Here is a 139,077-nt window from a genome sequence, read left to right as displayed (position 1 = left end):
ACCATACTCTCGCCGCGTCTAAAAGGGAAAAGTAGACGTTCTTCAACTTACGGCGATCGTCCCAGTCGTTAAAGGCGGCGACCCGGTTGAAATGGTCCAACCACTCTTCAACGTCCTCAAAGGCGTCGCCATGGAACGGGTTAGGCGTGCGAGGCGCGTTGAGAATGCATGGTACGGGAGCATTTGGGATCCCCTCGGTTTGGCTTGCGGTAGTTGTTGACATCTTCCTCACGGAGCTTGCCAGGGGGCTGTACTGCGGTGGAAGACCTTGGAGGCGACGGCTGCTTCGATAGATTTCTGCCGTCCCCGAGGTACTGGCGTCGGTAGCTTCTGGTTGAGGACCCGTAGGCATACGATGGATGCGTACCCAGCACGTCCACCAGTTTGTCACGAGAGGAAAAGCCAGTCAGTCAGTTCTAAGCGAACGTTCACAGTTCGTTTTTGCAGCAGCTACCACGCACACCTCTTCTTCCTCGACTTCTAGCGTAACTAGCGCGTGCCAATATATATATATATATATATATATATATATATATATATATATATATATATATATATATATATATATATATATATATATATATATATATATATATATATATATAGATTTATAGAGGCGTAAATTTTGTCTGCTCTTTATTAAAATTTTGCAATCTTTTGTAATGTATTTTAAAAAACTGTAAACTCAAATGATATATCTGCTCCTGCTATATTTACTATAGTTTGACTATATATATATATATATATATATATATATATATATATATATATATATATATATATATATATATGTGTGTGTGTGTGTGTGTGTGTGTATATATATACACATATATATTACATATATACACATATATATTACATATATATATATATATATGTGTGTGTGTGTGTGTGTGTGTGTGTGTGTGTGTGTGTGTGTGTGCACGCAAAGAATTGTCCAATATCATCGCGAGCTAGCTCCTAACAGTATCGATATCTCCGTGAAAAAAAAAAAAACTGATAGCAAAATGTAACTGATCACGTAGCTGTAGGAGCCTTATAAGTACACAAAAAATGAGGCGTCCTACGTGATTCTGCATTACCCGGTATATTTTAGAAATAGTAAATTTATTGTAGTTACATATACCTGCATTAAAGCTTTCTAGTTAACTGAGAATTGACAGGTTGTATTTGTTTGCTTTAAATGTTTTGTCATGTGCACGTTAAAGAATTATTATGTACGTTTTTTATGTGGATTTATAGAGGCGTAAATTTTGTCTGCTCTTTATTAAAATTTTGCAATCTTTTGTAATGTATTTTAAAAAACTGTAAACTCAAATGATATATCTGCTCCTGCTATATTTACTATAGTTTGACTATTTTCTTTTAAGTTCCATAAATTCTATTGGCATAGTAGGTTCTGCGGATGCCTAAACATATCATTTCTGTATTCTGCATGCATATAAACAGAAGGCTCGATCTAACGTTTTTAATTATGTAATTGCTTGCAAGATTGCTTCACGAGACAGAGTATAGCTGATAAACGCTACAGCTACTTATGGTTATCTCTTGCATTAAATGGCAATCACTCTTGGGGCATCTGACTGAGCAGTGCAGCATAGTTTGCAATCCGTAGCATTTCTTGCACGACGAGTACGAGACGATAAACATGAGCGCTGAGTGGACGGCAGAGACAAGGGCGTGGTGCGTTGTGTTTCTGTTCCGCGTCTGCGCGTCGTCTCGGACGCCTGTCGATGACGCAGCAGGCAGGTTGACGGTACGCTTTGCTACCCTGCACGAGAGGAAGGCGAAAAGATATTTGAAGGAAAATGAAAGCGGAGAAATATGAGCAAGTAAAGAGAAATCGGCGCGCCAAATTCTTGGTCGGCACGCGTCACCATATCCCGTGGACAGCAGGAAGCGAACTACAGTAAAACCTCGATCCAACGAAGTTAAACGGGCAGCCAGAATTAATTGGTTATATCCTATATTGCATACGCTGCGCTATGAATCTCTTGTGGGGATTTCAAAAGAAATTTCGTTTGCTTCGTTATAATTTCGTCTCGTTATAACACGATTTACTGTACGTAGCGCTCCGGTTGCCGTTAGCGCACACGATTCTTGCATATTTTGTTGTTGCACTTGTCGGCCGTCCAGCGTCACGGCGAGAACGACGCAACGCGTAGGGAAAGACCCTCGTGTAAACAGCCTCGCGCACGAAAAGTGTGCACGAGCAAAAAAGTCGAGCACTCCGCCGGAGGAACCGAGCGGCAATGGACTTTCGTTTTCGCGTTCTCGTCGCGTATGCGAGCGAAAAAAAATTCAAAGCCGCGCAGCGCTCGCCCCTCGGCGGCGGTCGTCGTCACGCGCGTGACGCGACCGGGTGGCGGCCATTTTTGTTCCTCCTGCCGCTTGCCCTCGCGCCTCTCGTTGGCCCTGCAGCGGTGGGCGTTAAAACACTCGCTTTTGAGATGCGAATATCTCGAAAGCCGAAGTACGAGCTTCGAAAGGTTTAGTGCCTCTGGCAATGTCCAGTCACATTCAACATTTCTTGGGCCGTTGAGCGTCTGAACCAAATCGATATCTTGTGAGGCAACCTCTTTGAGACAGCGTAGTGGCTGGTGTCACTGAGCATTGGTCTCTCTACATTTGCGCTGCGTGTTTTCTCTAACCTTACGATCTGTAGATTCGTACGACTAACCATTGAATATTGGATACGTTTATACACTGAGTTAAGCGTAAAAAGCTGCGGTTTCTCAATTGTGTGCGGCCCCTCCCTTTGTGTCACCGGCGTTCGGGCCACTTCTTTTCCACCGCAGAAACACTCAGTCACTCCAGCCACGTGCGTGCCTGCCTCTGTGTGCCCGCTGTAACATTCCAGCAAAAGATGCTCGGAGACTTTTTCCCATTTTTCACGCGATATGCACGAATGACTCTCGCTGGCAAATTTTCTTAAGTTCGCGTGCACGGACATCAACAACGACAACATCAACAAAAGGAGAGGCGACTGTTTAGTGAGCTCGAAACTGTTGTTGAATATGACGTTTTCGAATAATAATAGTGAAAATATTAATAGTAATAATAATCATTACATCCATTCGCTTCACGGGGACATATCCAGCACGCATAAGCTACGTTGCTTGTGTGCGAGGCAGGGCTGCAGTGTACGGCAGGTGGTACCAAAACATGTACACAATGGATTAAAAAAAAAACCATAAAAAGATGGGTACTGTAACATCGAAAAGGCGTGCACACACTGTGTCTCTAAGGTAGATTAAAACGGAAAGACACTGACATCAAAGACAACTACAGAATCAGGTTCGCACAAACAGAAATCCGAGAGTAACAAATGCAAAAAAAGTGGTTGCATATATTATAAAGCAGTCTCTCGGATGCGCTCCGTCATTGCATACATGCTTACAAACAATCTGAGGGAAGAAAGTGTTAACAAATAAGAGCATTATGTACGTATTACCCACGACCACAGAAATGATTTTATTTGTTTAAGTGATCCTGTGATATCTCGTTACCGTTCACATTAATGAAATTAGCCGGCACGTAGAAAGCACGAGTCTTCTTGCCGTAGTTGGTGCACACGACGTAGGCAGTGGGATTTCACGTCGGGGTTTTTGAAATTAGTAGAAAAACAATTCTTACACATGGCATCAAACAGAACTTGCTGCTCGACAAGCAACGTGTCCGGCTGGTACAGGCTTAACAAGACACCCTACCCATGACGAAGTGTGCCGTAAGAGAGGCTATAGGCTGTTTTTTTCTTCTTTAGGATGCGGTCAATTACCCTCAATCTGCTAGAAGAGACAAAAGCGTAGATTGTTATTCCGTACTTTATGATGGATTCACCAAGTGATTTGTAGACCATTTTACGAACACATGCCTCGCGCAAGGATCTCAGAGCATACAAATGGGCGCACAAAGCACCGTAAACCTCTTGCGAGCTCTTCAATGTGAACATTCCATGACAGCGTGTCGTCCAAGCGTAAACCCGGGTATTTGATATTTGTTACCAGCGTTATCGGAGGACAAGAGCATGCAACGCAGCCATTGGTTTGTAGATAAATAGGGGAAGTATCCGCAACTGCTTTATATGGACTTTGAAAGCATGTTAGTCTTCGATTTATTAATAAAAATTTTGTTGTCAACAAACCAACCAAGTCGTTTAGACACATCATAATGTAGTAGTCTAGCGGCTTCGTCCAAAAATTTGTTCGATATAAACAAAACCGTCTCATCAGCGTATAAATAAATTTTTGATTTTGGTGGTAAGCAAGCAAGATCGTTCACTTAAATATTAAACAAGAGCAGTCACAAAGCGGACCGTCGTGGCACGCCTGATTTAACGCACAACAAAGAACTATGTGACTCCGCCACACGGACACATTGCTGTCTGCCTGCTAAATAATTAAAAAAAAAATTGTAATACGGGCCTCTGAAACCATAAGAGTAACCGTTCATGATCTACTATGTCAAATGCTCTTTGTAAGTAAACGAAGAGAGTCAATACAACATTGCTTTTATCGATTTAGTAACAGATATGGTGATTAAAATCTTCTAGCAAGCCTATGGTACTCTGTCCTTAGCGAAATCCAAGAATAAGGCTAAACTTTTCACAAAAAGAAGCCATATTAACATGGACTATTTTTTCTAATATGCCTGCCAACAACGAAATAATTGAAATTGGTCGGTAATTGTCGTAAACCTTTCGAGATCCTTTCTTATAGAGAGGTCTGACAATGCTAACTTCCATGTTTTCTTGGTCGGTTCTTAATGTTTCATTGAAAATGTATAGCGGAGTTGATTTTAGCACATCGAAATTCGCAGCTATATCTCTCATCTTAATTTTATCAAAACCTGGAGATTTCGTTACGAGGATGCTTTAGCTCGAGTGCTCCTATCTAAATACATGTAAAAGGACAATTCGTTTTTCTCGGCAACTACTGCACCAAACTTGACAAGGTTTGTTGCATTTAAAAGAAAAGCTTAAAATCGAGTGACTGTTCATTTCAAATTTTTGATTTAGGTCTTCAATTTTTTTTACTAAAAATTGCCTAAAATCGCAAATGTTTAGAAAACGAAGCTATCAAGTTTAGAGCTCTGTAACTCAGCAATAAAAAATTATATCAGAGTTCTGTGAATTGCATCCAACAGTACATATAACGCGGACACAACTGATATGTTACACACGAATCCCAGAAAATTTATTAATATGGAAATGCAAGTTTTGCAGAATCCTTGAACACAACGTAAAAAAATTCATGTAATATATAAATTGACATATTAAATTTGTCCGCTTTGAATGATTTAATGGACGCCGTTTACAGAATCGCGATATCTGAGCTATTAATTTGTAAACTTCGTGCATCTATTTCTTTCGAACTTTCGAATTATTCAAAATTCTTTCCAAAATCAAAAATACGCTTCCAGCAGTCACTAGAATTTAGCTTTATCTCTAAAATGCAACAAATATAATTAAAATCGGTTCAGGGGTTACCTCAGAAAAGCGTTTTATTTTTTGCGTTTTACATGTAGTTGGGCCCGAGCCCACAATTCGGCTCCGTCAACTGTAGGCAGAAATACAGAATGACTGCTAGCGAATGCAGTGTTTGGGAGATTACTGGTGTGCCCACATTTGTGATTTTATTTACCGACTCTATAAAGTGGTTGTTAAAATCATTCGCTATCTGGGCAGTGGGTGACTGGGGAAAGGCGTTCGTAAAGCATAACATCTATACTCCTCTTTGTAGGTCTCCCTATTATAGAGTTAACCAAATTCCATGTTTTACTGGCATTACTACTACAAGCTGTAAACTTACTCGTGTGGTAGCGCTTCCTAGCTAGTCGTATTTTGGTGTTCACTTTGTTTCTCATTTGCCTAAATTCTTATGTTGCAAGAGTTTCCCCGAGTTTGCTTTGACATTTTCTAAGAAGTTTATTTTAACACAGCAGAGCTCCATTATTTCATTATCGATCCACGGGCTCTTTCTATTTCTTCTTTTAAGCTTTCTTTTCTTTTGGGAGTAATGGTAGATCTCTTTAAATGCCTCTGCGAACAGTTCGCAAGCCTTTAGGTGGCTGTGTCATGATTGATTATCCCAGTTAAAAGCTTTCACACGTTTATCTACTTCATGCGATGCACAATTTGACATTCGAGATCACGTAATTATGCAACTAATTTTAAATTCAGGCAGTTTATTTTTACTAAGTAACTAATCAACGATAATCGAAAAATTCGCCACTATGCGCAAGGTGATATTGCTAAGACATCGTTCTTCACATCGTCGTATCCCGTGGCTTTTTTCTTTTTTTAGCTGGAACACACGATGTGATTTATAGCGCTCTACGAACACGACTTGCGAGGCAAACGGACGTTCGTGTCGAGGCTCCCCAGTCGGCTTAGCTTTCGCAGCGCCGCGATGGCAGCAACCGGAATTAAGCCGGAACGAGCTGTCTGGAAGCGACCTACTCCTCGAGCGAGGGGGGGGGGGGGGAGGCACCCTTTCAGGCCCGGCTCAGCGACGCCGCGCCGCGCCGTCCCCCCCACCGTGCAACGGTACCCCACCCACCGCATCCGGTCCTGCGGGTGCGTCGGATGCCTCGCTTCTGCCGCGGCCTGATTGGAGGGCGGCGAGGGGACGACGACTAGGGCTCGCTCGTCCAACGACGCAGCGACGAAAGAGGAGATTCCGGACAGCGTCCGTCCAAAACAAAAGGAGCGAAAGACGAGCCCCGTCACCGCAGCGTCAATTGTGGACGCACTGACTGCTCCGCTGTAAGACATCCGGTACTTGGGCGCATTACCTCCTCCAGGGCTGACACTCGAGCGAACGGAAATTCCTTGACATTGTTTAAACGAGAGAAGACCGAGGGGCTCGATTTTGTTAATTGTGACCGTGTATCGCCAACAGCCAAAAGCATCGGGAAAACTAACTGCGGTCGAAATTGAAATGTAGAAAACACCAAAGGGGGAGGAAAATGAAAGGGGGAGGGAGGGAAATGAAAGTGAATGAAAACATGACGCCTCACCGGTGGGAGCCGAACCCACAACCTCCGCATTACCCGTGCGCTGCACTACAAATCGTGCTTGCAATTTGAGGCACTATACGGCATACGTTTGGGGTATCGGAGGGTATGGGTTCTCGCCTGCCTGCATGTGCGCGCGTGCGTGTTTGCGCGTAAGTCCTCCCTATAGCTTTTAATAGAAACATTTTTTTTTCAATTATTAAAAACGGTATGGATTCCGTATAAGTTCCTTAGCATTCTTATGCGAACAAAACTGAAACACGAAGTTATTCATATTGATACTTGTTGTGCGCAAACAAACAGGGACGAAGAAAAGGGGCAACACAAGGACGAGCGCTTTCTAACAACTGGTTTATTTTTCAAGAACTACTTACTTAAATACCCACAGAACCGATCAGAGATCAGAGAGCCGGAGACAGGTGAGACATTTCAAAGAATGTCTAAAGGTGGCCTGTTCGTCTGCTTCCGGTGGCCTTTTTAACGTGAAGGCTTTTCGGGACTGGTGCAGACAGGCAAATATTGTGACTGAGGCTATATGGAACGATGTTCGTCGAAAATTGCCAAAGAAGAAGAAAAGGGAAGTGCCAGAGGGACGCCTTCTAATACTAGGTTGTGCAACGGTGGAAGAACGGCATCAACAGGTTCTCAAGTTGGGACCAAAGTTCTGCGTGGAGCCAAGGATCGACATCGTCGACAGGTTGGCACTTACAAGGGACATTGCCAGGAGTGTACCGGAGAAAGAAAAAGATCGATGTGTGGTGGAATGTGTGGACGTGGTGGCTAAAGCTTCGGTAAGCGATAGATCCAGGACCAATGTTGATAGGACTGCTAAGTATTTGGTTGAGAATAATCTGCGTGTTATTCAAGCAGACAAGGAAGGCTTCCTGGTTGTTATACCAAATGATTGTTACTTAGAAAAAGCTTTCCTAGCGGTGAACAAGTGCTTTAAGAAATGTGATGTGAATGTAGAAAACGTTAAAAAGAAAGCGGTGGAGCTATTGAAAAAATGTGACCAAGATAAGCTTGCGTCACGTGTAAAGAACTCAAAAGGAATGAAATTGGAGATATTTTTTACGGCAAAAACCCACAAGCAAGCAATTCCGTTTAGGCCAATTGTGTCCGAGAGAGGGTGTTGGCAATTTCTGGTAGCGGATTTCTTGCAAAATATGTTGAATTCCCTAGAAGTGCAGGATCCGTACTTATTGAAAAACTCTGAAGGCCTTGTGAATTGTTTGGCACTAGATTGTACAAGCTGCAGCTGGGGATTCAGCATAGATGTTCAAGATCTTTACTATTCCTTACCGCAAGGGCCCCTAATGTGCAGTGTTAAAGATTGCATAACAAATGGAAATGACGAGGTGTCATTCCGCAATACGTGCGGCATGGCCGTTGAATCCTTTCTTGAACTTCTGCATTTTTATTTAGCGAATACACATGTAGGGTTCTGTGGTGAAACTTATATACAGGCAAGGGGTGTGTGCATCGGGTCAAAGGTAGCTCCCATCCTAAGTAGCATTTTTTTGGGAAGCATAGACAGAGAGCTGGCAAAAGATTTAGAAGGTGTAGTAAGTAAGATATACACGTATGTCGATGACTACTTGATTTTAGGTTGTCCTGTAGACAAAGGTGCTTTCAGAAATAGGGTTGTAGAAGCCTTCAATTCTCTGGGAAAGGGCTTAACATTTACTTCGGAAGTACCGGTAGATAAGAGGCTACAGTTTCTTGATGTCAAGTTAACATTCCTACCGGAACATGTGTGTTGGTCTTTCTCACCCCGAGCTGGAAAACCGCTAATGAACTATGCCTCAAACCATTCCAGGCTTGTGAAGAATGGAATAGTCATCTCGTGTTTCCGGTCAGCGTTGTTGAAGTCATACCACCACACTGTAAGGATTGCATTCTTTGAGCAAGTTGACAGGTTGAGAAAGGCTGGGTACCCGCTCGCTGTTATGCTGGCGACGTGTGCTAGACTAATGAAAGAACTTAACAAGGATAAAGGACAATGCACAAAGAATCAAAGGCAGAAGGATGGAGGTTCCAATGTTTCAGTGATTCCGTATGTGCATGGCCTTTCACACAGACTTAAAAAAGTGGCTGGTAGTTATGAAGTAAAAGTAGTATTTTCGGCAAGAAACAAAATAGGTAGTGTGTGTTCCAAGGTTAAAAAGAAGTTTGAAAGTAAGGGTGATGTACAGAAAGAATGCACTGTTAAACATCCGCGCAAGACCCAATTTGTCGCTTGCGCGAAGAACGTTGTTTACCAGATTCCTATGACGTGTGGTCATGCGTACGTAGGGCAGACTGGGAGATGCATTAACACTAGGTTAAGGGAGCACTTGTCTAGCCTTAAAGGTCGCCCTAGTACGCATTTGGCAATGCATTGCCAAGAACATGGTTGCTCCCCTTGTCTTACTAGCACAGACATTTTATACAGGCATAGGAATCAAACCGCTAGGGAAATCGTGGAAGCGTACTGGATTGAAAAACAAAAAGAAAAATGCATCAGCCATCCTTCTGTTTCATTGTTAGATAAAGAAAATTCGCTTCTATCATCACATCTTTAACGCCTTTTATTGTAAGTGGTTGTTTTTATGCACTTTGCTGTTTTTAGTATGACCGGGTGGCTTTTGTCCACGTCTTTTTTTTTTTTTAATCACAAGTGTTATATGTAATATTGACGTTGCTCTTTTGACTTGATGGCGCAGATCAGCGGGTATCATATGCGCTGTAGGGTGCTCTGTTAACTAGATCGCGCAGTTCTGTGGGTATTTAAGTAAGTAGTTCTTCAAAAATAAACCAGTTGTTAGAAAGCGCTCGTCCTTGTGTTGCCCCTTTTCTTCGTCCCTGTTTGTTTGCGCACAAGTATCAATATGAATATGTTCCAACTAGGCCGACTCGCAGTTATGCGAAGTTATTCGATAGTATACAGAATGTTTCAAAAGACAATCAAGGTAAGTATACTTACTTTTCTCTTTCGTGCAATCTACGTTTCAGTCGTCAAGCGGCAGTGACACGCAGATATATCAGGTGCGGATCCAGCGTCCTCTCGGAACATGTTGGCGAGCTCGAATAGGAAGGCTGTAACGTTTCTAACTCGTTTTGTACCTTGAGACGACTTCGGCTCCTTTTTATTTTTTCCCCCAAGTTTGTTGACAGACCAGTAATGCTTCCACAGCTTAGATCTGGGAAATCAAAATGAGAAGAAAAAATGATGTTGATATGATCTGAGTGCTCCAAACAGAATTCTGACATACAACCTCGTCCATTTCCGAAAAAAAGGAAAAGAAATAGAAAACTGTTTAAGATTGCCAAATTTGAATACCTCGAGAAGGCGAGCTCAAGAAGGCTCAAAGTAAACGTGATAATTGCGTATTTATTTATTTATTTATTTATTTATTTATTTGTTTATTTATTTATTTTTACACATACATCACAGGCTGTAACTGGAGTATTGCGTGAAGGGGGTAAGAAAAACAACATTCCAGGTTATTAATTTCAAGAATGTGGCTTGGAAGTTCGTTTCAAGCTGCTATTGCCCAAGGTAATGCAGATTTGTTAAATGCGTTTATGCGGCCGAACACACCTGCGAAGCTGCGTGTGTTGTATAAGCGGCGCGATGTACGAAATGGTCGGGAAAGTGGTAATGCAGTTGCGTGTTGACTGTGAGTGATTTTATGCGGTAAGCAGGGCAGAGCTACCGTTCTTCGTGATTCGAGAGATGGGAATTATAGTGATTTCTTTACAGCAGTAACACTAGAATGCCTGCTGCAATGTTTGGCGATGGAACGTGCAGCACGGTTTTGAACAGATTCGAGCGAATATATTAAACATTCCTGATGTGGTAACCAGATTGCGCATGCGAATTCGATCTGTGGACGAACTGTACGCTCTTTCACGAGTGTTTGAAAGGGTTTCACGTAGGTTTCGTTTTAGGTGATCAAGTGTGCTAGATGCTTTCGCTGTAACATGTTTTATATGCGCCTTCCACGATAAGTTTGTTGTAATATGGATACCGAGATATTTGTACAAGGGGGTGACAGTGAGAGCACTGTTATTGAGCGAGTAAGTGTAAAAAAGAGTCTGCTTGCTTTCGCCTGATGGTCATTAATTTGCATTTTTCTGTATTTAGTGAGTTTTGCCATAGCGTGCACCAGTTTATAATTTCATTTATATCGTTTTGAAGACCGAAGTAATTGTCGGGTGTTATAATTTTGTAATAAATTGTGCAATCGTCGGCAAATATTTTGATTGTGGATGCAATATTGGTCGGAAAATTATTGATGTAGACGAGAAACAATAGCGGACCCAGCATGCTACCTCGAGGTACACCAGATGTCACCTCGGCCAAGGAAGATGAATTATTTTCAGCAAACGTAAACTGTTTTCGGGATGTGAGAAAGTTCCTTATCCAGGTTTTGCAAGGCTGTATAAATGTAATGATGATAGTTTGCTATCAATGTAAAGTGGGGAACGCGATCAAAGGCTTAGGCAAACTCAATAAAGGTGCTATCAGTTTGGAATCCATAGTCTATATATGTCACCTAACATAAATATACAATGCCGCCTACATAACATACATAGACAATGCCACATAGGCAATGCCAATGCCACCTAACAGTCACTTTAATGGGCAACAAATCCACAAATAACGTTACATTTCACCTGAAATCGTAAACGGTATTTGCAGGGGTATTAATAATGGTACATTGTCCAGCCAAACTTGACACGTAGTTGTTATTTGCCTTCTTGAATGCCGTGACTCGTGCCCAATTCCAATATGTGTTTTTGTTATAAACGTATCGCAATGTTTGACAATTATGACCGCTGAAAACTTAGGACCACAGTCATGGCTCTTATTCTTTCTATTCCTTCACCTTTTTTTTCTATTTATAAATTCACTCAGTGGTAGCTGATGCGGGGAATAAGCGAAAAAAAAATGGTAGAAGACTCCAATTTATAATAATAACTTCTTTATTTCCATCAGTGATGGAGGAGACTGCGGGTAAAAGTCGCTTTGGGCAAGCGACTTGACTAGAGCCCGCAGCCTCCTTTACAAGGCAAACAGCGATTGCACAGGAGGCATATATATACATAACAATTGACTATATGTGAAATATGCACAAATATAAACGCAAAAAACACAACTTATCTGGAAAACGCTCTTCAATTATTTAAGAAAGATTGAGTGACAAAATGTTCACGTAAAGCTCGTACACCAGTTATATAAATGTCAAGACCTGATTTCAGAAACAAATTTAAAAGTGTTGGTAGTGTGTATGATATCTTTTGTGTAGAATAATTGGCACGCGGAGTGACCACCTTCCACTGTTCCGTACACCTTATGGTATCTCTTAGTGGCACTCGCACCGCGGCCTTAGTGTTCTTTCGATTAAGCGAGCGAACGTCTTTCCCCTGGCACTATATGCGGGCGAGGAGGAAGCGCAGCGTGCGCCACCTGGTGGGGCGTAGCCCCCTAGCGAGCGGCGCACGAATCGCAACTATACGCGGAGCAGGGGCGCGATCGGAGATCTTTGTTCGATACGTGCTCTGTTCGGTTGCTGCAACGTCACACAGTGGCAGTATGCAAAATTTCTGCGAACGGGGCGGAGAGAGCAGCCAATCAGCAAGCAGTGAACTCCCCGGAAGTTTACTTCCCGCCTTTGTCGTCTACTTGCAGACAGTATATTACAAAACGAAATGTTTCTCGTCTCCCAATGAAAGAAATCTTTATCTAAAAAATGTATTTTTTTCTTCTCAAGCTTAAACACGTTTTCAAATAATAATACGTGTGACTACTACAATTTATAAGTATTAGTCTTTCCGCATCGTCCCTAGGTGGTGTCGCGCATTGCGAGAAAAAAAAGGAAGAAGAAACGATGGAAGATTGGCACAATTTTCAAGAGGCAGCAGCAACATTCCAGCGGCTCGCTGGCACCTGATTATGGGCTCGATTTCTCTGTACAACCAACACACTATTTGTTTCGAGAAACGAAAGCGACGCCGTAATACGCGCTCTGCCATTTTTTCAAACGCGTTTCGAAGCTTCACTCGCTCTCCTTCCTCCTGAAGCAACCCCAGCGCAATCAACCGAAGTTCCTAACCCCAGCGCCATTTTTGTCGAATTAAACTACGGATAGGATCCGAACGTGTTAATCAGCTGCCGAAGCCGCCGTTTGGATCTAATCCAATTCACCAGACGCCCCATGAGAAGCCGGTTTCGTAACGAGCGATGATCGCTCCAAACTTCTCAACTCCCGTCGCGTTCGGCGCCTAGCAGACGATATGCTCGGTGGGAGAATGATTGACAGGAGCGTGTCGTCATTTTGACTCACCAAAAACGTGGCCGCGCCCCGCGGCTGGCGACGTCGGCGCGGAGTAGGCCAATCGCGCGCGCCGGTAACCGAACGAACGCGCCGAACAACCATATCCGATCGCGCCCCAGTTGAGCGCCGGGAGAGGAGAAGCGAGAGAGGAAGGAGTGACGTCGCATCCGCTCTGCTAGGCAGATGTGCAGCCTATGCCAGGCAACTGTTTTCCATTAATTAGTCGGTTAAATATCATGCGACCTTCTTGTGTGCGACGCCATTAGTGAAATAATTACTTCTCCTTTCTACTTCCCGATTTCCAAGAATTTCGCCAAAGTCTTGCTCACGGGGCGGGTCCCTAAAATCTACGATTCTGTGCTTTGGTGTGGGGTAATCAGTGATTTCTAATTAATTCTTATCACTCGATCGAGACACTTCAGCAACTGAACTTGTAACTAAACTTACGCTCTGATATCGTATCTATAATGAAACCCATGAACTTTGTACTGTACTATACTTTCGATTTTTTTTCTCATTTATTTTGAATTTCGTCCCTGGTAGTCTCAGGAGGTGAACCGGAAGTGCTGTGCAAGAAACAAGCGTGTCACTCGACGCTCGTGCCACTAAAAAGACGCACACAAAGGAAGAGGAGACGTGTACAATTAAGAGCCCAGCGGCAGCCTTATAAGAGCCTTTCTGTTTTATCCACGTGTATGATTAGAAAAGTAGGAGGCCAGGTCCGCCTCAAAACTGTAAAACGGAAATGGCAACTTTAATCGCCAGATTTTCATCAAAATTTGATTATGAAAAGCTTCCCCCGACGTGTGTGCTTGTTAAGTGGCAGAACGCGCGTAACTACCTTGTTGGCGCATGTGCACGTGCTTTTGTAAATGCTGCGAGTGAAAACGACGCGTGTCGCCTCTTTATTCTTTCGTCGTCCATGTGCTTCTGCGGTACTGCGTAAATATTGTCATGCCAACTAGCCCAACAGTCCGTCCGTCTGAAAGAAAAAAAAATCACCGCCACTTCAAGTCCGTGAAGCTGGTCGAGCTGTGTTAGTTACACCGAGTGTTACAACATGCAAATCAACCTTCGCAGGCAGACTATATGGTAAATCTTTTGTTGCACCATTCTTTCCCCTCAGTTGGGATGGAATGTGCGGAACCACTAATACAAAGCTCCGTCTATTGGGCGCAGGGCGCACCACTGGAGATGAGGGCGCTGCAATCGTTTTGACGATTGCTTGGATTGGTTTGACGGTTGACGTCAAGCAACACCCAGGATTTTTTTCGGGGGCGGGAGGTCAACCCAAGGTAACTTTTCAATGTAAATGAGGGGGGGGGGTACCTTTACTAGTACAAATATGAATCACGCCCGCCACTCGCCATAAAGACGCGTAAACCCGCAAAAAAGAAATGAAAAGAACAGTAAAAAGAGTAAACAGCGAAAAAAAAGTAAACAGTAAAAACAGAAAAGAACAAGTAAACAAGCGAAAGTGTAAAATTAAGATTTCCATAATAGCATACAACTGAAAAAAAAAAGCAGTTCACAACCAAGGCAAACAGACCGCACGGAGTTGTGTTACTCCTCCAGCCAATCACAGAAGCAAACAAAACCGTCGTCTTGTGGCCTTTTCAAAATGGCGTCGTAATTGATACCCCCGGAGCACCTGCTGTTCTTGAAGAGTGTTTTCATCGACGGAAGCAATGAGTAGTGCAACAGAGTGTATACAAAGTGTATGGAGTCTGAGCATTTCACTCCCCGAAAGTCTACCTGCCGTGTTGCTTAGTGGATATGGTGTTGGGCTGCTTAGCACGAGGTAGCAGGATCAAATCCCGGCCACGACAGCCGCATTTTCGATGGGGGCGAAATGCGAAAACAGCCATGTACTTAGATTTAGGCGCACGTTAAAGAACCCCAGTTGGTCCAAATTTTCGGAGTCCCCCACCCTGGCGTACCTCATAATCTGATCGTGGTTTTGGCATGTAAAACTCCATAATTAATTAATTGAATCTTCAAAAGTCTGCGGTACAGTTCATTTCACTGCTGAACCCGTTTTACTCATAAATTTAACTGCCAACTCAAGTGAAACTTGCCAATAAGTAGTTGCAGCGATACAAGCATTATATTTCAGTTCAATAAAGAATTAGGCTTTCGCCATTCCGCTATAATAGGCGAGGGAAAACGTATAAAATTAAGCGCTAATAATTTTATTTTTATGGTTACCACCTTATTGGAGTAACGGGAAAAGTTTGAAGTACGAATTATTTGCAGCCTCGCTAAGGAACAGCGGCTAGTGGTTATGAGGGCGAGGGCGTGGCTTCACTACAGGCTTAAGTTGTATCCGACTATAGTAGCGTTTTTTGAATATTAGCTCTGGAAGAATTATAGAGAACTATATATTTGCGGAACAATCACAGTTGCTTTGGATCCCTCGTTTACTGCTCTATCAAGTGCCAAAACCGAATCGTATCGTTATTTGGGAAATTGCGTAACGATGCGTGGCCGCCAGTCCGGTACAGCCTCGTAGAGCACAGTACGCTGCGGTTCTAGACGTACTGCGCCCGTCGCGGAAGGTTAGGAAAACACCTATACATATGCACAGCAGAGAAGTGGCTACATGGCTAAGTCGCACCGAGTCGATGAGAAAACGGGCCTTTACATCCCAGGACATCCCGGTAACTACCGCCATCCAAAAGAAGTGAAAAGGGCAGCATAATGTTCACCGGCGAATAGCTGTCACGTCTGAACATTGATTTGACGGCGCTTTAAGAATGTGTGTGAGGAGTAGTAGCGTGGACAGAAAGGGGGGGGACGCCCCCCCTCCCCGTGGTTACGTGCGTGGTTGACGTATTTATGTTTCTCAATAAGGTGACACACACGCTTGGCTGCGACGGAGAGAACGACGTCAGTGACGGTATGCCCGCAGTCCGCAGTTGTCGATTGCGTTCGATGTGTCGAGTTTGATCGGTGGCGTGGTTAGCAGCATCCGCTGGTATTGTCGCTTGCGATTCCTCAAAATTAAATTGCTTCAAAATTAAGTATGTCCGTTACGTGAGACAATTACCTCCTTAGGCACTGGCTCATCATACCCCCGTAAACGCGGCCTCCCATTACAATGGCAAAAGCGGAATGCTACGCTGCCGCCGAGAGGCACCTACTAGCCAGCTGTGGAAGAAGACGGCGATGCCCTAGCCATTGCTGATGATGATACTTTTAGCGGACTCCGACAACGACGGCAGACGGTCCGCGTAAACAGCTTCCCTGCAAAAGGCTCTTCTGATGGCTCAAGCGTGACCAAGACCGAAAGTGCCTTACAGCAGGAAAGAGAACTGAGAACCAGACCGCACGTGCGTCCGTGTTGTCATCCAAGCGTGGCTTAGTGCTTGTTCTTCTTTCCCAATTGCTTGCATGGGCTTTATGCGATAAGGAGAGCGAGCGATGAGCGTATGTTCAAGGGATATGATAGAGCAAAGAATGAAAACAGAGTACTCGTTCACACTCGTGTTTCTCTGAGGAAGGGGGGGATTGGGGGTTAGTCTCCCGATCCCCGCCACCCCTGAACCCCATCAAGGACACAATAAAGTTTTATCTCTCTCTCTCCTGTGACGACGTATACTGATGGCTATCGGACAATACGCAGAAATGCAGAGAAATAAAATCGATGCCTTGTTTATCTGATGTTGGCGCAGATAGAGAGAAAGAAAACATACTTATTGAGCAGTTCAGTGGATTTTTATTCCCGGTAGCCCTGGGCTCTCTTGGCTTGACCGGCCCTCTCGACCAGCAGGAGTTGATCTTGAGTTATGGAGCTGCACAGCAGTATCTCCCAACGCTGAGGGTGGTAAGCCTAGGTTGTTCGCACACTCCCATGTGTTGTATCTGAGTGTACCTGGGTAATTGCACCATATACATTTGGCGTTGAATTGCGTGCGAAGTAGCAGGTGCATCCTGATTGAATAGGGAAATGTGTTAGACTGTAATAATCTGAGTGCGGTTTCCTGGGTCTTTGTGAGGTTTGGGTGAGTTGCTGGGAATGTATTCCTACTGAGCCTGTAGAGTTGTGTAATTTCTTGGTAGATCGTGTAGGGTGTGGGTTCCGCTATCCCCTGCTTCCAGGAAACGAACCAATCGATTAATCTGATCAAACATAAAATTGGAAATGTAGTCGACCGGAAGAAAATTTACAACAGAAGCTTCCTTGGATTTCGTCGTGCAAAACACGTTACTAATTCAGCCTACAACAATAAATTGCTGCCTGGTAATTTCAGTGAAAGTGCAAACGAGTGCGCTAATGCAGAGAAGTGTATCTCGCGCAGAGTTCTTTTCATTCCCCGTTGGTGTTATGACTTACAAAGCAGGGACTCCATCAAACGGGCAGTAATTACTTGGTGCCTGTAGACTGGAACAGGACACGTGATGAGTGAGTGAGTGAGTGAGTGAGTGAGTGAGTGAGTGAGTGAGTGAGTGAGTGAGTGAGTGAGTGAGTGAGTGAGTGAGTGAGTGAGTGAGTGAGTGAGTGAGTGAGTGAGTGAGTGAGTGAGTGAGTGAGTGAGTGAGTGAGTGAGTGAGTGAATAAACCTTTGTTAGGTCCAGCAAAACGCGATGAAAAGCGCACCCGGCTAATCCCAAGACGGGCTGACAGGTCTAGCCTGCCGGCCCGATCGCGGGTGCGCTGGACGGCTAGGATTCGGTCTTCAAAGACGGGACTTCGCAGGACCGCGTCCCACTCTTCCTTGGTGAACTCGGAGCCCAACGACCGGCACTCGCAGAGCATGTGAGACAAAGTAGCAGCCTCACCACAGGTCACACAAGAAAAAGTCGGGTAAATCCCAGCATTTATGCTGTTAAGGGAAGCCGGATTTGGGTAGGAGTTAGTTTGCAAGAGTCTGAGCGTGACCGCCTGCGGCCTGCTTAGCTTGGAGTGAGGGAGCGAGAAAACCCTTCTCTCTAGGTAAAAGAATTTAGTAAGTTCATTGTGCGTGATAGAGGCGTCTCTGTGTCTGGGGAGAGAGTCACCCAATCCGAGGGCAGCGCGGTCGGTAAAGCCACGCGCAGCCTCGTGGGCAGACTCGTGGAGGTTCAGAGGACACCCCCCCCCCCCCCCCCCCCCCAATCGCCCAGACGTGGGCAGGGAACCAAAGGATGGAGTGTATGGAGCTGTCGCCAAGTTTGGCGCCTGTGCCGAATAGCTTGTATTCGTTCGGCAGAAATGTCGAGCTCTTTTTTTCTGGTGTTTCCTGTGATGCCGCGACTCGCTCACGGAGGCGTATGCATCCATTCATCAAATTAGTTGCAGCCTTGATTTCGAGTTATCGCCGGTGCGGATGACATAAAGATATTCAAATAAATTCGCAGCCTTCGACACTGCAATCTGCTTCGACAGAACATATCCACTTTTGCCAACTGGCGGGTGCAGAAAAAAGAAAGAAAAAAGAAAAAAAACGGGTGTTAAACGGCCGAAAGACGAAAGTGGCATCATGTACACGCAAGACAGATATCTGAGTTCCGTTTCGCTTACCACCTGGGCTAAGCCACTTTCTCTCGCGAGTGCAAAGTTACTGACCTTCGAATCATCTTTGATTCCAAGCTCACCTTCTCGGCCCATCTTAGAATGCGTCAGTAAACGCGGCCTGCGCACCCCGGGCACAGCAAGTCGAATCTCGAGGAGGTTCAGAAACACAGGTGTATTTCTTAAGCTGCACAAAGCCATCTGCGTATATCTCTGCTGGAATATGCTGCTATCGTTTGGAACAGCACCTGCCGTTCTAACAAAGATCGAGTAGACAGGTATCGGAAGAAATTTGTCTTTATGCCCTTACAAAAATGACTTTAGACTATATATAGAAAGTCTATAGACTTCTTATAGACGACCTTTCCTTTCTATAGATTTGGCCTTTTGTTGATACAAAGTCTGTAGACTGTCTATAGACGAAAGTCGATAAAGTTTCTATTTCTTTTTGTCTATACGCAGTCTATAGACGGTCTATAGAAAAAAGTCGATAAGGTGTTTGCTCTTTTTTGCCTACTTCCCCTCTATGAACTACCTATAGACGAAAGTCGATACAGCTTCTATCTATTTTTCTCCATACTTTGTCTATAGACTTTCTATAGACGAAAGTCAATAAGGTTTCTATTTCTTTTGTCTACTCGCAGTCTATAGACAGTTTATAGAAAAAAGTCGATAAGGAGTATGTTTCTTTATTGTATCCTTCCCCTCTATGGACTACCTATAGACAAAAGTGGATTACGGTCTCTATCTATTTTTGTCCATACTCTGTCTATAGACTCTCTATATTAGACATTTAATAATAATAGTCGGCTAAGGTTTCTATTTCTTTTTCTCTCCTGGTGTATTGAATGTCTATATAAGAAAGTCGATAATATGTAATGCCGAGTTCCCGTACTCCCCGCCCTCTGCGAAGGCGATGATATGGCACTGGTTCATGCGCGACCGGCACCGCGTGCAACCCCGGCGCGGCGGGCAAACCGTGCAGACTGCTAGTCGTCATTCGGTGCAGCTGCACCGAACGAGGATCGCGGCGGAACAGGCAACGTCCGAGTCACAAAGGTCTTCCAGGCACCCGAAGGCCCTAATCCTGGCTGCTTCCCGGACGTACACTTCGCGAGACCAGCTGGTGAAGGTCAGATGGTGATGATGTGGCAAAGGTGGTGAATAAGTCGCGAAAGCCGGCAGACCAGGTGGTGAATTCACCACCTGGTCTGCCTCTGAGTTGTCGTGGTATTGCATGTCTATAGATTAACAATAGACAAACATCGTTAATCTGGGCCCAACCCGTGTACGCTGTAACCAAGCGCAGGTACCGGTGGATAATACGTAGCTGCGTTTGATATAAGCCACTGAAGTTGTATACTGCTGAGATTGCTGTAGAGCCTATTTGTAGACATTAGTATACACATAGTGTATACCTCCGCATTTGTTGACCACATGATATGATCTACGTAGTCGGTCTCGGCAATCCCAAGACAGTCTTCACAGTTGTCGCATCACTTTTGCGGCAGTAGAATAAAGAAAGCAAAACGCCGATCCAATTGTTATAATAGTAGTTATGAACGCCAGCTTCAGCTACAAGTGGATTCCAAACAGGCATCGAGCTAACAGCAAGGACACTCGTAATGTTTGTAGCTGACAACGCGGACTTTGTGAATGTGCGATGAACCGATGTCGCGCATGTGGTGTTCGCGTTGTGTGTCGTCCGATTCTCGGATACTTTTCACATTTTCTTCATACCTCGGCTGCGTCACTAACATAGGGCGGTTTTTTGTTGACTGATATCCTGCACTATAAACCCATCAAAGTTTCTCATTTACTTAAAATAGGTGCCAAATTATCAGAGCCCACCCAGTATTTCGCCGGCGGTATGCCTGGGCAGCCACGCATATGAGTACCTCAATGCTGTACTGATTGCTTTGACCTATCACCAGAACAGAAAATTAGCACTAACATACGTGTGGGCATCACATTTGGTGGTACGCTGGAAGATATGCTACAAGTACGCTGTATTACTAATCGACGCTGGCAATAATGCGTCTGAAACGTTTGAAGGGCCCTGTAATGGCTTTTACAAACAGCGCATTCAAGTTAGCGTTCCAGTCTCATACGATAGCCCACAGCGTTTGTCATACAACCTGCCAGCGCATTTCCTTCGTCCACGAAAAAAGATGAATAATGGTGATAAAGATGAAAAAGCCACCCGTTCCGGCGCGCATGGCGCGCCGAGAGAGAGCGAAAAAAAAAAAAATGAAGGAGGAAAAGGCGCTCACACTCCTCCGAGCGCGCGCGCTCGCGCGCGCGGAGCTCCTGCGCATGCGCGGAGATTTTGCGCATGCGCGGCGGTGCGCCATCTCAACGAGTGCGCCAGGCACGTATACGGTTGTACCGGTGTGCGGTGTCCGCCTGAGCGTTGGTGTCTGTGTATGCGTGTCATCTTTGTGGCATCACACGTCAACTACACTAAACGGTAAGCTTTAGCAAAGATGTTTTGCGTCAATAGCTCATGATTATGTGAGCGCATTTCGTAGCGCGAAGCGGCTGCATGTAGCGCAGGCGACTCGGGTATAGTGTCGGTTTGTCGTTGACATAGTTTCATAACGCGCTCTTGTTCTCGCTTCTACTATACGGAATGTTTTACGGCGAGCGATCGCTCGGGCTTGTTGATTTTCGCATAATAGTTTAGGTGCGTAAAGAAGGAAGCTACACCATGTATTAACTTGATATTGAGCTACCACTAAGCGGATTGTGTATGTTGGGCAGCCAGTGTGGCAGATCTCATTTCGTGGCGCTTGATCCGGCCGCGATGAATGCTGCGCCGCATGTGTAGTGAAATTCTCGTGACACGCTTTAAGTATATATCTCGAAATTGTGTTAGCATCAAGAATGTTCTGACAGACATGTATAGTTAAATAACTGCTAACGTACTCGGATGAAAGGCCGTGTTTGCGGGGCATGCATCAGCAGTGTGTGCACTGCCGTTTTCGCATTGTTTTTAAGGTAGCAGTATTTTTAAGGTTTCTGGCAACCAATCTAAATAATTTTGGGAAGTTACAGCAAGCAAAACACGAGACTTGAAGAAATGTCAAGCGAAAATCTCTAGATTCACCCAATCTATTTATATGCAACCACAAACGCTTTTCGAGCATGAAACCTGCGATAAGCTCAGTCACTCGCAGCTTCGCAACTTAGCCGAAAAAATTGGAGCACAATAAATTAGTCGCTCCGGGAAGCACCTTTACACGTTTCAGACTGAAGGCATTGTGTTTGACGGTAGTTGGAAGATTTGTTTTTTGTCTCTTTTTTAAACAGTTTAGCAGCAGAAGTTATCTTTCGAGCTATATGAAAAGCGTTAAGCGCCTTTCGATGCTTCGGGGTTATGCAGTTTAGGTGCTCTTAATCTATAGGCAGCTGCTGGCGCAGATTCGCATTGTGCCAGTCGTTCACGCTATGAAGCCCTTGTCGTGCGCAATAAGTGTTCCGGTTTTCATTACTGTTGCATGTAGTGCCGTCATCTTGGACAGACTGCATACTATATGCGCTGTACAAAAGAATAAAGAGCCAGATTATCAATTTGGTGGTCTTTTCTTAGTAGATAACGCACAGATTATTCAAATAATTCAGTGGACATTGCATTTGTTCCACCCTTATTAACACACCTAAGAGATCGTAACATGTTTTAGTTGATAAGTGACCTGATCAGTACGCCCCCATTCATGCGCATTCTACTGAAAGTGTGGCAAATGTATTCATCTCGAAGTATGAGAAAAGAGACAATGCAGACTGTTCTAAGCGGAAATAAATTGCAAATGTTAACGTGATTGTTCAAAACTGTAGTCAGTATGCTGAGCATGTTCGATCGGCACGGGCACATTGCTTTAACACCTGAAAAATGTGCACAGTCCAGCAGGGTATCTTTGTTTCAACAATTATTATTATAGGAATCGTTTGGGATTCTCACATTTCTTTCGTTTTTATGAGTACACTGTGTGTCACATGAACCTGTCTTGAAACGAAGCGTACCGTTGCTAACACCGGCTACCATTATGGTTGTCTAACTGCTTATCATACTATAATATAACGAAACATCATAATGGTACTGATTAATATTGCCATGTAGTCTTTAGTCATAGGTAAACAAAGTTAACTAGAGGCATAAGTGGTGAGAGCAAATTATATAGAAAACTACTATTGAACCGTAAAAATAACTCATTGTATGAGTTTTCCCTCAAATTGTTGCATTTGTTTTACGCGTGTCTCTGTCTTCCGTGCTGTACTCGTGTGGCCATCAATTACGAACTTGCCGAAGCCCTTGTCAGCTTTATTAAACAAGGGATTCAAGTCGGTTGTATCTAATACTACATGTTAAGTGACTGACGTGTTATTCGTTTTATCTAAATATTATGGACTGGCACTACTTGGCAAGCATTAAACCATAGTATTTTTTATTGCACTTAAGCTGCAGGCGCAATAGATTGCCAGAAAATTTTCATGAAAACAGCCAGGAAAGGCTTGGAAAAAGATCGGGAAACTTTAAATTGGCCACATAGGTATGCTGTCTTGTTACATGTCAAAGTTTCCAGAAAGTCTCTGTGTTAAATATATTTTTAAAACGTTTCACTTCATAAAAATTGAAGGAAATTGGTTCTATTTATTGAAAAAAAAAGAAAGTTAAGCAGACTGACAAGGCATTTCTTACTCAATACGTTTTTTTTTGCGTTAACTAAACGTCCTGAACCTCGATAGCCTAGAAAAAATTTTCATCTTTCAAAGCACCTTAAATAATTTACTGTGATAGAATTCATTCGAACTATACTATCAGTTCTGTTTCCTAGGAGGTGCATATCTGTCGTGCCATGACACAAATGCTCGTGTGGTATTTCGGGTGCTCATGTGGTATACCTAACTTGGAAACCTGTTAGCATGCCCAGGAGGCCTCATTACCTGCAAGAAATTAAGGTACCATATCAATACAATCAACCCATCCGCCATCTGTTGAAGTTATGGCCAATTACCCATTCATTTAAAAGTATGAGAAATACATTTCAATGTGTACTAAGCAAAATAAATTACAATCTTAGGCATGACACTGGGAATATTCCAGTCACGTCTCCTGAAAACATCCCTCTGCACGGGCATACTTAACTACCAGCCAAAAGAACTGCACAGACAGCCCAACTGGGTAACGTTTCCGCAATAAATATAGGGACCATTTGGGATAAGTACATTAATGCATCATATATGAACTTGTCATAAAAGGGAACATACTGTTGCTGACACGAGCAGCAGTTGTGACTGTTTAATTGTTCCCCATACCATGCAATAGAACATTGCATAAAGGTACTGATTTGTATTGACAAGCAGCCATTAGTCATAGTTAAACCGCATTAAGTATTGACTTGGATGGTTTGAGTAAATATATTCAGCTGCTTAATGAACACACAAAGAATACACATCTGTTATTTTTGCCTCATATTGCTGCATGTACTTATTTGCAGCATACACCTGCAGCACCTTTGGGACTAATGACACAAAGGTCAAGGCCAGCCTGGCGACCATGCTTGCCAAGGAGTAGTGTAAATATTTAATCTGTTTCCATAATAGCATAAAACAAGAATTTAAGGAATTCATGTATTATATCGAGCAATAAAAACGGTTAATGTATTGCCGGTGCATTTGTTTTATTTTTTGCACTGCATGATTCAGCACCATATAAATTATTTCTGTTTATGCAACATATATGAAAGTACAGCTGGTTCAGGAGCTTTATTAATCTACTAACGGTAATGCATAAGTGCAGATGAAAAGGAACAGGTGCACATGCATAATATCTGCATTCCATGCATTTCATATCTATAAAATGAAATGAAATACATTCAAAACGTTTTGCTACCGCATGTAATGAAAAATGTGAACTAACTTGTAGATAGCCGCTATGGAGTTATGGCCTTATACACTCTTTGTAGACTTGTCTATAAAATGTCTGTGTCTAGAGTGTCTATAAATTAATGAAAATGCATGTTTGTTGGCAAGTGTATGCAGAATGTCATAGAAAAAAGTGTATTGGATTATAAAGTTCTGTTTTTGTAGACTGAAGTCTATAGAATGTCTATAGTATATATACATTTGTCTGTAGACATTCCATAGACTTCAGTCTACAAAAGTAGAACTGTAAGCCTATACACTTGCCCATAGACATTATGCAGACAACTGTCTACAAACATGAATTTTAATTAATCCATTGCTTAAATGATATTGCGCGACATAAAAAACGACACGGACGTGAAAGAAGACGACACACCAAGCGCAAACTTTCAACTAAGTTTATTGTGCCACTGCGTCATTTTATACATGGCATGCACGTAAGTCGCGCATGCGCTTACACGGAAATGAAGTGCGAAATCATGTAACATGGTTACGTGTCGTGTGATGCCGCGTCCAAGTAACGTAATTCTTTTTCTGTGAGAGCTAGAGACGGGAAGCTGACACACGCATCACCCAATTTCGCGATCATCTGTGCTTCAGATATCTCACGGATGAGCTGCGTGCTGCCACGGGAAACAATCGTACATTGATCCTCAAGAGGTTTGCACCCATGATCGCGACAGTGGATCGCAAAGAACTCAGAATCTGTGATTGAATTCTTGAAGTCACATTCTGACCGTGGTCTTCAGGCGTTTTCCATTGATGTAAAGGATCTTTATTATTCCTTGCCGCATAGAAGCGTACTGTCCTGTGTTGAGCAATGTATAGATAAGTATGGTGCTGTTTCCTTCCAGAATGAGGCCGGCATGTCTTGCAGTCAATTTTTAGAACTTTTACAGATTTATCTTAATTCCACCTTTATCACTTGGGATAACCAATGTTTTTTGCAGAAGAGCGGAGTTTGTATTGGCTCTTGCATTGCTCCCATTCTTAGTGACTTGTTTTTATCTTGTTTAGACCATGACATTTCTTTACAAGTGCAAGGCACTGCAGTTTTTAAAACATTTAGATACGTTGATGACTTTTTAATTTTCATTGACTGCTCTTCTGATGCCTTCATTCTGGAAGCTAAGAAAGCGTTAGAAACGTTTCAGAAGTGCTTAGCCCCCTTCAAACTACTCATGAGATGCCGCCAGATAGGTCTCTTCGTTTTCTTGATCTTCGCCTGAATTTTCAGGACTGCCACACGTGTTGGTCGTACGAGCCGCGAGCCAACAAACAACTTCTGCCGTATACGTCCGCACATTCTAAGCTTGTTAAGCGGGCCATTGTCAGTTTGTGCTTCAAGAATGCCCTTAGCAAGTCTTGCTGCCATGTTGTGGACGTAAGCTTAGAAGCGCAAACTTTACGGTTGTCCTTGGCTGGATATCCCAGGGTGGTGCTAGTGTCTGTCGCGGAACGCATCTTAAGAGAAGCGCGATCCAGTACGCAAAAGTCAGTTGCCGATGCCCCTCCTGGCACACGCCCTAAAGTTAGTGTCATACCTTACATGCACGGGATTTCCCACAACTTGAAAAAGATTGCCCAAAGAGCGAATGTAAGAGTTGTTTTTTCTGCTCCCGACAAGCTCGGCAGGCTTTGCAGGCTGACGGATCCAAATGCCGTCCCTTCCGATAAATGCAGAAAGCATCACCGAAAAAAGTTTGTCGAGTGTGTACACCGGGTGGTGTACAGCCTTCCGCTTTCTTGTGGCAAGAAATACATAGGACAAACTGGGCGTTGCCTCAATGATCGGCTCCGTGAGCACAGCAACAATGTTAAAAACGGCTCTGGCGGTTTCTTGGCGATCCACTGTCGCGATCATGGGTGCAAACCTCTTGAGGATCAATGTACGATTGTTTCCCGTGGCAGCACGCAGCTCATCCGTGAGATATCTGAAGCACAGATGATCGCGAAATTGGGTGATGCGTGTGTCAGCTTCCTGTCTCTAGCTCTCACAGAAAAAGAATTACGTTACTTGGACGCGGCATCACACGACACGTAACCATGTTACATGATTTCGCACTTCATTTCCGTGTAAGCGCATGCGCGATTTACGTGCGTGCCATGTATAAAATGACGCAGTGGCACAATAAACTTAGTTGAAAGTTTGCGCTTGGTGTGTCGTCTTCTTTCACGTCCGTGTCCTTTTTTATGTCGCGCAATATCATTTAAGCAATGGATTACCAACTTGCCCGGAATGCTGCTCTCATTAATTAATCCATAGACACTCTAGACTCAGACTTTTTATAGACTAGTCCATAAAAAGTGTATGGCCATAAGTCTATAGGCAATCTATAAACAGTCTATAGACTTAGACTTTTTATAGACTAGTCTATAAAAAGTGTATGGCCATAAATCTACATACAGTCTATAGACTGTGTATAGACAGTCTATAGACTCAGACTTTTTATAGACTAGTCTATAAAAAGTGTGCGGCCATAAGTCTATAGACTGTCTATAGACTAGTCTAAAGAAATGTCTATAGACAGTCTATAAACTTAGACTTTTTATAGACCAGTCTATAAAAAGTGTGCGGCCATAAATCTATAGACTGTCTATAGACCAGTCTAAAGAAATGACCATAGACAGTCTATAGATTTCTTAGACAAATGTCTATGGACTGTCTATGGACTTTGTATAAAAATTTTTGTAAGGGTGCACATCGGAGCTACAGGCAGGTCGGCCACGAACAGCATCCTCGCTTTCACCCTTTGCTTGGTCTAGAAGACTTGGACTGCATACTCGTCAAAGCTGACTTAACCTATTTATTCAGACTTGTAAATTGGATAACGTAAATATGACAAGTTCAAAAAAGAAAAGACATAACTACGGTGTCAAAACCTTTTCATTTATCTCCTTCCGGCGTCTCAAAGAATCCTTTGGTCACGATGTTGCAGGCCTGCAACGAGCACTCGCACGAAATTGAGATATTTCACAAACATTTGCCCACTTTACAAGCAGCACTCAAGTCCATTTCACAACCTATTCCTAGAAATTTCGATATTCTTTTTGGATGTTATATGGTAAACTGTTATCGTATAACACGAGTATTCTTTCTCCCTGCTTGTTGGTGTATACACTGGGTATCCCACGTAACTTGAAACAATAATATGCAAGTGCCGTTTAGCTGGACAGAACAAAGGTAATGTAACCAATGTAACCAGGGTAACCAATGTTGTTTGTCGTCGTTTAGAGGAAGTCAGACTATTTTCTTTGTATTTCGCCTCATTATACGTGACTAGTTATTATTAATTCATCAATTGCTCAAATGTTATATTGAGAGCAAGTGTTAATTATAAAATTGTCGACATGCCTGAAAAATTCCCGATCCAGCTTTTTGTTGCTTAGTACGTGCTACATAAATGTTTTTTCCAAGCCTGAAAGAAAGTGCGCAAAAATACGAAAAAAAGTACCTAAAAATGAAGGGGAAGCGGAATGCATTCCATTATTTAAATATAGATCACTTTGGGGCTATAATATGTGCGAGGTAGTCCGAGGAATGCGAAGAGGGAGTAATGGTGCCGGCGCGAACGTTCGCAGATTCAATTCAGTGCTTAAGACAGTTTATCATGTCAGTTTCATCTCCGGGCCAGGGGGATACCTTCTTGTCTGCTTCCAGTTTCCCGCAGGACCTACCAATGGACTCGTTCCTTCGCAGTGGAACCAGTAGCGTCCCCGTGGCTTTGGTACCTACAAATAGAGGAGCTATTCGTATGAAGAACCCCAAGGCCATTCAAACAGAGCTTCGCGCGATCTCGTCGCACTTCCAGCACATAACCGTGGTCCGACAGTTTCGACGTGGGGGGATCCTCTGTCGTTCACCAGACCAAGCCTGTGTTCAGGATCTGCGGAAATGCCCTAACTCTGCCTCGCAGCCGGTGAGCTCCTTCATCCCTCCTCGCCTAGCTTGCTGCGAGGGCCGAGTACGCGGGTGTAGGCATAAGCTTAAGTCCGTCAGAAATATTAGAGATATTTTCTGCAGCAGGTGTAGTTTTCGTGTATCGCTGTGCCAGGCTTGTATATAATAAACGGGTCTCTAAGCAACAATCATAGCAACATTTGCAGGGACGGTTCACCCATCAGAGATAAAGGCGTTTTTATTATTCTACAGAGTGGAACCCTTAGCTCCACGACCACTACAATACCTCAAGTGCTTTTGGTACAGACACAGCGCTAATGGCTGTCGATCAAGTACTCATTTCCGTTTATGCGGGAAAGGCCATCTTGCCAACGACTGCAAGTCTCAGGCTCAGTCATGCTGTTTGTGCAATTCAAGGCATGCTGCTGACTACTCAACTGCCCTGCAAGGTTGAAAGAGATCCAAGTAATCGAAATCATTGAGAGGAGGCAGTGTTCTCGTCGAGAAGCCCTTGCAGAAGTTCAGAGCAGGACCCAGGGTTATGCTGGTGTAGCAGGCCGTCAATCACTTGGCATGGACTCGTCAATTTCTCAGACAATTACAACAGTGATAAAAAAAGATGGAAAAAGCATTAGAAATGATTCTACTAAAGCTATCTTGACTGTTTGGCTACAGTAATATCCACGCAATTGTCTGGTATGTCTCAGACAATAACAATCCATGCAATTGTCTGGTATGTCTCAGACAATAACAAACAGCGTGCAAAATTCGACCGCCTTACTTACAAAGTCCCCTGGGTGTCAGACTGATCTTCCCTCTGCAGTGGAAGTTTATCAAGACCTTCGACTTCAAAACATGTTGATCAGGAATGCCATTCTGATTAAGTCTCCCTAGGTAATCGAGATGTGGATATGGACACTCGAATTCTTACACGCACAAGATCGCCTAACAACAAACTGCCAAATTCTCCTAACTCTAAATCAAAAAAGTGTCCGAAAGAATCACTTACGAGGACTGACTTTCTAAAAGGCAGTATTCTGTACCAAGCAGTTGCGGCTGCTTGTCTACCGTCAACATTGGGTGCGTAAGAATACTGCAGTGGAACTGCCGATCAATACTTCCTGCAGCTACATATGTTTTATATTTAATCTCCCAACAATCTCCAGACGTTATAATATATGGGAACACCGGCCGCATGGCGGCACAGCGGTGCCGCCATCATCATCATCGGAGCGGGGCTCGTGCGCCCGGGCCACGCGCAGGGAGGCTGGCTCGGCGACTGCAGGAAGCTGGGGCTCGGCTGGCCTGCGCTCCGGACAGCAGAGGTTGTCCTTTGCCCTGTCAGAGAGGCTCTCAGAGAGTGTCCTCTCTGAGAGCCTCGGCTGGCCACTGGCTCTGTAAGCCACGGCCCTGAGCCCACATTGCACAAATTTGGCGCCCAACGTGAGGCGCCAATGTGGGAACGGCGCGGTCCCTCAGACCACGCCGTGTCATTGTCAAAGCCGGCCCCAGTCCTGGCCGGCCGCGCCCAAGAGCGCCCAGCCGAGCCTCGAACCACCGCTCGCGTTCACGAGTCACTTTGTCCTCCACACCGACTGCTGGCTCCCATGCCCGGGTTCCCATAACTATTACACGAAACTCGTTTGTCCACTGACCAAGACTTTCATTCAAACGATAAGTGTTTTCGATTGGATGGACCTTCCCGAGGTGGTGGATTAGCTTTTTCAATTTCGTCAAAATTCTATCATAAAGCAAAAATTTTATATCTTACTCTATCACCTTATTGTGAAATCTTAATATTAGAAATTACTATTCCGGGTTGCACCCCGCTCTCTATAATTAACTCCTACTTTCCCGCTGGGGTGCAAGGCGTACGCTCGATCGCTTGACGGGCAGTGGCCTATTGCAGAAAGAACATATTTTTTTTGCGGGAGACTTTAGGTCCCATCACGTGTCATGGAGATTTCGCACTGACACGTCTGGAAAACCTTTATACGATTTGACTAATATTACCAATTCGACGTGTTTAAATGCAAAGTTGGCACTTTCGTGCGTTCGCAGTCGTGATCTGGCCTAGATTTGACATTTGCTACCTCAGGCGTCTCCATCTCTTCTTGGGCTGTGGTCGATGCCACCACAAGTGGTGACCACCGCCCGATTGTCATTGATATTGACAACCCTCTGATTTCTTTAAATGAACATGCGCAGACTCTTGAGGACTATCCAAATTTAAACATAATTTACTGCCAACTGCGTCTTCTTTGACAAGTATAGAAATAGATATTAAAGAGACGAGCCTTTGTGCAATATTCAAAGGTACCATTAAAAATCTGAGTTGGTAGTCACATCAACAAAAGGGAGCACTGATTGTCCATGGTGGAATAGTGATTGCGCACGAGATTATAGACGCCTAAAAGCTACATGGAAGAAACTTATTTTCAATCGGTGCCCTACTCATTGGAGTTACTATACGTATGCTACTGCTATGTTTAAAATAATAATTTTATTAGCGAAGGATAAATATGATGAAAAACGGCATAATTCTTTATAGAAAAGCGGTGACAAAAAAGCACTGCCTAGGTTTCTCCACTCTCGCAAGGCCGTTCCAGTACCCATAAATATTGATTCAGTTGTTCTGTCACCAAAAGAATTGTTAGAATCATTAGATAAAATTGCTAAAGATTTATAACAGCGCTTTACAACTAAGCTGCAGGTAAACTTCGTAGGGACTCTGCCAGGGGATGATTTCGTAGAGGAAACAATGGAAGAGTTTCAGCACGTTGTTCGGCTGCTCCCTGGCACAGCTCCGGGTTCAGATGGCGTTACATCAGGCATGTTGAAAACATTGCTGGACCTCTCCCCGCAAGACCTCTCTAATATAATTAATTATCCCCTCACGAACGCATGAATACCTCCTGACTGGAAACTCGCAAAAATAATCCACCTGCTTAAAAATCAAGGAGCGGGAGTGCCTATATATAATATAAAGCCAATCGCACTAACTTCGAATGTTATATAATTAATAGAAAGGGTATTGCACATTCGTATCATGAAATTTTTATGTGATAACACACTATTGAGCACATGTCAGATTGGGTTTAGACCTGGATGCTCGATATGGTGCGGACATGTCGATATAGAGGAATGCATTAAGCTTGCTCGATACAGGCGGCAATATATGCAGCTTTAGTGGCCCTTGATTTAGCTAAAGCATACGACAGCGTAGAGCATGTCATACTCCTTAATGCTTTAAATAGTGTGGGTTTTCCTCGATATATTATGAATTGGATGTATGAATTTTTAAAGAATATAATATTTTATTGTTCCCAACGTGGCTTGCGGAAGAAAAAAAAATATGATCAGCCAGGAGTAGTTCCCCAGGGATCCGTCCTATCTCCTTTCTTTAAAACATTTTATTAAGCTCAATACCATTGTACGATACCGTACAAGTATATGTCTATGCAGAAAACGTATCATTCTTTGAATCTGCGAGTGATATTCACTCATTACAAAGAACACTGCAATCATACTTAGGAACGCTTGAACCTTGGTTTGCGGATATTCGAATGTTGCTTAATGTCAACGAAAATTCCTTGATTGTGTTTCCATTTAATGTACCGGTTAATATCTCCCTCCAGTACCATCAGGCAATAATTCCGCAAGTTGACTTTATCAAATATCTAGGTGTAATATGCGACGAAATACTGAGCTGGCGAAATCACATTGATTACGTTAAATCTAGGGCAGCAGGGGCTGTTGGCATGATAGCAAACTTGGCCGACATCACACTGGTCTACGCATGGATACTCTAATAATGATTTATCGCCTCTACGTTCGACCGATACTGGAATTTGGGTGCTTGCTATTATCTGGTGGGCCAGCATACAAAATTAACCCCCTGGTTCTTCTAGAGCGGGAGGCTCTCCAGAATTTTCTCGATTTACCAAAATTTGCAGCTAACAATGTTTTATATCAAGAAGCACGAATGCCTACTCTTCCCTGTCAATTTCGCATTATAACAGTAAAGATGTCTTTAAACATTTAATATTCTTCTTTGAGACGGTCACAATTTGTATTTATTAGGGAAATGAGGGCATTTTTCGATGAGCATTGGTCTCGCTTATATAGACCTCAGGTTATGTTTGCACAAGCTGAGCTAGATCCACTAAACGTTAATATACGCGAAATCATTTGCCCAAACAAGGGCATGCCTAATATAAAGATTGAATTTGATGATATATTTCAATCGAATGCCAAACTCCTGCTCACTACATATTGAAATGGCATGCTACAAGATCATTTAACGCAATTGGGAATAGATCATGTGATCGCGACTGATGCGTCAATGAGTTAGGTGAAAACGGGTGTGGCTATTTTCTACGAGTCACTGTCCTGGTCGTATGCATTACGCCTTCCCAATTTCACAGCCATATTCCTGGCTCGACTATCAGTTGTTATCTTAGTTCTTCGAAAACTTCCTTCAAATTATTCAACAGCGGTTATAGTGACTGATTCACTGTCAGTACACATCACTCACTTCATCTTCAGACACTACTGTCGCCAATACATTTAAATCATTAATCCCTTCAAACTTAAGCCTGGTGCGGTTGTTAAAGGTTCCAGGCCATCGTGGTATATTCTTAAATGAAGTGGCAGACACACTTGCGCGGCAGACACACTTGCGCGGTAGACACACTTGCGCGGCAGACACACTAGCGCGGCAGACACACTTGCGCGGCAGACACACTTGCGCGGATGTCTCTTGATGGACCAGCTATGTCCGTTACGCCTATTTCGGCTTATGTCACTGCTGCTAGGTTTAGAAAACTTTCTCTTTTCCAACATTCTACACAATTGAAAATCCAAATGTCAGAATTTAACCATTTGTCCTTTTCATGGGACAATAAATGGTGTCCCACACGTAAATTAGTATCTCCATAACAAAATTACGATGCTGCATTTCACCATAAAATATTTACCTGTACAGGTCTGGTATGGCACCGTCCCCTCTGTGTTCAACCTGCCAGGAACCCGAAAACCGATCACTTTTTAGTAGCATGCCGTCGATTTAGAAATCAGAGGAAGAAATTAGAATTTTCATTCAGAATACTGGGTATTTCTTTAAATACTCATAATATATCCTCTCCTTCAGGGCTTCTTCATCGGGCTTTAGCCGCAGGAACATCTGCGTGGCCATTTGCGACTATATCTATGACACAAAAAGGCTACCATCTTAATTCTCGCAATCAGTAATTGGTTAGATAATTAAATCCCTAATTGTGTCTTCGAAATTATTCTAATACCAGCCGACAAAGAATACAGGATTTGTTGTTTATATATAATTTTAAAATATTTATATATCTGCTATGTAAATCTATTTTTAATTAACATGAACGGTATACTTCACCCCTATTCAATTTTACGTTTAATTTTTTTTTCTCTCCCCTTCCCTGCTGGGTCGCCCAGAGTTGGTCGTCAAGGTTGGGGCTACGCAGGGCAGCGTGCCATCTCGACGAGAGGGTCGTGGGGTTAGTGTCGGGGTATTGGTGTGTACAGTCCCAAAGCATGTGTGGAAGTGTGGCTGGCTGTGTCTTGCAGATATGGCACGTGGGATTGGGCGGCGAAGAGGCAACACCTCGACGTCCCCACGTGGGAGGCCTAGGCCCAGCCACCATCTCTTGCTGGTTTCAATAAAGTTTATTCAGTCAGTCTCCCCTTCCCTATAACTTTTAACCTTTAACCACGGGCTTCTTGGCCAATCCCCAGTAGTGGGTAAGTGCCACAATTGAGGAGCGAGCGAGCCAGTGAGCAAGCGAGCAAGCAAGCAAGCAAGCAAAAGCAAGCAAGCAAGCAAGCTAGCTAGCTTTGTTAGAATGTGAAGATATTTGCCCAGCGGTCGATTTAAGCACCTCTGGCCTCCTTGAAGCCTTTGGGTTCAGCGAGTGCTGGGGTAAGGTAAACATGTCCGCAATAGAGATGTCCGCAATAGAGTAAGAGGTGATTGGAAGATTGGTGGTAGAAAAGTAGGCAAACGACAAACAGCGGAGGCGTACAAAAACAAAGTTCCCAATAGGGGTTCAGAAAGTTTGGTGATGGGAATTCTGCGCAGTTTTTTTTTTCGTTTTCTTTTTTCTCTTTTTTTAACATAGTTAGGACATGAGGCAATATAATGAGAAGAAGTTGGTGACGCCACCCACCGCCCCTTTCCAAAGGGGGCGCTCATAGCATACATCAGTCAGTCAGTCCGTCCGTCCGTCCGTCCGTCCATCCATCCATCGCGAAAGCGGCCTCTGTCAACGATTAGAGGAGTGTACTTAGATTTAGGTGCAAGTTAAAGAACCCCAGGTGGTCGAAATTTCCGGAGTTCTCCACTACGGCGTGCCTCATAATCAGAAAGTCGTTTTGGCACGTAAAACCCCATAATTTATTTATAACGATTAGAGGCATGTGAATGAAAGCGTGCGTAGAAAAAAGAAATATAGCAGAAAGACGGAAAGAAAGAGTGAGAGACAGACTAAAACAAATTCTGCTATGAACACAAAGCTGCAATTTAGGCCAGTTGCGTATACATTGTTTTTGATAAACGCGCTGTTTTGCGCCAAACTAAGAACGACTTAAAAAATAAACAGGACACACACATGCTAGCTGTGCGCGCGCAACGTTTTCTGCAAAACGGAGCGTTTTCCCGACACAAAAGGTCGTGAAGGTTTTCCGTGTGTCGAAGGAAGGCGAGCGTATAACCTCACACTGCTAGCGGTTCCGTTAGGGTGAAGGTTTGTTCAAACGTGAACACTTTTTATAACCTCTCGCAGAGTGACAGGAAAACGTTCCTTGCATGCTTCGGCGCACATTAAGAAACTGTAGCTGGTCAAGGGTGATTCACTCTGATTCACAGTGCGAATCTGTGATACACGGATTCACACACTGTGTATCACACCCCTGGTGAAACTTTAGCCCTTCTAACATCATCAAAAACATTATTTTCGAATATTTATACAAAAGTCTTCGAGGCTTGTAAAGTTGATATTCTGCGAACCGATGACTGCGAAATTGGGAGGGGGGTAACCAGAGTGGTAATCAAACAGATCAACGAGCAGTTGATCTGCGGCTTGGACATCGGTGACCATTATTGCACTCCTTGTAGCAGATTGTTGTGTAGTTTTGGCTCCACCTATAACTTCAGACAGAGCTTAAGACTTGCCAATGCCACTTGACTCATAAGTTACAGTTTGCGTGACTTGACTGCATTGTTTGTTCCATGCAGCACGGTGTTTATCGTCTTCTGTGAGGGAGAACAGTGTTTGACGCGTTTTCTGTGTAGGAACATTCTACACAGTGGTCTAAACTGTTGTTCTGAAGGCGTTTGGTAACAACATCGTGTATTGGGGTGCGACAGGGTATAAGCTTGTAACTATACGTTTCTTTTCCGTATACGCCCATGCAGTGTGGTGAGGCATTACGAGACAAGCATTTGGGCCAGGCACGTACCCAGGGGGGGGGGGGCCCGGGGGGGCCCGGGCCCCCCCCCCCCCGAAATCAGGTGGCATACGCCCCCCCCCCCCCCCCGTCCCCACCCACGCCACCACTCCTCACACATTCCTAAAGCGCCGCCAGATCAATGTTGAGACTTGGCAGCTGTTCATCGGTCAGCATTGTGCTGCCTTTTTCACTCCTTTTAGATGGCGGTAGTTATCGGCATCTCTTGTAATGTGAAGGACAGTTTTCCCATAGATTCCGCACCCGCGCGATTAACTCGAGATGCGTTCAGTTGTCACCATCTATTCAACCGTCACGCGCATAGCTGTTGCTTTTGTTAGTTCAACCTTCTTTGTTTAGGCTGGTCCTGGGACCAGGAGAGGGATGCGGCTGTTACTCAGCTGGTCTGTGCTCTCATAGAACGAGTTGCGGCCGGAGCAAACGCCAATTGCCTTTAACTTATCCCTTTGCTTAATTATTTCGTTGAGTTACGGCTCACCGCGACGCTGGCAGATGCCCGGAACCATTTACACGTGATATGGGTGAGATAAGGTGGGAAATAAAATAATGTGAAAGAGCGTCCATCATGAAACCCTGCAATAACCCTTAAACCCATAAGCAAGATGACTGTCGCCCGTTACGTCGTCTGTTTTTCCCTAATTGTATAGCTTTTTTCGTGCAAAATTGGCAACTGGAAACAAAAATCGCAAGGAGTTGAGAAATTAAGCGATCTACTAATGAGAGAGCCAAGGCAACAACCAAACTGCAAGCAAAAGCGAATAATAAAAAAAGTTAACCGTTGTTTATGAGAATATTTATAGATCAACATATTTTTATTTAAAAAGGAAGTAGAGAAAACGCCGCCGAAAGTGGAGAACAATTACTTGTTTTGAATGACGCTTCCACAGTTATCGGTCGAACTGCCGCACGTAGCCACTTCTCTGCTGTGCTTATGTGGGTGTTTTTCTAACCTTTCGCGGTGAGCGCAGTACGTCTAGAATCGCAGAGTCCTGCGCTCTACGCGGTTGTATGGGACTGGCGGCCGCACAGCGTTACGCAATTCGCGGAATTGTCAAAACTGATCAACAAGGCGAATATAACTGATATTCGAAACTATAACATGAGAAAGACTGAAGAAGCCGTAAGAAATGAACGCAGCCTGAAATCAGGAAAAAGAAACCTGGCATAGGACAAACCATGATGTATGCACTAAGAGATAAGAAGGATAATATCATCAGCAATCTCGAAGATATAGTAAACGCAGCGGAAAAATTCTAAGCTGAACTGTATACAGTACCCAGAGGAGTCACGATACCTCACTTAGAAACAGTAGTGAACAGGATACAGAAACTCTCCTATAACTAGCGATGAGGTCAGAAGGGCCCTGCAAGACATGAAACGATGAAGAGCGGGAGGAGAAGGTGGAATAACAATTGATTTAATCAAAGATGAAGAAGACATAATGCTTGGAAAACTGGCGGATCTTTATACGAAGTGTCTATCAACTGCAAGGGTCCCCGAAAACTGGAAGAATGCAGACATTATACTAATCCACAAAAGAGGAGACGTTAAAGAATTGAAAAATTATGGGACCATTAGCTTGCTCCCAGTATTATATAAAATATTTACCAAAATAATCTCTAATAGAATAAGGGCAACACTGGAATTTCTCAAGCAAGGGAACAGGCTGGCTTCAGGAAGAGATACTTTACAATGGATCACATCCATGTCATCAATCAGGTTATCGCGAAATCTGCAGAGTACAATAAGCCTCTCTATGTGACTTATATAGATTACGAAAAGGCATTTGATTCAGTAGAGATACCAGCAATCATAGAGGCACTACGTAATCAAGGAGTAAACTACGTAATCAAGGAGTAAAAAGCTTGGAAAATATGGCTACATGCGTGTGGTATTTGTCTGTTTGAACGAGGCGCGTAGGAGCCGTCACTTCAAAAAAGAGGAGGGAGAACGAACTGGGCTCGCGCTGTGAATCTAACCGGTCAGCGCTGCAACCGTTGTAAATATAATCTGTAAATAGTTTCTCGTCTTACTGACTCGTTCTTCGCGTAAGAATATCTACAGAGGTTCTACAGCTACCTTAATTCTACAGAAGAAAAGTAGGGAGATACCTACAGAGAAAGGGGTCAGACAGGGAGACAATTTCTCCAAAGCTATTCACTGCGTGCTTAGAAGAATTCAAGCTATTAAACTGGAAAGGCTTAGGAGTAAAGATCGATGGCAGATATCTCAGCAACCTTCGGTTTGCCGATGACATTGTTCTATTCAACAACAATGCAGACGAGTTACAACAAATGATTGGAGACCTTAACAGAGAGAGTGTAAGAGTGGGGTTGAATATTATTATGCAGAAGATGAAGATGATAAATAGCCGGGCAAAGGAACAAGAGATCAGGATCGCCAGTCGGCCACTAGAGACTGTGAAGGAGTACGTTTACCTAGGTCAATTAATCACAGGGAACGATGATCATGAGAAGGAAATTCACAGAAGAATAAAAATAGGTTGGATCGCATACGGCAGACATTGCCAGCTCCTGACTAGAAGCTTACGATTATTATTGAAAAGTAAGGTGTGCAATCAGTGCATTTTGCCAGTGCTGACATATGGGGCAGAGACTTGAGAGCAAGTTAAGGTCCGCGCAAAGAGCGATCGAACGAAGATTCCTGGGCATAACGTTAAGAGAGAGAAAGAGAGCGGTTTGGATCAGAGAGCGAACCAGTATAGACGATATTCTAATTGACATCAAGAGGAAAAAATGTAGCTAGGCAGGTCATGTAATGCGCTGGTTAGATAACTGTGGGACCATTAGGGCTACAGAATGGGTACCAAGAGAAGGGAAACGCAATCGAGGACAAGACACTAGGTGGAGCGATGAAATTAGGAAATTCGTGGGCGCTGGTTGGAATCGGTTGGCGCAGGACAGGCGTAATTGGAGATCGCAGGGAGAAGCCTTCGTCCTGCAGTGGACATAAAACAGGCTCATGATGATGATGATGATTGACGACGATGACGACGATGATGATGATGATGATGGTAGAGGTGGTGGTGGGCCCCCTCCGAAAAAAAATCCTGGGTACGTGCCTGATTTGGGCATTGGTCTCTTTTTTTTTGTCTCATCTTCCCTCGACGTTATCATTCTAGAATGCAGGGTCAACTAACTTGACCACCTGCATTTGCTCAATTCCATCACCCTCTCCCGAACGGTCAAAGTGAGAAAGGTGAGGGACACACGATTTTGTACAGCGAGTGCTAGACGGCGGTTCTCGTCCACTGCTCTCGTTCGACGAGCAGCGCGATGGAACCGGCGCCGCTTGTGCAGTGCAGCCAATTGTCGGGCGCTGGCCGCACTGCGGCGGCGCTTTGCGGCGGGCGTAGCGCAGCGCGTGGTCGAATGCGAGGCAAACACGATGCTCGGCACGCGACTCCAGTCCCACACCTGGTGCGCAATCTCCGTGATGTGCTGCGGCTATGCGACGTGGCCTGCGTGTTGTCCGATCTGCATGCGTCACGCGAAATCACCAGCGGACGGTGTGCGTAACCCCGCAGCGTCTGCGTGCCGTAACCAGTTTAAATACGCGCCCCTCGAGCGGCCCGTTCGAGCTCCTTTCCGTGTGTACGTAAAACACAAACCGAGCCAAGTGTAATAATGTCTCGCGCTGTGCGGGCATGTCCACGTTATAATCCCATCGCTGAGAACGAAGTGCTGCGCCACTCTTTAGTCGCGTGCATTTGAGGCGTGGCTGCTGTTACCGACGTCGCGAAATATTGTCGCGTTCAAACGCTGCTTACCTTCCCGCGATTCGTGTAAGAGAAACCGAGAGCAAGCGAAACACTATGCTCCCACGTGGCCTGGCGAATTAGAGTGGAAGAGACATAAGCGGCATGCAGGTTACGATGCTGTAGTGTTATATATGAGGCTATATATAGTGTTTGTCTATTGTCCTTTAATATAGCATATCTTAAGAACGAGCGATAACGTTGGGCTCTAGGTGTCGATAACTGACCAAGTCCCTTGTTTCGAAGAGCAGCACGGGATGTTTCATTTTGCCTTCAAGAAAACTTATCCTGTTCATCAATGGCGTCGACCAAACACGGCATGGTGTAGTGGTGCTTTTAATTCGCGGTAAAGAAGGAGAAGCATTGTCATTGAGCCGACAGTAGTGCGAAAACGCAAAGGTAACCCATTGAGGTTCTACTGTACATTCAGTTTTTCATCAGAACGACGGCTTTTTTTTTTCCTTACTTGGATTTTTTTCTACCTTGCGGATTTCTGAAGACCGCCCCCTCCCTGTGGTTTGCAGCCCCGTGTCTTACGCATATTTCTTCTTTCTTTACGAATGGTCGTGCACAGCGTTGTCCCATATCATATGTTTTACGCTCAGCGTTCTTTATATCTTGTCGATAATTCCATCTCGATCATCAGAATTCTAGAGATGTATATATGAAGACTGAATGCACTGTCTAAATTTCATAGAGACCGCCTACAAACATTCTACAGATTTCGTCTATGTAGGGCCATTAGTTATAGACCATCGAGAAATGATTTATGGTTTTACGATCTTTCACTTTCCCTAAGCCATTGGTTATAAGGTGTTTACAGGATATGCGCCGGTAAAAAGTCCGCAGAGAGCACGATAACTTATATGCAGAAAGAATGTAGGCAGTCCAAATTTAATTTTAAGGGCACAGTCATAGGTATAGTTCCGAAGTGTGCTAAATTATACATTGGCGTTTCATCTAATTTTTGTCCCTTAAGTGCGCAGGGAAAGCTTTTGAGGAAATCATAACTGAAACGCCAATTTCCGAAAGCCGGTTGGTCTGTTGTCTAATGAGGACGTATACCTGCGTTTCTCGCGTATCTCGGAACAAGGGGCCTGCAGCAGAAGTCGCATCTAGATCCCACGAGTATCGCTTAAAGCGAATCCCATCGTACCGGTAACGTAAGCTCTTTCCGCCGACACCAAGTTATAGCTGGACATCGGATTCGCCTGCTGGTTGGCTTATTTCTTTTTTTCTCCAGCTGCCCGCTGGTGAGCTACACTGAGTTGAACTGTAGCTCTGTGTGCACGTGCCTTTATGCGATGTGTGTCATCGGAGTGGCGTGTTAGGCATAAGGATGCGGCGCTCAAAAATGGCAAAGCGCGCGATGGCAACAGCCGCTCTCTGAGATGTATACTGGTCAGCCCTCGCGTGCGAGCTGGGCTTATTTCTCGCAACAACTAGGCGGGAAGGCTGACCGCCGCCGACTTTCTCAGCGCAATCCCATAAGCAACATTGCCGAGGAGCTTAAAAGTGCCACCTGCTAAAATGAAGGCAAGGAGCGTCGTTTCTTACGTTAACAATTCATCCCAAAAGGTCAAGAAAATGGCACAAAATGTAGACTTTAATCTGTTTTTCAGCCTTTCGCAGGCGCATAGAAACTAGGAAAATCCCAGCACTGGAGAAATGTGAAGGTCACACCAGACCAGACAGCTTGACAAGTATCACAACTTGTTGCTGCGCTTGTTGGTTCATGCTTTTGTCGACGTTGAGAACGTGAACTATAAAGGAAACTGTATTTATTTTTGTAACACCCGTGTACTTAGATTTAGGTGCACGTTAAAGAACCCCAGGTGGTCCGCATGTCAGGAGGTTCCCACTACGGCGTGCCTCACAGTCAGAAAGTGGTTTTGGCGCTTAAAACCCCATAATTAATTATATGCCCCATTATGCGAAAATCCAGTTTTGTACTCGGCGGTGTGACCGAAGGATGGTAGCAAAAATGTCCGACGGCGCAAGGAGTAAAAATGCGTCAAAAAATGCTCGGATTGACATCAAATTTCTAGGGGAGGTTCCTGTAAATAAATGCCTTTGAAAACAATGTTAGGTATAATTCGGTCTGGGTAGGAATCGAACCCGGGCTTCCGGGGCGGGAGACGCACGCTTGGCCGACGCCACGGCGGCTCCACGGTTCTGCGCTCACTATAAAGGTGCGCCTGCGTGCGTCATTGCACACGTCACGTCGACGCTATCTGGCTGACCGAAGGTGTGGCTATTGTGCGTGCGTCATTGGGAACAAGACGGCTCAGCCAGTGTGGAGGAGGTGTCGCCACGTCATGAGTGTGTAAAATGAGCGCGTTCATGACGTTCCGAGGTCTAAAAACGGCATAATGCTTTGGCATTCCCACGCGTAAAAAGTCTTAAATGTATCTGCCAAATTTATTTGTGTGTGTACGTGTCCGTAAAATTCCGTCTGTTTGTGCGCGTGAGAGGTTGTCTCGAAGCTTGACCCGGCGTTACTCTTGGGAATAGCCTGGCATTGTCGGCGAGGCTGCAGGCGTCACTGCCTGGTCGCCATGGTCTACCGGACGCCTGCAGCCCGCCGACAACGCCACGCTATACCCAAGAGTAACGCCGGTCGAAGTTAGAAAAACAGGCGTCGTAACAACTGCTGGCAGCGGTGGGATCTTTTTCCTGTTCGGCAATCAATGTGGCAGGGCTTACATTCAACAACTTTCTTCTGCATTCTGCCTCTCGAGGTGCAATTTGAGTTAGTTGCCGGCCGGCCGTTGCTAATGCCTCATTTGGTGCACCTGATAAACACGCCGCCTCATTTGGTTTTTGTGACACTGGCTATCTCGTCCTTGGTTCCAGCCTTTATGCATAGATCCGTTCTTCCAATGAATCACCAGTCGACAGTCAGCGCTCGTGTCTCGCGAGGTTTCCACTATTTACAAGTTGTCGGGCCCTCGGCGAGGCAAGCGTCTTCCGAGGCCGTTACGAGATGAAGAGTTTGACGGAAACCCGTCTGGTCTGGAGGAGACATTGTAACTAGTTGAAATAAAGATGTCAAACGCACTGGCTGAACACTCAGAAACGACCAATCATGGAATCGATTGGGACAATGTAAGAATCATTGACAAAGAAAAGAATTTCTCTTCGCGACTTGATCTTGCAAATCTTTGATCATCTAGACAACTGAGCGCACACTCAGTCGCAACGACGCCAACTTTCCACGCGTCTTGAACGTACGTAACCAGATTTTCGTCTCGATCATCCTCTCATAAACAAGGCTCCCGTGTGGGCGCCGAAACGTCTTCTTTATTTCGAAGTCTTATGGTCGGCGTCCAAATTCCGACTGTACTTCCAAAGACCATCGTAAAGAACGTGTCGCGCTGGTAAGGTCCGCGTGGCTTCCGACGTTCGCGGGGCAGGCGGCCACTTGTCGGCGGCGCGAATCAGTGTACAACTGGACCAAACAAGCGCGGTTTCGCCGGGGCCCGCGACCGGAAATTGGCAACGCCGTAGATTGAATCCGCCGCCGCCGCCACGGCGCCTAGATTAGGCTGAGCCGGAAAGGCCCGGCTGAGCAGCGACCGTGGCACAGCGGATGCAGCTATGGATCTCGATGAGCGTCAAGGCAAATCACATCACGGACTGCCGAGAGCTGCCTGGAGTGGGACCGCGAACGACGCCGCGGGGGCGGCACGCCGCTCGCGACGCTCGGCCCGAAGCGCGGCGTTCGGCGGCGCGTGACACGCTGTCGTCGCCGGAACGATTCAGTCGGTTGTGGCGCGTGTCGGATGAAACGTTAAATTCTGCCAGCACTCGGGAGCCGAGCTTCTGTAGAGAACCTCGATTATTTTAGCAAAGATCGCCTGAAATTTGTAATCTATTAAGCGTTTGAAGTGTACCAGTTTACGGCTTCAGCGAAGCTAACTCCCGCTAGTCTTTCAAATGTTGTATTCATGGTATATATGATTATGGCATGTGTAAATTTCTTCCAGTTTGAATAACTTACCCAGCTCACATTGCATGTTGTGACATCTTTTTCATTGCGATGTTTTCGTGGTTTTCTTTTTTCACTCTGATGTTCGGCTATGTTTTTTTTTTGAAAGATTAATGGAGATTTAATAAGTTATCGTAAGTTCCTTTTCATTTCATCAAACCGCATAAAAGACGGTTCACTGATACTGACCCAAAATATTTTTTTTTCTGTTTTCTTGTGCATTCCAGCTAGTATACGCCAGAGCAGCTCTTTCACAGCCACGGGTGCTCCATGCGGCGGGCACAAAAGCAGCGCTAGGTCATCGAAGCGAGCGCGACGCCACTAATTCGGCACCTTCGAACGCGTCTTATCCATAGCACGGCCCCACTTAAATTTCGTTCAATTGTTATGGATTCCAGGGAACTGAGAAATTCATCTTAATGAAACAGCTGAATCGCTTGTGCGCGCCTCCTTAATTAAATGGTGCGGTGGTCTCTGTGCGGCCGGCTACTGCTCGTATCACTGCTGCCAGGCTTGATCGGATGCAGAAAAAGCATCTCATCCATGGAGAACTTTGCATCTAAATTACTCTTGAAACCGGCAATGGTGTCCTGTACCTGACAATTCCAAGTTCTATTTACAAGTCTGCGTGACCGTGTTACAGCGCTTAAAGTTTACTTGCACAGATCTGGTCTGGCGGTATCCCCTTTATGCTGTCTCTGCAATGAGGCGGAATCAATCGATCGCTTTCAATCTATAGAAGCCAACGACAACGATAGTTGGAAGTTCCGCTTGCTAGTCTTGGACTAACGTTATGCGCTACTCTTCTACTCTCACTTGAAGCATAAGTATACAGCCACAGAAACGCTTGCCGAGTCATTTATATACAGGATGTTTCCACGAAGACTAAGCAATATTTAAAAATAGCTGTTTTGAAATAAAACGATGGTTCCTTCGGAGACAGGCTGTCAGTGTGGCGGGTGATACGCTACCACTGATACGCCACCACAGGGTGACGGGTAATACGGGGTAATTATTCATTAATCAATAAAAATATAATAATTAACTTCTATACATTTAGTTTCAGAGTGCTCATCATAATTCCGAAATTGGGGCGAGCTCTCCGTACGCGCCTTATGAACTTTTGTATTTGGAAAAGTACAATTACCCGCGTAACTGTGGCACGACGAATTTCGGCTGTCAGAGCGCTCGAAACCGAAACTGGGAGGGTGTACAGCGAGCGCAGAGCCGCCTCACCCCCCCCCCCCCCCCCCACCTCGAGGTGACGTTCTGCTTACGTCACCCGGAAGCGGGTGTAGACACACACACACACTACAGTGCAGTCAGCAGAAATTTATTTCGTTCCATTTTTATTCAATAATAACAGGCACTTACCACTACTACAGTTTTTTGTGTTCATTCCAATCGGTTCAGCGGTTGCCGTCTCTTCATTTATTGTGCGTTGAAGTAAGGCATCGGAGTTTTTTTCCGAGATGAAACTTCACTTAACTCCCACCGTGCGTATAAATCGTAGGGCGTTACAGAGTTGGGCAGGGAGCAAATGTGTACGAGTTGGTTTTTATGCGTTGCATATTGCAATCACTCAGTTCAGCCAATTGGGCGCGGCCGGGCAGCCACCATTGACCTTGAGCGCAACCACGTGACGTGACGTCACGACAGCCGGTGGAAAAGCTGGGCCCCAACTCGCGCAATATGCAACGCATTCTTGGCTTAACCAAGCTAAGCCTGGCCATTTTTTGTTGAGACATGAAAGAGCAACACCGAATTAGTTCATTCCGATGTAGGGTTTTTCATAGTTATTATTATTATTATGTTTAGTTAGATTTATTTTACGGAAAAGAGGACTAGAATAGAAATTTCGGTGGGGCAACGTGCCCAGTGTGGCGTAGCCCCTTGGCTACGCCACTGGGAACTCTAACGGGGGGGGGGGGGGGGGGCAGCACTTGTTCTCGTGCCTTGTCTGGCTTACCAAAGCTCCGCTTGCAGCAACAACACGTACAACCAAAAAGTGTAGTTTGCCGAATCGGCCTAATTTGCTATTCCGACGTATTGTCATTTTCACACAGGGCGCAGAATAAAAACGGAGGAGAGCTGTGTTCCAAGCAGCTGGGAGGGAGAGCCTCTTTCGCTTCGGAACTCTATGCGCTTGGTGACACAACGTGTGGCGAGCTCGCACGCTTCCGGCGCGGGCGATCCGTGCGCGTGCGATCCACCACCGGAAGGCGCTGCTGCGATTACACACGGCGTGGTGTCGCCGCTCACACGAGCCGCTACAAGTTGTCCGCGAGCGAGGACAAAGGACGCCGCCCCGCTGCGCAAGACGACGCGCGTCCGATGGCGTCTCGCAGGCCTTCCTTTCACTGAACGCACAAGAAGTGGAACGGCGGGGCACGCATTCCACGACAAGTGCCCCGAATTCTTCGGGAAGCTTTCCCTCTCGTATAGAGCAGCGAGCCAGATTTATCATTTCAATTCACCAGCGCTCCAGTTTGTGGGATGTATAGTGTTAGTCTTGAAAAAGAAAATTATAATCCACTCGAACGTAGCACAAAGCTACGAAAGAAACCCATAAATGCTCACGCACTATATAGGCCCACCCGACACCGATTTCGGATTGCCGACTGTCGGTGACAGCGTTTTTTGCCTTCGTGTCGGCGCCTCTGTCACACTGCACCGGCGCCGACAATCTGCCGACGGTCGGCGGAAAGCTTGGCGTCGGTACAAAGTGACGGAGGCGCCGACACGAAGGCAAAAGACGCTGTCACCGACAGTCGGCAATCCGAAATCGGTGTCGGGCCGGCCTATAGTGTGAGTGAGCCTTAAGGACTTCTCTGAAAGTGCCATTCAGAGAAACCCGTTTATATAGATGCGTGCTACGTTGGGCTAGAAGTCGCGAACCTTCCTTCAACTTGCGGGATTCCGCAGAACTGATTTTCCAGTAGTCTGCCTTCTAAGCAAGTGCGCTGTTGTTGAAATGACCAACCAACTAATCCACCAATACGTACTGAGCAGTTTCTTTTTGTTTTGTTTTTGTTAACCTCGCTGCTTTTCTTTCTTCGTGTGTTAAAGATTAGGACTGCCAGACTTTAGAGAGAGCACGTAATTGATCTTTGCCGTCAGAACCAGAAGCAGCTGCGAAAAGGGATAATACTGCTCGATGCTGTTACGCCGCTTAGAATGAAGGTAACACCCTTGTTATGTACAAGTTGTGCACGCTACGTACGTGCACCGAGGTGCCAAACGACACCTTGCGAGCCCCAAAGGAACGTAGTCAAGCAAGCAAAAGAAAGAAAGAAAGAGAGAGAACACAAGGCAAGTAGCACACATGCCGCTGCGGGGAGCAAGAAAAAAAAGGTGGCTCTCATTCTTCTTTATATTTATAGGCTGTCACATAACTCGAAAAAATTCCCGCAAAGATCGAATGACATTCAGGGTAGTGTTTTCTGCACCTATAAAACTGAGCTGTATTTACCGTTTGACTAGCCCATCTAATGCAATGCTTCCGGAAATAGAATGCGAAAAGACACATTGACTGCATTAGAAATGTAGTGTATCGAATTTCCTTGACGTTTGGAAAGCTTTATATTGGACAAACGGCCCCGCTGCGCCAGCGCGATAGATTGAGGGACCATGACTACTACAGTGTAAGACGCGCACCGGAAGGATCGCTGGCTGTCCACTCCAGGTCGCGCAATTGCTCGACCGTGGTTAATAAACGCACTGTTGTGAGCAAGGGATCGCCTTACAAGTGGAATAATTGAGGCGGGGAAAGAAATTATCGGCCGACATGCCATGTCATGGGTAACCTTGGTGGTGTCCTTTTAACGGCAGGCTTGAGAGTCACTTCCTGCTGATGCATCCTTGCGTGGTGTAACGCCGAGATTGTGCTAATCTGATGTCATTAAGTGTAAATATATTTGCTGCGCGTCATTTTTTGAATGAGATATGTTGAGAGTCAGCGCTGTGTGTCTTTTTCTGTCCTTCCTGTCCATTTCGTGCTGTACGTATACAGAGTATAGAGTATGTTGCTGGCCGACTCCGAAGCTAACGCATGTGTGCCCCCCAGACAAAGTAAAGAGTTTCGACTGGGTTCACTATAGCCTCGTAGTTTGATTATTCCTTTCTGTTTCTTATAGTCTGCCATTTTACGCTTTGCAAGATGTCCATTGAAAGAACAAGCTCCACCATCTGGAAGTGTCTCGAGACGCCATTTTCGCGTATGAATCGGAATACACAGGGCCTCCATATCAGTAATGCGCGCTCATCCGGCCCTGTCAGCATCCGACTTAACTCGCAGCGAAGCATGCAAGCGCTGTTCCCGCCGATAATTTTGCGCTGTCATCAGATGATCGCAAACCGATTGCGTCAGATTATTGCTATATGTTGCGCCAAGGCATGTCTGAGACGCAGTCGTGTTCGTTTCGGTCGCCGTGGGAGCCCGATGGATGTACGACTTTGCGCTGCTGAGCTCGAGGGTTGAATCTTTGTACGCTCGTCTACGCTTGGATTCAGGCGCACTCCAGGAGGTCGGAATTAATCCGGGGAGCACCACCCACTCGTTTGCAGCGTACCTCATAATGAGATCAAGGTTCTGGCACGTAAAACCCATGAATATCCCCCCCCCCCCCTTTTTTTTAAGCAACTCACTGTCCGGCCGCGCAATTATATTTTCTTCTATAGTTTCCATTGCGTGGCGAGGTCCCTCGATAACTTTGCTGCTCGCTCGGTAAGTTGGTTCGTATTCATTGAACGCAATTGATGAGCGTGAACTAAAGACGAATACTTTGTTAGAAACAGGTAGGCAAGACAAACGATGTGTTACGGCATAGGAAGTGTTCACATTTCTGTGTGTTTGTCTGTGTTTGTGTTACTCTCGGTGGAATATTTAAATACCAGAGGAGCCACTGCGATAAGCGTATAGCTTACAGACACCGAATTCTTTCTCGTCTCTGCGCAACGGCCAGATAATTGTGCCGAACAAGGATCAGTCGACGCACGCGGAACACTGCTCGCGGTTCTTGGGAATCGCAGATGCGCACAGCGTTCAGAGGACGGGAGCGCGCCGTTTACTTGGACGTCAAGAATTTACTCGACACCCGAAACAACGGGTCCACGTCACGGACCGTCAAGCGATTACTTAAAAGCTGTCGCCGCGCGTGTGCCGGCCAGGTGTGTGCCTTATCGTCGATTGGGGCCCGATAGAGCGGCCTTGAAACCCGAGATAGGCAGCCCTGCTCGGCGGCGTCCACCACCACCAGCGGCGGCACCAGCGAAGCCGGTCAACGTCCGGCCTTCCTTCCCGGCGGCCGTTGCACTCGTTTTCAATGCCAGGTGAACGTCCTCGGCGGCGGCAAACACAAGGAGCCGTTCCGGATTTCTGGGCAATGGGGTCAGCCGCGTTTCTCCGGTGCCAGTGACCCAGTGCGCATCCTGCGCGGTCATCGCTCTCGCGCTGCGACGCCGCCGGACGGGACCCGGGCCCGGGAGTTGGTCTCTCCCCCTCTCTCATCGCGAGACGGGGGAGAGAGAAGGGGGTAGCCCCGGTCTAAACTTGAAAGTTTCGGGAGTGGAGAGGGCCTTCTTTGGGGCAGTGGGAAAGCCGGGCGGCCCGGATGGAGCGGGTCAAGTCGCGGGAAGGAAAGCGCAGCAGCGCCCTTTCTCCGCCCGGCGGCCCGTTGGCCCCGATGTACCGTTAGTCGCGCTCAGTCCGTCGAACGGGACGACCGCGCGCCAGGACTGCTCCTGCTCCTCACGGCGCAGCACTGGCAAGGTTCAGGCACCTGCTGCAGCGCTCCATGGCGGCGGCGGCCGGGCCCGAAGCCCAGACGCCGGAGCCGCCCTCGGAGTCGCCGCCCAACAACGACCACGAGTCGACTGCCACGGTGACGCCGCCGACGGACGAAGAGGACGAGGGCCCGGCGGCGGTGCCCGAGCCCCCTCCGCAGCCCCAGCAGCAGCAGGCGCACCATCGCGCAGGTGAGCCCCGGCCTCCGGCGCCGGGCGCTGGCAATTGGCCGCTTCCCGAGCTGGGCCGTTTCCTGCTTGCGGGGCCGCCCAGCAGCAACGAGCAGCTTCCTGCCGGCCGCGGCTCCTCTTGTCGCGCAGCAGCCGCAGCCATGGAGAGCAACATCACGCTGTGGCAGTTCCTGCTCGAGCTGCTGCTGAGCCAGCGCTACAGCCACATGATCACCTGGACCAACGAGGACGGCGAGTTCAAGCTGGTCAACGCCGAAGAGGTGGCGCGCCTGTGGGGGCTCCGCAAGAACAAGCACAACATGAACTACGACAAGCTGAGCCGGGCGCTCCGCTACTACTACGACAAGAACATCATCAAGAAAGTACTGGGACAGAAGTTCGTCTACCGCTTCGTCTCGTTCCCGGAGATCGTCAAGACGGAGAACAAGATCCCGTTCCACGTCAAGATGGAGAGCATGGCGCAGGCGCCGCAAGACCTCAGCGTCAAGGGTCGTGAGCGCAAGCGCTCGCTCTCCGACGAGGACGAGCCGGCGGCCGACGACGTCTCGTCCACGAGCAGCGGAGGGGGCAAGCGGGCGAGGCCCGAGTCCGACACCGACTCGTGCCCGTCGCCCGGCAGCGGAGCTGGTGCCCCGTGCCTTTCCCCGTTCCTGGCGGCGGCCGCCGCTCACCATCGCGGCAAGTTGACGCTGCCCTTGTACCCTCCGTTCACGGCGACGCGTCCCTTCACCCTGCCGCCGTTCCCGCCGCTGGGGCCGTTCGTCCCATACTCGCCGTTCGAGCCGCAGCTCGTCTTCTCGCCCGCCGCAAAGTCCATCTCAGTGCTGCAGTGACACCCAAACCCGAGCGCTGGACGCCGGGCAGTGCTGCCGCCGAACTATCATCCCCGTTTATTTTATTATTTTTTTTCTTGCCGTGTACAGTTTATTCATGTGTGTGGCTTCCGCTCTGTAGTGCAGACGCCGCGGAAAATAAAAGCTATAAAGGGGCGCGCCCCCTGCCGGAGCTCATGTCCAGCTCATCTACCGCGCCTCCTGAGCATTTGCCCAATTTGCCCGCCGCGGCAGGCCAAGTGCAACGGCAGTGATGGCGAACAGGGCCAGTGGATCAAGGTCCGCGACGGCGGGCGCTCTCGCAACGACGCTGCTCTTCTCCGTTCTCGTTCTGTACGCTGTGAAGCCGGACACCTGGCGTGAGTACGTGTGTGTGCCTTGCTTCCTCGGCTCCGTCGCTGCTGCCCCGCGGCAACCGATCGGCGCTCAGTTCGCTGTCACTGTTTTCGCTCGCCACACGTAGATGGCGCCGGCGGTACATGGAGTTTAAAAAAAGGTAAAAAGGCGGTCGCTCGACTGCTGTGCGCGATGCTTCAGCTTTCGTTGTCGAACGGCTGTGCTTTCTTTGCGGCGACTATTTATGCCCACAAAGACAGGTCAAGAGGCCTCGAATGCTACGAGCAATGTCGCTAGAGCAGCTGCACATCAGAGAACCGTGCCGCGTGTGAGAATACGAATGTGAGAACGTTCCTATGAATGTCGGACACTTCCCTGTTTTGAAGTGAGCACCATTAACACGAAGTAGTATTCGAAAAATAAATGAGCCGCTAATGCTGCTTTTGTCGTTGCTGCAAAAAAAAAAAAGCGGAATATTGTACCGCGAACGAATAGGCAGGTGCCACGGGTGCCACATCACCATGCACAACAGCCATATGCATTCAAATATTGTAGGCCGCTCTTTCGTACGAGGCTTTCCTGACTTGGCGGGAGAGGGCGCATGTCTCCTAAGCAGTCAGAACCTCTTTTAACTGGAACCATAGCACACATTATTTGAATGCAGTCTCCTTGAGCCTCTTAATTCACATTGAGCCACGCGTGTTCGTTATGTTCCTGGCCTTTTGGTTTGCCATTAACGTTATTAGCGTAACTTGACATGCCAGAATTATTGACCTGCGTGCTTCGATAGGAGATTGGTGCTTGACTGTAAGCGTGTAGGAAAAAAAGAAAAGCCTTGTTCTAATTTAAATAGTCACTGATGGTACTGATACGAGCTGGCGCCCTCTCGTATTAGTCGCGATGCGTCACGAGCAAATGCGGAATCGCGTGGCGACGCCTGCGCCGTGTCAACGCCCTTCTCGCCACACTGGCCACGATCTGGAAGGTTCCTCGCCTGTACGCGGGCGCGCGCGTGCACACACACACACACACACGCACGAACACACACACCATAACAAGAAGGAAACGTTACACTGCGGCGTCTACAGGGGCGAACTTACGGTACCGCATTTGATGCAGTTTCGGTAAGTGCAGTTCGTTGCAAGTCCACCCCCTTTGGCTCCCCGAAATGGGGAAACTCTTCGACTGTGGTCTGCACATGTGCTAGCCACCATCCACCGAAGAAGCATTTGCGACGCCTCGCGGGTCAACTGTCATGATGGATTTGTGGAGTCCTTCAGATCGATGCTCACCAAATAAAAGAAATTGGAAACAGGGAAACAGGGTTGACTTTCAACCGGACTTGGTGCTTCGGCTTTCTATATAAAAGAATCTGATGTCATCATCATTGCTTCCTGTCAGCTGTATCTTCCTCAACTTCTTCATTGACAGTATACCTGTAATGTTATGTAAGTATAACCCGAGAGCCTACTGCTTTTAGATTGAAATTGTGAAAGCCCTATTGGAATCGTACAAAAATGGTGCTCAGCTTGCGGGGCGCGCATCATTTACATGCAAATAACAACCAAACATACGCAGTTATGAGAATTCATGCGAAAAGGTTTCACCAGAGACCGCTTTAGTTATGGCAACAGCTTAATGTAACGTCAAGGATTATAGCATGCAAATAAATCTTCAAGGTGCTCATGCAGGATTTCTGTGAGAAGTGAGGGGGGGAGACGTGTTGGATAAATGTATTGAAGGTTGCAAACCGCTGCCTTTGCCCATCTGCACTTTCGCATTGGCTGATACATTTCATTCTGTTTATTCAACTGTAGCATACGTATGTGCAAGACTGTGGCTTGTTTTCTGCACTGTGTGCAAGAAACGAACGAACTAATATGTGAAAACCAGCCGCTCCAATAGCGGAGCGGGCCAAGCCCGGAGCATTCTTCAAGTGATCGGGTTGGAGCCGCTTCCCCTCCTCCTCTTTTGCTGCTTGAGTAGTGTGAATGTAGTAGTGAGTCAGGCGAAGTTTAGCCTTTTGTTCATTTTGGGCAACATTTTATTTGCGACCTCGCGGGCCTCTATGCTTGACTAAAAATTGGGCTCTCACCGACAACGCATACGCAACGCTTCTTCGCTATTAGAAAAATAAAAAAGAGCGAGGGGGGTGGCAGAAGCGAGACTTCAATGATTTCTTCCTTGAGGTAGGAGGGGAGGGTGTTCGAAATTGTTTGTTCCGACAGAAATAAGTCACCACTTTGCCTTTGCGATTTTGTGCAAATCTTGCACTATGTCCGCAATATTTTGCGAATCTTGTTCCAAGATACACCTTCTCTAGCACTGTCGTGTTGCACGCTATCCTGCAGAACCTCTGCGCACAATTCAGCCATCCAGCTACTTTATGTCGATCTTGTTCCTGCAACATTTATTACAACTATATACGCTGTTTTCAGTCCGAGCCAAATAATAACGAATTAAGTTACTCCCTGCTCATGCTTTCTAACCTCACTTTGGATTTCGGAGAACCGAAATGCATGAGTTGCCGCGCTTCCGTTGTCGCGTGTCAAGAATGCTAGCGTTATAAGCACAAAAAAAAGGCTGTGTGCGACTGTTTCAGGTGGGAGCTAAAACCTGAATCTGCGCTAATCTATCCGTACGTTAGCATCAATTGTGCCATTGCAGCAAATCCACGCGGCTTTGTTGCGATAACACGATCGATGTATCTTTGCTGCGATGGCATGCTAAAATACGGATGGATTAGCGCAGACTCAGGTTTTAGCTCCCACCTGAAACAGACACACGTAGCACTTTTTGTGCTTATAACGCTAGCATTCCTGATATTCCCGGCTCCATCCGGGTGGGAGGGAGGTTAGGTAGGTGCCGCTTTAGCGGCCACAGACCAATAAAAGATGACACGTTCTTTTATTTAATGTGTTAATGACATGTTGATTTGTTGGAAAATATTCATTCGAGGTTATACGGAAGTTCACGTTCACGACTGGGCGGATAATGCATACTCAGAGCGGGCCCAGGTGGCACGAAAAGTTCGCCTCCCTTGCGGATTACCCGACTGCAATTGCGATAAAAAAAGGCTGACAAAATGCGTCAGTGAAATTTATCTTTCTCATCGACAGATCTAGTTTTCAATCGTACATTATGAACCATTACAGAAGCTTAACTATGCAGTGGAACACTTGAGAGGCAAGCATCACTTGTCTATAAGCTGTTCGTGACGTCCGCGTGACGTCAGGAATACAGGGACCCGGTGCATTGACTCGGTGCGCCGATGCTGTTTTTGGGGCGGGAGTGAGAACGAGTGAAAATGAGAGAGGGAACCCCCTCTCCCTCTCTCTCCCCGAATCTGGAAGCATCCAGTAGGAGAAGAAGTGGAACTCGATGACGTCAACCTCCTCCGCTCGCGACCTCTCGTTTCGACGGCCTTATTTTCTGAGGTAACCGTTGCCTTCGTATTCATATACCGTGAAACGCAATATTTCTCTCACTTTCTCACCAATAAATCAATATGAATGAAATGTGCTGTATATGAAAAAGACGTGCAAACTTATAGGGGCTGTCAGGAGGTCCGAAAACTTTAAAAGAATTGAAGCATCAGTATTACAAATCTAACTCCGCACTAAATACAGATGTCGCGCTTGTGTAAACTGCATCATTTAGGACGCAGCGGCAAAACTGTGACTTGTCAGTTTTCTGCATGGTTTCGTGTGCATAACTTGGAGCATAAGGACTTCTGCTTAACTTCTTACAAACGTGCTGAGTGGGTTCGCAGCGCAATTGGAGCACTTATCGTTAACTTTCAGTCGGTGCATTTATGTGCATTATCGTGGTACATTCCGTGTACTTCACTTGGAGATGTCGAGTAGCTGCACGAAACGTACCACTTTGTGCACTTCTGGCGGACGTTCGGGCACTGCTCTTCGCGTACTCCTCGGGCACTTCTCGGGCACTTTTCGTGTAAACTTTCGGCACGCCACGAGCACTTCTCTCCCTCTCAGTGAATCAGCGAAAGTTGTCGAGTGGTCCGAGCACGTGGCCCGACGGCAGGATTCTGTAACGCGCTCAATGGCTTGGAAACATTTGACAAGGATCGCAACACGCAAGAAAGTAAGGGCCTGCAGACCGGCGACAATTATAGCAACGCTGCAACAAAAATAGATATCGCATGTCCGTATCAGCAGTATTTCAAAAGCGGTGCAATGTTGCTTGATACTATGCTGAGCGTCGAAATTCAAGAGAAGGATTCCACAATGAGGGCGGCGGATCTTGTCTCTCGCGGAGTGGCTTTCCACACAGACTCTGCATTGACGACGAATAACGGATGATTTTATGCGAAATGTCTGTTGAAGCATGATTTATACCAACGCATCATCATCATCATCATCATTATTATTATTATTATTATTATTATTATTATTATTATTATTATTATTATTATTATTATTATTATTATTATTATTATTCCAAGCTTGATAAGCTTATCGTTTTGTTTGACTGGACGTACATACTTAACCAAAGAAGATTCGTCGGGCAAAGTGTATGAAACGCTCTTTACGCAACTGAAAAAAGTTGAGTTACATTGCATACGGCTGATAGCTAAGCCGATAAGAAAGGGTCACTGCTGGATGAACACAGAAATTCTTGCTTCTATTTCGTATCGAGACACCTTGTGGACACGCTGCAAAAGAAATCTGAGAAACCAAGCACTGCCATATATTGTATACAAGTCGGCAAGAAATAGAGTTCTCGCTCTTCTGCGTGGCGCCAAACGCCGTTACCTTTATTTATAAGTTCCAACAATCTTCAAATATTGTAAGAAAAACTTGGTCTTTGGTAAATCATGCCAGAGGAGTGAGTTCCAGTAAACAGTCTATTTTCGGTGCTTTTCAGCAACCTACCACAGCAGTGGCTGGTGCTTTCGACAGGCAAATGTAAGAGTGCCCCAAAGAGCTGTCTCAGAAACACGTGGTCGTTAGGGCAATCCGTATCTGCGTCAGCTTTTCTTCCGAGAATTTCGAGGGCTGATCTGGAAGAAATTTTCAGGTTCCGTCCTAACAAACCCACTCGATATGGTGGAATATCCTTACACACCATCAGAAGGAATGTCAATGCGCTGTTAGATATTATCGTGCATATACTGCATGGTTTTTCCGAAGGTGACGAAATTCTGGAACGCCTAAACACTGCAGTTGCTTTGTCACTGCACAAGTCAGGGAAGAAAGATAACATTGAAAACTATCGGCCAATTTCTATATTGCCGATGATTGCTCAGGTCATAGAAAAATTTCTTTTCCACGCTATGTCTTTCTTTCTTAACAAATTTTCTATCCTGACTGATCGGCAGTTTGGTTTCGTTCCAGGGCGTAGTACTCTGACACTGCTTGAGGAATATTTAGATTAACTGTTCTCGGCATTCGATCAGCATTTTTTCACGTGTGCCCTGTCCTTAGATGTAGCGAAAGCGTTTGACACCCGGAATCAACAAATCGTGTTAAGTAAACTGTATTTTTGGAGATTTCGTGGGCCTTTTTACAACATTTTTCAAAAATTGGTTTAGCAACAGATTTCAAGTAGTCGATACCGATGATGAGGGCGTTTTTAGTTGTAAGCTGTCGCTGAAAGCTGGAGTTCCTCAGGGGCCCATTTTATCGCCATTGTTGTTTAACATCTTCGTTAATGACTTTCCTTCGGTAATTTCCAAATGTTTCGTGTTCCAGTATGCTGGCGACCCTGTGTTACTGGCAAAACATCTTTCTTACGAAATGTCCTCTGAAATGTTGCAAAATGACGTGTTCATGGCAATGCTTTGGTTCACTAATAATGGAATTGTTGTTAATGCCCAAAAAACACAACTTGCTTGTTTTCCCTCTCCACTCAAGGCTACTGTAGTTAACATGCCTCTCTACTTACATGAGTCGAACTGTATTTCTTGCAAATTTGCGCCTATTTCATACATGGATTGTGTTAAATATCTCGGAATATCTTTCTATATCAACTTATCGTGGCAACATCACTTATCACTTATTTGTTCTAAACTGAGGTCAGTCGCTTGGCTGTTGTTCAATATCAAAAGTATTGCATGCTTGTCTGTAAAAAAAGATTATTGTACGTGCACTCGGTTACAGCCTGTTGAGATACGGCATTACAGTCTTCGGCCTCTATTTGGATCGTTAGAGATGCAGGGTAGACAGGATTATAAAAAAATATTCTTTAAAATGAGCCCCGATGCCGTGGCGCAACTATGGGCTGTCCAGAGGGCCCACGATGCGGCGGTCAAGCATGGCCCAACTGTCCCAACGTGGGAGCGGCCCGCAGCGCGCTGAGTCGCGTACCTCAGGGCCTTGATTAAAGTTTTGCATCCATCCATCCATTGAAAATGTTGTCTAAAGTTTCCCAATAGTAGCAGCTGCAAATATCTTCCGTGAACTTGGTCTACTGAATTTTTAATCATTGCTTATAGAAACAGTTGTCGAACAGTTTTGGAATTCCGCATTCAAACAAAAAAGTGCCGTCACAATGAGAGACTTTAGAGGAAACGTCCGTTATGTAGTTCCTCGTTCAGCCACAAGGTTTGGTGTTGCCAGACGCTGTGCAATATATGCCGGACATCTTTAAGTTACCAGATGAAATCTTTAACGCGACATCGAAAAGCGCGCTGAAAGATTTATTAAAGGAGCTATGCTGCAATTACCCTCGAGAACATTTTTCCATCATAATATTTACTTCATCAGTTTCCTTTGTTTTAAGTAGAATAAGCAAATGTTATCTTGTTCTTTTCCATTTTTTTTGGAATTCATTTTATCTTTATTCTGCATGTCTCATCAATTTACGTATTTTTTTTTCGCCATGTGTATCATATTCATAGCACGGTCTTACAAGTCAACTGAGGCTTAGATCGGCCTGTTTGTGTTCTTTTGCATTTTTGGTGGCAATAAACATTATTATTATTATTATTATTATTATTATTATTATTATTATTATTATTATTATTATTATTATTAAAATTGTGATGTCTTGGGCACTACCTCTGATGGTATCTCTGCCGCACTGCTTAAGACGTGTACGGCAGCATGCCATGCAGTCTACTACGCTTCCTAGGACTTGGAAGGTAGCGCGAGTAGTGCCCGTACACAAACTGGGTGCTAGGAGTGCTGTTACTAAATATCGACCTATATCTATCCTCTGCGCTGCATCAAAAGTGTTTGAATCTGTATAGCATTCCCTGCTTTCTGTTATTACTAAGAACATTTTAATAGATGAACAGCGTGGCTTTATATCATGGCGCTCCATAACAACAAACTTGGTAACATTTATGACCCATGCTTCCAGTGTGGTACATATTAAGGGCCAATTAGACACTATTTACTTTGGCGTAAAAAAGCACTTGATGTAGTTTGTCATATAAGCTCATTACAAAGCTCACGCAAATGCACATACCTTCTTCCATCACTGCCCTGATGTCACGTTACCTGAGCAATAGATCGTGCTTTTGTTGGCATTAATGGACAGAGCTCTGTTAGCGATGAAGTCACTAGCGGAGGAGTTCCTCATGGGATCTGTTCCTGGCTCTCTTCTCTTCCTGTTGTTCATAAATGACATTCCGTTAGCAATTCAAGACTCTTCATTCCTTCTGTGTGCTCGTCACACTTAAAACTATTCAAGTTTGTCAACGGTGTTGACGACTGCATTGTATAACCTCCAAAAAGACGTTTTTTTTTCGCTTTCAATCGGTTGCAGAGACAATGAGCTACTCTTAAAACTGTGGCATTAAGTTATGCACGGGAAATACAGTTGCAATTGGATGCGCAATTGGATGTTCCACTGCCTAGGGTTGATGAAGTGAAATTTGCTGGTGTGTACTTCGACAAGACGCTAAGCTTCTCTTCACACGCTAAATATGCGAAACAACGTGCCCTTCGCGCTCTTGGTATTGTTTGTCGCGTATATTGCATGACTCCCGCTCCCCTGCGTGTTTTTTTTTTTTGAAGTTGTGTTCTACCATGTGCTTTCCACTACTAGAGTATGCCTTTGTATGCCTAGCTTGGGGCGGAAACTGCAAATCTAGTTATTACCTAATTGAACGCGTCCAGAGTGAAATGATAGCTATTTTCAAGCACCGCCTTTGCCGTTCAGGCGACCGTAGTTCAAACCTCTCGAATATGCGCCAACTCAGACCTCTAAAATGAAGACGTACTAAGTCAGACCTATTCCACCATAAGGTGGTCCATAGCACTGCACATTGCTCAGAACTTCTTGATCACGTGCAATTTTCCGTGCCGCAATAATATACAAGACAGCAATCCGCGTTTTCTGTGCGGCCTGTTGCATTAGATATTGTGCTATGGCTCGACTCGAAATAACATGCAGTAAGTATTCTGATTGTATTGATATATTTCAGAGTTCATTTCCCGTGTTTTTCATATATGTTGACAGTCTTATTGTATGATTAACTAACTTTTACGCCCCCCTCCTCGTTTTGTGATTCGCAATTTGTTTCTCTATCTCACATTGTTTTGTCAACCACATTTGTCTTCTGTGTACATTTTGTCTCCCTTGTTGTTTTATAAATGCACCAGTAAGAACACTTCGTAGCTGTTCCCGATCACTATAATGAACATTTGATTAATTGACTGGTTATAATTTCCAATAGAGTACGTTAAATAATATATGGACTGTGACAGATTCAGCGCAATTTCATTCCTTCGAATGAAAAGCTGGTGATTCGAACATTACTTACATGACAACTATCAGTGTTCAGTTAAGTAATTAAGAATATCACTTTTTAACGTGCCAATAAATAACATTAGGCCACTTATTACAATTGCAAAAAAATGTGCCAAATAATAACGGATTCGCTCAGCAGCAATTCGAAGCTGGAGCCAGCCTCGCCGTGTGCGTCCCCAAATCTTGCTGAATTATTGCACTGGTGTGGCTCATAGGTTTGTCTCGTAAAGCACGAATGATTTTATGCCTAGTTGTCGCCTGGAACGCCTGTACTATGCAGGAAACTTGGGGGAACTTGCTTTTCGATCGAAGCAGGTTTTGTGAAAGGGCTTATGCTAAGATATGGCTTCGCTGCATATAAATTTAGTGATTCGCTATAGTTAAGTTTTCATGAATTAGTTCAAAGTAGCATACAGTCATTAAACACGTGCGCAGGAAATGAGGACACAAGTGTTTGTGCTCATTTCTTGTGTCCGTCTTTTTGGCGAGGCTTCATTAATAACTCCGGCCCCCAATTCCACAAGTTCACCATCTATCAGTCAGTTAATCGCCCATCTGATTATCTCTCGTACGTGCTGGTGTGCGCCTCTTCAAGTCAATCCGATCTCAAGAGGTCGCATTGCGCTACATGCAACAGGTGATCTTTCAAAAATCAGTTTGAAGTAAAAAGACGCGTGGAAGAAAATAACCGCAGTCGCATGTTGTTTCCAAATGGCGCTCTCGTTACGACATCGCATCCCGGCACAAAATACCAGCAGAGAGAAAACGAAACAGAGTGGTTCGAGCGACTGTTCGCCACATCCGATTTAACAAGCAGCCGAACTTTAGTTGCCGATTGTGAGTCGATTTCGGATATTTGCAGGCTTCTTGTTCCCATGGCACCCGACGCTCGCGGTGTTGGCGGTAAGTGTCTTTCTGCACAGCCTGCATGAATCATTCCTTTGTAGACGTGTTTTATGTTTGTGAGCGGTGCGGGTGCATGCTACCACGCTTGGTGTTAAAGAAAGGAAATTTAAATAGTCGCAGTATCGCCGGAAAGGAGAAGTACCAATTGCGATAGGAAATTAGTGAATATCTGTGCGAAGTAAGGATAGTAGTTTTAGCCGCTTTATAAACTTTCAAACATTCGCTTACTAACTAAATTAACAATAGAATGGGTAAGCGTCCCGGAACGAGGACGCATAGGAAGAAGCGGACACACAGAGACAGCGTTTTTGTATGTCTGCTTCTTTCTACGTCCTTGTTCAGTCGCGCTTACACATTCTATCATAAATTCAAACCAGCCCGCCAACGTGTTTTAACTAAATTGACAAGCACGGTGCAGAGCACATGAACGCATCTCCCTCGATGAGCGCGGGAACTCGCTGTCAAAATGCTGGAGTTAGGAATGGCGGCAGCAGCAGGCGAACTGACCTGCGCGCATCTCTCGCTTAACGCGAACGAGACGCCGAAAGCACATCGCATTCGAAGCTGCCGTCACTACGAGATGGGGCCCGCGCGGACGCGCGCTTTGGCCACGTCGCAGATCGCGTTCAAGACACAGGAGCGCCGCCAACGCGTCCCTCTACGGCGTCCGCCGAAGGCGTCTACACTACGGCGTTGGCCACGCGAATCGCGGACGCCGGCGCTGGGTTGTACCACCAAGCTCTTGTCACTATATTTCTTAATGTCCCAACTATGTTAAAAAAAGAAAGAAAGAAAAAAGAAACGAGGAAAAAGGAAACGGAGAATTCCCATGACCAAACTTTCTGAACCCCTGTATACTGGAAACTTTTGTTTTTGTACTCCTCCTTTGGATGGATGGATGGATGGATGGATGTTACGAGCGTCCCCTTTGGAACGGGGCAGTGAGTTGCGCCACCAAGCTCTTGCTACTATGCTGCCTAATGTCGTACCTAGTTTAAAAAAGAAAAAAAAGAAAAGGAAAAACACGATGAATTCCCATAACCAAATTTACTGACCCCCTATTGGGAGCTTTGTTTTTTTACATCTCCGTTTTTGTTATTTCCCTACTTCCACCTCTCTTTCAACCGCCCCTTACTAATCTCTATTGTGGACATGTTTACTTTATTAAGTTTCATGTTGTTCGTGGAGGCGAGCGCCATCAGGAGGTTTTACAAGGAACCGGGCGCGTCGCTCGATCAATGGTAGAAACGCTAGAAAATCGGTTTGTGTTTGAGTTAGCGCGTAAACTAATTATGTATTCTGGTGTATTCAAATTACAATACGACGTTATCGTCTCTGTAGGTTGTTTGTAAGTCGTACTATACGATTTTTCTCACGCAGTTTACTTTTCGAAATTCAATTAGTTCAGTAACTTCTCTGCGCTATACGGAGGGCCTGCGCGGTTGGGTATTGGCGGCGAGGAGTTACGGAGTCGCCATCTATCGGAAGCGCCTCGCTGGCGTAGTATGAGGGATCACGTGGCGCGCTCCTCATAGGTTTTGCTGTCAGCGCTCACTGAAAACACCACGCGCGAACTCTCCCGGACATTTCTGTAAGTACTTTCGAAACGAGAGAAGTTTCTTACTGTCTAAATAATAATCTTGGGCAAACTGAGAGCACACAATCGTTTACAGACGCTATCTCTTTACCGAATACGTACAGTGAACGCCACTGCGCGCGGTCGCCGCGATGGAGTCTCCCGAACCGGCTTCTTGCGTGAAAGGTAGGTAAACGCTGAGAGCAAACTATGTGAAAAATGTTCTGATAGCGTTTGTATAACTAAATGGAGCGTAATAGAACGAAGCCTCAATGCAGTGATCGCGCAGATTCGCAGCGACCGACTGTGCGTCTACATGCTTGTCCGCGCACTGTTTCGCTTTCCCCGCGCGCGCGTTTTCGCACCGTGCCATGAGCTTTAGGCCGCAGAATATGAGCATTTGACAGTATACAAGCAACCATTGTTGCGTAGGCGCTATCAGAGCTGTTTAAAAATAATTTCATTGTAGAGACTTCGACGCCTACGGGGACTGTGATGTGCAGTCGCGACGATTCAATCTTTTTTTTTTCTTCTAAATTCTCTGACCTTTCAATACTATTTCTCGAGTTGCGTCGCACTGTATGTTTATCGGTGTTCTCATCGTGCAATTTCCCGCTGCTCCTTTTATGCGAAGCATATTACGAGAGCTCAACCCAGCTCCTCAGGCGCGGCGGTGTCGCCTTGAATACCACGTGACACCATGACGTCACGACAGAGAAGTGGCTTTGGCTCAACTCTTGCAAGATGGGCTGGGTGGGAATCGAACCAGGGTCTCCGGAGTGTGAGACGGAGACGCTGCCACTGAGCCACGAGTACGATGCTTCAAAGCGGTACAAAAGCGCCTCTAGTGAATGCGGTGTTGCCTTAGAAACGAGCTGTTTCTAAGGCTCAGGCGTGCGTCGCTTGCTCAGGCACACATTTCGTTGCCGCGCCGAACGCTGCGTTGCTCGACGCTCACCGCGTCCAATGCGGGGCGTCCAAGGCGAAGCAGAGTAACGCATGAGTTGTTTCTTCGTCTAGCCGAACCAAATATAGCCAAGCAACAGCAGTTCACCAAGCTAAACAGTGGTTCAACAACTAAAATAAAGGCTAGTATGCTTCGCATCCTGGGCTTAACCTTACCTAAGCCACAGCCATTTTTTTTGTAATCCAGTGCATTAATTCATAACACGAACATGACCATATGCCATGCTTTTTTTAAATGTGCTTCTTACCGCTGCCTTTCCACTCCACTGAACTTGCCAGTATCTATAGCATCGACAAGTTCATAGACCAAACCGTCATGACATTAGTCGGGCAGCGCATTCGGGCGAGCGTCTCAGTGCGCGTTTTCAGAACATCGCAGACCGGGCGCCGTAGCAGAAATCTTCCTCGCGGCTGTGCTTGCTGCATACCCGAGTTGTAGCCGATGACTGCTTGCCGGTTTTATGTTTCGCGAGCCAAGTTTTACGCAGCTTCTTGTCCTGCGGCTACGTGTGAATAAGGCTGACACCGGCCTCCGTTACGTGCGTCCGGCACTGCCGCACCGAGCAGTAGCCTACCATGTTGCGCGCCTTTAAAGGCAGCCACTGCCTATTGTAGTGCTTTCAAGCGTTGTAAAGGAGACACTCGAAGCGGGAAAATTTCGCCACTAAATGAGGAGCGCAGCGTACGAGAGAATTTAAACTCGTTTTCAGCTCGCTTCGGCGCGCCCGAAGCAGCCGACGCGGCCGCTATGTCCACGTGATCCCTCCTAGCACGTCACGCCGATGGTGGCGCCAGCTTTTCCAGTGGTGGAGCTCGAGGCCAATATGCGATGTTCGAAAGGATCTTTCGCGTGAGGATGGTCGACGTTGGACGCGGGAAGCTGGTCGCCGACGCGGAATTTTCTGCGATACGGGACACTTAACGCTTTCGTGTTAAAAACTTCCTTTTAATTGCTTGACTAGATAAAGCCGATGAGGGGCTTCAGTGCGCTCAAACGCATTAGCCATCGAATATATATAATAGGAAAAAAATTCTTAACGCTATTCTAATAATTGCTATCCGAATAACTGCGTAAATTACTATTTACCTAGAGAGCCACCACTCTGGATACTCGAATAGCAACCATAACGCCACCGTTAGTTATTCTGGCCTAACTTTAAAATTATTGTGCAATTATTAGTATAATAATTAGTCATTTGTTTGCCGCACTGTTCACAACTGTATGAATGAATGAATGAACTTTATTCCCCTTTAAAGAAAGGGGAGGAGCCGGGGGGGAGAGAGGGAGAACTCGCTCCAGCCTATCACGAACGCTAGTATATACGACATGCGCTACAAATGAGGATTTTGAGACACCGGACTCGGCGTGGTGTAGCACAAGCGATCGGCCGGGCGCTCGCCTCCACGCTTGCCCCGCCTCCGCGCAGTACGGCCTGATCACCCAGCCGGCCGTGCTGCTGGTGCGCCTCGGCCGCACCCGGCTCCACTGGGCGCTGCAGGCGGCGTCCACGGCGTGCGCCGCGCTCGGCTGCTGGGCCGCGTTCGTCCACAAGGCGGCGCTGGGCAAGCCGCACTTCGCCACGTGGCACTCGTGGGCGGGACTCGGCGCCCTGCTGCTCACCCTGCTCGAGGCGGCCGTCGGAGTGGGCGCCATGACGCTCCGCACTTCCATGGTAACAGCTCCGTTCTTGCCAATTGAGCGCTGTTCGCCCTCTAGGGCGTAGAGGAAAATTAACGGGACACTGTTCGACAAGCGCTCGAGACTTGTTAACGGCTGTCGTTGTGACTCAAAGCGTTTAGCGCTTTAAGAGGAAGTTTTAGCTCGGATGATCCTATCTAAACACATGCAAGAGGAGTATTCGTTTTTCTCGGCAACCACTGCACCAAACCTGACCAGGTTTGTTGCAGTTAAAAGAAAAGCCTAAAATATAGTGACTGTTGGTTTCGAATTTTTGATTCAGGTCGTTAATTTTTAGTAAAACATTAATGAAAAACGCAAATTTTAGAAAACGAAACTATCAAGTTTACAACTCCGTATCTCAGCAATAAAAAATGATATCACAATTCTGCGAGTTGCATTTCATATTATATCTAAAGCGGACAAAATTTATATGTTACAGATGGACCTAAAAAAATTTGTAATGTGTAAATACAGGTTTTGCGAAACCCTTGTACACAACGTAACAAATTCATGTAATATATAAATTGACATACAGAATTCGTCCGCTTTCAGTGATCTAATGGATGCCGTTTACGGAACCGCGATATCTGTTCTTGACGGAGAGCTAGTAATGAGTAAACTTCGTGCTTCTTTATTTCCGGACTTTCAAATTTGCGAATATTTTTACGATAACATGAAGGCCCTATATCGAAATTCCGCTTTCAACAGTCGCTAGAATTTAACTTTCTCCTTCAAATGCAGCACATTTCAATAAAATCGGTCGAGGGGTCATCTCAGGAAAACGTTTTTGCGTTTTACATGTATCTGAATAGGCCGCGTCGGGCCCGAGCTGAAGCTTCCTCTTCAGGGTAGCTTGCTGAGGACTTACGGCGGAGGCCTTGTTCTGATGGTGGCGAAAAAAGAAACTCTCTTCGCATCTGCTGTAACCTTTAGCAAACCACAAACACTTTACCGATTGATACGGTGTAAAACTGGGCGAGAGTGAATTGATGCGTTCTCTGCATCAGCGCGAGCGCTGTCGAACTCTTCCTTATGTCTAACACGTTAGACAGCGCTCGTCCTGTGTCCTTCTTTCTTTTGTTGATCGCGCTGATCGAATTCATTCAATTTACCGATTGCACTGTAAACCGATTTGCACGGTTCAGGGTATATGATTCGCACCGTTGCACACTTTAAGGGTGTGGGGCTGTCAGTTAAAGATCCTTTTCACAGCGATTCCGCGGTCGCCGCCATGCTTGATTACTTGGCGAAGCGTCCATTGCATGCCTCAGCTGTCTCGAACACGTTTTCAATGGATGGGAATGGCGCCCCAGCGCGTCTCAGTGAACCTCTGTTTCAGCGTATATCGTAGACGGTGACTGGGTTGACCATAAGAGTTTCATACAATAATTGCTAGAGGGAACTCTGGCGCTATTGTCTACGGGAGCTGCAATGAGAGCGGTTGTACCAGCATGGAAATTGTGGGAAGTGCATGGATTTGCCTAAGCTTTGTCTGTTTGGCTTCAAACGGCTTTGTGACTTTGTAAACTCGTCATTTTAAACAATGTACTGCGTAATAAATAAACATAATTAAAATTGCCCGACGGCAAGATTCGAACGCAGGAACTCTAGCACAGAAGCCTGATATTGAAACCATTAAGCCACAGCCGCATGTATCGACAAGTGAATAAAACACCCTTATGAATTTACCGCGGGCATGCCAGTGCCTTGAGACGCTTGGCGCGTTTCGATTTGGCCTCCTGAACAAGCTCAATCGTTGCAATTAATAGCAATCGTGCGTGTTCGCGGCGTCTTCTGCACTTCGAAGAGCATAGATGGCGCTGAAATTTGCGACATTAATATTTATATGGCGTAATATGCACAGCCACAAGAACGCCTGAATCCATAAGCACGAAGATCAAACAAATCCATGTACTTCCCATCATTCCCATGGTGGTACAACGACTGCAGCGCCAGTGTTCCCTCTAGTAATTATTGTAAGAAACTCTATGGATTAGACGACACGAAGCTTTGGCCACAGCTTCAGAGGGCATGTAGGCGCTTTCAGAGCCCATTAAGCCGAGACCACACGTACGCCATGCGCAAGCTCGCGTCCGCGGGCCCAGCGCTTGCCGCGAGGAATGGCGGTTTTCATCCACAAAGACGCGCGACAGCGCTTGCTTGCTGGCCTAGAGTTTCCTGCAATATTGTATGAAACTCTACGCTCACTAGGCTCACTCACAGACGCCTTGGCAGACGCCGCTTCGTACTTTGTTATTGACATTGTTTCAGTGTGCTTCGATATCCATAAACGTAATTGTTATATCTTTATAGCTGTTAGATCAGCACAAAAAGGAAGGAAGAAGCACTTTATTGCATGATATAAATCTGCTTCACCGAGAGTTGATTGCACCGCGCCGTAGCTGCGCAGCCAGGCGCGCCCACGCGAGGCAGCCCAAGCCAACGTTACTAGACTAGCCTAGTAACGTTGGCCCAAGCGCGCGATAAGAGAGGAGCATGGAGGAGCTGTTCGCCGAGATCAAGCCGCGTTTCGACGCGTACGAGCCATGCCGCATCGTCTGCGCATGCGTGGGCGCGCGGGCGCACGAGCTTGCGCGCGTCCGCAAGCGTACGTGTGGTCTGGGCTTTACGCCTCGTCCAAACGGCGCGAGCAGTGTTTACGGTCTTTCACTAGAAGCGGAGCTAAAAATGTATTGCGAGCTGTCCGAGCTTTCCGCTTGTATATTAAATCAAAATCAGTGCAATTTGCTCATCGTTCTTTATTTGGCTAACACTTTGAAGCAGCAGCTTGCCATGTTTCTGACTGAGTCAAGTCCATCGGTGCTATCACTAGCTGGTCGTTTATTTTCTGCCTAATATATCGCGGGTGTTCTCAGTTCTGATAGATTTGTTATTGATTCGCACGAGACTTGGAAAGTAGATGTCCTGTATTTCGTAATAGCTTGTAGCAATGATGTCTTATCGCCATTCACTCGCTTACTGTCTGGACCGTTACGAAACGTTCAGCATTGAACATTACTGTGATGTCAGCGTAGTCGCCGTCACCGATGCTTCAGCGCGTTATATCAAGTGTGCGCCCATTCACTTATTCCTTATACGTTTGCGATAGAGTGGGCGTAAGTTCGAGTGCGAGTTCGGGTAGATGCGTGTGGATAATATGAGACAAATTTACTATTCCAGGAAGCGGTGCTACTCCCCTTGTCACTGTAACGAGCGGTACTCATTCGATCTTGGCGACGTTCCTGGGTTGAAGTTACTTCTTTGGAAGTTAGCGAAACAGCACTAACGGATGAATGAATTGTTTTGTCCTCGAGGCAAGCCATGCATCGCGGAAGGCCGGACACACAGTCAGTCCTTACGTACAGCAGCGGTCCGGGAACTTGTTCATACAGGTGCATTCAATTTCTTAATGTGCCAGTCACTATTATTGCAGCCAACTACTGCGCACGCTTTCCCTCTACCATTCCGCATTCTGCAGCATGCATGGATAGCAGTGCTTCAGCGAACACTCAGCTGCATTTACGGCAGCTGACCGCAAAAGGCAGAGGCGGTAATTTTTTCGTACGTATTCCTGCGGCTTTCTCTCAGGCAACGTGGGCGTCGCGCCTCCGAAAGCGCCATCTTGTTCCTTTTCGCGGAGCAGTGGGCTCCGCGAGAAGGGCCTGTATGGACCGATTTGCACCCTCAAAGACCCTAATGCCCCGTTCACACTGAGAAATGTTTGGTCGGCGACAACATAGGCGACCTCGTCGCGCCGATGTGTTCGAGACCGATTTTCGTCGCTGGAAAAAAAAAAGAAAAAAAGAGAGAGAGAGCATCGCTTGTCGCAAGCCAATCAGAGCGCGGGATTGCGAGAGAACGGAGGGTATAGATGCGCAAGCTGCCCTCGGTTGTTATTATCGGTTGTTATCCGGTCAGCTATTTTGCAAATTGTGCATGCATGGCCGGTTACGTCGTTGTTGGCAAATATATTTGAGTGTTTCGTGCATTTGTTGTCGCGCTTCGTGTGAAGTCTCCAGGACGAGTGCACCCTGTAGTAGATGGACGTTATGTGCATTAGGATATCTACAGCTGTGGATTAACCGTGCGTGTGTGATTCCCACGTTGGCACGAACCGAATCCGGCTTTCACCGTGAACATCGATTGGCATCTGGAAGCGCAGCAAAGCACGGACGCAAGAAGAGACGAAGACAAGCGCTCACTATCAACAACGAAATTTATTTCCGGGATTGGTCGTACTTATACTACCCCCCCCCCCCAAAAAAAAAAAAGAAGAAAGGAAAGAAAAGAAACCACGTGCATGGCAATATCAACCTTAAATATGCGTGCATGACGGCTTGAAAACAATATAAAACCGGTACATCAAGAAAGCAGAAAGAAAACCAAAGTGATGCGTTGCAAATGCAGTCGGCTTTCATGACATGCGCAAATAATCCAACTCACTCGCGGACAATGACAGTAGCAGCTTGCTGATGCATTGTTCAGCGGCCGAGAGGATTTGCTCAGTCGCTATTATTAATCTCGCACGTACACTCGCGCTTATAACCCTGGCTATAACAGCAGTGTATTTTACAAGAAGGCGACATGTACACATTTTGCAATGAAGAGCAAGAAAACCGTCACCTGAGGCACTGTGATACCTATTTCTGTGCTCTCTTAAACGCTCATTGATGCATCATCCGGTTTGACCTATGTAACACCGCATGGAAGCGGAATACGATAGACCACCCACGGCACATTCCACGGACTGATCTATGATTCTTATCACACACCGGCTTTTTAGTTCTCATTGGGTTGGTGGTTTCACACAAGGTACTTAGTTTATTGGGAGCTGAAAAAGCAACCCGCACGTTACCTCGACTTCCTATCTTTTTCAGACTATGCGATACCTGGCGTGCGTACGGAATCACGACGGTTTTCGCCCGGTCACGCCGGTAGCTCTCGCATTCTCACGGGGGAATTTTGTCGCACGTTCGTGTTTGAGCAGCCTTTCCGCCACCGACACCAAAACATGGTTGGGTTAACCAGCCTCCTTAAGACGCGCAGACTGTCGCTGGGTAATAACGTTCGTTAGGTGTGGGCATTATTTGTTAAGGACGTTTTTGAAACACATGTTAGTTGTGCCCTTCTTCACCAACTACCCGCCGTGGTTGCTCAGTGGCTATGGTGTTGGGCTGCTGAGCACGAGGTCGCGGGATCGAATCCCGGCCACGGCGGCCGCATTTCGATGGGGGCGAAATGCGAAAACACCCGTGTGCTTAGATTTAGGTGCACGTTAAAGAACCCCAGGTGGTCAAAATTTCCGGAGTCCTCCACTACGGCGTGCCTCATAATCAGAAAGTGGTTTTGGCACGTAAAACCCCAAATATTATTATTATTATTATTCTTCACCAACTTCGAATGGGATGAATGAAATCGGAAAAGCTCGAGGTCTGTAAGCACAGCAAGTGAAGTTGAGTTCTTGACGTTCAGTTCAACTCCACTGATAGTAGGATTTCCTGGGCTTACAACTCGCGAGCTAACAAACGTCTGTAATTTCAGCCGGCGTGTGATAAGAATCATAAATCAGTCCGTCGGATATCTCGTAGGGGTGGTCTATCGTATTCCGCTTTCATGCGGTAAATGTTACATAAGTCAAACAGGAAGATACATCAATGAACGCTAAAGAGAGCACAGAAATTAGTATCAATGTGCATGAGGTGACGGTTTTCTTGCTTTTTTGTTGCAAAACGTGTACATATCGCCTTCTTGTAGAAGACACTGCTGTTATAGCAAGGGATGTGTGAGATTAATAATAGCGACCGAGCAAATTCTTTTGGCCGCTGACCAATGCATCAGCGAACCGCCACTGTCCTCGAGTGAGTTTCATTATTTGCGCATGTCACGAAAGCTGACTGCATTTGCAATGTACCATTTGGGTTTTCTTTCTGCTTTCTTGATTTGACCGGTTTTATATTGTTTTCAAGCCGTCATGTATACCCGTGAGCAAAAGTATACGGACCAGGGATTGTGCGATAAAATTCAATTTCTCCTCTGTCAGCGAAGGCAACTTGAAATTAGAGACTGCAGTCAAAACTTGGCGTTACGAATTGTCTGGTGCACTTGTCAGTTTCCGTTTATGCATGTTAATTACGATAAAAATCAGTTTTTTTCGGCGGCCTCGTGGTCCCTATACTTTTGCTCACGGGTGTACGTATGTCTAAGGTTGATATCGACTTGCACGTGTTTTCTTTTTTCTTTTTTCGGGGGGGGGGGGAGTATAAGTTCGACCGATCCCGGAAATAAATTTCGTTGTTGACAGCGCTCGTCTTGGTCTCCGTTTCTTCTTGCGTCCGTGTTTTGCCGCGCTATCCAGATGTCATTCCCTGATGACCGACCAACCAGCCCATATCACCACCCTCGTCGATTTCACCGTGAGTACGTAGCATACTTTCTTTTTTTCACGGCACTGTTGCGTTGGAGAAAATTAACGTGATCGTTCCAGCCCGTTGCAAAATTCGTTGCTCCGCGAAGTAAGAGCGTGGCTTATCCTGCGCTGTGCATACGTGAGTATCGTGCGATGCAACTGGTGAGCGCTAACGACGTTTTTCCCTGCGTGGCGGCTAGTCGAGGCCGATGCAGCATGCACCCGCCTGAGCACTGTCGACACGAAGTTGTTCGATATAGCGTGCCATCGCTGCATAGCTACACTGCGAGTGTTCGCGATGCTGAAGCGACGCGGAGCCAAAGGCGACGTGAGTGCCATTCGCGATTTGCCTGCGAGCTCGTTGCGGTGTTAGCCCGCGTTGCGGTATTAGCCCGCGTTGTGTGCTCAGTGGGTGTCGTTTCTATAGATACACAGGAAAAGCCCTTGCACTAGCCGCGAATTCGGAACAAACCTGCGAGAAGTGTTCTGGCGTCTCGCGAGAGCTGGCGGGCGGCAACGAGCGTTCCGTCGCGCTTGACGAGGGACCCGCTCTGAACGCGGCCATCTTGTCGCCCGCTTTCGCGCGGCGGCGGCGCCTCGTGCGATATAAAGCTTCTGGGTGGGAACGCGCCGTTAAGCCTTTCGTTCTCGCATTTCCTTCCGCTCCCTTGTTTTCTAAATGCCGACACTAAAAATTGACGGCGAGCTGCAGATTGTTCGAGGCGGTGCGTGATCGTCTGTACAATCACGTCCAGAAGATGTTTGTTCTATCGAAAACATCACCGAGTCACGTAGTCAACGTGCCATACGAGGCTCATACAAAGGACCCGTCTTTAAAATAGAACATACTTTTTTACGACTGTTGTACGACTTCGAGCAACTAATAAAACATAAGGAGCCTGAAGCAGAACGAGGCAACATTTGTTAGATTATGTAATTTAACAGAACCGTCCTAACACTCAGAAATAGAAGCACGCGGCTGATTGAGTTCTCGAGAACATGTCATGGAAGCGACGGGTTAAAATCTCGCATGGCTACTCCATTAAATAACCTAGTAAATCTTAACCAGACGTGACTAACTTACCGTGCGAGAAATGGAAGACTCATTTATACTGTATAGCACCGGTGCCCTTCGACGCGCATTTGGCGGCGGCAACGCGAATGCCGCTCTACACAGCGCTGCATCACGCTCGTGTTGCGCTGTGAAATGCAGCGACCAGACGCCGTGGCGTGTGCAGACGCGAGCGCTGCTCCTCGACGCGCCAACCTCCTCGCGGTCGATCAACGCCGCGGTCACCCGAAGTGTTGAAAAGAAAGACGCCTTTGGCGGTGACCACAGCTGTTCCGCATTTGTCGGAAAGCCAACTTTTGTATATAACTTGCGCAGAATCACAGGAGAATAATATCCTGACAAGCCGAGATCCGGAAAAGGAGAAGCGTCGCAAAAGCAGTTGAACGTACTTCGCAGGGTGACAAAACGTCCGTCATGCTGAGTGAAACATTGCAGCGGTACCGTTTCCGCCTCCCACGAGAGAACTGTGGCTTCGATTCCCGTTGTCGATGCTCTCCTTTTCTTTTCGCGTGATCCTTAAGATCCTAGACAGAGGACGCGTTATAGATAGCCAGTTTCACCACATTCACACGTTAGCGGCAGCGCTTTATTTTTTCCGCTGACTTCTACAATGAAGTCTTACGTGCGTAGCATAGAAATAATCGTAATCCTACGTATATGAGATATTTACACGTTATCAGGTAATTACCAAACCGAAATAATACCGGGAACAGCTACTTTGTGCTTCATGCGGCGGCATTCGATCGTCTCTTTTCGCTTCGTGCATATAGAGCAAAGCAGCAAACTTTTAGTGCCGCCGCGTCTCCATCCGCTGGGCTCAGTTCTTCAAATTTCGCTCCGTGTTGCCCAAGTTTCACAAGCAAAACTGCGTACTCGGAAGCGCACTCGGTTCAAATCGACCGGAGGTACACGACACTTGTGTCAATTCGCTTTAGGGATCGCGGCGGGACCACGGGTGCGGGACCTGGCGATATGGCCGCACGGGGGGAACGTCGCCGCTGGAGGGGGCAGGGTAACCACTCGTGCCGGCGTAGTGCGCTGACACGAAATTCCCGCGGAATGGCGCTTTCCTCGAGAGACACCCTCCGGTCAAGCGTTACGACAAAAACCGTTTCAAGGGCGGTATAAGTATTGTTGTGCTGTTCTCGCCCTACGCGCAATCCGCATGTTGCGTAAATTTTGGTTCACGCGTTGCTCGCGCGCACACAGTACGAACAGAAATGTGTGCACTTGTGTGCGACAGGTGCAGTTTTCTGCACTTCCGCACGCGTGCGGAATGCCATGCAGATTGAGCGTATCGGCCCTTGTTTTTGCTTCCGTAAACGTCGTTTCCGACCGTTTCATTTGATGTGCTTTGCTTTCTTCTTGCGTGTCCGTTTGATATGTGAAATAATTGTTTTTTGTCGCTCAAATATATTTTTACGTGTCTCCTGTCCCTGTTGAATATCTTGTCTGTTAAGCTCCCTTAAAGGGACCCTGAAACGCTTTTGACGATTTTCTACAAACGTACTGAGTCGTTAGAGTAGGTCCTTCTGATCATTAATTGACACATCGAAGTGCTCTGCGTAAAGCGTGTAATTTATTATAAGGTTTTAAAAATGCACATCGCTGCCGATCGCAGCGCACAACTCGGCGGAATTTTAAGCCGCCCCTACCCATATGACCGAAATCACCCATATGACGTCAGTGGGGCGAGCTATCCGATTGGCGATTGGATATTAACAGCTCTGTTTGCTTTGCAGATGAGTAAACAATGTGGCTATATACACAGATATTGCACCGTGATTTATTGCTTGATTACGAAGAACAGGCACGCGCTCGCTTACATTGCTTTATGGGTAAAAATGCCGCGTTATATATATATATATATATATATATATATATATATATATATATATATATATATATATATTTGTCCCGAACAGTGGCGACGACAAAGACGTTGTAGTGAGGCTGGGTCAGAGTCTCTCCTGTCTGGAATACCTGCTAAAACCTGCGTGCCATGTGCAGTGTTGACTAGCCAAGTGCTTGCGGTTTGCTGCCGAGCAAATACTCCCCGTAACCATACGAACAAGGCCGGTTTGCTCGAGCTGGCATCGCAGCGTGAGCGATGTTTCAACGCAGATGTTTTGCGATTCTCTGTGGCCATCTATGCTGTGGCGCTATGTCGAAACTGGCCTCGCACGAAGAAAGTAGCCGGCAGAAGGTTGCGAATTCTCGAACTGATGGGTATAGTAAAAACAAAAGCAAATAAATAAACGTACGCAGACTTGATCATCCCATTGTTTTCCGTTACCCGCTTGCAATGTCCGCTATACATGTCAGGTAAGAAAAAATGACCGCACCTCACTGGAGGCCGTGAGAGCGGCAGAAATACCCGGACTCTGTGACACCGTCCAGACGAGATCGCGTGAGTGCAGCTTGCAGACGCTTGTCGTCTGCTGTGTGCAGTCTGTGCGATCACTTCGAGAAATTCTAGCGGCAGAACGCTCCCTACAGCTTGAGGGCGATCTTCCGAAGGGGCCTAAAAACCTGAGTAGTTTTTTTTTTTTAAGAGCCTCATCAGGCTCCTTAAAAATTAGTAGGAAGAAAGCAAACAAACCAGAGCTCAGGTTTTTTATTATACTGTCTTGCGGACTAGTTTGTGCATACTTGAATTATTAACGTGCTGTACAAAGTCCACAAGAAAATAAAAGACAGGACAGAGCGCAGACTCCCAACATTATTTCATGAAACGCCAGAAAGCCTTGATATATACGCAGCCTAATCACATGCGCCACCCGGATGCGCAAAAACTAGATGATCGTATTCTTCCCACTAACAAGAAGGGCGCACGCTGTCTTTCACTGGCGAAAAAAATTATGCGACATGAAAGAGCTCATCGTTAAGAGCAAGGTTTTGCTCGGGTGCTCCTACCTAAATACATGTAAAAGAAGAATTCTTTTTTCTCGGCGACTACTGCACCATACTTGACGAGGTTTGTTACATTTCAAAGAAACTTAAAATATAGTGACTGTTGGTGTCGAATTTTTTATTTAGGTCGTGAATGTTTTGCTAAAAAGTGGTAAAAATCGCAAATTTTCAGGAAACGAAACTATGAAGTTTACAACTCCGTAACTCAGCATCGAAAGACGATATCACAATTCTGTGAATTGCATCTCATAGCACATCAAAAGTGGACAAAATTTATATGCTACACATGAGTTTAAAAAAAATTTAGTAATGTGTAAATACACATTTTGCAGAACCCTTGTACACAACGTAACATATCCGCGTAATATATCAATGGACATATGGAATTTGTCCGCTTTGCTTAGGACGCTCGCGCAGTTCGTAAACCGTCGCTTTGCTGGACAAGCCTAATTCATACTGTAAAATATGCTGTTATTACTAGCCAAAACTATTTTATTCATGGGTGGAAACCTCATCCATCCAAACCAGTAGTCACGCAATGTATATAACCTGCAGCGAACAGTTTGAACGCTTGTCAAACAGCACAGCTCCTATCGTAGCAGAACGCTACCCACGCTGTTACCATCATCGCGTATGTTTCATGGCTCCTAAACCACAGCTTAGAAATGTAGGATAATACTGCAGTAAGGTCACATTAGTGATTAGAACATTCAGAAATACACAATTGACCTCCGAGGCTGATTGTATATAGGCTCAAATATGCGCTCAAACATCGCGCTGCGTGTTCCGTCCACCTCAACGCCAGCATAAATTCCGGCCATGACGCCTTAGACCACTTCAGCACGTCTCACAGAACCGTTTACCACGTAGGAGATGCACGTCATACTGAACAGACTGCACGACCACGAAAACAAACGCCAGAACCTACCGCCGAGCGTATACCTGCCATGCAAAAGACCGCTTTCACCCAAGCCAGTATGGCGCTGCTCATAGGCGGCGCCACTGCGTTCACAATATGGCGGAGCGTAAGAAAAAACGGTCTATGGAGAGTTTTAGTTTAGGAAACGCAAGCGGCTTGCGTACTCAAGAACTAGGGGCCACGGTACTGCGCATAGCGCAGTATCGTCTGCGCATGCGCAATACCATCGCCCCTGATTCTTGCGTACGCAAGCCGCTTGCGTCCCCTAAACTAACACTCTCGGGTTTTCCTTTGCGTCAGAGACAAGAGCGCAGCGCTGTTCCGCCCGTGTGCCGCAGGTGGGCAAGCAGCACCCGTGGCTGAAGTACACCGCGCTGCGGCGCGTCCACCGCGCGCTGGGCCTGTCGGCGCACGGGGTCGCCACCGCCGCCATGGTGCTGGGGCTGCGCTCGCGCTACGGCCGCGAGACCCTTGCCAAGGCGCTGCCCCTGGGCGACGCCCTCGCCGTGCAGCTGGCCGTCCAGGCGCTGGCCGCGGCGCCGTTCGCCGCCGTCGGGCACCAGCTGTGGAGGCGCTACGGCGCCGACAAGTCTCGCAAATAAAGGCACCCTTCACGGCCGCGGACCCAGTGCTGTGCTCGTTCAGCAAACGCTCGCTTTGGAAGTTTTACAGTCCGGGAAAGCTCGGAAGGTTTGACCAATCAAAGTCTTCGCCGTGGGTTCCAAGCCTGCGCTCTTCACAAGTTGCGTTACTACGCTCAAGAATGACTTGCGTACGTTATAGGTCGTGGTTATTCACTATGTTGATTTGCTGCTGGGTACGTAATTTTTGCAGCACGCACTACCCTCTTTAACGCCCGCTACAGACACTGAGAGTTCGAATGAATGAATGAATGAATGAATGAATGAATGAATGAATGAATGAATGAATGAATGAGCAATCGTCCTGCAATTATGCTCTAACGAAGAAATTGCTGAGAACCAGGGTGAATTTATGAACATAAGTCGCCGGGGCAGGTGGTGATTCCGTTTGGTTTGACAATAAGCGGGATCGGCCAAGAATCAAGTTGGATTAGAAAAATAAATTTAGTCTTGCATAGAAACCAAATGACTAACGCACGCAATCGCTGTACAGACGCGAGAAGAGGCGCACAGGCACGTTGTGAACCGCCCGAGAGCATTGTACACGTGTCGCGTTTCGTGTTGTGCTGGCTCGTCAGTGCAAAGTGCTTTGCAACTACCCAAACGTGAGCGACTGCGTTGTGCGCAGTTTGAATGTGTTGAGAATCGCGTCGGCCTTATGCCCTCCCTGTGCACTAAGGCCCTTGTCAAAACGTTGGCTCTTTAGCCTGATAGATCCAAATCTTGTTCTACCACTGTTGATCACTCCAAGTTTCCGCCCATCTCTGAACCTTGGATGCGATCCCTGTGCAAAAGCCATAGGGCGCGGTAAGCAGTTGGCGGAAGTGCGGATACCGTGTCTCGGACTCGGGTTCCAGCTGATTTCCAGCAGTACGCTCAACCAGCGGTAATGTGGTGGACAAGGCGAAGCGGCGCGTCTTTGTGAACGCCACTTGTGCTGCCTTTCGGATGTGTCCGAGGTTATATGTGCGGGGGGCGGGGGGGGGGGGAGGGGGATGCTTGTGCCCGCTGCACAGCGACGGGTGAGCTTGTCGTGGGAACGGAACGGTTTCAGCGCAGTGCGTGCACCCTTCGTGTGACTCATTTCCTAATTTGCTTAATTCTAAACTCGCCGTCACCATGACAACGCGCTTTACCCCCTCTTATACAGACACAAATGTTTCCAAAATCAAACGGAATGTGTGAGGCTGGCTTCGCCTCAGAAAGCATCTTGTTGTGGGCAAGCTAACGTTAGGAGCGAGCGCTAGTTCTATTTTTTATTATTATTATTATTTTCTGTTTCCTATTCAAGTGAATGTGAAAGTAGAGATGCTTTCCTTATACAACAGATTAACTGATTTGAATGAGTGATGGTGCGATTAAATTAAATATGCCAATTATATAGCCATGTAAAGTGCGATTGTTATGCGCTGAACAGTTGACGCAAGCAGCTTACATGTTCGTAACTCTGCGCAATGAAATTCAATATGCAAATTCTCTGATCAGTAACTAATTAGGGCTGACATCCGTAAAATAGTGCTTCGACATCGCAACAGGTATTTGCGGCTGTTCACTGACGCGTCAGGCTGCAGTGAACAGTGTCGCGAGTGTCTAAAACATTCAGTTAAAAGAAAACAAATGTCGGCACTCTCGTGCAAGTCCACTCCGGCGCCGGTAGCGGTGGCACTTGATCACAATCTCGCGTCTGCTTTGCGTCTTTTGCAGTATACCAGTGATTCCCTGGGGATTAATCTTTGTGAAACCCTAGTTTTGGAATGTCGGTTATTGTTACCTTCCGGTTACATCTGTACTTGCACGCTACTGGGATGGGCCTGCTTAATTCTTGTGCGTCGATCCCAATTCTTCGGTAACGATTAAGTACATCACTACTGTTTATTCAAGATTATTCCTGATGTCTGTATTCTTTCTTTGCCCATATTCACTCTGGATGCTTTTATCATTATCGCCCTTGTAACAGCTGGTGCGATCCAGCCAAGCGGGGCAGGCTTCAGTGCACCTTTTTCTCTCATCATCCCTCGGAAATTCAAGCTTCACGCAGACACAACTGCCCCTGCGCACAAACTTAGCCGTTGATCTAGGTGCCGTTTGAACACCTACTCCACCAACCCGAGCCAGGAGGAAGCACACGTAACAGTTGTTACTTTTGAAAAGCATCTATAACAGACCAGCTTTGGCTTTTTTTTTTCAAAGCCACAACGATAACCCGAACACCTTATGTGGCCTTCACTTACCTTTATAGTGGTGAAGGCCTTCACCTGTTCCCCTTCATCTCGGCTTTTTAGTCCACACTTCCACTCACCTAAACCGGGGTAGCGAACCAGAGGTTTTCTTGCTGAAATTTCTGTCATTTGATATAAGGTGCCTATTTTTTTTAAATGTTATAAGCAGGTGACATATGTGCATCATCTGCTTGAGCGCCGACACGTAGGGTGGCAAGTGCGACGTCGGTGGCAAGTCAGTGCGACAATGGAGGATAGCTGCTTATCTAGCCGATCGTAGTGTCTCAAGTTTTTGCTGCAACATCGGTTATCAGCTGGAGCACAGGTGAACGTGTACGTCAGTTCGCGAGAATTTTGAACCGTTCTCGACAACAAATACAAAAAATGAAATGGCTAGGTTGTGTGGGAAATCGAGGCATCGCGTGTGCGTCTTCGGGCCGATCGCTCTAACCTGTCGTCAAGCTCTGCCTTAGCTTTAGCGATCAACCGTCACGGGCTGGTGTGTGTGTGTGTGTGTGTATGTGCGCGCGTGTGTGTGGTTAGTTAGTTGCCACACAAGACATTTCTTCACCTGACATTGTAGTATTATTTCCAGCGAATCTAAGCGCGCAACCCCCGCGCTTTTGATTGCACCAGACAGCCGGATAAGCGCAACAAGAACAAGGTTAGTAAGGTTTAAAAAGAGATGCAGAGACATCTGTGTATACGGCTTTTTTTCTTTCTCCTCCATGTAAGATTGGGCTCTTGCATTTCTTCTACCTGTCTGTGTGTCGACGATGGCATTCTTTTGCTCCCGAACATCGTTGGTTGTAAGTGTGTTCTGGCAAATGTATTTTTCTACCTTCCTATCGTGATGCGCCAGTGCTTGCTGCTGACGTACTACGTGTGCACGACCCGGTGGTGGGCCCACGTCACGCCCCGTCGAGATTGCTCGCCAACAAGCTCTAGTACTCGACGGTGACGCACTTGAGCTGCAGGTAGTCCTTGAGCGCCTCGTGACCCAAGTCCTTGCCGTAGCCGGACTGCTTGAAGCCGCCGAAAGGCGCCGCCACGTCCGTCTTGTTGTAGCAGTTGATGAAGCACGTACCGGCCTGCAGCGCGTCCGCCACGCGCAAGGCCTTGCTGAGGTCGCGCGTGAAGACTCCCGACGCGAGCCCGTACTCCGTGGCGTTCGCGCGCCTCAGCACACCCTCGACGTCTCCGTCCGGGAAGCGCGAGACGAGCATGATCGGGCCGAACGACTCCTCCTTGGCGGCCGCCATGTGGTCCTGCACGTCCACGATGACGGTCGGCTCGAGGAAGAGACCCGGCCTCGGAAGCCTCCTGCCTCCGTGGACCAGCGTGGCGCCGTCGGCCACGGCTCGCTGGACGTAGTCCAGGAGCTTGTCCAGGTGCTGCTTGTGGTTCTGCGGACCGTGCCAGGTGCTGCGCTCGAGCGGGTCTCCCGTGACGATCTTGCGGGTCTCGGCGACGACGCGCTCGACGAAGCGGTCGTGCAGCGACTCCTCGACGAACAGGCGGCCCGCGGCGATGCAGTTCTCGCCCTTGTTGAAGAACACGCTGTTCAGGCCCTGGCGCACGGCGAGATCCAGGTCGCAGTCGGCGAATATGATGAGCGGCGACTTCCCGCCCAGTTCCAGTGAGACGCGCTTCAGGCACGGTGCGGCGCAGCTCGACATGATGGTGCGGCCCACCTCCGTGGAGCCCGTGAACGCCACCTTGAGAAGAGACGGGGAAGGAACACAACTGCAAAGATCGATGCTATGGGTGCGCTTACTCACTCGGAATTGTGCGAACGCAAATCGCACCAAAGTACGTGGATGTGACGAATCAATTCGGCTTGGCAAGCCACGTAATCGAATGGAATGCCTTAGCCTGCAAAGTTTGCAGAAATTTAAGAAACGGTATTCCCGAGTATAGAACCTCAAGACATGAACGACGAAGCCCGCTAGAAGTGGCGAGCAAGAATAGACGCAGTCACGTGCACTTGATTTTATCGCGCGCCAGTTGAACACGACTAGTTGAATGCGTGAGCCAGTATAACGTCCGCTTTTGTGCTCCCGGGCTCTGTTGCGCCTAATGAAAAGCGAATATAGTCATTGCTTAGTTTGCACTGTTCGCTTTAGAACCGAAATACTTCGCGCACCGTTCCTGCACGCTTTACGCGCTGCCCAAAGTTGCTCAAATGTGCTTTAATTTTCCCCCACACCTTTATCCAGCGAGAAAACTTCACAAAGTAAAAAAAAAAAAATGTACACGTGCATGGTGCTTGTTTCTCCCATTAAGCGATTGTGCCAACCTAGGCCACAGGTACCACCGGTGGTGGGTCATGCTCAACACTTTCATATTTAAAGCAGCGCCAAAAGAAACACGGACAAGGGAGGACACAGGACGAGCGCTGTCCTGTGTTGCGCTCGTCCTGTGTCCTCCCTTGTCCGTGTTTTTTTGGCGCTGTTTTAAATACGAATTATCCGTACCAACTAGCTCGCACCCAAACCCTTCTGAGTATGCTCAACACGTTACCCTTAAAAGCTCGAATCGGTGATGCGCACAGGTGATGCGCACAGATGTTTTTTGGCGACTTCTTGTGGTGATGTTATGTTTTTTCGACGACACGAAATCTGCATGCTTGAAATAGCTTTTACTGCTTAGCGTCAATGTTTTCGCTGTCACACTCTGGTCTTTTTCTTTTTCCAGTGTGCACGAAGTGGTCAGAATTATTGTAATGCAGATTTCAATGATATGCGGCTTGTCTCATCGCAGGTGTAGCTTGCTGCATTGTACAGTGTAAGTGCTTTCTTCTTTCTTTTACGGCCTTCAGTGCAACTATGTTAGCCATGGGTCCAACTACCCTCTGCACAAATACTTACTATGCAGAGTTGAGCCCTCCCGTCTTCACCAATGTTTGACTGTAATTGCGCGTATGCACCGTTAAGCATATGCATCGATCGATTGTGTCATTTGTTTCCGAGGGTTCGAAATATATAACGTGCGTCCCGTTGTTACGGCAACAGCGCAATGTCTGGATTTCTCCGCGTGCTATAGAGAAAGCGTGCTCGAATGGTTCCTGAAATAGCACTTGATCTATAGTCAGTGTAGAAAGCCGTAAGGGGACGCGCTCTCCGAACTAGCGGAGCGTTCGGCAAAGCTCGCCAACCTTTGTCCGAATAGGTTCTCTCGCGAGTTTGGCCGGACCTTTGTCCTCTGCGTGAAGTTCAAAACGTTATCGTCAAATTCTTGCCTGGTCTGCAGATGTGATACTCGAATGTGTTTTCGGTGTTCGTACCGCCATTTTCGTCCTCATCGTAGGCATTTTTTCTTTCTTTACATTTTTGCTCCCGCGCCCCAATGCCGAGTGTGTATAGCAGGTTTTTGATTCGGGACCCCGAGCTGTTCCGCCTCACTTGCGAACTCGCCCGATGAGCATAGCGGGTTCGCCGCACAAAGGCGCACCTTTCTCAGCAGGGGGTGGGCGCACATGGCCTGGCCCACGACGGTTCCGGAGCCCGTGAGCACGTTGAACACGCCCGGCGGGATGCCGGCGCGCACCGTGAGCTCGGCCAGCTTGAGCGCCGTGAGCGGGCACACCTGGGCGGGCTTGAGCACCAGCGTGTTGCCCGCGGCCAGGCAGGCGGCGCTCTTCCACGCCACCATCATGAGCGGGTAGTTCCACGGCGTGATGAGGCCGCACACGCTGCGCACGGTGAAACCGGTGCTGAGGCGGGGTTTCGTTTGTGACCGCCTGGGGGTCCTTTGTAAAGTGCACCCGATGCGCGGTATATATACGCGCGGTCGTTTTTGCATATCGCAGTGCGGCGGCCGTGGCTGAGATTCGATCCCGCGACCTCGTGCTTGGCAGCGCAGCGCCACAGCCGCTAAGCCACCGCGGCAGGTTTAAATGGACTTCGATAATCCCGCAATATCCGCGTGTTAATTTTTGAGATTAGTGCACTAGACAATTTGTAGGTGCATGCTATTTACTCCCCACACAACATCTAGTAGCTGGGCGAGTCGGGAGCAATTCACCTTAGAACTCGATAACTAATGGAAGCTATTTATATTCATCAATCAATCTTTTTTTTTTTCTTGCCTTTAAAGATTAAAGAAAAGTTTCGTATCTCAACGTTCGATGACACCCGGCGCGGTAGCTTGGCGGTCAACGCAGCTAGCTGGCGAGTTGGTTCAGCACTGCAGGCGTGTGAATACGAAACGAGGGCGAAAGGAAGATAATGCATATAGCTTAGAGGATGTGTGGCATTGCGCTGCTGTGCTCGAGGGCGCGGGTGCATTCGTCCGGGCAGAAGTGCCACACGATGCTCGTGCACTTGGCTGTAGGTGCCCGTTAAAGAACCAGAGGTGGTCAAAATTAATCCCAATCTCCCCAACACGGCACGCCTCCTAATCAGATCGTGGTTTTGGCACATAACACCCCAGAATGTAATTTAATTTTCGTTCAAAGGTTTTTATAACAAAGTGGGTGATTTAGAAGACCACAGTGGGTTTTCCGGAGCTGCTCGGCCGTAGTAGTAGGTGTCTGCGTTTAGCGACATCTTTACTTTCCTGTTCCCATTGAATTTCTCGCGCTTCACACTCCCAATGGTTAGCCTGTCTCGGGACAGGAAGACAAAGCGAACAGCGCGACGCAGAGAGAACCGCACGGACACTGCGCTTTGGTTTTGAGGGTCATGTATGCCTGCTTCTGGCTCTCAGTGTTCTTTGCGCCAAGGGAGGAGACAAAGGGGAGGAAAGACAGGGCGCGCCAAGGTGCACCTTCTGGTCTACCCGAGACCTTTGTTGTTTGTTGAAGGCCTCTGGTGAAGGCGTTAATAGCGGAACGAATGAGACCACGAAGTTGCTGTGTTCACATGACAGCGTGAGTAGTTGAGACATAAATAAATAAATAAATAAATAAATAAATAAATAAATAAATAAATAAATAAATAAATAAATAAATAAATAAATGAAATAAATAAATAAATGAGATAAAAGTGGGTCAACTGAGGGGCCCGAGTTTTATTAATCATACCGTGAGAATCCACCAAGCGAGGACCCCAAGGACAACATAGAGGAAATTGTTGTACTTAATAATTGAATTAAAGAAGTCATAAGGTAATGGCAATGAAAGGGGATGAAAAAGCAACTTGCCGCAGGTAGGGAACGTGCGTGCGTGTGTGCGTGCGTGTGTGTGCGTGCGTGTGTGTGTGTGCGTGCGTGTGTGTGTGTGCGTGCGTGTGCGTGTGTGCGCGCGTGTGTGTGTGGGCGTGTGTGTGTGTGTGTGCGTGCGCGTAACCCAAGAGACATTGGCACCAAGAACAGCATAGGGAAAGTTATCCGTAGATTTAATAAAATTAAATAACTGATAAAATTACGCGTGCGATGGTCTTAGCCATTGCGCTACCGCGGCGCCATTTTCCCATCCACTTTCGTTTCCATTTATTTATCATTTCTTTAATTTATTTAACCAGCATGGACAATTTCCCCTATGCTCTCCTTGGTTTCATTGTTTGTTGGCTTCGTATGATATGACTAATAAAAATCGGGCCTCTCGGTTTCGTTTGTTCTCGTTCACATAGGTGCATGCATACATTATTAACGGTGTTACGCAGTTACGCAGCATTCTCTCTCTCTCTCTCTTCAAGCGCATTTCTCTTCGCGCATTTCACCCGTGTGTGTAGGCCGAGCCTCCCTCCCTCACCCGATGGGCTCCCAGCGGGTGAAGGTGAGGTTCTTGCGCGGCCTGGCGTGGCTCACGGGCACCGTGCTGCCCTGCACCTTGTCGCACCAGCCGGCGAAGTAGCGGAACACGTCGACAGACATGCCCACGTGCGTCTTCAGCGCCAGCGTGTACACGGCGCCCGAGTCTAGCGACTCGATGATGGCCAGTTCCTCGCGGTGCTGCTCCATCAGGTCGGCGAGCCGCAGCAGCAGGCGTCCGCGGTCCCGGGCGCTCAGGCGGCCCCACTCGCCCCGCTCGAAGGCCGCCTTGGCCGCCTCCACCGCCCGGTCCACGTCCTCGGCCGAGGCGCTCTCCACGCGGCACAGCACGCTCTCGTCCGTCGGGTTCACCACCTGGGGTTCATCAGAGCTCGCGCGCTGTAGCTGGCACGCGGCGCGACAAATAACGCGCTCCTGCAGAAGCAGGCTTATCGAAAACATTTTTCGACGCCGCAGATATGACAGCTTTGGACTCCTTGCATATATATATATATATATATATATATATACACACACACGCTATGCGATAAAAGTGATCCAACGAGTTCTTTAACCTGCGCCTTAAAAAACCTGTCTGTGCCTTTCCAGAGAAAATCCTGCCGCCTATAGTCTGTTCCACATTTCGCTATGAAAACCATAACCACTTATTTACGGACAGCGCTAATAAATCGACGCCAACAAATGGAGCATTTTTGTACAAAAGTGCATATATATGACCCCGTTTTAGGCTGCATAGCTTCTTGTCGCAGTAAATGCACTTATACTATATGAATATGGAATACAATATACAAAAACAAAAGCTGCCAACTGAACCGCATTTGTTGAAACTTGGAAACATATTTAACCTTTTTTTTTTTCACAGTACATCTACAATACACACGATATGACAAGAAACAACGAGAAAGCGCATTTTGCAAGTGACAGCTATAGGCACACAAGCTTTCTCGTTAGTCTGGCCCTCTCAACCCTTCCGCTTACAGAGTAATCACTGTCACTATCATGTAGGGTCACAAACAGCACACGCTGATACAAGCGTCAGTTAAGAAGCCACAGTCTACGCACAGGAGCTTCAACGTTGCCATTCATTCATTCATTCGTTCGTACCTCTGAGCTGCGTCCCCACGAGCTGTTCACGAACTTCCCGTCGACGAACAGCTGGTGCGGCACGCGGATGGTCCTGCCGTCGGCGTGCAGCTCGACCGCGTCGTAGGAGACCTCGTCGCCGCCCGAGCCCCGTCCGCGCGCCTTGAGCACCGCGACGCGCACGAAGTCGACAAACCGCGACGCCAGGTAGACGTCCTCGGCGGCCAACTGGAGGCCGCAGGCGTCGCGCGCCTCTTCCACGAGCCGCGTCACGTCCATGGAGCCGGCGCCGCACTCGAACAGATCCGTCGCGTCGTCGACGTCACGGCGCAGGATGCTCTTCCAGATGCCCTGCGAGCACGCGAGCCAGCGAATGCGCGCGTCACCCGGGAGCGCTTCGAGTGGATGCGAGGTGCTTCAACGGGGGAGCCGGTCGCTGCATGCACAGCGGCTGAAAACGACGACACCGTAACAGGACGACAGAAAGAAGGGCCTGTCCTTGCTGTCGATGTGTATAGACGGCGAGAACCCATGCAGGCAGGCAGGCGGAGCCCCCCCGTCCTCTTCCAGTGCCCTTTGTGCGTCGCGACGACTCCGTTTCTACGAGGCTGCTCGTGCGTGCGCACTCACCCTCAGCTTGTCGACCAGCGTCCTCTCCTCGTCGGTGAGCTCCAGCGCCTCGCCGTCGGCCTGCTGCTGACCGAAGCGCGAGGCGAGGCTGACGCGTCCCGTCTCCTCGGAGGCCAGCTGCCGCACGTTGACCCAGCCCCCGTCGCAGCCGCACAGCAGCAGGCCTTCGTCGTGGACCAGTCCGGGCCGCGACATGCCTTCCACGGACACCTGCCGAGCACCTTCCACGGGACCGGAGGGCCACGGGCTCGAGCCGTACACGCGCGTCGCCTGCGTGCGCGCGCCGACGCGTCTCCAAGGGGAACGGAACTCGCAGGGCTCGCGGCGCTTGCGAGCGGGCTCACCGTTTTCCGCTCGAATATCCACGAAATTCTTTCGAAAAGGTGCCGTTTGAGAAGCGATCTTATTGCGCGATGCTCTTCGGCAAATAATTGGGCGTGTGCGAATAGTTCTTTTTGAGAGCGAATCGAATACAAATCAAGTAGTGTCAGAATCGAGTCGAGCCGGATCGAATATCGGATAGCTTTCGAATATTTTGGGGGGAATAATGAACAGGCGTTAACACAATTGATACAGAACGATGTTTACATTGTAGTACTCTTTAAGTTAAAAAGTTTGTCGTTACATAGTAAATTATGAAGCTCTGTTTAAAAAATGGCTGTGGCTTAGGTAAGGTTAAGCCCAGGATGCGAAGCATACTAGCCTTTATTTTAGTTGTTGAACCACTGTTTAGCCTGGTGAACTGCTGTTGCTTGGCTATATTTGGTTCGGCTAGACGAAGAAACAACTCATGCATTACTTCTTCGCCTTCAAGAGTGGAACGCGACAGCGTTCCCGTCGACCCGCCAAGGGGTGTAAGACAATGGGCTACAGGGCAGCGACTACGCGCCCCGCATTGGACGCGGTGAGCGTCGAGCAAAGCAGCGTTCGGCGCGGCAACGAAATGTGCGCCTGAGCAAGAGACGCACGCCTTAGAAACAGCGCGTTTCTAAGGCAACACCGCATTCACTAGAGGCGCTTTTGTACCGCTTTGAAGCGTTGTACTCGTGGCTCAGTGGTAGCGTCTCCGTCCCACACTCCGGAGACCCTGGTTCGATTCCCACCCAGCCCGTCTTGCAAGAGTTGAGCCAAAGCCACTTCTCCTCTGTCGTGACGTCACGGTGTCACGTGATTTCATGGTCACCGCCGCGCCTGAGGAGCTGGGTTGAGCCCTCGTAATATGCTTCGCATAAAAAAGGCTCAAATGGAGCATTGGGAGCAGACAGCTAGTTTCTTCGCAAGCACAGAACTCTTCAGAGAGTGCGAATGATCGCTGTATACGCGCAGCCTGTGACGTGGTGCTGTACCCAAGCGACGCAGCCAGCTCCACTACGCAAGTTCTCATGTTTTATGTCTATACTATGTCCGCGGGGGGCCGAAAACGTATCGTAATTTCACTCCAATTTTATGTTTAACTGGGCGCAGTTGAGGTTCTGAGATGCATTTACTAGTAGTGACTATTCGATTCGAAGACTGAATCGAATGGCGAATCGAATAGCACACTATTCAATTCGTTATTCAAATGTTCTGAATATTCGCACAGTCCTACAAATCATCATAAAATACATTACAAAGGGAAGCGCTAACAGCCTTCCTAAGATTTATTGAAGCCGACGACATTTTTGGTAGATATCATTTCTAAGCCCTCAAAATGTGCGTCTTTTTCTTGCCCATCTATTTATTGCAAAAAAAATGGCTGTGGCTTAGGTAAGGTTAAGCCCAGGATGCGAAGCATACTAGCCTTTATTTTAGTTGTTGAACCACTGTTTAGCCTGGTGAACTGCTGTTGCTTGGCTATATTTGGTTCGGCTAGACGAAGAAACAACTCATGCATTACTTCTTCGCCTTCAAGAGTGGAACGCGACAGCGTTCCCGTCGACCCGCCAAGGGGTGTAAGACAATGGGCTACAGGGCAGCGACTACGCGCCCCGCATTGGACGCGGTGAGCGTCGAGCAAAGCAGCGTTCGGCGCGGCAACGAAATGTGCGCCTGAGCAAGAGACGCACGCCTTAGAAACAGCGCGTTTCTAAGGCAACACCGCATTCACTAGAGGCGCTTTTGTACCGCTTTGAAGCGTTGTACTCGTGGCTCAGTGGTAGCGTCTCCGTCCCACACTCCGGAGACCCTGGTTCGATTCCCACCCAGCCCGTCTTGCAAGAGTTGAGCCAAAGCCACTTCTCCTCTGTCGTGACGTCACGGTGTCACGTGATTTCATGGTCACCGCCGCGCCTGAGGAGCTGGGTTGAGCCCTCGTAATATGCTTCGCATAAAAAAGTAATGATAGCCCGTGACGTCTGCTTAGATGCACTGTTTCCTGAGCAAGAAAAGAAAAGAAAAGGCAGGAAAAGGGAAGAGTGTAGCCGAGACTGCTTTTGTGGAGTTGTCATGTGTACTGCCTTTCAGTCATATATACTAGTCGTTGACTTCGGTGCTGTGTCGCACGTGTAAGCCTTTCCTTAGAGGCGATGAGTGGCGTCGCTCCCTTGAGCATGCTGCCTAATTAGCTTTGCGTGCATTACATTGCTTGCAAATGTGAGCCTCGATCGCCAAGCTAAATCTGCCCGTTGCTACAACTCACCACCATCACTTTCGACAGCCTCAGTTTGATTAGATTTAAACTGTGGGCCGGAGCTATGAATTAAACTACTGCACACCAACTACTTGAGGCATTTCGTATCAGGAAACGAGGCACTATAAGTGCGTCAATGACAGGTGTGTGCATCTCTATTCGAAAACGAGATGCAGTTTATTAGTCCTTTTGTTTGCCGTGATGAATTGTACGCATCATTTGTGTGTGTGTGTGTATACTTTTTCCTTTTTTTTCATTTACTTACCCTAAAGGCCCAGCTTGGGCATTACAGGGTGGGGGGGAGGGGGGGCAGAACAATTGATACACAAAGGTATGAGGCAACGTGCATGTAAGTCGAACATCCTTATATGAAGTCGTAGGTGCTATGCAACCTGTACATCGCTTCTCATTCGACATCATACGCCAATAATTATTACATTATACAAACAATAATCCTACATCATCTGACATCTGAATAAGTGCAGGAAGAAAAGTTAATGTTATTAATTTCCGAATTTTTCATTTAGTGCTTGTTTGAATATAATATGGTCAGTTATTTCGTCTTTATTATTTGGGAGATGATTCCATTCCGAAATGGCTAAGTGCAGGCATGAAAACTGCAATAGTTTAGTACGTGCAAATGGTTGTTCGACCTTAAATTCGTGGTCAATTCGTGGGAATTTCCTTTTTGCTGGTAAGATGTGTGCCTGAGAAAAGATACTTGGGTGATGAGAAAGCTTATGGAAGAAAGTTAGCCGAGATATCTTTCTTCTAGTCTGCAATGGGATGAATCCTAGGTCATGTTTTATTTGGTGATTCTTGAATGTTGTGAATAGTTACCTGTAATAAATCGCGCTGTCTTGTTCTGAAAAAGATTCTAGTTTGTTAATAGGATGCGTTTGGTGCGTGTTCCATATAAATGAGGCATACTCAAGCTTTGAATGAATTACGGGGGTATATGCAAGAAGCTTGGTATCAGTATTAGCCTGACGAAGCGTTGGACGAATGAAGCCGAAAGATTTGCATGCAGCGGAAACAATACAACCCGCATGATTATGCCAAGACAAAGTCGGAGAAAAATGAACACCTAGATATTTAAATGATTCTGCAGTTTCTAACGCCTCACTATTAAGAAAGTATGCGTGTTTCGTAATTTCACTGCAAGTAGTAAATCTCATAAGCTTAGTTTTCGAGATATTTACGCTCATTTGCCAGTCTTAGCACCATCTTTCAATTCTGTTCAACTCATTTTGTAGTTAATCACAGTCAGTCTTACATTTTAATGGCCGATACAGAACGCAGTCGTCGGTATATAACCAGATTTTCGAGTGTATACCCTGATGAATATCTTATATATATATTAAAAATAGAGTGGGTCCTAAAACGGAACCTTGAGGCACACCGGACTGAACAGGTTGGAATGACGAACGGACATTATTAATTACGACAGCTTGTCGTCTGTTACTTAAATATTCTTTAACCCAGTTTATTACTTTTTCGTCAACTTTAATCGGCTTCATTTTATATATGAGGCGGTTATGAGCCACACGGTCAAACGCTTTAGCAAAATCTACAAATATGGCGTCAGTTTGTGTAAGTTCGTTGAGGTTAAGGTGAATGTCTGTAGTTAGTTCGAGAAGCTGGGATTCACATGACCGGCCTCGTTGAAAACCATGCTGGTTTGCAAATAGAATGTGGTTGCTAGCCATGTACTGCATGATTTGAGAAGATAACACGTGTTCAAATAGTTTGCATACAACAGACGTAAGGGATATAGGCCTATAGTTTGTTAGCTTGTTCTTGTTGCCGGTTTTATATATTGCCATCACATGTGCCAATTTCCAGTCGTCTGGAATTTCGGCGGTGTCGAGAGACGGTTGAAACAGTAGTGTAAGTATAACAGCAGAATTGTGCTTGGTCATGGGCTTGGGTTAGTAGCTTAGTACAAATACCGTCAGGACCAGGACTAGGAAACGATGGTAAACGCTCAATAGCTTTCACAATACCGTCACTTGTCACAGTTACACATTCCATAAATGGAGAACTATCAGAAAACTGTGTTGACATATCTAGGGGCTTTTCGTCATTAAATACACTACAAAAGAATAAATTAAACCGTTCAGCAACATCCATGACATCAATTGCAGCACCAGACTCAGTGTCGAAAACAGGTAACTCTTTTGTAGGTGCGGGAGAAATGACCTTCCAAAGTTCTTTTGGATCAGTTTTTAGAAATTTCGAAATATCCTGGTTGAAAAACTTATATTTGGCAGCCTCAGTATGTAATGCACATTCTTTAGAAAACGACAAATATTCTGACTTAGCTTCGACAGATCTTGCGCTTCTTGCTTTTCGAAACAAACGTTTCTTTTTATTCAAATATCGCTTAATCTCTCGAGTAAACCATGGCTTGTCTGCTGTTTCATAGATCCATTTTTTTTAATGTATCTTTCCCGCAGTCTTAACAACTCGTCACGAAAACGAATCCAGTTATGTTGCAATGAAGTTTTCATACGTTTGCATGAATGACAGGTAAAATTCAAACAGCTCAAAGTTGAAGCCTTCGGGATCTGCTTTAGAATAGTCATAAATCTTTCTTTGTGGCGGTTTCTTCACGGTTTGAGTTTTAAAGGTGCAATGTATGACACGATGGTCACTGATGTACTCATCCACGGTAGCACCTTCGGGGTGTGTTGTTAGAAGCAGATCAAGAATAGCATTGTGTCGCGTAGGGATTTCGATAAGTTGAGACAACTGAAAATATTCTAAAATGTCAACAAAATCTGCACAATCGCATGCCTGGCGTGCGCTAGGGGTGCTGGGAGAGTCATTATATTCGGATTGGACGGAGCCTAATACAGACTGCAGTTCCTCAGAAAAACGTTGTAGAAAGTCAGGTGGCCTATAGCATGCTCCAGTAACCAAAGTTACAGCTGGTAAATAGCATGCAACCCAAATAGTTTCAAGAATGCTGTCAGTAGGAATGCGTTTTACCTCTTTTATTTGCTTTCTTACGGCTATTACGACACCGCCTCCTTTTCTATCCACACGCTCTTTACGAAAAACAGTGAATATATATATATATATATATATATATATATATATATATATATATATATATATATATATATATATATATATATATATATATATATTTCAGAGTCACTAATGTATCAGTTTTCCCATTGATGTATTCTGTGATTTGTGCTACAATGCCTAGACCACGGGAAGTTTTAGTAGGTGCAGCTCATGGAGAATACAACTCGCTCCAGCGCATGCATCGTCTAGCTCACGTCACTAAGCTCCTCTAGTTCAAATTCTGGGGTTTTACGTGCGAGCACCACCACCTAATTATGAGGCACGCGGTAGTGAGGAGCTCGGGATTCATTTTGACCCCCTGGCCAGGGTTCGTTAATGGGCAAACAGTGCACGGTAGACGGGCGTAATTTGCATTTCGCCCCCGTCAAAATGCGGCCGCCGTGGCCGGGATGTGATCCCGCGACCTGAAGCTTAGCAGCGCAACGCCAAAGCCAATACGCCACCAAGGCGGGTGCTTATATACCGCTTTCTTTGTACATCTATTTGTTTGTTTTCATGGCCGGACACAGCTTTAATTCTAACGGCTTAGCGTTGTTGGCGTTGCATTATAAGCGCAGAGCCCTGCCGTTCTGTAGCCTCTGCATGCACCGAGCTTCACTTGCCTCTTATTCTGTAATAGTACGTCTGCGAAAATTAATTAACTAATCGCTCGGTCTGGCTCCTCGTGGGCTGCTACGCTGCCGCTATTTCCTCGAACAGCCATATTGCCCATTCCTCCGTCGAGATGAGGCGAAAGTCGCACGAGAGCGTCGAACAGTTGAAACAGGAGCCGGAACTGGTCTGACGGAAAATAGCCTGTTTGGTAACAAGCACGGTTAACAAAAATTCGTCTTGCTAACTAATTCAAGTTATGCATTCCGACGTGAATAAGGCTTTCGTGCGAAACCCTAAACGGTGTAACGTTTATTTGGCTTGTTGAATGTGTTCCGACAAAAAACTCGTTTATATGGCCAAGCGATTGAGAAATCGAGGCTTCTGGACAGGGTCGTATCTAAAACAGTTTTCTTTTCATATGTGCACCTGGATCGCCCATTTCTTGCGCATCGCATTTTTTAGTCACTCTGCTTGCCCTTAGCACTAAGTCGAGGTCTGTTGCCTACAAATGTATGCAGTTCACAGATATCCTTGTGCACTGTCACTGTTTGCAGCGAAATCATTTGTTTCTACAATTATTGTAGAAAATAACGTTTTTCCGAGTCATAGAGTTAATTTTGCGTTCATGCTTTCGTGTTTATTTCTCTTTAGTTTCCTTATGACAAATCCCACCTGCTTGGTGCAATTCGACGGCACAGTGTATTGCAAGATAAACAAATGAATGCTGGCAGGCGAGCACACACCTGTCCCTCGAGGGTGATCCAGGCGCCGGGCACCTTGTCCATGCCCCGGATGAAGTTGTGCAGCGCCCGCCCCGTCAGCTTGGCGAAGTCCACGCGCCGCAGCTCCCGCTTGTTGAGCATCGGGTCGTAGGTGGCGCCGTCGGCGGGCTGGGCGATGCGCGGCGCCTGGCCGGAGGCGATCAGCGCCACGGCCTCGCCCTGCGTGCGGTCGCGAGTTCCTTCGAAAGAACGCCTCGACTCGACGGAAACGCGGAGGAATGGAATCGCAGGCGCTCGAATCGATTGAACAAAAAAAGAAAGAAAGACAACGGAACGAACACGTACAGTCGCCCAAATCTTTAACTGGTGTGCGGGAGCGGCGACTTTTCCGGGCGTCAGCGCCGTATGACGCGGCGAGGCTGGAAACAGCCTAGTAGACGATGGGCCCAGCTGAGCGCGCTTTGTCCGCATGCGCTTAGCCTCAGACTGTTTCCAGCCTCGCCCCGTCAAACGGCGCTGACGCACGGAAAAGTCGCCGCTCCCGCACACCAGTTAAAGATTTGGGCGACTGTACGTACACACGCGGGCGAAATTTGCGCGCGCGACATGTGAAACATATATGCAGCAGCAAACGAGGACGCACACACGCCGCATCGTGCGCATGTGTATGAACAAAACAAAGAAGGTAACGTTGTGCAAATATTAAGCACCGGTTGTGGTGGGGATCCCACTAGTGTAAATGCGGAGAATTAAATAACAAAGAAGGCACAAGGAGTTGCGCAGCTATAGGATACGCACTCGTTGAAAGCGTCGACGTGAGGTCGCATCTTGTGGGGTTTCGGGCTCTCGCGGTGGCGCGCGATATCAGAGCGTGCGCGCCGTGAGCGTAGCGAGGATACCACAAGTTATAAAGGCAAAATTTGTCAACCTAGACCAGCGTTCATTGCGGTAGCTTGGTAAACAAAGCGCGTTGCAGCACGAAGTTGCAAGTCCTCATCCACGGCTATCGAAATCGCAACATGAAATGCACGGCGCCACATCAGATTCGATAATGTGCGCTCGGTGCGCCTTGTTTAGGACAAGGTCTGCACAGCCTTTGTCAAAGGTGCCCGAGTCAAACCGCGAATGCCCGCCGAGGAGTCGCGTGCTTAGGGGTTTCATGTCCACACGCTCCAACGCTGAGGAGAGCGAGCGCCGTATACGCACTCGAAAAATGCTTGCGTCTTTCGAGTGAACAAACGGAGTATCCTCGGCCCAAAGGCCGCGGCCCAATCTCGCGCGCATTTGTTTCGGAAACTTTTGACGAAGACTGCTCTATAATGGTGCGTGGCCAGCTGGAGAGACCCTTACCATGGCCTTAACTCCTTCGGGAAAGAGGAACCGCGCGTACAGCGAGTCGACCGTGTCGTCTGGCAGCACGTCGCACTCTCGCTGCAGCAGCAGGGGACCCGTGTCCAAGCCGTCGTCGGCCCAGAACACGCTCAGGCCGCCCTTGGCGTCGCCCTCGATCAAGGTCCTGCGAGAAGAGCCCACCCGTGCGTGGTCGTCCACTGTGCCGAGAACGTCGTCCGATACAGAACAAAACTGCCGCTATCTCTTTTTACGGGAGTGTCCGCTTATTTTGAGAACCTTCCAGATAAAAGACTGCCGTTGCATTTAATGCTATTGGCTGTCGTATTGCATTGTGCTTTTCACCAGGCGCTCGTGCGGCGCTCGGTGTGTGTGTGCGCGCTGGCCAGGTCCCCTCAAGCTTTTTGTTTCCTCATCACGCTCAGCACATTGCTGCTATTGCTTCGAATTTCAAATTCGAGCTACATTTTCGGGAGTATTCTCAATTCTCAGTGGATCACCTCCGCTTCGGTGCAGACAAAGTGAACGTTGTTCTTTTAATCTATGTACACACACACACACCGCGCGGAGTCCCTGCGATAGTCTTACATATTGTTTGCGGATTACTTCGTTGCTGCGAATTCGCAGTGTGCACAGGCGCATGCGTGTTTGTATACGCGCACTATGTACGCACGCAATGGAATGCAGATGGTGAGTAAAGCAAGCAATTAATGTATTTTTTTATACCGCCTCTTGCTTCGTGACATCGGCTTCCCCGGCTCTGTCACGCCGACTCAGTATTACTGCTTTCTCGCCGCGGAGACCTCCAACGTGGTGCGATTTGCAGGCGTTGCACATAACTTCTCTGTTGAACTGACTTGAACTGCAGTTGCGCGCCTGCATGCACGCTCGCGGCTCACCAGTTCACAGATGAAGCGCCCCTGTGGCGCGGCAGCAGAGACGGGTGGTACACGATCGACTGGTGCTTGGGCCACGTGATCACCTGCGCGGATGACACAGCAGCGCCGATTGAGACATTTGGGATTCTCGGAAGAACTACTGCCGCGACGACAGCGTTGTCATTCGCTGTTGTGAAGATCCAACTAAGTATTCGCAACTGGTTATGATTCGCAAAATGTTTTTCTGAGCACGCCTACAGAATGTGACTGCGACCCCTCTAATAATAGGCAGGTACAGTGGCGAGCAAAAGTCCAGAGATCATGGCATCAGCGAGAAATTTAAATTTCTTCTGGCACAGCCATGAAAAGTAGAGTTGTCTCAATGCATTTCATTGGTCGAACAGGCACACGTGGGCTGTGCCATTTGATTTCACTCTGCATGTCCAGGCTGCGAAAAAAAAAAAGATATTCTGCCGCATCTGTGGTCCTAAGACTGTTGCACGCAACTGTATACTTCTAAGCGGTGGCTTTATAGTTTCGCATTCGTTTACATCGAAGGCAATGAGCTTAATGTATACTTCTTTCTTTCTATTCCCCTTTCACCCACCCCCATTGTAGGGTATCAAACCGGGTGCTCTCCTGGTTGACCTCCCTGCTTTTCCTGTCCTTGCTTTCTCTTCTCTCTCTCTCTCTCTCTCTCTCTCTCTCTCTCTCTCTCTCTCTCTCTCTCTCTCTCTCAGTATTTACGAAAGCACTGCATGTTTTAAGAAAGCGTTGAGTGAGTTCTACGAAGAAACATTTCATGACCGATATAGTAAGAAAGAAAGGCTCTAAGAACACACTCAGATACGCGAATTACAATCAATGGCCCAAGCTCACAGGCTCACATTTTGTGAAAGGCTCTAAGAACAAACTCAGATACGCGAACTACAAATTAACTTAAGTGGACGTTATCGGGACCTGTCTCTCGTAAAAGTCGTGACGCATAAACTGTTTTTGTCCTTCTTTCATTTTGGATATTTTCTTGTTTTGTTTTTGTTCTCTCTCGACTTTCATGCTATGGTCATCTGCTGCAGTGGCATGCTAGGCTTTGCTAGTATAGTTTTAGCACTGGCTCGCCGTTCCACCGCGATACCGCTGGCCGCGGCCGGCTGCGCATGCACGGTGCCTAGTGCACATGCGCAGTTCGGGAAAACGGTAGCGGTAACGATGGAACGCTGAGACAGTGACGTTATGACAACATAAGTTAATGTTTTCATCTCCGTCTATGTTTACCTCTTCTACCTTTTTTTTTTATTTTGTTCTAGTTGATCTGTGCTCCTCCCGCTTGCCATTTTTTTCTCTCGCATTCGTTGCTTGCGCCGTCGCCGTGAGGATCCGCATAAAGTCCACGGCCGACGACACCGTCGCCGTGCACCCTTCGCTGTGTGTGCGAGTGAAAGCGTGCGAGACGGCGATCGCGGCTCAATCTGGCCCGCGCGAAAGAGACGAAAGCGGGGAGGAAGCGCACCGTCTTCCGTAGCGCGCGAGGCCCCCAACGTTGCGAGGTGCCGGGGCGGGAGGCAAACGGGGGGCGGCGTTCTACTCTGGCTGCAACTGCGCATGTTAGTGCTCCTGCATATGCTCAGCATGTACAGGTACACGCACTCGTGCATGTGCCGGCTACGCCGCATCTTGAGAGCGATCTGCGTTGGGGGCAGAGGTGCGTCGGTGGCTTTTAATTGTGTGCCTGCCGTGTTCTCGGCGTTCACTTTGCGTTGAAAAGATAGAGAGCCCGAATTAGACTCAGCTCACTGCTGCTTCCGCGCGTCCTAACGCCAGCGTTGTGACAGCGATTTTCCGCGGTCATCGAGTGAGATATGTGTTCATGTTTGCTTGTGCGCGCGTGAGAGCATGTTTGTTAATTTAGTTACTATATGCCTATGTTTACAAATTGATACCGTCGATAAAACTACTATCCTTACCTCGTGTAGCTGTCCACTAATTTGCTATCGTAATCGATGCTCCGCCTTTCGGGCGAAACTGCGACTTCATTATTTTTTTCTTACTCGTACTTTCCTTCGCGCCACTTCTATCAGGTGCATGCTGAATAAAATTGGCGAAATTTTGCTGCCACTTTCCGACCACTGAGCACTATTAACTGCAGTATAAGCTCAACAGACTCGCAGCTCTCAATAAAGGCTGCCCCGTCCATGCGTCGGCGACGTTCGAGCCGCAGAGGATACGACGCAGATCTCTGCCGACCCGCTCAATGGGCGCGTTCACATCAGGCAATGCCAGTGTCTGCCACCGTGCGGAAGTGCGCTTCCGATGCCAGCAGCGCACTTCAACGCGTACCTCCATGGGTATGAACTGGCTGCAGAAAGGCAGCACGTTGAGCTCGGCCCGGGCCTTCTCGTAGGCGCGCATCGCCTCGGGCAGCACGCCGCCGCCGCCCTTGGCTCGCCAGCGCGCCAGCTTGACCACGTGCTCCACGCCGCAAGCCGACGCCGTGGTTGCTGCACGACAAGTTGTTGCCACCGCCACAACGATCAGCTGGAGCAGTCCCCCATTCAGGCACTCTCACCCATTAGAATTCTCTCGCACGCAAAAGCATTAGTAGAGACACACCATAGAAAGCCAGCTGATGAGTAAACTTTTGTGAAGTCTCGAATGAGTAATGTTTCGAAGACTGTTTTGAAGACTTTAGTAAACGTAGTCTTTTTTTCTTCGTGATTATTCGCGTCCATAATACGAGGGTTGTTCAATAAAGACTGAAGCTCTGCTATCTTTAGTTGTGAAAATTATTCGTCGGCACAGTTAGTGAAGTGCACGCGTCTCGCCGTTTCTACCACGCCTATAGATAACGTGAGTCAAGCCATTTTTTTTCACACCTACTTCAATATCGCCTCCAATGCCTTAGCTATATCTGGTTTTATGTCAAAGAAATGTGCCTTTTACCGTGAGGCACACAGAGAGTGCCCCATCTGGACTGTAACACGGGCAAGTGAATTGTTGCGATGCTTTGGGGAACGGTAAAAAAGAGTGGCATTGCTTTGGCGTGGAACATCGAGTGGAGACAGGCGTGGGTGTGCACCGGAGGCGATCTTTGAGCGAGCGATGCCGTGACTCTACGGGCGTGGTGTGTGCACATAGGAACGGTGGGACGCCCACATCAGCACTTGCATGGGGATCGCGTATTAGGTGATAAACGTGTCGAATAGAAATTTTCAGAAATAAAGATTTCAGAACACCAGTCTTTATTGGACAACGGATTTCCTCGAAATCTCGACTTGGTCACTCTCATCTGCAGAATGTCTCTAGGCGGCCTCTAAATACAGCGCTGTATTCTTCCGGAACTCAAGCTTGAAACTCCAGGAGCGTCCAGTATTTCTTTATACTTAATGAGACTCCGCGAAAAGCTTAGTCCGTACATGTGGGTGCATGCGCCTTCTGTGCGTCCATTGTTGAATTGAATTCCCGGGTTTTACGTGCCAAAAGCACGATTTCATTATGAGGCACGGCGTAGCGGGAGACTCTGAATTAATTTTGATCACCGGGGAATGTTTACCGTGCACGCAATGCATTGGACACGGGCGTTCTTGTACTTCGCCCCCATAGAATGCGGCCGCCGCGGCAGGGATTTGATCCCGCGATCTTCTTTCTTAGCAGTGCTGCATCATAGTCACCAAGCCACCGCGGCGGGTGGTTCGTCCGTCCTTTTAGATGTCATAGCTTTCCCCAACAGAGGCAGTAACTTGACACGCCGTTAGCTAAGCAAACATCTCCAGTTTTTCATTAAATACAGCATCTCCGTATGGATAGCCTGTCAAATTGTTCCTAGAGGGAGAGAGGACAAGTCAGTCATTAAGAAGACAAGGCAGTCTGCTTGAACTGTGTGTAAAGAACATCTTTAGACTGCCTTTAATCATTTTAAAAAGGGGAGGACAAACACGCATTTCATAGGAATCACTCGGGCGCTAAAAAAAGAAAATAAAAGCAAGCATACTCAACTCTATTTCAATCACTCAATCAATCAATCACTCACTCAATCATTCAATCAATCAATTAATCGACCGACCGACCGACCGACCGACCGACCGACCGACCGACCGACCGACCGACCGACCGACCGATCGATCGATCGATCGATCGATGGATCGATGGATCGATGGATCGATAGATCGATGGATCAATCAATCAATCAATCAATCAATCAATCAGTTTCTTTATATTATTTATTTATCCATGTGCATGCAGGGGCAAAAAGAAAAAGCTGCCGATAAGGCGGCTTGACGGGTTAACACCCCCGTACGTTTGAACAGCAACCGTTTACAGCAAGCAAACAAGTGGTAACAAAGAATAAGGCATATACAAGAGTTTCGCTCAACTAGTGCATGTATAAAAATAATATGAAGTAGAAGACAAAAAAAAATAACTTGCATGCCGGCTTATACAAAGTTGAACTAACGTGCAAGTTTGTGAGCCGTGCTCAACTGTATGAACGATTATACAGAAAAAAAAGCAAAACAGCAAAAAATTGCACAAAGGAACAAACTATAAAAAAGAAACACACCCAAGTTCTAGCGCGGTAACATTTTCTAACACAATATCACGATCATAAAGGTAATTTAATAGTTTTGGAATTGTATTTTTGAGCATATGCTCTCCGTGGTTTGTATGGTTTAGAGACACATTCCAGCACTCCCAGTTTCTTGTATTATATATGTGTATCGGTAATGTGAGTTTCGCAAGGCAAGTTCGATCAGGACAGTGACGCCGTTTTTCCTTTGATGTTTCGCTGAGGCAGTAATCATGAAAGTTTTCCATAGGGATTAAACCATGTCTTTTTTTATTAGAAGAGCCGCTGCAGTGTGCCACGGAACACTAGCTATAACTCTAATTATCTTGTTTTGGGCATGAGCGAGTTTTCCTATATTAGTTGACGTTGTATTGCCCCACACAAGAAAGCAGTATTGTATGTTAGAAAGAAAAAGTGAGTGATATAGTAACATCCTATTAGCGTTCATGGGTAGTGCATCTCTGTTCCGATAAAGTAAACCTGTTACTCGTGACAGCCTTGTTATTGTATAATTGGTCTGCATGTCGCAAACCACATGTTCAGTGAATATCACACGTAGAGATTTGAAACTGCTTACTGTGTCTGTTGGATTGTCACTTAAGAAGAGCGAAAAATCTGCAGCTACTTGCTTGCCCTTTGATCTAAATACAATTGCCTTGGTTTTCTTCACATATATAGTTTGTCCATTACTGGAGGCCCAGAGCGCTAGTTTTGAGAGGATTTCATTTCTTCGGCGGAGTAGTGCCACAGGATTACTTTCCGGAATGAATACACTTGTATCGTCCGCATATACTACAAGCTTGAAATCCTGACCAATCTGTGTGATATAATGAAAAATGAACAAATTAAAAATGTGTGGTCCTAAAATACTGCCTTGGAGTACGCCGCAAGAAGTGGTTCTCACGGAAGAAAGGCGATGACGAACACAGTGTCTACGATTGCTCAAATAGGACAGAATAATGTTGTGCGCTAAGCCACGTATGCCATAGAATTCCAGCTTGCGCAAAAGTGGACTGTGATTCGAAGAATGAAACGCTTTAGTGAAATCAAGAAAAATCTCTAATATAAAATTTTTGCGTCCTCCAATATATACTCCCTCTGTGTGAGGAGGGCGAGCTCTGTTGACCGGTATACCGTCTAAACCCAAATTGCGCGTTCATTATTAGATTGTTTGCTTGTGAAAGACGACAAGCGAGAACGTAAAGCTTTTTGTAAAACCTCGAAAGTACCGGACACCTATTAGAGACGAAGTATTCGAAGCGAAGTATTCTTGGTGCGTGCGTGCGTACGTGTGTTTGAACTATCGGGAAAAAAACAGAAACGGAAACGGAAATCACAAACACAACTAGCGGAAAAAGAAAGCATGTTTGATTTAAGCATTATAATATTAAGCGTTATCTTTATCTTAGATCATTTTTATCTTAGGTACGCCAGGCGACGGAGAAGAAGCTTGGGCGCGTATATTTATTGTACGTACCACAAGCATTACGCACCACTGTAATAAGATTTAAATACAAACTGCATGTCTAACAGGTAATGAATGTTATGTTTAGAGTTATGTTGTTCAGTTATGTGTTCAGAGTTATGTTTGGCGAGCCGTTTATTTTTATTTTTGGTAATTATTTCACATAGTACAACATTGCTAGGATGCTGGTTAAAGGATGAATGTGTAACGAGATCTCTACGTGTTTTCAGCCTTGTCTTTTGCGTGTTTTTTTTTTTTGCCATGACCGCCTTGGACGGAAAATCGCAACATTGTGCTTGCCAGCTGCTACACAAGTAAATTTGAATACTATTACAAACCGCTAACTGCAAGAAACACAGCATGATTACAGCGTTCTTTGCCTGAATGAAGTTTTATTGTACATTATAGATGAATCATCATCATCATCATCATCATCATCAGCCTATTCATGTCCACTGCCGGACGAAGGTCTCTCCCTGCGATCTCCAATTACCCCTGTCCTGCGCCAACCGATTCCAAATAGCACCCACAAATGCCCTAATTTCGTCACTCCATCTTGTTTTCTGCCGTCCTCTACTGCGCTTCCCTTCTCTTGGTACCCATTCTGTTACCCTAATGGTCCAACAGTTATCTAGTATGCGCATTACATGACCAGCCTAGCACCATTTTTTTTCTCTTAATGTCTATTAGAATATCGTCTATGCCCGCTTGCTCTCTGATCCAAACTGCTTTCTTTCTGTCTCTTAAAGTTATGCCTAGCATTCTTCGTCCCATCGCTCTTTGCACAGTCCTTAACTTGTTCTCAAGCTTCTTCGTCAGCCTCCAAGTCTTTGTCCCATATGTCAGCACCGGTAAAATGCGCTGATTGTACACTTTCTTTTTCAATGATAACGGTAAGCCCCCATTCAGGATCTCACAATGTCTGCCGTTTGCGATCCAGCCCATTTTTATTCATCTGTGAATTTCCTTGTCATGGTCCGTGTTCCCTGTGATTAGTTGACTATAGGTAAACGCACTCCTCCACAGACTCTAGAGGCTGACTTGCGATCTTGAACTCTTGTTCCCTTGCCAGGTTATTTATCATTATCTTTGTCTTCTGCGTATAAATCTTCAGTCCCGCTCTTACACTCTCCCTGTTAAGGTACTCAATCATTTGTTGTAATTCGTCTGCATTGTTGCTGAATAGAACAATGTCATCGGCAAACCGATGGTTGTTGAGGTATTCGCCGTCGATCTTTACTCCTAAGCCTTCCCAGTTTAATAGCTTGAATACTTCTTTTAAGCACGCAGTGAATAGCATTGGAGAGATTGTGTCTCCTAATTGTCTGACCCCTTTCTTTATAGGTATCTTTTTACTTTTCTTGCGAAGAATTAAGGTGGCTGTGGAATCTCTCTAGATATTTTCTAGGCTATTTACGTAAGCGGTCGGTACTCCTTGATTACGCAATGCCTCTATGACTGCTGGTATCTCTACTGAATCAAACGCTTTTTCGTAATCTGTGAAAGCCATATAGAGAGGTTTATTGTACTTTGCGGATTTCTGGATAACTTGGTTAATGACATGGACGTGATCCATTGTAGAGTAACCTTTCCTGAAGCCAGCCTGCTCTCTTGGTTGACTAAATTACAGTGTTGTCCTTATTCTATTGGAGATTATTTTGGTAAATGTTTTATATAATTCTGGGAGTAAGCTAATGGGTCTATGATTTTTTAGTTCTTTAACGTCGCCCTTTTTTGTGGATTTGTATAATGTTTGCATTCTTCCAGTTTTCTGAGACCCTTGCAGTCGATAGACACTTCGTATAGAGAGCCGCCAGTTTTCCTAGCATTATGTCTCCTCCATCTTTGATTAAATCGACTGTTATTCCATCCTCTCCTGCCGCTTTTCCCCGTTTCATGCCTTGCAAGGCCTTTCTGACCTCATCTCTAGGAATAGGAGGAGTTTCTGTGTACTGTTCATTATTGTTTTGAATAGAGCGCTCCTGAGTCGTCTGGGTACTGTAAAGGTCAGTACAGAATTCTTCCGCTGCTTTTACTATATCTTCGAGATTCCTGATGATATTACCCGGCTTATCTTTTAGTGCATACATCTTGGTTTGTCCTATGCCAACTTTCCTTCTCACTGATTTCAGGCTGCGTCCATTTTTTACGGCTTCTTCGGTCTTTCTCACGTTATAGTTTCGAATGTCACTTATTTTCGCCTTGTTGATCAGTTCTGACAGTACCGTGAATTCTATCTTATCTCTTGAGTTGGACACTTTCATTCTTTGTCGTTTCTTTATTAGGTCCTTTGTTACTTGGGAGAGCTTGCCTGCTGGTTGCCTTGGTGCCTTGCCTCCCACTTCAATTGCTGCCTCTGAAGCCAGCCTCGTTACGGTTTCATTCATTACATCTATGTCATCATCATCATCTCTCTGTTCTAAGGCTGCATATTTGTTTGCAAGTACCAGCCAGCCTCAATTTGTCTGCTTTTACCCATACTGCCTCTAAGTTGACCTCTTTTTTCTTGACCAATTTTACTCTTTCTCTGCTTAAATTGAGGTGAATCCTGGCCCTCACTAACCTATAATCACTAAATTTTACCCTACCTATTACCTGTACATCCTGCACTATGCTGGGATCGGCAGAAAGTATGAAATCAATTTCATTTCTTGTTTCACCATTAGGGCTTTTCCAGGTCCATTTTCTGTTGCTACGTTTCCTGAAATAGGTATTCATTATTCTCAGCTTATTCCTTTCTGCAAATTCTACAAGCATCTCACCTCTAGCGTTTCTAGAATCGACACCGTAATTGCCAATTGCTTGTTCACCCACCTGCTTTTCCCCCAATTTTGCATTGCAGTCCCCCATTACTACTGTATACCGCGTTTGCACTTTTCTCATCGCTAATTCAACGTCTTCATAAAACTGATCTACTTCCTCATTGTCGTGACTGGACGTTGGAACGTAGGCTTGTACACTTTAATCTATACATTTTATTGAGTTTGATTACGACTACTGCTACCCTCTCGTTGATGCTGTAGAATTCGTCAATGTTGCCCGCTATGTCTTTATGGATTGGGAATCCTACCCCGCATTGCTTCTTATCCGGGAGACCTCTATAGCAGAGGACATGGCCGTTATTCAGCAATGTGTAAGCCTCAGCAGGTCTTCTAATCTCAATAAGGCCGATAATATCCCGAACAATGTCTGTCAGTTCTGGCCTGGAACCAAAATGTTTAGTGAATGTCAAAAGCGTAAGAAACAGACCGTTTCCATGTCCAAGCGAGCATAGCGTCGTTACAAAATAAACCTGTCGCATGCCGGTGCCTTCGACTGTCCTTGCCTATAACAACGTCGCTGGCTAGCTAGCTGCGCGCGCCAGTTTTCGCGGAAGTCCCCGGACGTGAGTTAATTGCTCGTGTGCCAAGAAGGTCGAAGTGTGCAATCACTGCAAGCGCTTACCACGAAAGTGGTCTGCAACTGAACTTGAAATGTGTTGATGCTCTTTGACTGTATCCGGTGCTTCTCGGTATATTGCGTGTGATTGCATTTTGTTTTCCATGCGACGAGTAGTAACCAGTGCCTCCCAAAAGGCGCCTCCTAATAGAAAAAAAGTTGGCGCTCCCAGGTGGTAAGCACGATGCTGCCTTCGGTGACCTGAAGAGAACCGATATGTTTAGGCAACGTGACCTCCTGCATGTTTAGCGCTATCGTTCATCTTAAAGAATATGCAGCTCGCATGCTTCCGTCTTCGGAAACTCTGGATACATTTCCACGAGCCCTGTGAGGCAACGCGACTTAGTCGAGACTGAGCATGGCCTCCCTGTCTGCAAGGGCTACGTAAGATGTAGAGTCTCGCATAATTTCACGGTGGCCTCCGAGATTGCGTGTTCTAGCAGGTTTCGCTCCGGCCGTGCACGGAGAGAGTTTGGCGCTCCTCCTCCGCGCCGCGGCGCTCGCAACCGAGGGCTTTTAATAAAACAAAAAGGCAGCCTCCTCGCCCGGCCTCTCCTTCTCCTGGCCTTCTCGCTGCTCGCTCTTTGTCTCGTAGCTCGCAGTTTGGTCGTTCGCTAGGAAGCCGCCCACAGAGTTACACGAGCTGAGGCATTAAAAATTGTTGTTGGGTGTTTGCGCATGATTTTTTACCGTATTTAAGAGGAAGGAAGGAAGGAAGGAAGGAAGGAAAAAGTGGAGAAGGAAAGGCAGGGAGGTTAACCAGTATAGCTCAACCGGTTTGCTACCCTACACATGGGAGCGGGATGGGGGGATGAAAGATGGGGAAGGGAGAGACACAGAGCACATAACACAGTACACACATCGTCAGTTAGAGTCCATCACTCTTGCGTGGTACTATTTAAGAGGAAGCTCTAGCTTGGGTGCTTCTATCTAAATACATGTAAAAGGAGAATTCGCTTTTCTCGGCAACCACTGCCCCGAATTTGACGAGGTCAGCTGCAGTTATTAGCAAAACTTAAAATCTAGTGACTGTTGGTTTCGAGTTTTTGATTTAGGTAGTCAGTTTTTGTTAAAGATTGGCACAAATAGGAAATTTTCAGAAAACTAAACCATCAAGTTTTCAAATCTGCAACTTAGCATTGAAAAATGATATCACAATTAAGTGAATTGCTTCTAATAGTACATCTAAAGCGAACAAAATTGATATGTTACACATGAAACTAAAAAAAATTATTAATATGTAAATACAGCTTTTTCAGAACCGTCGTACCCTGAGATACGTAAGGTATAAAATTACATATCGAATTTGTCCGCTTTCAATGATCTAACGGATGCCGCTTACAGAACCGCGATATCTGTTCTTCATGCAGAGCTAATAATTTGTAAACTTCGTGCTTATATCTTTTTCGAACTTTCTAAAATTATTGTAACAAATTCAGGCCCTAAATCGGAATTCCGCTTACAGCAGTCACTAGAATTTAACTTTGTCTCTCAAATGCAACAAATTTCATTAATATCAGTGCAGGGGTTACCTCAGAAAAGCGTTTTTTTTTTCGTTTTACATGTATTTGAATAGGCCGCGCCGGAGTTGGACCCGAGCGAAGGCTTCCTCTTAAGGCTTGATTATTATGTGCTCTGCTAGGAGTGATGATGGAACGCTGGCGCTTTGCTTGCGCTTCTCGCACTCGAAGCTCGGGATTTGCGCGACGTCAGCGCTGCCACTCTCGTTCGAACTGCCGCTCGCGCCGAGCGGAATCCATGGGGCAAAAGGGTGCGCATCCCCCTCCCCCGGCGCGCGTTCAGGTTGGTCCGCTCCCATCCCGGCGGGGCCCCGGATGGATGGATGTTATGACATCCCTTTTGGAAAGGGACGGTGGCTTCCGCCACCAAGCTTTTGTTATGATATTGCCTAATGTCCTGATTATGTTAAAAAAAGGAAAGAAAAAAGCCACGATGAATTCCCATAGCCAAAGTTTCCGAAACCCCATGGTGAATTTTGTTTTTGTACACCTCTCTTGACCGAAATAAAGTTATTTCACTCACTCACTCACTCACTCACTCACTCACTCACTCACTCACTCACTCACTCACTCACTCACTCACTCACTCACTCACTCACTCACTCACTCACTCACTCACTCACTCACTCACTCACTCACTCACTCACTCACTCACTCACTCACTCACTCCGTTTGTCGTTTGCCACCTTCCACCAATCTTCCAATCCCTTCTTACTAATCTCCATTGCGGACATGTTTACTTCCCCCTGATCTCGCTGAATCCAAGGGCTTCAAGGAGGTCAGTGGTTCCTAAATCAACCGCTGGGCAGATGACTTCACATTCCAATAAAACGTACTCCATCGTTTCTCCACCTGTACTTCACCAAGCACATGCTTCTTCCTTGTTGTATCTTGCTTTATAAGTGCGTGTTCTAAGGCATCCGATCTTGTTTCGAAAAGTAAAGGGCTTACCTTTGAGTCATAATAAATTGTTTTTGTGTATAACAGCTGTGTCCTACCAGCACTCACGTACGAGGCAGAAATCTGGAGGCTTACGAAAAGGGTTCTACTTAAGTTGAAGACGACGCAACGAGCTATGGAAAGAAGGATTGGGTGAGGGAACAAACGCGAGGTAATGACATCTTAGTTGAAATCAAGAAAAAGAAGTGGGCATGGGCAGGACATGTAATGAGGAGGGAGGATAACCGATGGTCATTAAGAGTTACGGACTGGATTCCAAGGGAAGGGAAGCGTTGCAGGGGGCGGCAGACAGTTAGGTGGGTGGATGAGGTTATGAAGTTTGCAGGGACAACGTGGCCACAATTAGTACATGACCGGGGTAGTTCGAGAAGTATGGGAGAGGTATTTGCCCTGCAGTGGGCATAACAAGGCTGCTGCTGCTGCTGCTGCTGCTGCTGATGATGATGATGATGTTGAAATTGTTTCCTGATTTCGTTTTTTTTTTACTTCAGTAGTTACTCATAGCGGGCTTCTCTTCCATGGCCGCCACGCATGAGATTTTCTCGGCCTCTCTGACTAGAACCCTCGGCTAACAGCGCCACCTTGGGGCATCTGGACGAGCGCACCGCATTACACTTTTTTGCTGCGGAGCAAAACCGGCCAGCGCGCTCAGTCTCGGAGGCGATGATTCCACACGTATTGAAAATTGTTAAAAATCGCTAAACTGAAAATGAGAAAAAAGAAAGAAAACAACTAGAGTGCCATGTTTTCAACTTTGTGACTTTATAATAACTAATGATATACAATTCTGTAAGCTCCACCTGTTAAGACATCTAAAGCGGACAAAATGAGTGTATTATGCGTTCCTTTAGAATACACCACTAACTTGTGATTGAGACTTCTGTAAACCATTCGTGAGCATGGTAAGAATTCCACGAAAAATGTAAATTCCTACATCACATTTGTCCGCTTCAGCTGCTCTAAGAGGTGCAGTTTACAGAACTGCGATATCTGCTTTTGGTGCAGAGTTACGGATTTGTAAACATAATTAATGCTTGAAATTTCTCATCCTTTCCAGATTTGGAGAATTTTTATTAAAGAAGGCAGACCTTAAAATAAAATTCGACTTCCTTGAGCCAATGGAATTTCACTTTCTCTCTGAAAGGCAACAAATTCCATTCAAATCGGCCCAGCGGTTGTCTCATAAAAACATTTCTGCGTTTTACATATATTTGATTCGGAGAATCGGAGTTGTCCTCGAGCTACAGCTACCTCCTAAAGAACTATTTAGCTCAACATAGTCAAAGGGTCCTTTCATGCGCTCGAAGCCAAAATAAATCGCAAAAGAAAGTGACACCCAAGAGAAGCATGAGTGCGTAAAAGTTGCCACGCTAATTTCTCGCCGACGACGCATAAAAACCAAGCGCCTATTTCTTCGCTCTCAGTGTCTGTTCTGTCTTGTTTCCGTTCGCTCGTGTGATTCTTTACGGTGAACGCACACCACCTGGCCAAGTTTTAGACACAAAAACTGTTTTTCGATGTCCCACGCGTATTTCAGAAAAATATTCTAACCTGGTCTGCGCAAATCAAATCTCTCTACTTGCTGTCAAACAGTATTATTATACTTAATATTCAGTCGGATTCTCTTTGACTCTCTTACCGCTTCTCTTTGTGTAATATACGCCCTCAGAAACAAACTCCTGGGCATGAAAGAATTAAAATGCGACGTTCTGTTTCACCCGTATACACGAGAACTTCACGTGACATGCCGGGCAGCTCGGAATAAGACTTGGCGTTGCTGCACCAGCGGCTCGAGGTTGTAACGCCCTGGCAGATCAGGGCATTCCGGTTCGTCAGGCACTGCGGCGGGTCCTGAGACCTTTGACGAGCTGTGCCAGCGTCGTTCGGGTGGACTAGCTACCGACCAGGATCGCCGCGCTAAACCAGCCTGTAACAAAGACCCAAGCACGTATATACCAGCGCCAAAACTTGCCTGTGTGTAAGGCTGCGATGACCTTCAGGCGCGATTTTTTAATGAGCTTAGGTATATAGATCGGTATACCAACTATTCCGTACGCAACTATCAGTACTGCAGGTGTGTTACTTTGCGTTGCGTTGTCGGTGTATATTTCGCCTGTTAGCGAGATTTTCCTAGTATAACCAAGTATAACCAATATGTGTGATCCGGTTCTCTCGTTTCTTTCAGTTCTTCTTCTTTTCTTTTGCACCTCTATTACCGCTTAGAAGCAGGAACTGCATATGTATTTATACTATAGGCATGCTGCAGTAAATACACTTTCTATTACACCCCTGCGAACACATGCCCTTTCAGAGGTACTCTGTTCCGCAACATTCATGATTTTTGTCTTAGTTTCTCTGGCGCTTAGTACCCCGTGGCCGTAGTGCGGAGAAGCATCCGCTGTGGCTAAGTTCTTATTCTTTTTTCGCGGTCCGTGGCTGTGGCATGCCGCATTACATGTATATAGGGTCCCATATTCCCGACCGCGCCCACGTTGCGTCGTCTCGGTGGGGCTGAACGCAAAAAGCACGTGTCTCCGACAAGTTACAATCTTAACCACGACGAGGAGGCATTATAGTTCCTGCACATAGGCATAATTAGTGCCAACTGTTGCACTTGATATAAGACAATATCTTGTGGAACATATCAAATTGCAAAGTCACGAGGTCGTTCGGAGCCAAAAGGAGCCAAAATTTCCACGCTCACTGATACACGTATACTTGCACTTACGTCCTGTATGGGCACTATATAGGCCAGAGCTCCCTCGAGTAAATTTTCTAGCAAGCTTTATGGGACACACAACGCTAAAAAATCCCGGCCAGAGTTATCACTCAGAGCTCTCGCATCTCGTGCGTCATGTGTAGTTAGGGGCTGTATTGAAGGGACGCTGAATATAAAGTGGAGCCGTGTTACATTCGACTTTCGTTAGTTCGCGTTCTGTTAAGTCAACTTCTTGATTAATTCGAATGCACTGGAAAGTCCCGGCAAGAAACCATTCATTGGGTGTGGAAGAACTCGTTTAGTTCGAACGCGAGAGTACGAAGCTTCGGTTAATTCGACCACCACCGGCACACCCTCACACACCCGCGGCGGATACTATAAAGCTCGGAAGAAATTCAGCGAACGGGGCTTCCCTGCATACGGGCGTGAAGCTGTTTTACTGTACGTTCGCTTTGCTTGTCTTCTCAGAATAGCTCTTTTCCTTTCAGTGCAACGACGAGGCAACGTTTGAACATGTCGTCGCGGTGTGCCGGTTGAGATGCGCTTCAAGAGCAAGGAGCAGACACAAACTACTTCAGGTAATAAAAGATATTTGATTTTGTTCAGTTTGCCGCGGTTTGTTAATTCGAACTCTCAAATAATTCGAGCAGATCTTGCGCTTCTGCAAGGGTTGAATTGAGGTGCAGTTGACTGTGTGGCGCTGCTGAACCGTGTGTGGAGGCGTGGTAGGCCAGAACGCGTGCCGTCGCCTTCAAGTTACCGCACTGTGACTGTTGGTTTGTCGATAACTAAGGATTTCGCTGTATTCCAAAAAAACCCCCAGAGGCTCAAAGCGACTTTTCCTGCGCATGAAACGGCACAAACACGCGAGAATATTTTTAAATCCATGACGTCACACGCGTACGGATGCTGCGATCTAAATCGCCATATTCAAGAAGGGTGGTACGTTTGCGTTCGCCAGTAACTAACATTTTCCCGCCAAACGAATGCAGCCAGTCCTGAAGGAATACCCACTTGAGCGTGCTTCAGGTGTACCTCTAGTTGATCCTTCCCAAAATACAGTGCCAATAGTTCGCCCCACAGCAGAAAGGGAGGAGTGTCCCGCTCACCCAACGCGTCCTCCCGGCCGTCCTTGTCGGGCACGGTGAAGACGCCGACGATCTCGTGGCCGTTCTTCTGCAGCAGCTTCAACACCTCGCTGGCGAAGGCGCTCTGGCCGATGATGGCGATCCTCATGGTCGTCGGCGCTGTTGCTGCTGAGCTACGCACCGGCCGCTGAGCTGCGAGACAGAGAAGCTGCTCAGGGGGACGTCACGCCTTCCCGGTTGCGCGAGCGCCTGCTTCGTGGCAGGAACGGACGCGGGCGAAGGGAGGCGGCCGTGGCTGTTGCCTTAACGACAGGGGACGAGTACCACGTCAAGAGGAGGCCGGCGAGAGATAGACGGCGAAGAAGGTCATCGGAAGCAGAGATACATGTCGGCAGTCTTGGTCAAAAGTTCTCGGGCTAGGTAGGGCGTACACTTCGATTTCTGATGGTATGGCGGGACTTCCTGAATACCTTTGACACTCCGAAGTTGGGGAGAATGAGAGCGTGAGCTTCCCGCTCTTCGTGTAGCGTTTTTCTACCGACCTCGAGACCTAGTCCCGCTACACGGTATTGCGATGAAGACGCGGCCACGGCACGGCTCGTTACATCGGGGTCCTTCAATGCTGTTAATCTGGTCATGAAACTTCCGCGTAACGCTATGGGAGAGCTCCACGCAGCGCGCCCAGTGGACTCACAGCTGCGCTGGCGCAAGTATGGACACTGGAGCAGACGCCGAACGGAGGCGCTCTGCGCGCACGCAGGATCGTTATTGCGCGAGAGTCGACTGCCTGTATCGGCGCGTGAATATTGCCGACACAAAGTGCAACTCGCAGCCCTGTTTCAGTAGTGTTCAGAAACTTAAACACGAACCATTTTGAAAGAAGTACAATGCCTTGTTTCATTTCCAGGTTCAACTATGTTCGCACCAGCGGCTTAATTCATATTTCAAATAGTACCCTTGGACTACTCGATCGTTAGAAACCAACTGCAGAGCAAGTTCACGTCGCACCTTTATGTAATTGCGCGTAAAGAAACCTGCGTTTCAAGCTAACAAGGCTAACCAACTTATTACTAAAATAATTACTAAACTAATACCAAAATACTAAACGCATTACTAATTATTACTAGGTTACTGCTAATTATTACTAGACTAATTATCATCTTTATCTGTTTATCTCTCTACTGGACAGTGTCGGGACTTGGCAAACGGTGCTGTTGCCATAGTCAAGTTGCCAATAGTCAAGCGTACTGTCCGACAGGATTGTCAGGAGTGATCTTGTTTTGCGCAAGAACATGAGCCCACGCGGCCATTATAAGCGCATCTGCTACATAATTCTGCCATCGCGAGCTTCTACTTCCCTCTCTCTCGAAAAGCTGGATGGTGGATGATTCTTCTGAGGTAAACTTCCATATCTGAGCGTTATTTCGTCGTCCAAAGTCGACGACGAAGAGAGGGATCAGCGCCATCTGCGAATTCCGTCCGCACAGCCGGTCCGACCGGGCGTCGCCGTGCATCCCGGCGCCTTGCTCGCGCACGCCTTTCCTTCACACCTGCAGCTTGTTGACGCGGCAGGGCCGCTGGGCACGCGCACTGCACGCGACGTCTGCGAGTGCGGAGCAGACGCCCTGGACGCCAGCTGGCCGAGCCACGCTCTCGAACTGTTTTCCATCGACTCTTCATTCCTTTCGCCTCTCGACATTGGCTCGCACGTCGCTGCAACGCAGTCGTAGGAATCCGACGCTGTAGGCGTCAGCAACGATTAGAAAAGAATTCAAGGAATATATATCCGAGGACACCTAAGCATTTTGGTAGGAAACTCTATGCGCCTAAGCACTTCTTGCGAGTGAATGCGAAAGCATTAATGTCCAATTGAATGGCGCTGAGCAGTCCTTCGAGTTTTGCGTTGCGAGTAATGCACAGTCGCGATCAGAAGTTTGGGAACTAAAGGTGCCGCGATTTTTAATTTTTTCTATTTTCGCAGCCTGTGCATTCTGGCTAAAATGCAATGTATTAAACCGATTCCAGGACGCGGAGCTGCGCTTGAATATATTTTAATTTTTTTCTGGTGCTGTGCTCCCCAAACTTTTGATCGCGACTGTATCATAGCGGTACGTGCTGCCCGAGCCAGCGAGCAGCAGCCCGCGGTGCCAGCGCCGCACGCCACCGACGCGGCGATGCCCTCACGCCTGGTGGGCGGCAGCAGGCGTCGCCCCTTTCGTCCGCTCTGCTCCGTCGAAGCGCAGCTCGTGACGTGGCGTCGCAGCCAATAGCAATGCGAGTTTAGATGCCGCTTCGCTGCGGCAGACGACAGGCGCCGGCATTTTCGCCCAATGGGCCATTTGAAACTATCACACCGAAAAAACAAATCACTTGTGTGGGGATGCGCGACTCTCACGCGTCTCCCGATAGCTCCTGTCTCCTGTAATCCGGCTTCGCCGCGTGGCCTGGTGCCCGCGGCAGTCGGTGTGCTTGAAGCGCATTGCGAGAGATGGCGTGAGTGTGGCTCTGCTAACGCCACCTAACAGCGGGGTTACTTGGGCGTGGAAGGGAGAAGGCTCTTCCTCTTTGGTTCGGGCTCGGTAAGCGGCGCGGACGTTCCGCGCGTTCGCCGATCCACGCTTCTGCGAGACCGTCTCGCGAGGCCTCGTTCGAACGCGCCACCGTTCGCGTGACCTCCTACGCGCAAACGACCAGGCGTCGGTGTCCAGCATGGGGCGAACATATTCGCTCGTTATTCGGGCGCTGTGAGTCAGACTTCCGCGATTTGTCGCGCGCCCATCGGCATGTCTTGCGGATAGGAACTTGGCTAGCAGGCATTGATCTATGAAAGGAGCAATAAATGCCCGTGTGATTTCACTACTGTGTTGTCGTTCCTTTGCCTCAAGAGCACGGGTGAGAATCCCACACTTGTTACAAAATACGCGGTCCCATGCCAATCTTCACTTCATAACGATATTTTACCTTTCTTTACTTTAGATATGACTGTAGAAGTTGCGAACTCTGCAAGTTATCATCCTTGGGACAACTCTGGTACGTGCCACTTCCTCTAACCGTTGCCATATCTTATACAAGCATGCATGCACTCCGCATCTTATCAGTTTTGCCAATGCGTCCTTTAGCGAAAAAAGCATTGTTGTTAGAAGTGCGTTTGTTCCGGTGGCTACAAGGGGCTGCGCTTTGTTCGCGCTTCTTTTTTCAGATTGTTTCGATTCTAATCATTCAGGTGTGACTATAGGAATCTTTCGTTAAGCAACCACACAAAGTATTCAGCGGCACTCAAATTTTAGTGACCCAACGGTCCCAGAATTTTGATTTACCGTAATGACCGTTATGGTACAATACGAACAAGAATATATGCCAGTGAATTACGCACCGCAATATCGTAAGGAAAAAGAAATCTGTTCTAAAACGACAAATGCATCCGGTTTTCGGTTTTATACTGATTTCTTTCTTTTTTTACCGTACAGAATGTTTAAAGATCGCTTGTGGCAGACAGCATAATTATAGTCTTTGACCTCTATTCCTCTAAGAGACGGACATTACTCGCACAATAAATCGAAATGCATAACAAAATAATTCACTAAAGCTTGCTAATTAACTTACTAATGCTATAATTTACGACATATATTGCAATTTACACATTGTAGCGGATGAGTTCGGAAGGCGTAACCACTTGGAAGGAATTTTCAGGTTGACACCAGTGTCGAGATAATTCCCAAAGTGTGCGTTGAAATACATGGGCTTTCCAGTTATTTCTGTGTGTCAATGCATAACACTGAGGTTCGTTAAAGAAGAAAGTGGAACAATAGTGCATTTGTACGGCAAGTTCCGCCTCGCATATCTCGAAAGCCGTGCGATCCTTAGAATTACTTCCAAATGGATATGCTTTGCAAATCCACAGGCTACAATTCGTAAATCGTTGTATGTGTCGTCAATTAGCTAGTATTTAATTTTTGTTAATTAGTTGATTATGCATTTCGATTTCTCGTGCGAGTAATGTTCCCCGCTTCGAGTAATCCAGCTCAAGGATTGCTATTACTCTATCGGCCACAGGTGATTTTTTTTAATGTTCTATATTCTCACCCGCGGCCCCCCAAAAAGAGAAAAAAGAAACGACACCCTATATAAGACTAAAAGAAACGTCTAGAACTCATGAGTACCCAATGAGAGGCTTAAATTTGCCATGCCAGTACGACGTGCCTGTGGGACGTCACAGGGAGGTTGCACAGTAATGTAGCCTATATCAGCCATATTTTAATAAAACTTGGTGCTGGGCTAGTTGGTGATGCATTCTTTAAAACTGAAGGTAGCGCTAAACAGGACGAACACACGGTGAAAAGACGACACGACGACGACTGAAGCGTTTCGTCGTCGTTGTGTCGCCTTTTCACCGTGTGTTCGTCCTTTTTAGCGCTACCTTCAGTTTTAAAGGACAGCCATATTTTGCCCATGGAAAGCTACCAAAGGCACCAAGGCTAAGTTTTAAACGTACTTTCGAACGAATTGCAATTCTAGTTGACAGACAATGAGCTAAGCTTCAAGGGACTCCGTCACAAACTGGCGTCGCGGAAGCTCTGGCGGAACACTGAAAGTTGCGTAGTCGCCCGTCTATCGTTCTTGTGCCGTTTCTGGCTTCTTCTTTCACAGTAAGACGAGATTAACACCTGTTTGACACTCGAGAAGTGCAGCATAGCGGCCCAAGCTAAGTTTTCTGTTCACTGGCTCTTTGACGACGCGAACCGAGACGAATGACACAAACAACCAGCAACGCCACTGCTCAGCTTAATTTCTGCCCTTCAAAAAAAAAAAATAATAATGATAGTAATAAATGAGAAAAGAGACAGCGCGTTCTTGCTGTTCTAGCCATCATGCCGTAATCGTCGTGTTTGATTACATGGTCAAATGTGGCCGTTTTAGACCTGTGTGCAATTGGAGAGCAACACAGAACTGCTCGACAAAGCGGAGTCAATGCGTCTGAATGTTAACAAGCAAAAACAGTTTGATCCCCCGTAGGTGTGTCCCCGCGAGCAATATAAAGGGGGGCATTTAAATTAACGTTCGATAGGTCACAGCGGTTCAACAGCAAACGTAGCATAAATGTGCTATACGCTAAAAGAAATTCGCAGTTAGAGAGGAACTACATTATATACATATTCACCTGTCGGGCCACTCGACGGGTTATAGTTTTTCGAGAGGGTCAGTGCCAGCAAGCAGATCGTTCAGAATACGTGCACGGCGTGTACCATGCGCGGTGAAGGGATGTGCCGCACCTCTCGTCGCTTGTGACGCACCGACGAGGAGGAAGATCCCGCGAAGGCGGTTCGCGAGTCCGCGGAAACCCCGGCCTGATGTCGGCGCGGCTTGCGTTCGCTTCGGCGAGAACAGCCCGTGACGTGTTGCGAGGAACTCGTCAGCTTTTCGTTTCGTTTCCCTGCGTTTTTCGAGCGCGTTACTCCGAATGGCAAAGTCAAACGGCAATGTGTTAACGCGCCGGAGCCCTACTTGTGCATTTCTGGAACTTCCCGAAGCGTTATACTTTTTTGATTGTATTTTTATTTTTCCGTCCTCGCTTCCATCGCCCTCAAACTTGTCGGGCGGCGAGCTAGACAAAGATAAGGTGTGGCTCACTGGGCTCCTGCATCCTGAGATTGTGCTGGAGGACCTGTTAGGAAGAAGCCTTATAGTTCGGAGAGTAACACTCCGATCACCGGTGTAGTCGGAGTTGTCAACCACGGTTGCTGGACGAAAACTCAAACTACCGTTATTCAGACACGCGTGAAGCAGACAAATAATCTTACTAGACAACCGCTGAACGTATACGCATGAATAAATCGTGCTGCATCTGCGTGAGAAAGTTAAATTCTACCGATTTGCGGAAGCAGAATTTCTATTTAAGCCAAGTTTTATCGAAATTTCCCGTCATTTGCTTTATTTCAAGAAAATAATAACACGGAGTTTACAATTCTGTAACCTTGCATTAAAGACCGAATATCATATCTTTAATTTCGGTATGTGTAAACCGTATCTGTTACGTGTCGTCTAAACGGACCCGCCGCGCAGCCGTGGCGATGCGCTGCGAAGCACGAGGTCGCTGGTTCGATCCCGGCTACGGTAGCTGCGTTTCGCTGGGGACGACGTGTACAACAAACGTGCACCTAAGTGGACGCGCGTCACAGAGCACCGAGTGGTCAGCATTAATTCGCAGTCACCCCCCCTCGATGGATCTATTTACAGCCTCCGTGAAATCGTTGCGTTGTAAGGGTAAGTTTTGCAAAATTTCCATTAGAAATTATAGGTAAACTTCGTAGCGGCGTATATAATTATTATTCGCTTTCTATGGCCCAACAGATGCAATAAACTTGAAGCTCCTTTTCTATAAAAGAAATAGAGCGCTACTCATGGTCAAAACAAAGTGACGTTTCCGTAGGGATTCCTTGTTCACAATGGAAATGCCGGCTACGCAAGTGGCTCTGAAGGAGACTTCAGAGCGCATGACATAAAGTCGGGGAGTGCACATAACTGGGGCGCCAGTTGATCCCTTCAGTGTATAATAATTCTGGTTTGGACAATTAAAACTCCTTCGTTTTCGTCTTTCGTGGTCTTTCCCATTTTCGGCAATCTTTTTACAATAAACTCATGCCTTAAATAAAGAATCTGCTCCCTCCTCTTGGTATGGACCTTTCGTTTTAAATCCGCCAAATGCTATCATACTCGGTGCAGTCGTTGCAGAAGAAAAGTGCCTCGCAGTTGCCCTGTCTTCAACGGGCGGGATCTCCCGAGGTCTGCACACAACAGCAGGCGCTGTAAGTGAGCGCTCCTGCAGGACAGGGACAGAGCGAGCGAGCGCCGGGGTCTCCGCCGAGCCGAGCGGCAGCCGCAGTGCATGCTCCGCCGCAGTGCCCGCGGCGTCGCAGCGCCAGCGAGGGCAACGACCCTCGACGACAGCGCGCGTTGCTTGCGCCTGCACGTCACCAGCCGCTGGCCACGCTTCGCCAATTGTGGCCGCATCTGGGTGGCTAACTCTTTAAGCGTATTGATTGATGACAGCAAGGAACATAAAAAGTCGGACGGTGTCGCAGCCTAAGTCAATTGCGGATGTTAATTCCCTTCGGACAATCCATAGAAATATCAGATCAGTTCGGACTCGTACAATATTCTTTGAAGCCTTCATTTGCGCTTCTTTGGCACAATAACGTCACTGAATTCAGCATGATCCTGCTGATTTTCCAGTATTTTTGTGCACTTGAATAGTTAATTCCAGGCTTTGGAAAACCGTCACTGCTTCCTTTTTCGTGTCTCATCTTGCCCACTAACGAGCAGACTGCCATGGAAGCTTATTGGGTCAAAGTGGCATCGCGATACCCGCCGATACCCGCGATAGCCTTTTTCTGGTTTGCCCAGTTTGCGCGCTCACGGTGAGTATTCCGGAAGTGTTCTCACGGACAACCCATTTTAACTTGATAGTTCTGTTTTGTTTCAATTGAAAAAGCGGTTCCCTCCGAAAGCAGGACCAGGTATCAGCAAAGGACCAGCCGTCTCCACATCGCGCTAATATGTACCCCCTGAAGGAGATCTGCTTTTATTTCCCTCTTTTATTATTGCAATATAGCTTGAAAAGCCTTTGCACCAGCGTGTTTCGTGGAGAACACGTCGCAGTTTCCCCAGTGTGGTCGTTGACCTTGCTGTGTCAGAGCAAGTTTATTTGTAGGTCACCTCGCGCAGCCCGTTGACGCGAACGGCCTTCGGCGGTTAACCGAGCTAACGAGCAGTCCTCTTCGGAAGGGACAACGGCGTGCCACTCGGGTGCCACGCCTGGTGCCCACGCCTGGTGCCGGAGAGCAGTCGACCGGGTGACACGGAACCCTTGATATGGTAACGAACTAGCGATGACGTCTGGCGGGTTTCCAGAAGTGCTAATTTTAGCTCGCAAGGAAGTCTGCACGGTTTCGGCACTATGTTTTGAGTTCAGCCGCGAGATATAAAGAAAGTGCGCCGTAGATGTTTTCAAACACAAGTGTTCCCGACTCGCAGACGCGAACCTGGCATGAGCTTCGCACAGCGTTTCCGCGGAGTAATCATTCGAGTGCAACACATTTCTGTTCGGCGTAGACGTGCACACGTGACCTGCCGAAAACAAATGTATGTGTTCTTTTTTTCTATCGCACGTCACTTGTGACCAAGAAAGCCGATGAAACAGCGAAACTCGCATCGCTCGAACGCCGATCAAGTGTTTGCCTTGCGTGACAAACAGTATACATTTAACAATAAAAATAATAAAAGAAAGAAAGAAGGAAACCCGGCACGCGATTGTTGTTGTGTGCGCAAACTCGAAAAGCATGCGAAACTAATCGGCTGTGCGATGAGGGCGTGGGTAGATCGTTGGTTCACACCATTCTGAAACGCGGCCTGACAGCATATAAAGTCAACAGGCATTGAAACCAAGGAAAGCTTAGCAAAATTTCGCAGAAAAGAAAGCAAACTGCTTTGTTATTCTCAAATTTTCACTGAAGTATTACATTTATGTTTTTCTTCATCCTCGTTAAAAAATTCAATTAGACATGACAATAAAAAGAAGGATAAGATTCGAACCCACGGCTTTCGCATTGCGCGCCCAGTCATCACGAGGATTGCCTGTCACTCATTGGCTACGGTGTTCCGCCGCTGAGTACGAGGTCGCGCGTTCGGTTCCCGGTGACCGCGCATTCCTACGGGGTGATTTGCAGAAACGTCCCTGTTGTTGTTATAGATGAATGGGAATTGACAGAGCTCAGGTATGCGCAAAATTAATGTGGATCCCTTAACTATACAGCGTCGCTCGTGGCCCTCTGCGCGCGAAAATGAATAGAAACGCGATTTTTCTAAATATTTCCGCACGCCATTCATTCTTTAAAGAAATGGTCGAATTGCCCCATAGTTCTGCTGGCCTCAGTTCTCTTCCATCTTACGTCGTAATCACTTCGTTAAAGAATCGAACCGTTCAGACAATTACGTATCCGGCGTTTCGCAGTCGGAGCAACCTCTGAAAGGTTTTATATTCCTGCGTGACCGAGAAACAAGTTGAAAGCATGCGGAGAAGCCCCTGTAAGCCCCTGTAGAAATGTAGGTCCCAGCTATCCCTGCATGATCCTTCTGGCTGACAGTAGGTGGCAGTCGGAGCTCGCACGCGCCACCCCGAGCGGTCGCCCGCGGTCTCGAGCACGCGTTCCATTTTTTTTTTTTGGCCGACTGTGCGCGCTACGCAACGCGCGCCGCCAGTCCCGTAGCGCGAGCAAAGGAAGCCGGCTTACTTGCTCGAAGCTGCCCGAGGAGCCCGCACCGAGAAGAGCTGGAGCACGAGTGGCCGTCGGGTCGCGCAGCCAAAGCGGGACCGGTCCGGCAAGAGGCGGCCCAGCCCCCCTCTGCTCGCACTTCCGCCTTAAGCGGCGGCAAGAAGTGCGCAAGGGAAATGGGGGCCGCGACGATGAGGTGTGCGGGTTTGGTCCCACCGCGGGGCGTACTGACGCGCCCTGCACCATTTCCTCATCGGCTCAAATCCTGAAGCGGGGCATCAAACGACGCGAGTCTATCCCGTTGCGTTGCACAAACAACGTCTATACGTGGTCGGACGTTGCCTTTTGGTCCGACGAAGGAGGCGCAGCGCCACGTGCGTAAAGCGCGCTCAAGGTGCGTGGCGCTACACCGCTCTCGGCGACGCCTGCACCGTGTGTCACGGGCACGAACCACTCGGGAGACGAAAAAAAAAAAATGCTTCGCTTTTAAAAAATCGGGAAAATTCCTGCCATGTTTCAACGCTTCGGCGAGGGTGAGGACCGAGATCGGCAGGCTAACCGGCGTTTCTATGTATAGATAGGCCCAGGCACGTACGCAGGATCTTTTTTTTCTTGGGGGGGGGGGGGGTAACTTTTCTATGCAAATGAGGTGGAGGGTACTTTTACTAGTACAAATGCGAATAATGCCCACCATTTGCCATAAAGACGCGTAAAGCCGCAAAAGAGAATTGAAATAATGTGTACCTCACAGGTACGCCTGTGAGATACACCTCCACCTTACTTCGCAAGCAAAGAACCACATCAAATGGACTCGCGAATGAAAGATGCGCAGGAAGAACATTGCCAAGAGCAAGTTAACAAGCGAAAGTGCAAAATAAAGGTTTCTAGTAAAGATTTTTTAATTAGCTCTGGAAGGATTTTAGAGAAATGTATATTTGCGGAACAGTCACAGTTTTTTTGTATCCCTTGTTTACTGCTCTAACAAGTAGCAAAAGCGACTCGTGTTGTTATTTGGGAAGTTGCGTAACGATGCGTGGTCACCAGTCCCGTACAACTGCGTAGAGCGCAGGACGCTGCGGTTCTAGACGTACTGCGCACACCGCAGAAGGTTAGAACCCCCCCCCCCCTCCCTTTAGCGCAGCAGGGAAGTGACTACGTCAGGCGGCTCGATTAATAACTGTAGAAGCGTCATTCAAAACACACTGAATTATTCTCCAGTTCCGGCGGCCGTTCTCTCTACTTCCTTTTCAATATAAAAAGATTTTGATCCATAAATAGTTGCACAAACAATTTTCGCTTTTCCTCCTTGTTTGGCTGTTGCCTTGGCTTTCTCGCTCAGTAGATCGCTTAATTTCTCATCTCCTTGCGACTCTTGTTTCCAATTGCCAATTTTGCATGAAAAGTGCTGTACTATAAGGGGAAAGCCAGACGAGGTAACGGGTGATAGTCATATTGCTTATGCGTTTAAGGGTTATTGCAGGGTCTGATGATCGACGCTGTTTCGCAATATTTTATTTTCCACCTTATCTATAACCTATATCGCGATGATAAAGTTCCGAGGATCTGCCAGCGTCGCGGCGAGCTGTCACTCGAGCAAATAATGAAGCAAAAGGAAAAGTTTAACGCAACTGGCATTTTCTCCGGCCACAACTCGTTCCACGAGCATACAGACCAACAGACTATGTACCGAATCCCATTCCTCGCCCCTGGATTAGTCTAAACAAAGAAGGTTGAACTAACGAAGCAACAGGGATGCGCGTGATCGTTGAATAGATGGTGACATAAAAATTGTGTTGGGCATTTTAAACAAAATAAAATATTATAATTAAAACAATAAACTACGCCCTGCCTGCTGCAATAGATGGTGACAACTGAATTCATCTCGAGTTAATCGCGCCGGCACCTAATCGATCACAAAACTGGCTTCCACACCCCAGGAGATGCCGATGACTACCGCCATCCAAAAGGAGTGAAAAAATTGACAACTATTCCACTCCATGAAGATGGAATGGCAGGGAAAGCTGACGACAGTCAAAGCTCTTAAACGAAAAGCAAAGTGTTTCACATCCGTTGCGGGTAGGCCTGAAGATAGTGCAATATCGGGCCTACCCGCGGCGGAGGTGAAGCAGGCGTTAAGCACCCCGCATACATGGGCCAATCCCGAAAGTAGTGCAATGCCGGGCCGACCCGCGGTGGAGGTGAAGTAGGCATTAACTCCGTCGGCCGATGCCGAAGATATTGCGATACCGGGGCCACCTGCGGCGGAGGTGAAGCGGCGTTAAGCGCTCCCCACAAGTGGGTGCATCCCGAAGGTACACAGTGCAATGTCGGGCCGACCCGCGGTGGAAGTGGAGCAGGCGTTAAGCACTCCCCATATGTGGGCCCATGCCGAGAGAGAGAGAGAGAAACTTTATTGTGATTCTAAAGATTTGAAGGAGGGGTGGTCGGAGCCTCTCAGTCCAGGGCCCCACTGGCCTCTGCCGCCTGCCTGACCTGGCTAATTAAGGACTTTTGTCCTGCCAGATCGGAGCGGGCGAGCTGTGCCTCCCACTGCTCCATTGTCCTACTGGTGTTTGGCCTATGAGGGTGCTTAGTGCACTCCCAGGTTATGTGCATTAGGGTAGGTATGCCACCGCACCAAGGACAGTTGGCCCTATAACGAGTGGGATACATGGCGTTTAGCAATTTTAAATGGGGGAACACCCCGGTCTGTATTTTACGCCACTCGGCGGCCTCTTCCCCGTTAAGTTGTGGGTGAGGCGGCGGGTATTTTCTTCGGACTCCACGCTGATGAGCAAGGATGTCTTTGGCATTTAAATTGGTGGAATTTTGTGATGGGTAGTGCGGGTGGTTGGGGTTAGAAGAGGACGCCGTCGCTCGGTTAGTGAACCCTCGAGCTAACGCGTTAGCCTTTTCGTTCCCCTGTACCCCCGCGTAGCCCGGGCACCAGAGTAGGCGATGATGGTGGTTGAAGGATTTCGGGATTATCGCGAGGCTAGCCGCAGTCACGTGCCCCTTGAGAAACATGCGACATGTCTCCTGGGAGTCCGTGACCACGACCGAGTCCCTTTGCGAACGCTCCGCGTGAGCGAGTGCGATCGCCACTGCTAATATTTCAGCCGAGGCTGGGGATCCCGCCGTGGCCGACGCGGTAATTTGCTGTTGGCTGACAGCGTTCACGACTGCCAGGGCGTACCTCCTTTGGTAGCGCTGCCCGGTCGTGTCTGCATACAGAGCTGCGTCCGTGTAGTACGTGTTGTACCTATGGTTGTTAGAGTAGGCTGATTGAATGTGTTGTGCACGTGCTTTGCGCCTTTCTTTGTTGTACTCTGGATGCATATTCTTTGGAATTGGGGCTACTGTAATTTTGGATCTCATCGAAGGAGGGAGAGGTACGGCCTGCTCTGTGAGATAAATGGGGTATGCTGGGATATTGAGTCTAGCCAATATTGCCCTACCAGTTTTTGTGAAGCTGAGGCGCTCCCTCTGTCGCATCAGGGTGGCTTGCCTCAGTTCGTCGAAAGTATTGTGCACTCCCAAAGCTAACATGCGCTCCGTTGAAGTACATTTAGGCAGGCCCAGAGCAGCTTTGAAAGCGGTTCGAATTATTGTGTCAGCCTGCTTTTCCTCCTCCCTGTTCAGGATTTGGTACGGTAAGCCATAGGTTATTCGACTAACCACTAAGGCCTGTACGAGCCTTAGGGTATCGTCTTCTCGCATTCCCGCTTTTCGATACGTCACGCGACGTATCATTTGGGCTATGTTGTTGGCTGTGGATTTGAGGGTCTTGAGTGTCTGTAGTGCTCTCCCGTCGCTCTGAAGCCACAAACCCAGGACTCGCATCGTGGGTACCTCTCGGACTGATTGGCCCTCAACCACGATGTTAATCGATCCTCTGGATTTGTAGCCTTTCGCGTGTATCCGGATAACCTCAGATTTTTCGGGTGCGCACTTCAGGCCACTCCATCTAGAAAATTTCTCCACCGCTAATACTGCACTTTGGAGCGTATATTCCTTATCCCCTAGTGAACCTCTGCTCGTCCACAGCGCGATGTCGTCAGCGTAGAGCGTGTAACCTAGGTCGGGTATCCGATCCAGATCGCGCGCGAGTCGACACATCGCAATGTTGAAGAGAAGAGGAGATAATATAGCTCCTTGAGGTGTTCCTTTGTCAGGCATTTTAAATAAATCCGAAGTGATTTGGCCAATACTGATGCTCGCCTCGCGGTTGGAAAGAAACGCTCTTAAGTAATTGTATGTGCGCTCACCACAACCCGCGAGTTCGAGTTCTTCCAATATTGCGGCGTGAGAGACGTTGTCAAATGCTCCTTTAAGGTCTAGTGCTAGGACTAGTCTCTCGTCGCCGTACGGTATATTAGTTAGAATTTCATCTCTAAGTAGGAGGAACGCGTCCTGGCAAGATAAACCCGCGCGAAATCCTATCATGGAGTCCGGGAACCAGCTCCGCTCTTCCAGGTATCGCTGCAATCTGCTATGGATAACCCTTTCATAGAGCTTACCTAGGCAGGACGTGAGCGACACCGGCCGTAGTGTATCAATCGAGGGATTCTTTTTTGGTTTGGGGATCATGATTATTTTAGCCAATTTCCACTCTTGGGGCAAGTCTCCCTTGGCCCAGCACTCGCTATTAAATACCTTTGTGATTTTCGCTAGGGCTACCGAATCCATGTTTCGAATCATTGCATTTGTGATCGAGTCTGGGCCCGGTGCCGAGTTTTTAACTGCGGATTGTGCCGCCTCATACACTTCCGCGTACGTTATATCTTCGTCTAATTTAGGGTTCGCCTCCCCCGCGTATTGTCTCCTCGCGGACGACGATGCCGTAGCAGGTGAGGGTCCTATGTACTTTTTCTGAAGCGCATGAACGAGATCTTGGTCTGTACCCTCGAAGTTGTCTGCTATAATTTGGAGCTTCTTGTTGTTCTCAGTACGCGTGCTCGTCGGGTCTAGCATGCTTCGTAGTATTAGCCACGTACTGCTCGTTCCCAGAGTTCCTGACAGGGTTCCACAGAACGTCGCCCACTCGTTTTTAGCGAGCTCGTTGGCATGGCCTTGGGCTTGCTCTGCCAAGAGAGCGATGCGTTGTCTCAGGTGTTTGTTTAGACGTTGCCTTTTCCACCTCTTGGCAAGTTTCCGCCTCTCTTCCCATAGGCTGACCAGGTGAGAGTCTATCACCGGCACCTCCGCTGTACGCTCAATGGCTTTAGTGGTGTCCCCGTGTGCTCGTCGAAGGAATTCGGTCCATTCTCGCATGTTGGTCGGGGCTGTATCCGACTCCTCCAGAGCTCTCTGGAGTTTTCTATAACGAGGCCAGTCAGTTAATTTAGTCTTTCCTATTGTTCTCCGTATGTTGGGCGTGGAGAGCGCTACTCGGATTATGTCGTGATCGCTTCCCAAATTTTCATCAAAGGAAACCCATTGTGCGTCTCTGATGTTTATTGTAAAGGCACGGTCGGGCGCCGTGTCTCTACTGACGCTGTTACCCGTGCGCGTCGGTTTGCCGATCTGATTGATTGCCCGTAAGCCCAAGGCCGTTGCGGTGCGCTCGAGTAGGAACCCTTTGGGCGACGTTTTCGCGTATCCCCATAGTATGTGGGGTGCATTAAAGTCACCCACTATCACCGCCTTATCCCTGGTGCCCGCTAAATCTTTTATTGCTGAGAGAATGTGGGGTAGGTCGTTCCCTTTGCTTTTGGGAGGACTGTACAGATTTGTGATTAGTGTGTGTGCCTTACTTCGTTTCTTTGGCATCACACTGATAACTATGGAATTAGTCTCTCCCTCAGTTGGCGGAAGTGTTAATAATTGAGCGTTTATCGACTTGCTCACCAGCGTGGCGACCTTCGAATTTTGAGGATCGCTCAGAGTGTAGTATCCCTGCAATTTGGCCGGCTTGGCCCCGACCTCCTGCAGACATATCACGTCCGGAGCGATTCCGGAGTTTTTGATAAACTGGTGGAACACTGCCGCTTTCCTGGAGAAGGAGCGGCAGTTCCATGGCCATATCTCTAATTGGTCTGAATTTTGTATTCGTTGCGATTTCTTAGCGTGATTAGCCATGTTGCCCACTCTTATTTTAAGCCCGTGACGTTTCCGTGTCCGAGCCGTCGGATTCTGTTACGCAGTGGCTTATTTTAGTTTTTGCCGAACCCGCTCCTATCGCAATTGCGCGTTTTTTGGTGGGAACAGCCTTCGAGACTGCCCTAAGCTGTTCCGCCACGAACCCCTTGTGTTTCTCGAAGTCCTTCGTGCACTGTTGTTGAAATTCCGTTAACCTTTGGGTAATTAATGCCATCATTTCATGCATAAATATTTTCAAGTTTTCCGCGATCATTGTCTGGATCTGCGCTGCCGTTATCTGCGCGTTGTTTGAGATTTGGGTTGTCGGAGAATGCGCGGAGACGGAGTTTATATCTGCCGCCGCTTTCGCTTTGGCTATTTGTTCAGATTGACGCGGCATTTCCGGCTGTGGTATTGTGCTATTGAAGCGCGCCTCTAACTCTGACACTTGTTTCTCAAGTGATTGTCGTTTGCGTTCTTCTCCTGAGAGCTGTTCTCTTAGTCGCGCATTTTCCTTTTCCAATTTTTGAATGCGTTTATCATTTTCACCAGTATTCTGTTTTGGAGCAGTGGGAGAAACAACCCTCGCCCAGCTCACCTGCTGTTTTTTAGGCAGTGGCGAATTTGACCGCTGTGAAGCCCTGGAGCTGGAGGGGTCCCTCGACGGGTTATTGCTCTTCGCTTTGCTTCCGTGTGGAGATCTGGATCGCGATCGGTGCCGGTCGAAGTCCTCCTCTTCCATGGACTCGAACCAGCGCCCCGGTGCCTTTTTGGTGTTCTGTCCCGACCGCTCCCGCGATCGAGACTGGCGAGTCGTCTTCACGCGCTTGGCGGCAATCAGTTTGTTCGGGCACCGACGCGTCTCGTGCCCCGCCGCCCTGCACATGGCGCACTTCACTTCACATTCGTGTCCTTGCGGGGGTGGATTTTCGAGTCCGCAGCCACGGCATAGGTTCTTGGGGTTCGGACAAACGTCCGAGCGGTGTCCCTCTTGCATGCACTCCAGGCACATTTGGATTGTTGGCCTGTACTCCGTGCACCGCATCTCTACTCCCATGTAGTACACGCATTTGGGGCGCGTGCCTCCCGAGAAGGTGAGGAGAGCGGTATTGGAGCTTCCAAGCATTCGGGCCCTTTCGATGGTGACTCCTTGGGTCCTGACGCGCAGGTGTCGCTGGAGATCTGCTGATTCGGTGTGTGCTGGGAATCCGTGCACCACCCCTTTGTAGCTATCATCTGGATCCGCTACGTACACGTTGAAGGGGTGTTGCTTGCCTCGCAGCTCCATGCACGTGACTCGACGAATGACGTCCGCCACTTCCAGTGAAGGTGTGGAGACGATGATGATATTCGTTCCCTCTCGAATTCGCAGTATGAAATCTTCTCCAGTGATTTTTCGCTGGTTCGGTCCGTTTCCTGTGATTATCGTCCCGGTAGCCCGAATAATCGCTTGCGGTATTTCTGTTCTCAGATATTCCTTGAGCATTAGTCCTTTGTGTGGCTTCAGTATTATCTTGATGTCATTCTTCGGTAATGGTGGCAGAGGCTTCCCCTTCCACGGGCGCATGTTGCGACGACCGATTTGCCCATCTCCTTTCGCGCCGCCTGCTGATGGCTGACCGTTTATGTTGTTCTTGTTGGGAGCCGTTTCCCTGTCGTTGCGCTTGACAGCCTCTCGCTGTCGCCGCGATAGAACTAACTGCCAGCCGTCCATCGCCTGGTTGTGGGCGGCGATCTCTTGGCTTTTGCTAGTCCTCGCTTCGGAAAGTACTCTTGTGTCCCCGTTTTCGTCCGCGTTGTTAACCGGATGCGGGGGTGTTATTTGGAGGTCCATGTCCTCTGACGTAGCCATCTCGTACGCTCGGCAGAAGCGATCTGGTTATTAGGTGGTGAGGCGGTCGCTCACGCGCTAAGCCTATCGAGGCCTAACGGGGCTTCCGCCGCTTCGAATTTTCAAAGTCGCGTGGAATGACGAAAACTTCACTCACGGACTTGAACTTGGTCTTGAAACGGAGCGTTTGTCGAGTGGAACCCGATGGGATAGTCGAGTCTGGTGCAGATGACGAGTTTTCGGCTAAAACGCCGATAGTCGGCGTAGCCCATGTGAATGAGCGTGCTCTGCCGGAACTTCTTCGTCTTCCACCGGGCCCATGCCGAAGATTCCGAGGGGCGCGTTAGTCCACAGGGTTATGTGCCATTGATCTAGGGCCCTTTTTGCACTATCACCAGGATCGGCCCACATGATGATTTTTTCTGTTAACGGACGCCGAAAAAAACTACGAAAGGTAGTCATACACCGCTTTCGCTGTAAAAGGCAGCAAAATGTTGGCCGCCCATTATATTGATTTGTCGAATGCAAGCGTTCGAGCGCTGACCTGGGGTTTATGCAGTAAGTGCCAACGTACTGGACATGTACATTTAATCTGCTGCTTAAGTTCTGATTGGCTGGGTTGGGGCACGCGAGAGAAGGAGACAGGCGCCCCAAGCCAATCAGTATATTTCATGAAACATTGTTCAAGAGCAGAAAAAAACACAGACGAGCAGAGAAGAGCAACAAGAACGCCGGTTGATTGGGTGTTCTTGCTGTCCTTCTCTGCTCGTCCGTGTTTATTTGTGCGCTGGAACGATGTTTCATAATGCTATTCACAACCACCTAGCCCAGCTGTCTACGCTTAGCAGTGCATTTCAGCAGCAGGTGAAATGGCCATATCAACTAGGTGGACACTTACAGAATACCCCCCCCCCCCCTTCACAGGCAGCCTCGTCACTGCTTTTTCTTTTGAAAGCTGGACCAATGGTATAAACTATTAGGTATATAAATATAAGCCGGTTGCATGCGGAGCCGTCGAATGTGGTTTAGGCCAGGGCATGTCCACAACAGGTGTTTGATTGTAAGTGCGGACGCTTGAACTCAGCAATATGGGCACGTATCGCCACATGGTCCACGGAGATTATGTGGCCAGGCATAAGTAACTTGTGGGGTAAGTGACGCCTCCACACGGAGTCTCCGCATCACCACCTCCTCTTGTCGGGTAAGGCTGCCTGGGAGGTTTGAACCCCACGGTGGAATTAAATCTCGTGTGGTGAAGGGGAGAATTTCCTTGCGGAGGAGGAAATCATCTTTGAGCTAGGTCACTTGGGAAAGGTACATCCAAATTGAATGGTAGCTCTCTGTGGGTAGTTGTGTCAGCTTGTATGTGAGCAGAAATAGTGTCCTGTGGAATCCGCTGTATCCGAAGCTGTGTCTCCTGTGTAGACATGCGGAGTATTTCGTCTCCCAAAGAGTGGACATTGTATACTTTCCGAATCTCTTTTATGACCGAGGTGGAGTCTCTGCGTATTATTATTGCCGACGTCGGCGACGCGAAAGTAGCTGTCATCAAGTTTGTTGCGTTTCGTAAGGCTAAAAGTTCAGCACTGCAGACGGGACCGGAGTTGTCAGACGTTACACATAACTGGCACTTATGATTGGGTACCCAGGCACCGCAGTGGACGTAGCCACTTGCTTGTCCGTGCATGTCGCGTCGGTATAGTCTTTCGGGGGTGCAGCACCTGCTTATTCTGTGGCGCCTGAAGGCAGCCGATGGACGTGGGACTGCATTACAGAGGCTGCCGATGGGTTTGTCCTTGTTCTCTGTGAGTTGTTGATGACCCAAGGGTGGAAGGGTGTCTGCCGGTTGTCACCACCTTCGGCGGCGAGATGGAAACCGGACTGTCCAAGTATGTCGCTAATCCGCTCAGCAGCAGGTTGCAAAAAGGATGGTCTGAGATCCCTGGTTTGACGGCGTTGATAGTTCAACTCGTCAGTGCTGTTGCGCCTCTTCCTAAGGTGTCGGGATTGGTGTGCATCGTGGAAGCCCGGTAACGGCGCGCGTTACTTCCGTGTTGATGCATTCTAGACGGGCCCATTCTATAAGTTGCTGGAATCGAGCCGCAGAGATAAGACGAGGCTGCAGCGCTGTTCAGACGAGTAAACGGGCACTCCTGGCGCGGCCAATGTTAATCTTCAACCTTAGCCTTTCATTCCGTTGGCCTAATCATACCTTACCTTTAACACCAATTCCTGTATTAGAAAAAAGAATGATTATATGCATGAAAAAGGTGCAATGTTATGTTTAAGAATTGATAGAGCTCACCACGTGCACCGTGGTCTTTACGTTGCATGGGCGGAAGGTGAAATCCGTTCTACAATTAGTCGGCACACGTTACGTAGGAAAAAGTGCACGCTGCGTCAAGGAAAAGCTGAATGCGCATAAGCTAAATGTCATGATCGGAGATATGCTAGTGGCGTCCAACTTCCAGGCATACAGTTATCATCGAAAGTTCAAGGAAACTCGAATCTTTCATATTTATAAGAGTTAACTACGCCGAGAGAGATATTCGAGGTACTCGAAGTAGCTACGGACGCCGAGTACGCAATACAGCATTTTTTTTCTGTGTTTACAAAAGGAACTACACCTCCAGACTTTCCGCTACCTACTAACATAACATCGCATATGCCACCCATTGTGTTTTCGACAGATCGTATACTGTTAGTCATTGAAAAAAAAATTATGTGCTTCTTGTGGTGTAGACGAAATTTACTCAAACATCCTTATGAATACTAAGCATATATACGCTGCGTGTTTCACTCTATTATTCTTGCACTTGTGTTCTACAGGTGTTTTACCAGGTGATCGGGAAGCGGGAAAGGTCGTTCCAGTCTTCAAATCAGGTAACAAAGACTTCCCCTTAAACTACCGCCCCATTTCATTAACCTTGCGAAATCATGGAACATGTGATGTATTCGCCTATCGCGAACTCTTTAGACTCAGTAAACTTCTTTCATCCTTCTCAACCCGGTTTTCATAAGGGGCTTTCGCCTGAAACACAACTTGTTACTTTCCTTCATGAGCTGCGCATTAACCTTGATAACAACGTTCAAAGCGATGTCATCTTTTTAGACTATTATAAAGCTTTGACACAGTGCCTCATAACCGCTTACTAATAAAATTATGCCGATTGAACTTATATCCTCACGTAATACAATAGATAAAAGAATTCCTAACTAATCGTTCCCAGTTCGTCCTTGGTTATAAGTACTCCTCCAAACCCCTTCCTATCACTTCAAGTGTCCCTCAAGCTCCAATCTGGGGACCGCCTATTTTCCTAATATACATTAACGATCTTCCGCTGCATGTATATTGTCTTATTTGCATGTTCGCTGCATCTGTCGTTCAGTGAATAACATCTCTGACCAAGCATCTCTCCAGAATTACCTTAATAACGTGTAAAACTGGTGCAAACGTTGGCGAATGACCTTGAACTCTAACAAGTGCAAATTTATTTCAGTTTCCCGCAGTCGTAATCCCTATCTCTATACTTACACAATCGCAAACGTCCCAGTGGAATCATTTCTAGCCTATAAGTACTTAAGTATGACCCTGTCGCACAGCCTTTCCTTGAGTGGGCAAGCGACTAACGTAATTTCGTCAGCGAACAAGGGTTCTTGAAATGTCACTTTAGTCATACTCCGCAATAAGTCAAATTACTCGCATACAAATAATTTGCCAGCCCACAACTGGAATACGCCGCCGCCATCTGGAAACTTCACCAAACATGTATCATCAATGCACTCGAATCAGTTCAGAATCGTGCGACGTAGTTCACCCATTCTTCATATAACATCAGCATTTAACTTTTAAAGCCAGATCTAGTTTGACATTTTCGTCGTCGTATCGCCACGCTCTCTCTCTATCACATTTTTTTTTACGGCTTGCTAAGCCGCCCGCCTTACGTCATGCCATCATTTTCACGCATGTCACAACGCATCAACTCCAAGTTTGTCGTCTTCGCACACGAACTCTCACATTTCAAGCTTCATTTTTTCATCTGCCTGTCAGAGACTGGAACGACCTACCCTTCGATGCCGCTGCCATCACACGTCATTCAGGATTTCTGGAAGCTGTTCAGAGAGAGCAAATGATAAATGAAAGGTAGGGAGGTTAACCAGGATTGAGCCTGGTTGGCTACCCTACACTGGGGAAAGGGAAAGGGGATGGAAAGACTAAAGGAAGAGAAAGTCCACTGGGTATATCATTCAGTCACTCAGTCCGGATCACAAACGCTGACTCAATCCGGTAGCTTTCAAATATCGCAGCAGCGCTTTTGTGACCTTTTGTAGCTGCGATATGCGAGGTCATGGTCCCAAGATCGTGTTCAAGGTGAACGGCTTTCCATCTAGCTCATTGAGAGCTGTGCAAAGGTCTTACCTTTCATTTTCAAAATATGGGCAGTAGCACAGTAGATTTTCTATGGTTTCCCCAACACCGCAGGCATTGCACTCGGCGCTATCAGCCATTCCAATCAAAAGTGTATATGCATCAGGCACGTACCCAGGGAGGGCCCGGGGGGTCCCGCCCCCCCACGGAATTAGGCGGCATATCCCCCCCCCTCCACACCCACGCCACCACTCCTCACACACATTCCTAAAGCGCCGCCAAATCAATGTTGAGATTTTACAGCTGTTTGGCGGCCAACGTTTTGCTGCCCTTTTCACTCCTTTTGAATGGCGGTAGTTATCAGCATCTCCTGGGATGTGAAGGCCAGTTTTCTCATCGATTCGGTGCCCGCGCGATTAACTCGAGATGCGTTCAGTTGTCACCACCTATTCAACCGTTACGCGCATTGCTGTTGCTTCGTTAGTTCAACGTTCTTTGTTTAGACTGATCCAGGGACCAGGAAAGGGATTCGGTTCGTAGTCAGCTGGTCTGTATGCACGAGAAACGAGTTGCGGCCGGAGAAAACGCCAGTTGCGTTTAACTTGTCCTTGTGCTTCATCATTTCCTCGAGTGACGGCTCGCCGCGACGGTGGCGGATCCTCGGAACCATATACCCGCAATATAGGTTAGATATGGTGGAAAATAAAATAATGCGAAACAGCGTCCATCATCAAACTCTATAACCCTTAAGAAGAAGCTTTAGCTCGGGCCAAACTCGGACGCGGCCTATTCACATACATATAAAACGCAAAAACGCTTTTTTGCGATAACCCCTGGACTCATTTTATTAAATTGTGTTGCATTTCAGAGAAAAAAAGTAAATTCTAGGGACTGTTTGAAGCGGAATTTCGATTTATGGCCTGAATTTTCTGAAAAAGATTTTCAAAAATTCGAAAGTTCGAAAAAGATAGACGCACGAAGTTTATAAATTAATAGCTCTGCATGAAAAACAGATACTGCAGTTCTGTAAACGGCACCCATAGATCATTCAAAGCGAACAAATCCGGTACATCAATCCATGTCTTATGTGAATTTGTTGCGTTGTGTACAAGGGTTCAGCAAAAGCTGTATTTCCGTACTACTGCATTTTTTAGATTCATGTGTAACAATACATGTTGTCCCCTTTAGATGAAACATCAGATGCAATTCACATAATTGCGATATTATTTTTTCTTGCTCACTTAGAGCTGTAATCTTTATACTTTCGTTTTCTGAAAATTTCTGATTTTTTTACAATCTTTTAATAAAAATTTCACGATCTAAATCAGAAATTGGAAAACAGCAGTCACTAGATTTTAAGTATATCTTTTAAATGCAACAAACCTCGTCAAATTTGGTGTCGTGGTTGCCGAGAAAACGAATTCTCCTTTTACATGTGTTTAGATAGGAGCACCCGAGCTAAAGCTTCCTCTTAAACCCATAAGCAATATGACTGTCACCCATTACCTCGTCTGGTTTTTCCCTTATTGTACGCCACTTTTCGTGCAAAACTAGCAACTGGAAACAAGAGTCGCAAGGAGTTGAGAAATTAAGCGATCTCCTAAGGGAGAGAGCCAAGGCAACAGCCAAAGAGGAAGAAAAAGCGATTAACAAATTTAGCCGTTGTTTATGAAAATCTTTATGGATCAACATCTTTTTATTTAAAAAGAAAATAGAAAAAACGCCACCGGAAGTGGAGAACAATTCCGTGCGTTTTGCATGACGCTTCTGCAGTTATCAGTCGAGCCGTCTGACGTAGCCACTTCTCTGCTGTGCATATGTATAGGTGTTTTTCTAACCTTCCGCGGTGGGCGCAGTACGTCTATAACCGCAGCGTCCTGCGCTCTACACGGTTATATGGGACTGGCGGCCCCGCATTTTTACGCAACTTCCCAAATAACAACACGAGTCGGTTGAGGCACTTGGTAGAGCAGAAAACGAGGGATCCAAAAGAACTGTTATTGTTACGCAAATGTATATTTCTCTATAATTCTTCCAGGGCTGATTCGAAAAACGCTGCTATAGTCGGATACAACTCAAATCTGCAGTCAAGTCCCACACACGCCCTCATAACCACCAGCCACTGTTCCTCCGCGAGGCTGCAAAAAATTCGTACTCCAAACTTTTCTTGTTACCCAAATCAGGCGGTAGCCACAAAAATAAAATTATTAGCGCGTAAATTTATACGTTTTCTCTCGCCTATTATAGTGGAATGGCGAATGCCTAATTCTTTAGTCAACTGAAATAAAATGTTTGCTTCGCTGCAACTATGCAGTATATACGTAGTGAAATATTTAGCGCGCACAACTGACGAGGACAGAGTGGAGGGGGACACACGAGCGCTTCACTCTGTCCTTTTCGATTGCGCGCGCTAAATATTTTACTATGAATTTACCAACTAGCCCAACTATCAGTTCTGCTGCTATGGAGTACATTGTCAAGTTGCACTTCAGTTGGCAGTGAAGTTTCATGAGGAAGACGAGCTCAGCAGTGAAATGAACTCTACCGCAGACTTTTGAAGATTTAAATAATTATTTATGCAGTTATACGCGCCGAAACCATGAGGTATGCCGTAGTGGTGTACTGCGGACCACCTGGGGTTCTTTAACGTGCACCTAAATCCAAGTACATGGGTGTTTTCGCATTTCGCCCCAATCGAAAATGCGGCCGCTGTGGCCGGGATTCGATTCCGCGACCTCGTGCTTCGCAGCCCAACATCATAGCCACTAAGCAACCATGGCAGGTAGACTTTTGAAGAGTGAAATGCTCAGACTCCGTACACTTTGTCCATGGCTGTTGCACACCTCATTCTTTCCGTCGATGAACAGACTCTTCAAGAACAGCAGACGCTCCGAGGGTATAAAGTACGACGCCATTTTGAAAAGACCGCTTGACGACGATTTTGTTTGCTTCTGTGATTGGCTGGCGAAGTAACACAACCCCGCGTGAGCCGTGTGCCTTGGTTGTCAACTGCTGTTTTTTTTTAAGTTGTATGCTACCATAGAAATCTTCATTTTACACTTGCGCTTTTTTAATTGTTCTTGGCAGTGTTCTTCCTGCGCTTCTTTCCTGCACGAGTCCATTTGATGCGGTTCCTTGTTTGCCTAGTAAAGGAGAGGTGTATCTCACAGGTGTACCTGTAATTTACACCTTATTTCATTCCGCTTTTGCGGGTTTACGCGCCTATATGGCGAATGGCGGGCGTTATAAACATGTGTACTTGTAAAGTACCCTCCCCCCCCCCCCCCCCCCGCAAAAACTTCCTGGGTACGTGCCTGACATGCATTGGTGAATGCGACGCTCAAACGTAAGTGGCACAGCACTGTTTCCTCACTACGCGGAATACCTGGTAACAGCCGCAGTTGCATAGATGGATCGAGGGAATGCTATCGATGTTGAGTGAATTCAAATGCGTACACTTCTCCAATGTCAAAGAGTGCGCTAGCTTGCCTAAGTGTTAGGCTGCGTCAGTCCGCGATAAAGGTATAGAAACAAGGGTTGCTCCTTCGTGTACTTTCCTAGCAGATTCGTCAGCTAGGTCGTTGCCGGAGATACCGCAATTCAGGCAGCCACTGAAACACGACATCGTGTCCTTTCGCGATCATGTGATGGTACATTTCTCGTATCTCCGACACGAGTTGTTCACATGACCCGAGACGAAGAGATGACAGAAGACATTGTAAGGCCGCCTTCGAATCGCAGAATTGCCCACCGATTAGCCGGTTGGTTATAAATATGATCAACGGCACCTCGGAGGGCAACAAGCTCCGAACCGGTCGATGTTGTCAAGTGTGAAATCTTGGATGCTTAGCTCTGCAGGTGTTCGTCTTCACCAGGGCCCGATGGCATAACATATACTGCTTTGCGCCACCTAGGTCGAGAAGCACGAAGAGAACTCCTCAGCCTTTTTAATAGTTCATGGCAAGATGGTGTCGTCCCACAGGAATGGAAACGCAGCCGCCTGGTACCGCTTCTAAAAGCAGGAAAGTCGCCGCTCGAACTGGCATCGTATCAGCCTATAGCTCTCGCCAGCTGCGTCGGGAAGCTCATGGAACGTAAGATCCTCATGCGTCTCGAATGCTACCTTTAACACCACAAAATTTACCCTGACTCTATGGCGGGATTTCGACGCGGTCGTTCATCGATTGACAGTGTCATCGATCTAGTATCATCTGTAGAACAGCGAAAATCTCGGAAGCGATTATCAGTAACACACTTTCCTGACGTGAAAGGCGCTTACGACAACGTTTCCCATCAAAACATTCAAGATGCACTTTTGACAATAGGAAGCTGTTCAAACGTATATTGCACCGTAACACCTGCCTTTCTTGCGTAAACATGTTAACCACTCCTCATGTAATACCCCGATTGGGGTCTTTAAGGTAATAAAATGAAATGAAATGTAAAAAGAAGACGTGATGACTGGGTTTGTTATGCGTTAGCATCGCATGACATCAGTTCTAGTCTCACGTTAGTGATTGTGGTATTATGGAGTGGATGGCTTAGGCACTTCTGCACAGCCCATAATATTGCGCTTCGTTGCTCCGTTTTGACGTTAAGCTGTTATGAGACTTAGCAATCCTCGCCTTTTACAGAATGTTTCATTTGTTACGAGTTGGTGCTACGTTCGTGTTCTTCGTTTGCGACCTTCCCTCGCAGACCACACGGTCACGGGCTCGATTCTGGACTATGTTACACTGCAATTCAGAATGCAGTCCTCCGATCCGAGCCGACTCCCGCATGGTGACTGCAGCTTGTACGTGCTCCCGGGTCTCGCCGAAGCAGGCACTCATGCGGTCCTCGCTGTTCCCTCGCGTCTGTAACTCTATTCCAGCCTGCCTAGCGGGGAGACGAACGTGTCACTCGTTTAGCATCCATATTCTATATGACGCATACGTCATGTGTACGCTTCATGGCCGGAATTGGGAGACACGGGGCGTCCCGGATGAACAGGGCAAGTTTAATAATGGTAACGCGGGTTGGTAGCTACTGGTGCATTTAAATAAAACTGTTACTGATTATGTACACGCGTAGCTCTAGATAACCTTACAGATAAAGTCGCCTCATATTCGTATTACAGAAATTTGCGGGGTCTTTATATTCGACCTGTTGATTAAATCTTGCGTGCTTTGGATCTTTTTGTAGGTGTGTATGGCATGTATGAAGCCCAATGAAGTGCCTCCTATTGTTGTTTATATTTAATAAAGATGAAGTGGCTGCGAGCCAGGACGCTATTCTTATAGTTCAGCTATTTTCGCCTGATTTCTGTGTGTATCACGTGAGAGCCGCCATGCGTTGTGGCACGGATGCAACTTGACTTCCCTACGCCTCTGCCGGCAATGGCGACTTCAGTGGTGGCTGCGTCTAGGAAGCGCACTGGCCTCCAGAGCGGCACTGACCGTGACGATACCAGTGTCTACTCGCTCAGCAGTGAAGCCTTCGACAACGAATTTCAGCTTGTGAAGAGCCGCAAGGTGAAACGAAGAAACACCAGGACCTACCTGGTCTTCAAGCACGTCGACTGTAGGGCCAACTCGGAATACATCAGTTAGTACGATTCTGTTTATTGGTACCAGAACTCTCTACCGACAACCTGAGGCGACTCAACATACAGTCTGTCTCAGCGCTCCTTGAAACAGCGGCGTCAAATCAAGTCGCGGATGTCAGAGTAAACACACGAAAAAATGTCTTGGCTATTGACGTTGTACATGAGACTGCACTGCGAACTTTGAGCAAGGTTACGGAACATGGTGGCATGTAGGTGCGCTCGTATATTACTCTGGACAGTGACACCACTATTTATGTCATCTACGACGTGGACGTCTCCATTTCCAGCGCTGACTTGCCTATTCTAGTGAAGTCAGCCGTTGATGGCTTCGCCATAACTCACGTGTCTCGACTCGGCGAATCCTGCTGTGTGAAGGTAATTTTCAAGGGCCTTCTCTTCCCTAACACGTCAAGGTG

General features: G+C 47.1%; 3 protein-coding genes across 5 annotated transcripts; 2 read left to right on the top strand and 1 right to left on the bottom strand.

Moving 5' to 3' along the window:
• Nucleotides 1-48,898: 48,898 nt before the first annotated feature.
• Nucleotides 48,899-50,907, top strand: LOC135896459 (protein FEV-like). The gene has a single exon (XM_065424844.2). It carries the CDS (start codon nucleotides 49,722-49,724, stop codon nucleotides 50,733-50,735), a length of 1,014 nt encoding a protein of 337 aa, XP_065280916.1. The 5' UTR covers nucleotides 48,899-49,721; the 3' UTR covers nucleotides 50,736-50,907.
• Nucleotides 50,908-50,960: 53 nt separating this feature from the next.
• Nucleotides 50,961-138,398, top strand: LOC139060754 (transmembrane reductase CYB561D2-like). 3 transcript variants are annotated; one of them, XM_070539845.1, is made up of 9 exons: nucleotides 50,961-51,094; nucleotides 60,658-60,698; nucleotides 64,671-64,916; nucleotides 76,573-77,006; nucleotides 110,925-111,014; nucleotides 114,501-114,554; nucleotides 119,233-119,396; nucleotides 131,535-131,588; nucleotides 137,773-138,398. In XM_070539845.1, exons 1-4 carry the CDS (start codon nucleotides 50,989-50,991, stop codon nucleotides 76,834-76,836), a joined length of 657 nt encoding a protein of 218 aa, XP_070395946.1. In that variant the 5' UTR covers nucleotides 50,961-50,988; the 3' UTR covers nucleotides 76,837-77,006; nucleotides 110,925-111,014; nucleotides 114,501-114,554; nucleotides 119,233-119,396; nucleotides 131,535-131,588; nucleotides 137,773-138,398. The 3 variants fall into 3 exon arrangements, with proteins under 3 accessions (XP_070395946.1, XP_070395945.1, XP_070395948.1); XM_070539844.1 differs by lacking the exon at nucleotides 119,233-119,396; XM_070539847.1 differs by lacking the exons at nucleotides 119,233-119,396; nucleotides 131,535-131,588.
• LOC135896457 (cytosolic 10-formyltetrahydrofolate dehydrogenase) lies at nucleotides 79,791-121,134 on the bottom strand. The gene is made up of 11 exons (XM_065424842.2): nucleotides 120,812-121,134; nucleotides 111,546-111,716; nucleotides 98,111-98,271; nucleotides 95,795-95,877; nucleotides 94,896-95,061; nucleotides 93,567-93,764; nucleotides 86,523-86,792; nucleotides 85,914-86,243; nucleotides 84,790-85,163; nucleotides 82,548-82,788; nucleotides 79,791-80,812 (listed from the first exon to the last, which is right to left on the bottom strand). Exons 2-11 carry the CDS (start codon nucleotides 111,670-111,672, stop codon nucleotides 80,039-80,041), a joined length of 2,724 nt encoding a protein of 907 aa, XP_065280914.2. The 5' UTR covers nucleotides 111,673-111,716; nucleotides 120,812-121,134; the 3' UTR covers nucleotides 79,791-80,038.
• Nucleotides 138,399-139,077: the final 679 nt, after the last annotated feature.

This window comes from Dermacentor albipictus, chromosome 6, assembly GCF_038994185.2.
Source record: "Dermacentor albipictus isolate Rhodes 1998 colony chromosome 6, USDA_Dalb.pri_finalv2, whole genome shotgun sequence".
NCBI classification, from domain to species: Eukaryota; Metazoa; Arthropoda; class Arachnida; order Ixodida; family Ixodidae; genus Dermacentor; species Dermacentor albipictus.
The sequence above is the reverse complement of the archived record's forward strand: the minus strand, read 5'-3'. Positions and strand labels throughout refer to the sequence as shown.

What these genes read in the sequence shown, in the direction of transcription:
- LOC135896459 (XM_065424844.2), top strand. Translation starts at nt 49,722, where the DNA reads ATGGCGGCGGCGGCCGGGCCCGAAGCCCAGACGCCGGAGCCGCCCTCG.
- LOC139060754 (XM_070539847.1), top strand. Translation starts at nt 50,989, where the DNA reads ATGGCGAACAGGGCCAGTGGATCAAGGTCCGCGACGGCGGGCGCTCTC. An exon ending in TGTGAAGCCGGACACCTGGC is followed by an intron (nt 51,095 to 60,657) that starts GTGAGTACGTGT and finishes GGATATTTGCAG; the next exon opens with GCTTCTTGTTCCCATGGCAC. An exon ending in TGACGCTCCGCACTTCCATG is followed by an intron (nt 64,917 to 76,572) that starts GTAACAGCTCCG and finishes CGTGTGCCGCAG; the next exon opens with GTGGGCAAGCAGCACCCGTG.
- LOC135896457 (XM_065424842.2), bottom strand. Translation starts at nt 111,672, where the DNA reads ATGAGGATCGCCATCATCGGCCAGAGCGCCTTCGCCAGCGAGGTGTTG. An exon ending in GGCGCTTCATCTGTGAACTG is followed by an intron (nt 95,062 to 95,794) that starts GTGAGCCGCGAG and finishes CTCTTCTCGCAG; the next exon opens with GACCTTGATCGAGGGCGACG. An exon ending in ACCCGCTGGGAGCCCATCGG is followed by an intron (nt 82,789 to 84,789) that starts GTGAGGGAGGGA and finishes CACCGTGCGCAG; the next exon opens with CGTGTGCGGCCTCATCACGC.